General features: G+C 49.5%; 3 protein-coding genes across 9 annotated transcripts; 2 read left to right on the top strand and 1 right to left on the bottom strand.

Annotated features, from left to right (window-relative positions):
- Window positions 1-901: 901 nt before the first annotated feature.
- On the top strand, window positions 902-17702 carry UBAC1 (UBA domain containing 1). 3 transcript variants are annotated; one of them, XM_062011631.1, is made up of 10 exons: window positions 903-1274; window positions 7304-7424; window positions 9459-9532; window positions 10742-10849; window positions 11532-11649; window positions 12314-12422; window positions 13042-13273; window positions 14364-14450; window positions 15295-15433; window positions 16918-17702. In XM_062011631.1, the coding sequence occupies exons 1-10, from the start codon at window positions 1137-1139 to the stop codon at window positions 17031-17033; spliced, it is 1242 nt and encodes a 413-aa protein (XP_061867615.1). In that variant the 5' UTR covers window positions 903-1136; the 3' UTR covers window positions 17034-17702. The 3 variants fall into 3 exon arrangements, with proteins under 3 accessions (XP_061867617.1, XP_061867615.1, XP_061867616.1); XM_062011632.1 differs by having other exon boundaries at window positions 904-1274; window positions 11547-11649; XM_062011633.1 differs by lacking the exon at window positions 15295-15433 and having other exon boundaries at window positions 902-1274; window positions 16918-17043.
- A 15933-nt stretch (window positions 17703-33635) lies between these two features.
- Window positions 33636-61457, top strand: CAMSAP1 (calmodulin regulated spectrin associated protein 1). 2 transcript variants are annotated; one of them, XR_009820056.1, is made up of 19 exons: window positions 33636-33772; window positions 34598-34760; window positions 43971-44233; window positions 44425-44586; window positions 45368-45448; window positions 49713-49854; window positions 50815-50954; window positions 51051-51147; window positions 51543-51720; window positions 52377-52471; window positions 53141-53225; window positions 53586-56022; window positions 57252-57388; window positions 57479-57687; window positions 57774-57876; window positions 58234-58349; window positions 58608-58726; window positions 59272-60401; window positions 60897-61457. XR_009820056.1 is itself a non-coding variant. In XM_062011696.1 (18 exons), the coding sequence occupies exons 2-18, from the start codon at window positions 34598-34600 to the stop codon at window positions 59572-59574; spliced, it is 4830 nt and encodes a 1609-aa protein (XP_061867680.1). In that variant the 5' UTR covers window positions 33636-33772; the 3' UTR covers window positions 59575-61457. The 2 variants fall into 2 exon arrangements, 1 of the variants encoding a protein (XP_061867680.1); XM_062011696.1 differs by having other exon boundaries at window positions 59272-61457.
- An 8790-nt stretch (window positions 61458-70247) lies between these two features.
- On the bottom strand, window positions 70248-134646 carry KCNT1 (potassium sodium-activated channel subfamily T member 1). Of its 4 annotated transcripts, XM_062011646.1 has the most exons (32): window positions 107699-107847; window positions 98943-98984; window positions 91112-91191; window positions 89982-90081; window positions 88947-89003; window positions 88550-88598; window positions 87977-88036; window positions 87078-87152; window positions 86649-86732; window positions 86030-86124; window positions 85363-85543; window positions 85104-85268; window positions 84151-84287; window positions 83860-83923; window positions 83632-83740; window positions 83115-83223; window positions 82550-82699; window positions 82164-82402; window positions 80544-80760; window positions 80026-80131; window positions 79773-79945; window positions 79509-79580; window positions 79099-79233; window positions 78759-78870; window positions 78022-78123; window positions 77819-77902; window positions 77416-77544; window positions 77052-77072; window positions 76039-76342; window positions 74001-74063; window positions 71138-71222; window positions 70248-70368 (listed from the first exon to the last, which is right to left on the bottom strand). In XM_062011646.1, exons 1-32 carry the CDS (start codon window positions 107845-107847, stop codon window positions 70248-70250), a joined length of 3669 nt encoding a protein of 1222 aa, XP_061867630.1. The 4 variants fall into 4 exon arrangements, with proteins under 4 accessions (XP_061867630.1, XP_061867631.1, XP_061867632.1 ...); XM_062011647.1 differs by lacking the exons at window positions 74001-74063; window positions 98943-98984; window positions 107699-107847 and adding an exon at window positions 134552-134646; XM_062011648.1 differs by lacking the exons at window positions 74001-74063; window positions 77052-77072; window positions 88947-89003; window positions 98943-98984; window positions 107699-107847 and adding an exon at window positions 134552-134646.
- Window positions 134647-140588: the final 5942 nt, after the last annotated feature.

The raw sequence follows: 140588 nt of genomic DNA, 5'->3' as shown, positions 1-140588 counted from the left end.
CCCCACGGCTTTGGGATCCCTCCAGGGCTGGGCACTCCCCCAGCTCCCTGGGCAGCCTGGCACAGGGGCTGACACCCCTCTCAGAGAAACAGTTCTGCCTCAGCTCCAACCTCAGCCTCCCCTGGGGCAGCCTGAGGCCGTTTCTTCCTGTCCTAGATGAACCGACACACCGCGCAGTGCCCGGGGCAGGGATGAGAGGCGGGCAGGTAACTGCAGAGCCGGACACGCAGAGAGGCCCAGGGCAGAAGCCTCGGTGCAGCGGCCATCGGTGCCATCCCGAGGGCAGCTTTCCGCTCGGTGTGAGCCCGGCACTGCCGACGCTCCATCCCAGCGGCCGCAGCTCGCGGTCCCCCTCTAACGGCGGCTGGGGGAACGCCGCGCCCCGCGGCCGCCGCGTCCCGTCCCGCGGGGGCTCGGAGGGCCATTCCCGGCGGTTCTGCCGCTCCCTCCGCCGGTGGCAGCCCGCGGGGCAGCCGCTCCCTGAGCGCGGTGCGGTTCGGGCCGGGCTGCGGGGCGTGAGGCGCCTCAGCGCCATGGACTACAGCTCCCAGAATGCACCGGGGGGAGGGACGGGCCTACACTCCCCACAGCGCTCCGCGGCGGAGGCAGACAGACACCGTGATTCCCATACCTCACTCGGGGGAAAACCCACCACTTTTCAATGCATCTGATTGTTGTTTTTGAAGGGGCTCCGCCGCGGGGCCGGTAATAAACACCCCAAAACTCCCCCGCGGCCCCGGGGCCGGCGGGTTCAGTTCCCGCCTTCACTTCCGGCGCGGCCATGGTGTCCCCGCCACAGGTAAAACTGCATCTCCCAGCATGCACCGCGGCACGCCGCATTTCCGGTTCCGGCCGCCGCGGGAGCGCCCCCGTCCCCTCAGAGGGAGCGCGGGCCGAGGCGGTGACAGCGGCGGCGGGGCCGGGCCGGGGCAGCGGGGCTGGGGCGGCGCGGCCGGGGCTCTCCCGGCGCCCCCTTCACCCAGCGCGGCCCTCACGGGCTCGCCGCTCCCCTCGGGCCTGCCGGGGTCACCTTCATGGGCGGGCGGTAGCGCGGGGTCCGGCGCACGGCCGTGCCCGGGGCCTGGTGAGGCGTCGGCGGGGCGGAGCGGGAGCCGGAGGCGGCGGAACGCGGGGCGATGTTCGTGCAGGAGGAGAAGATCTTCGCGGGGAAGGTGCTGAGGCTCCATGTGTGCACCATGGAGGGCGCGGAGTGGCTGGAGGAGGTCCCCGAGGACACCACAGTGGAGAAGCTGAAGGAGCGGTGCCTGAAGCACGTAAGGAGGGGGGTGTCCCGCGCCCCGGGGTGGTGGGTCCCGCCGCGGGGGCTTCGCTGCGCCGCCAGACAACCCTCGGACGTGCTGTTGGGTCGTGCGGAGCGCTGGGAGGGAGCGGCGAGCCCGGGGCGGATGGGAGGCAGAGACAGAGCGGAATGTCTGCAGTGTGTGTGCCGTGTCCGATCGCGGCCGGGAGGAGAGCTGCGAACTCCTGAGGGAAGCACACAGATGGCGTTTTTCCCAGCACTCTGTAGACAGCTTTTCTTTGGAAAACAGAAATGTAGCTGAAGCAAAAAACCGTATTTTTGTGTTCTGGTTCGGCCTGTCTACCAGCCCTGAAATTGCAGGAAACTGTTCCTTATGGAAAGGAAAAGTCCCCTTCGGAAATTCTGTGTTGGAAAAAGGGGGATGTGTGGGGTTGTTGCGCACCAAATTCTGTAACTACAGGTTGCAAAGTGTTTTGTGTTAATATCAGAGATCACCAGCTCTTAGGTACAGCTGGTACCTGTGTGTTGCCAGGGTTGAGTGACCGGGCTTCAGATGATTCCCTGTCTGAATTTATAGCGTGGTTTGTTTCTTGTTTCTATTTAAGAGCAACCAAGGAGAGCAGTAACTGTGCAGGAGAACTTCCCCTTTATTTGAGAAAGTTGCAGTGCAGCCATGCCCTGTGTTGGCACAGTAGATAGTGGGGCATTCGATGGGGAGATGAGAGGCTCTTCTAACGCCTTCCCAGGTCTTAATGGATGAGTAAATTCCTACTCGGTATCTGGAAGAGAAAAAGGGTAAAAATGCCCAGGCACAGTGTGTAGAACGTGAGCTAGAAAGCACAGGCACTGTGTACCCATGTGCTCAATTACCACTGGTGTGTTTGTGGGTATTAAATGATCAACCCCGTGGTTACAAAACGATTGGGCTGAATTGCGAAGGTCTGACGTGATTGACAACAACAGCGTGTGAGGTTGTGCCCCAGGCCCAGGGCTGTCATGGAATCACAGAATCTCAGAATGGTAGGGGTTGGAAGGGACCTTTAGAGCTCATCCAGTCCAACCCCCCTGCTAAAGCAGGTTCCCCTTGGTCAAGTCACACAGGAACGTGTCCAGGCGGGTTTGGAAACCTCCGGAGAAAGAGCCTCCACACCCTCCCTGGGCAGCCTGGGCCAGGGCTCCCTCACCTCAGCACCAAAGCAGCTTCTCATTGTGTTTAAATGGAACTTTTTGTGTTCCAGCTTCTTTCCATTACCCTTTGCCCTGTCACTGGATACAACAGGAAAAAAAAGTGTTACCCCATCCTCCTGCCACCCACCATTTAGATATGTCCTAAAGTCTGTCGTTCTGGAGCCAGTACAGCGTGGTCTGGCAGCCTGAGTCACAACCTGCTGCCTTCCTGCTGAGGGATGTGTCACTTTGGAGTGGCCAAAGCACGAGCCCCTACTCCCATCTCTGGGAGCACGATTTACTAAATCACATTTAATAGTGGAGTATGTCATCAAAGACTATTTTTCCCCCCCTAAACTACCCTTGCAGTAAAACACACATGTGAGATGCAATTCCTTAAGCCCCATTGGAAGGGTAAAAGGTTTTATTTGGTGTATGAGCACTCTGTGAAGGAAGGGTGGGCAGTGGCCCTGGTGCCCTCTGCCTCGGGCCTGATAGTTGTTTACTTTCAAGTAGAACTCCCTGGAAAGCACAGACTGGATGTTTCTTTTCTTGTCTCAGTCTTTGCAAGTGCTTTTTGACTTGGGGTGAGAGGGCCTACATTTAGGGGTTTTTTGGTTGAGGTAGGTGTGAGCCCTTTTAGGGGGGGAAATGGGGGTGCCTTACTGAAAGCTGTGGGGTTCAGGGCTGTTCTGTTCCTGGAAGGTGTTTAGTGCTTCCCTCTGTCCCCCTCCAGTGCAGCTGAGTGGTTGAGAGGTACAAAGACTGGTGGAAGAGGGTGGGGTAAAGACTGCATGCACATGTGCAGAGCTGAAAGGCCTTTAATTATCAGGAAGCTTAATTGAATAGATGCTTGCATTGCAGTGCAAGTCTAGGCAGAAGACAATTGATAGCCTGGCATAGTGTTTGATGTCATTCTCTCTGCTGCTTTGTGCTAATGATGTGGATTTGCATAACCATGATGGGTAATATGTAGTATCTAGGGGGGAAACAGAGAAATCACAGCTCCTGCTCCTGAGTATGTTGCAATGAATCTTGATAGCACCTTGAGATAATTTATGCAGACATCTCTTGTAAGGTGATTATTATGTTCCCTAAAGTCATTGAAATTATTGTGTCAAGAAGCAGAGGAGGATAATACCTGTAAGAGGTTTGAACTGGGAAGGTGGCCACTTCTCCCTCAGTAACATTCGAATGCTCACTGTTCTCTCAAGTGTCACTCTTTATGTTGTCATCTCTTTGTCCTGAATTTTATGTTTTGAGGTTTTTGTTACAGATAAAGCCAAAAAAAAAAATCCCCCTCCCATGGATTTTATCTCATGCCCTGTAACAGTTTAATGGTGACAGTTTTTGAGCTGCTGCCTTTACTGATGCTGTCTGTGTAGTCTGTGAGCAAATAACCTGGTGAGCTATTCTTCTGATTCAAGTTTCACCACCAAGTGTTCTCTTGGAAGACACTTGTCCCTGCACAAGGCCCTTCCACTTCAGCAGGAGCTGGCCCTGAGCTCTCCTGTGGCTGCCTTAAAAAAGCAACTGTTATTTCAGCACCAGAGCTGAGGAGGGACAGCTTAACCATGGAAACTCAATTTAAGTGTTTTTATGCTCCCTAATTCTCCTACCCAGCATTGGCAGTCCAAGTGCAGCACCATATGGCCAGTGGCCCTGCAGACAGTCCTGGGGCTGATACTCTGATTGCAGGAGATCATTGCTGAGGCTCAGCACTATCTCTGAAATACAGCATGCACAAATGTGAGCTAGACATGTATGTAAAAGCTCTACCTGTCTTTTCCCTGGCAGTGTGGGGCAAGCTTTTTTAAGGCTTCTCTTCCCTTTTTTCTTAAGCTGCCTCAGTGATACTGGTTTAGGGCATGATAAGGAGTATCTGTGGGACAGAGATTCAAGGTGCTAGTTCTCAGTACAAAGATGAGGTAGGATCATGCCCCTGGGCATGTTTCGGATGCGTTGTGAGGGGTTCAGGTGGTTTGAGCCACCCAAAGTTAGTGGCAGGGAGTGTCAGCACTATTTTCAAATGTATTAACAAAAGCAAACAGAAAAAATGCTTTTCCTATTAAAAAAACAAACAGTCTTGTGGCTTATCAGGGTTCCAGGCTTCACCAATAGCATTTGGCATCACCAGAGCTTATGATTTCAGCAGCTGCTCAGGTGCCTGTGTAGAAAGGTCTCTCACCTACCTGGCACAGCAGCCTGCCCTGAACTCCAGCCTTAAAAAGAAATGCAAATATTTATGCTGGAAGCAAAATGATGAAACAGCAGATCCTTTCCTTACAGGTCTTTTGTAAGAAAATATGAGAGAGCTCGTGTTCCCCAGCATGCTGCAGCTTTGCTTGCAGGGGAGCAGTGTTCATTAACCCAAGCCGTGCCCTGGGGCTCCAAGGTGCACCCGGATTTCTCTGCTTCCTTTCACTTGTGTGCCAGATGCTTCCTCTGCACTGTGCAGGGAATTCCTCTCTCTTTCATTGCTCTCCCTGTGCATTACCAGTGCTGTTGTCTCTCTGGGCAGGAAGATATTTTCAGTTATACTTTAAAGCATTGCATTTAGTGCCAAAAATACCGTGTTTTGGCAGGTATGGTTCTTGGGAGGCAAGATTCCCCTGTGAGATCCATCAGTGGTGGTAGTTCCTGGGGGGTTGTTGTGACCCAGCAGCGGTGTTGCCTGTGAGAGTGGCCTTCCTATTTCCAAGGCATGTTAAAATGTATTTCACTAAGCAGTCTTTTTGATATGTGAATTGTCCATTTATGCCTTATTATTCTATGCAGTTGTTAATAGAGTGGTTAGAGGGAGAGGAAGTAAGAATATGGTCCAGGGGACTTTTAAAACAGTAACTGTTTTCACTTGCACTTTCACCTCAGTGGTATTAAGATTGCACCCCCACACCCCACCACACCCCTTTGTATGTCCTAAGGGAAAAAATGGATCACAGATCTGTGTCCCATCCCAAACATCCACCTCCCAGCTCTCATTTTCAGCTTCTTTCTCCTAGGGTCTGACTCTCAGGATCCATAACTGTCGCACTGGGGACTCTGGGGACTGGGGAGATGTCCCACTGATGGACTCTGATGCATTTTGAGTAACTTACCAGATCCATCACAGGAGGTATTCCCAGCTGCTTCTCGGCTTTAATGTGTTCTTTGGCTTTTGTTCAGCAGTTAATACGCTGAGGGATTGGTAAGAAGCTACTGTTATACAAAGCAGGACTCAAACCTTCTCACCTCGATCTTACTGAGGCATCAGAACTGTACAGAAGCTCAGCTGAGGAACTGTGTTGAAAACAGGGGGAATTGTGTTTGGAAAGAGAGCAGAGAGCTGAGTTTTCCATTGGTTGCAGTCACAACAGAAAAGATGATGAGGGACTAAAAGGATTCCTTTGAAGGAGGCTGGTGATATGTGTTATGGTGAACATAACATGAGAGCAAAGCACTGATTTCAGTGAGGTTTCCACGAAGGGTGAACACACTCTTCTTTCGATGTGGTAAAAGTGTCTTGGTAGAAACATGTATTGAAAGAAGTATCATTAAAAGCTGGTTTTGGTGAGCAGAACAGGTGGGGTCAGTATTGAGTGTCCTGTTTTATGGTGAGAGCAGCAATTTGATGGGTTTGCTGGGTTATTTTTGCCTTTCTGGAAGTGCAGCCACTGTGCTTTCTTTTTCCACTCAAACAAATTAGAAGCCTCTAGATGCACTGATGTAATGTTCTTGAAGTCTCTCACTGTAGATGTTGGAACCACTCTGGTGTGAAGATGAGTCAGTTAAGAGCTCATACACACACAGGCCCTGTTTTTCAGGATTTGAACTGAATTTCCTTGACATACAGTTTAGCACTGTAATAAGGAATTGAGCACAACACTGATCTATGAAAAAAATCAACTATATGCTGATTAGTTACGATTGGGAAGGAAAGTTGTGAATGGAACTTTTGTTCAGTACTTTCAGCTGCTGACTTGTCAGGTTAGGGCGCCAGCAGCCAAATCTGTTGCTTGAAATAAGGTGCAGAAACTGCTATTTCTTTCCCAGATCAAGGTCAACTGTATAAAAATCACTGCTGGCAGTTGTTTGGTCTGACTCTGGGTGTAAATAGTAATTACTAGATGAGGCAGAGAGTCCATCCCCTGCTTTGACACTAGTTCCAAACGAGAACCACGCTGCATTATTACAGCCTTCCCTTCTGCAAACACACTGGATGCTCTTTGTAGATTTGCATCCTCAGTTCATGATACTAAATGCTGCCCTCTGACTTCTCACAAAGAGTGGGTGACCTTAGTGGTCTGTTGTAGCATTTAACACAACTGTTGGGGCTGGAGCATCCTTGCCCTGTTCCAAATCTCTGTAGGCCTGAGTGTAAGACCAAGCACTCAGAATTGTGGTAGAGATGTACTGTGAAAGTATAAACTCACTGATGCTCTCCAAGGGCTCATTTGGGGTGACTGGGCTCTAATGTAAGGTCTTTGGAACTGTTTAAAGTTCAGAGCATCATAATCATTTGGAACTTAAATCATAAATCTTTTCAAGTTGGAAAGAACCCATAAGGATCATCAAGTTCAGCTCCTTGGTGTAGCTATTAATTTAACAGCAGCAAGGAAGGAAGGAAGGGGAGAATCCTTCCTTTTGTTGGTTATTCCTCCCAGCCAGGAGCGTGGATTTGCAAGTGGAAACCTACCATGGCTGGTATTGTTAGAGCACAAATGAAGCTGCTGGGTTTTTAATCACATCCATTCTGTACACTGGCCTCTAGCATATTTTGCTGTTACTGAAGCTTTTAAGAAGCTGGTGAATGTATGTGGAAAACGTTGAGTGCAAAGTGCAGTGATTCATGCAGTAGGCTCATTTCTGATCTTCAGTATTCATTCTGTTCTGCAGTGTGTACCTGGGAGCTTGGAGGATCCAAAAACCGTGACACACCATAAGTTGATACATGCTACTTCAGAGAAGGTGCTGACAGACACAAAAACAGTGTTGGAGGAAAACATTCAAGATAGAGGTAAGATTGTCTGGTTTATAATCTTGTCAGCTTGGAAACATGAGACTGGAGCTCACCAAACAGTTAAATATGAAGAGTAACCTTTTTAGTATCTACTCTCTGCTTTGGCACAGGAAGCTAACAAGGTGGCAGAAAACAGGAAAAGTTGACTTTTTTCTTCCCCTCTAGAGAAAGCATCTTGAGCAGCTTGCTTCTCTTCACTCTTTCTTTGAAGAGCTGTGGAGGAATTAGTGTTCATGAAGTCAATAAATTAAACAGAATGTTTTTATCTCCTTTTAGAGAATTTTTTTAAACCTCCAGGACAACATTTATCCTTCATTTATCCATTTATCCTTTATCCAAGGTAAAAGACTTACCATGGCTGAGTGTTCCAAAACAGACAACCCAGTGCTTTTGGTGGGTTTCTTGAGACCTCCAGGTCAAGCAGAGGAATGGTTCTGAGGTGTATCTGAGTGTCTGCAGTTCAGGTCTCGTTCTGTCCTCTGCAAGGGGAGGGCAGAATCCATCACCCTTTAGACTGTAGTAGAGCATGTGAGGTATGCATTTGCTTCTGAACTTAAAGGTATAAAAGATTAGTGTGAAACAAAAGAAGGTCTAAAGATTAGAGCTGGAGTGAGTTTTTGCTAGACAGCTTAAGCTAATGGCCCCTTCTAGAGCTAAGGAAAGTGAGAGAAGCAGAACTGCTGTGGACTGAGGTATCGTCTGAAGCAGAGGCACAGCGGGAACAGCGTTGCTGGGTTTTTGCCTGGGTTCAGGCAAGCTGGAGCTCTGCTGCTCTGAACATGAGCAGTCTGGGGTCTCTTCCAAGGCAGTGTCACCTATCAACCTTCAGAGCTGAGCAGGACTGAAGTGCCATCTGAGGCAAAGGCCAGGGCCAGCACTTCTGCTGATGGGTGCTGTGTTATTTCCAGGCGAGGCGCCGGCTCCTGCCATGTTTTGGATTGCAGTTTGCAGCAGCTGGGCAGTGCTGGCTGTGCAGCCACAGCAAGCTGTCGTGAGAATGCAGCTCTGCTCCTTTTCCTTCTGCAATGTGCTCTGCCTTTCATGCTTGTCAGGGAGACAAGATCACAGCCAACAGCTGATGGCCACCGGCTGACTGCTTGGGGCAGCCAAGAGTCAGCATGTGAGTCCTTTCGTGTTCTGATCAGCTGGATAAATGAGGGTTAACAGGCTTCACCAGCTGTTGCTCTTGGCTGTTATGTGCTTATCCTGACCAAGGAAACTTGTTGTGCAGAGCATGCTTTGTTTGCTTTTTGCCTGCTTAGTGCAGCAGGCCTAAAAGCTGTGTGTCAGGTGGTGCCTGGCTGAAGGACTGCAGGCACTGCTCAGGCTGTTCTGGGCAGTGCATCTGTATCTCTCTGTACTTAAAACTCATGTGGTAGTAACTGAGGTGTTGGAGACTTGTGAAGCACCACGTGATCTCCAGAAAAAAGAGTGCTTTGTAAGGCAAAAGTTAGTAGTCTTAAAAGCCCAAAGCAAGCTCCTGCCAGGTCATATGGGCTATCTGAGGCTGAGGACTTGCTTGCTCTCAAGTCTTGCCCTGGTGGGCTCCCAGTGGTGCATCCTTGCTGAAGATTGTGCATCTCTCTACTGCCATTCACACACACAAAGGTGAGCTTCAGCCTGATACTGGAAGTTCAAGTGTCCATGACCTGTCTCTACTGCTTCTTTCTCAGTGGGAGCACTGAAAGCATTGACGTTTCTTATTGTCACGAGCCAGTTGCTGTGCTATGAATGTACAAGACAGCTGGAGCCTGTAATGCCCTTTCTTTAATGGTAGTGTGTGAGGAGAAGAAACCAGTGACAGTCAAAGCATAACTAGTAATGAACCACATTTTGAATTCCCTGTTAACTAAGGAATTGCAAACACTGAAGGCGGGTGTGTAAAGCCATAAAGAAAGTGTGCAAAAGATCTGATGCTGCAGTGGCACGAAACCAAAGTTCATCTCCAGGAAAAACTGAATGTGTGAGATGTCTTACAAGAACTGTTTTAAAATTGCTTCCTAATGTATTTCAGTATTGTTCTCTTTCCAGATGTCTTGCTTTTAATAAAGAAGCGTGCACCACCTCCACTCCCCAAAATGGCAGATGTGTCAGCAGAGGAGAAAGTGAGTTTGAAAGACTTTGACTTTTACACTGCTTTATTAATGAGCTGCACAGGGATTACTGTGGTGCTCTCTTTGTAGAGGCAAATACTGCCAAGTAAATTCTAGGGAAATCATTTCATATTTCTCCCAAACTTTGGAGAAGCTGATTTTCCATTTTTAACTTTGATTTGGGAAGAACCATTGCCTTAGAGTAAGCCCTGCAGGTAGGCTCTGTGGAAGTGGCATAGATTTGGTCTTTGAACAAATTGTTCAGGCATGGTTCAGCAAGTCTCTTTTGAAAACCCAACAGAAATAGGTTGATTTGCTGTCTCACTTTGTGACCTGTCATCCTCTAACCAGGTCTCTAGAGCTGAGTGTTGGCCCCCACTGTTCTTTTCTAATTGTACTTGATAGGAGTGTGGTTGTTACTGAGGGTCAGTGATGCCTGGGATGGTGCTTATGCACAAGTGGTATTGCAGTTGATGTTAGTGCATAAACACTTTGAGCAGTGCCTATGATTGACATTGTGAGTGTCTGGATCTCTCTACTTCATTCTTGCACAGCTTTGTTTCTCCTTGTTTCCTGTAGATGTTGGTATATGTCACTCTGTCCCTTCTGTAGATGTTGGTATATGTCTCTGTCCCTTCCTGTAGGTGCTGGTCTATGTCTCTCTCTTCAGTCTGGTCTTGCTCTGCAGAATGTCACTGTAAGAGCCTAAATTATAAGACTGGGAAATATTTCTAGCTTTTACCCTGCTGTGTTTTGTCCTGGACTATAAACACGTACTAAAAATCCAGAGCACTGTGTATCTCTGCATTTGCACTCCCAGTGTTAAGCAGTTGAGTGTTGGTCTGTGTGCCATGTTGATACCTCTCAGAACAAGCCGTGGGTTTGGAGAGAGTGTGCTGTGAGCAGTCCCTGCAGAGCAGGATGTGATCCTGGGCACTGAGGCCTCTGAGTTCTCTCTGTGTTTCATGCATCATTTCTCCCTCTTTATGCTGGAGTTTCCCTATATTCTTAGATAACAGGTACAGAGACTGAAAGGGAGGCAACCCAGCAGGTTCAGTTTTGCTCTCTAACTATTAATCCATGATCTTGCCAGGCTGTTGTTTCTCTTAGTTGCAAGTTACAGAGCACTGCTTGATGCCTTGGTGAAGAATATGAATATGCTGTGTTCTCTCTTCTGTGCTTAATGGGTTATGAAACCTGATCATGTTTCCTGTCCTTCAGAGGAAACAAGAGCAGAAAGCTCCTGATAAGGATGCTATCCTCAAAGCAACTGCAAATCTGCCCTCTCGCAATGTCGATCGCACTGTGGTCCATCACAACATGAGGGATGTAAGTATGAGACTTGACTTTTTAACTTGCACACTAACATCCAAATAGGCTTTTCTCTTGTATGACCTTTTCCCTCACATGTGCATGAAATTCCCTTTTCTCTGCAAGAGAAATTCAGATGCATATAACGTCTAGATCTTAAGCTACCTACTTTAATAGACACGGGTCATACTATGTAGTGGTGCTAAAACAGTCTGTTCTGAATTAGGATTTAAAATGCATTATTTCTCCATGGGAAAGCTTTGGTAAATGTATCCCAGACAGCTTTGGTCTATGTTGTTCAGATTTAGACTACTGGAAAGCAAACAGGAGACCAGGGAAGGCTCCTTGGTTCACAGAAGCAAGTAGCATTGCTATGGGGCTGCTTTTACTGTCTTCTAACAACACTGAAAGGTGGGAGTCAGTGTTTCTGTGAAGCAATGAGTCCTCATGTCTTGTGGTGGTACTGGGCAACAGGCTGTAGTAGAAATAAAAGGATACTTCTTGCTCAGTAGCTTTTCCTTACATGTAGCACTTCACAGGAAAGGCTCTGTGAAGTCTCTTGGAGAGACTAAACAATAAAAATAAGGCCCTAATAAAACAATCTTCTGTACAGAGTGCCAGGCTGCTGCTGAGATAACTAACAATAGAAATATTAAGCTTCAATGATGTCTGGTAACTTCCTGTCTAAATGTTTTGACAGTTTCCTTTCTTGCAGTTCCAGACAGAGCTCCGGAAGATCTTAGTGTCTCTCATAGAAGTTGCACAGAAATTGCTAGCACTGAACCCAGATGCAGTTGAACTATTTAAGAAGGCAAATGGTATGAACATATCTTTATAAGTTATTTAGTTCAGTCCTGGGAGCTTGTTTGCTTCTATAGCAGAAGAGCAGGCTCAGAGTGAAGTCCAGATCTTGATGTAATAACAAAACTGGTACGAACTTTGTGCTAAAGATTTCACCTTGTGGATGTATTGTATAAACCTTGTGGATTTGTAAGGTCCCTCTTGGATCAGAAGTTCTATTGAACAAACTGGAAAGTTGTGCTTTAGAGATGGTAAAGAATAGAAATGCACAAGGAGATGATAAAATGAGGAGAAAGTGTGGCTGTCAGTTCCAATCTGTGGAATGCTCACCTTTGGGATCTGCTACAACCAGATCCAACTCCCTTTCCAGATAAATGGTAAACAGAGCTTCATTGAATCTCCTGTGTGTTTACTTATGTGGAGATACCATGGTCGTGTGAGAGTCATTTATTTGAGATCTCAAACACATCTGGACAGACTCTTTGTCCTGGAAGAGTATCTCGGAGCCCAACCAAGCTGAGTGCAGCAAAATAAATGATGAGATGGCAAATTTGGGGCAGAAACAAAAGAAGGGATGGAAGAGAAGAATGGGGTTTAACTTGACACATGCCATTCTGTTGAGAAAGGGGTTTGTTTTAGCTTGAAATCAATCTGAACATTGTTTTGTTTGTGTATGTGTAGCCATGCTGGATGAGGATGAGGAAGACAGAGTGGATGAGATAGCTCTGCGACAGCTGACGGAAATGGGCTTTCCAGAAAGCAGAGCTGTCAAAGCCCTTCGGTTAAATCAGTAAGTGTACTCAGCAAGTGTACTCAGCACACTGCCTGCAGGTTACCTGATGTGGTCAGAAAAATGATATGCCTTTTTTTTTCCATCGAGTCTCCTTATGTGGGTCACCTAAAACTAGGCTGGGAAAAGCATTAACTGAAAGAACAGTGCTGTGTCAGGCAGAGCGCAGGTGCAGATGGCACAGGGAAGGGGAAGCAGTGCTGTGCTTGCTCTGGAAAGTATAGTTGGTGTGTGGTTCACAGGGCTGCCAGGCTGACACTGTTTCCAAGTAATAAACTCAGATCTTCTTCCATTTTAGGATTCAGATTTTACATAGGAAAGCAAACCTAGCCCATCCACACTGGGCTTTCAGCTGGTTCCATGTAAAGTTGGTGCTTTGTCAACAGTTGCAAACAGTGTTTCTCTGTTGTGAAATAAACAGATGATGTGGAGAATGAGGTGACTCCCTCCGTCTCTCTGGCTTCAGAGGATTTAGATGCTCTTAGATTTGTTCCAAAACATTTTTTTTCAGATGCTAATGAACCTGTAAGTCAGTGTGCCCCAGGAATAAATGCAGAGGCAAATGTGAGATGCTCCTGAACATCTGGAGTGTTTCTGATCCCTGTGTTTTGCTTTGCAGCATGTCAGTGACACAGGCCATGGAGTGGTTGATCGAACACGCGGATGACCCTACAGTGGATGCTCCACTTCCTGGTCAGGCTCCATCAGAAGCCACAGCTGAAGCTGCTGCATCCTCTGCAGAAGCAACTGCAGGGCCTAGTTCAGAAGCAAGTGGGGAAGAGGCCAAGGATGAGCTGACAGAAATATTCAAGAAAATCCGGAGGAAAAGAGAGTTTCGCCCAGACCCACGAGTACGTGCAGTTCCTCACGGTGTAACTGGGGAGATGGGAAGGGACTGTGTGGGCACCATGGAGTCTGAATAAATGTTCAGCTAATAAATGAAACGAGACACCTGGGTATATGTACATTATGCTGGCTTGGCAGAATTTGAGTGGAAGTCTTTAGGGACAGTTTAAATTCAGGTTGCTGAAAGGCATATTACCTAATTAATGCATGGCTGTCTAGATAGCAGTATCTAAAGTAGTGGCACTGTTACTTCTGCACCTGAAAATTAACTGATGGGACTGAAACGAGCTGCCAGACTCCTGGCATTGCTTTTTCTGATGGCTGTCGAGGAAGGAAAGGTTGCAGGACAAGAGTAGGTCTTTTTGCTATAGGAAAGCACAGAAGAACGTTCTTGTGTTTAAGGGGCAAGGAAAAGTATCACCAGCAGATTTAAGTCTTGCAGCAGATGCAGAAATTAGCTTTGTCTTTTGAACACAGTATTAGCTGAAGTGAAAATACACGTTGTTATCACACTGTAAACTCACCAGGAAGTGCTCTGGAGAATCTAGCACTTGGTTTTTACAACTAGCTGTTTCTCAAGATTTTAGTGAAAAGCTGTAAATGTATTTGATGACCTGGGCACAATTTCCAAATGATGAAACACTCTTGTGACAATATCTAGGTTTAGGCAACACTCACTACCAGTATATTAAGTCTGGGAAGTGAAATTGAATTGAGTGACTAGAGCTACCAAAGCTTGATCTGTCAGGGAGATGCAAACAAAAGCTTTGTGATGTGAGAGACATTCTAAAGTAGGGTGTTTCTGCCCTGCTCTTCTCCTTTCTACCCCAGGTACACTTGCTTTTTGCCTTTGCATTCAGCTTGCAGTGGTGAGGATAGGAACTACCTTCACTCTTAAGATTTATTCTCCTTCCACAATAAAGACACTGTTGATGTGGGGTATTTGAAAACTTTGTAGGTAAGATTAGTTAGTGACCTACAAATAGAAACAACGAGGGATGTTACCCCACAAAAAGCTCCTGCACCAGAGGTGGAAGGATATGATTGTTCTCATTTCTGGTGTTAAATGTATTAAGCTGTGCAAATCTGATACAGGCTGTCATTGCCCTGATGGAGATGGGATTTGATGAAAAAGAAGTGGTAGATGCTCTCAGAGTAAACAACAACCAGCAAAATGCGGCCGTGAGTACAATGTCATTTCTGTTCCTTATCTCTACAACAGTTTGTTCAACTGATTCTTTTCATCCTGGAGTTGGTGGATGTTTTGATGTGTCATAAAGCCCAGTGGTTACTGGTGATGAAATGGGCACTGCATAGTCTGTGCCACTTTCAGATCATATGCACCACTAGAACAGAAGCGTTTTAGACATAGAGGAGCTCAGTGTGTGTGAGGCTGAGACTGATCTTACTGGGACAATGCATGGATTTCCAAAAAGCTTTTGAGACACTTTCTCACCAGAGTCTTCAGAAGAGATTATGCTATCATGAGAAAGCAAAAGGTATTCCCAAGAATTAATTGATTGAAGGCCAGGAGCAAATTACCAAGCAGGAGCTTCCAGCCGTGCAGTGTGTCAGTTACCATGCTGCAGCTGTGCATTCTGCAGTTTATGGAATCCAAAGATGTGAAAGTCTCCCTAGATTAGTCCTCTTCTAGTGGATGGATATTAAGGAAAATTCTGTGGACACAGCTGACAGCTTCTTTTCTTCTTAAGCATCCAGTGCTGGCTGCTGTTGGAGGAACTGGGCTGGATGGTGCCTCAGACTGATGTGTTGTCACCCTGTTGAGGGGATTCCTTTGAGGCAGTGCATGTGTCAGATACCACTGCTGCTCTTCCCATTGAAATGAAAGCTGATTTCTGTGGGAGCAACACACAAATGAATACTAATCTAGTGTGAAAAGAAATGTATAGCTCAGTCTTTAACTATGAGAGGAAAAATCAACATACCACATTGTCAGAACTTTTGAGGCACTTTCATTGTAACAGAACCAATGATGAAATCTGTTGTGCCTGGTGATTTCTTTCAGTGTGAATGGCTGCTGGGAGACAGAAAGCCTTCTCCAGAGGACTTAGATAAGGGCATTGACACCAACAGCCCTCTCTTCCAAGCCATCTTAGAAAACCCAGTGGTACAGTTAGGGCTAACCAACCCTAAAACTCTACTAGGTAAGTTCTGCTTGGGTTCCTGATATATACACACTGCTGCTAGCGAAGAAAAGTAGCAGCTGGATGATACAGCACACTTTGTGGGATAGGTACAGCTCTGTACCCTTTTCCTCACTTTCAGCTGCTGTATTGTTTTTGCTTCATACTGCAGCTCTGCTAAACCCAGGCCAGAACTTGGGGCTGTCCCAGAAGTGATGCAAATTCCCCAGGCTACTGGATTGCACTTGCTGAACTCCAACTTTAATAGCTGCTGGCTGCAGTGCTTTTGTGGATTTAGGAGACCTTTTGTGTGCTTGCTTTGGTCACAAGGGGAAAAAAATCAGGAATGTCTGCCTAGAAGTCTGATTATTTCACAGAGAAAACAAGGCTGTCTCCTGCTGTAGAGCTTATTGTGTTTTGAGGCCTGGTCATTGAGACAGATGATAACTAGTGGAATAGTAACCAAACAAGAAGTCTGAGCTAAGGCCTTGAGATAATGTATGTGAAAATACCCTTCTTACTTGGGTTTCAGCTCTTGTAAAGTCTGTATGCTTGTGGTCAGACAGGCTGTGAGCACAGCAAGTACCCAGCTGATGACAGGGAAAGAGAAACCTCTGATGCACTGGTGTCTCTGACACTGGAGAACAAGACAGAAGACTGACACTGGCTCTGTGATGTGTGTCAAAAACGTTTTGCATTTAGTCTTTGGCTTCAAAAATTCTTTGAAGCAATGCTTTTGAATAAAGGGCATGTGTGCAGCTCTTTCCAGAGAGCTTTTAAAAGTGCAACTTTCCATGTAATTAAGAGAGTTTGCAAGCCTTTAAATAATTCGAGAGGAGAACCTTCCCACTCTTGATTTCTGAACAAATGGTCTCTTCATTTCCAGTGAGGGTTCCACACTGCAGCTCAGGGTATAAATAGAAAATGAAATGCCATTATATGTGCTTGTAAAGCTTGGATGAACATCAGAGAATATATTGCTGATGATACATCTGCAAGTTGCTTATGTCACAGCTTTTAATAATGAATGTTTGCATCGAATGGGACACTTGCAGAATGTTGATAAATCTTTAGTTTTAAGCTTTTGAATCTGTGTAAAAGGATAGAGTTAAAAGTGGTGAAAGGTGAGAGCTGTACTTTATTCTGGGCTTTTCTGTAAGCGTGCTGCGTGACCTTGAGTAAGGAGATAATGATGAGGCTTTTAGAGGTGCTGGGTACTTAACAGCTCCCACTAATGTCAGCTGAAGCTTTGGACACTCCTGGGAGAATTAAGCCCCCGACCTTGGTGCATGTGTGCCAGGCTCTTGCAGCACTGACATTTTGGTGTCAGATGTGCAACTGCTTTTTTTGTCCTGTCCCATCATGACTGCACCAAATGGCCACTCGTCCAGCTCAGGGTCTGTCCTAAGGCTTATAAAGTATTGCCTGGGCTGAAGCATCCCAAACACTCAAGCCTTTGCTGACTAAAGTACTAACTGAGTGTTGCCATCTCCATCTCTTGGCAGCCTTTGAGGATATGCTTGAAAACCCCTTGAACAGCACCCAGTGGATGAACGATCCAGAAACCGGGCCCGTCATGCTACAGATCTCGCGGATCTTCCAGACGCTCAATCGCACGTAGAGGGAAATGCCAGCCCACTGTGCCACCTCCTCCTGTCCCTCACTTCACCCTCTCCTCAGCAGCAGCGTGCACAGATTGTCTGGGGAGGTGATGGGGGGACACACGGATGGAAGGGGACAGATCCTGTCTGAATGGGGGGGTCTCACACGAGAGCTTCCGTAGTTAACGGCCAACCGAAGTTAATTGCCTTGTGGATTTAGTGTTAGTGGAAGAGGTTTGAAGACTTGTTTATGTTTTCAGGTATTAGGTTTAAAATAAAATATATCAAAAAATAGGAAAAGGTTTTGTGAAAACAATGAAGAATCTGATTGTTGGGAAGAAACACGACACTGCTCGTCCAAACGGCCCGTGACAGTAGTTTTTCCAGCCAGTTTTGCTAGCGCCTGGCTGGTGTTTACAAAAGGTCACTGACCACTAGCATAGGATATTAATCATCTGCACACAGTATTAATTTATGGCTAGGTCAAATTACAAAATGCTTTTTAAAATTGATTCTTAGGAAATGGGGGTTTTTTAAAGAAGTCCAAATGCTGGCAGAGCAGGCACGTTGCTGTCCAAACTCCTGGGTCTTGATTCTAACTTACAAACTCCTGGGTCTTGATTCCAACTTAAACACAGTAATTCAGAGATGGAATTCTTTTAATAAATAGCATTACTTTTTCCTATTTATTTTCTGTGTTAGTGTTGTTGCAGCCCCACACTTGCAGGAGATTCTCTGGCAGCCACGGTAAAGATGCAGCATCTCTTTCAGCACAGCACTTGCTCCACCGAGACCTGGATTCTCAAGCAGGCTGCAGGTGGTAGGCTCATAGCCTCCCATATCCTTGTGCAAGGAGGGATATGGTCACATAGTGGGTTATTGTTTCCTTTCATGTGCACGGTTTTGGAAAGGGAGACTTGTGGTTTTTGACTTTGTTTCAAACTGTTTACCAAAAATCAGCTAGTTTGCATGGGTTACTCATTGGTCATCTGTAAAGCAGCAGAACCACCCAGGTTTTTGTCTCCTTTACTGCATTTAAAAGCATGCTTCAAATTACTGACCTCTTAGAGACAGAAGTGGTTTTTCTTGGCACTTTTAACTTGAAGATGCAAAGAATGTCAGGCTGTGTCTGTCCTATTTTGTCAGAAGACTGAGTTGAGATCTCAGGCAGGAGTTGGGAGGGTTTGAGAGCAGAACTCACTGTCATATCTGGCTACCTTTTAGAACTGGGCTCTGCAGGTGTCACTTTTTAAACAGTCTGAACAGCAACAGCCTTTATTTTCAAATTAGGGAAATGAGGTTGGCATCTGCCACCATCCCTGACATACCTTGTGCTTCCCAGCCCTTTTATGGAAAGGCAGGCTAGGCAAGACCTGCCTCTCCCAAAAGCAGAGTGACCTGAGGGAGAGTCTGTCCTTAAACAGCACAAAGGTCCCTGTCAGGGGGAGAGAACCCAAGCAGCTCTTTGTAAGTGTATGTGGGGTGAGTTGTGCAGTTGGGATTTTTAAACAAAAACGCAACAAGATGCAACCTGAAACCCTACAACAAGTTTTGGCCTGAACTTGGCATCTAATCTGTGCTGTTGTGCAGTCACAGCACTGAAGTTGCCAGTTTCACATAATTAATATCAAGGGTGGGGAAATCAAAACAGCACGAGATTTTATCTTGACTTGCTATCCCAGGACTCTTTTTGTTACCTGTAATTGCACATTAAACTTTACAGGTTGTGACTGTTGAAATGTATACTTCTACATTTAGAAATTCCAAGCTTTAGAGAGATGTTGCTTCTGTTCAAATCAGACAGTGAAAGCATTTTCCCAGACTCTTGCTAAGAGCAGGCTGAGAGCATGGCATTAAATTGTGACCTTGTCCTATAACTGTGAAATTCAGGAACCTGATCCTGCAACCTGGTGAGTTCAGCACAGCTACTCACGAGTCCTGACTGAATGTTGCAGTGTTATGAAAGGTTCTGATTGTTTTATCTGTGTTTTTCCTTAATCCCTGCAGCTTTTTGCCTGCAATAATACCAGAAGACACTATTACTTGAGGCTCAGAATGTTAGAGGTGTGTGTCCTTCTCTACCAATCGGGATTCTTGTAAATATTCCTATTAATGAGTGGGTTTAGATGACAAAGCTGTGGAAAAACTACCCTGTAGTTTGATAGAGGGGTTTTCTTGGCTTCTGAATGAGTAAGTACAGGTTGAGACTCAACAAACAGCCACTTTGGTAGCAGTCTTGGTCTTTGCAGGACATAAAGGCTTGTTAAAATGCTTGTTTTGGTTTCAGTAATACATACTCAGGCTCTGGGGAGGCTGTAGAGCTTCCAGAGACACCAGGCAAGGATGATCTGTCAACTTTAGTCATCTAAAAGTTTGGCATCTGGTCTGCTGGCAGAGCCCAGGGACTGGCCATATGGCAAGAGCCAGCAAACCCACCTGGCCTGTACTGGCACGGGAGGAGCTGCCTCCAGGACTCTGCTGCTGCCAGGGCATGTGCACAATGGACTTGAACCAGCTCCCCAGCTTTTAAAGGGTTGAAGCTGGACATGTTCCTAATACATTTCTGACCTGCTTAGGAGGAGCAGAGTGGGCTCATTTCTAAGGGTGAAGGTTCTGCTGCTTCTGCATTGTTCCCACAGTGACAGGATGCCAGGACCTGCTTGTGAACTGAGCTGTTCCTTGGTGTCAGTTTCATCAGGATGATAGAAGTTATCAGAGCTGCCTCCCTTGGTGTGCAGAACAGCACCTGAACCTTTCCTAAAGTGAGGAGAAAAGCATCAGTAAAACATCATGCTGGTGTAATAGGAGAAGGTAAGAATGTCCAGGTTCAACTACACAACCTAATGTTGCAGCAGCAGAGACCTGGGGGATAAAGAAATACTGCACCTTTAAAATACTTGAAGCCTTGAGAATATGTGGTTATTTCTGGATTTCATTCTTCCAGAGCTCAACATTTACACAGCTGAAGTGTTGGGGGAGTGTGTTCTTCCTGACCTGCCAAACAGGCTTCTTGTTTGGTCCAGCTGCAACGTGGTGCTGCTTCTCTCCTGAGAAGTCAAAGTTTCCAATGGCCAACAGCTGAAAGGAGCCATACCTTAGGAGGTGTGATGTTTGCAGCAAGGCACAGGAGTTGATTAAACCAGACAAAAAATGCCCTTGAGGTTAAAGGAACACTTGGGGAACTGCTGGAGACATCAGTGTTGTTGTTAAGGTATGAATTAGTAGCAGACTAGGGAGCTGTGTGTCCCTGTCACTCAGGGGTGTGTTGCTACTTCATGACAGTAAATGAAGTGGGAGTGAGGTCCCTTGTGCCTGCAGAGGCCTTGGTGAGCCCAGGTTTTAGAAAACTTCTGGTGACTCAGAATGTGCAGAAGGGTCTCCAGGCACAGGGAGTGTGTGTGGCCAGGGCTTTGCTTGGTGGGAAACTGTTGTGTTCCTTGACTGAAGAGTAGAGCACTGGTGGATCTGGTCCATGAGTACATGGGAATAGAAGGTTTTGTTTTAAAAAGGAGAAGTTTTTATGAGGGTGAGCTGCTCACAAGAGTAAGGATTTAAAGGTTTAGTTCCTGTCTGTGTGTGTCTGGTGTTCAAGTTATAACTGGCAAAGACATGTCATATTGGAGTGGCTCATGGCATGACCAAGGGAAGGTTTGGAAGCCTGTGAGATCAAGTAGTAAGGTAAGGGCATGGTCAGTGCCCAATACAATCTCTTTCTGACCCTTCTAGCTCTTCACCCCATCAGGTGGTACTGACAGTCTTCAACCTTTGGGTCTCCCACAGCTCGTGGAAGCTAGCTGGCTATTTATTTCAGTACACAGATGGACCTTCTCACTTTGTCATCAGAACACTGATACTTAACAGAAATGTACTCTGTGGCAGTTTGTTCTCAGGGCTTCATATTTACATCCTCTTTACAGGGGAGTGCATTTGGAGGGATGTATTTGGGGAGAAATAATACCAGTGGCTGCTTTACAACTGTGGCCTTGGTTGTGCCCTGTGAGCCTGAGGCAGATTAGCTCCCCTGAGGAACCTGCTACTGTCTGGTCCTGTCCAAAGAATCTGCTGCTCCCTCTCTCCTTGTGAGCAGTGACACGAGGCTTCCTCTGAGCTTACTGCATCACCCTGGAGATGGTCACACAAGATGACCTGGCTACTTCACAGCCCACTGATCTTTACACCATTTCAAGGACACTTCTGTGCTGGAAAAATGAACCTGCACCATTTCTAAAGCAGCTCTCAGGGCAGCCCTGCTCTTCTGGGGAGCTGCAGAGCTCTGAGTCCTCCAATGAACTGCTGCTTTTTGGCCTGTTCCAGAACCTTGACCCCCCATTTCTGTCCTTACTCTCCTGGAACCAAACTTGTCAACTTGGAGATTGATTTTCATAGCTAAGAAACACTGAAGTGGTTATTGGAATCCTTTTTAGTTGGGACTGTTAGGATCATAGGGGTTTTTTTGGGCACTGTGATTCATGGGCTGAGGATCTTTTAATGTATTTTGAAAGTTATTTAAAAGCACCAAAGGAATGTATCAGTAACACTGTGGGTAAATATTGCATGGGGGAGAGAGAGAGGTGAGCAGAGATCTCTGCTTCACTTAAACACCATTTTTATGGACTGGCAGAGTAGTGGCACTTGCAACTGGGCATTTCCATCTGATCAGAGAACCCTGTGCTTTGGGGCATAAGCAAACCTCTGCCCCTGCCCTGGGTTGTGCTGATGGTGTGGGCTGTTGGTGGCAGTGGGCAGAGGGATCATGTTCTGGCAATGTGAACGCTCTCTCTTGGTGGTTCTCACCTGCATCCCCACATCTAGGTGTGACCAAAGGGGTTTCTTCAGGAGCTCTTGCCCTAGATTTGTCCAATGCAGATCCTGTTTGCAGCATGTAAACTGCAATCAGTGTAAGTGCATTGGATTCTTCCTGAATTTGGGTAGTTTTCAGTCATGCTCTGGGGAGAGGGGAGAAATCTTATCAGGTCTTAAACTAAGCCCCACAAAACAAAGTGTCTTTGTTGCAGCAGGTAACAGAGGCCTGTAGAGATTCTGAATTAGCATATTTTTATCATAGTTTCATGAACTGCACAGGAATGTGATTTGCTATCCAGCACTTACCCAAGGCAGCACCAGGAAAATGATATTGCAAGGTACTGACTTCACTCTTTTTCATTTCACCTGTGTATAAAATAATCAGGTACAGCCTATGATGATTTTTTCTGTGGCACTGACACTGATGCCTGGCATGCACAGCTGTGTCTGGGATGTAGCAGAACCTTTCTGAAGCTTAACCAGGGCCAATGCCCCTGATTCAGGGTTCATCCTGGATGTGCTCCCGTGGGTCACGGACCTCTCCCCAGGTGGGAAAACCAGGAGGCTTTGCTCAGTTTGGTGGCTTTCCAGGCAAAGAGCAAAGAAATGCTACTGATTTGTTATCCTTTGCAGCATTCAGTGCTGTCTACTGAAATATATATTCCTGGAAGCTGTTGAGGTCGTTGGCAAAGGCAGCCCAGTTCTGGCTGAAACAGCCATACCCACGAGTGGCACTGGAGTGAACACTGAGCCTGTCAGTCTGCTCACACACACACCCCCCCCAAGGACACTGATGTTATGTGTGTTGTAAATTTATAATATATCTGAAAAATAAAGTTTTTTTTTGGTTTATTACAAGGTGTTCTGAAACATCATTTTCAGAAGCAGTGGAGGGTCTGTGAGTCCACGTCCAGCAGTGCTCCTGCTGTCTGCAGAAGTGTTTCTCAGATCAAAAGCTGGTCATGAAACCTGGTGCAGAACATCTGGGTTCAGATGGTGATTTTGCACCTGGAAATTATTTCTCTCTTTTCCAGGAAGTCACCTTGGTGAGATTTATTGCAAGGGCTGAGTGAAGCGAGACGTGGTGATGCCCTGTGATGGACTGATGCTGTTTAGGAGAGATTTACCTCGGCAGTTGTTGGCTCAGAAGTTGGAAGCCTTTTCTTCCACAACAAAGGAACCCTCACTGAGGAGAACAACTTGAGCAAATAGCAGCTGGTGGTGTGATGGAATGCAGCAACATGCAGGTGATGAAACCAAAATGCTCTGCTCACTGCTGCTGGCTGCTTGGTGTGAGCCAGGAAGCACCTCCGAGCCCCTCACCTTGCCCAGGGGTGAGCACAGTTGCCTTCAAGGCAACAGATGAGAAGTGTAAACATGTGAGGTTATTTCTCTGAAGAAGAGGTGGGGCTATTTGCATTTTCACACAGTGTTCAGGGTGAGGAAGAGCACCTGCCAGCAGCCTGTTTAGTTACAGCAACTGGTGAGGAGCTCAGAGTCATTTTCCTGCATCCTGTGAAAGATGATTGGTGTGTGAGGCAGCTAAACGCTTGTTCAGCACAGGATTGCAAACATGGTGGTGCTAAATGCAGGTGTTTTCCCTAAGAGGGTTGTTAGACACTGTCCCAGGCTGTTCTGTAACTCCCTGACAGGAGGCTGGAGTGAGGTGGGGATTGATCTCTCCAGTTACAAGTGATAAGACAAGAGGAAATGGCCTCAAGTTGCCCCAGGGGAGATTGAGATTGGAGCTGAGGCAGAACTGTTTCCCTGAGAGGGGTGTCAGCCCCTGTGCCAGGCTGCCCAGGGAGCTGGGGGAGTGCCCAGCCCTGGAGGGATCCCAAAGCCGTGGTGCTGAGGCTGTGGGTTAGTGGTGGGCTGGGCAGGGCTGGGACTTGACGATCTTGAAGGTCTTTTCCAACCAAAATGATTCTCTGATTCTATTCTCTTGGTGCCAGGTGGCCTCTAATTCCCATTTCCTTTAGTGCAGATGTGGGCAGTAGGCTGCAGGACAGTTCAAAGGTCCAGCTCTCTGCTGATGTAAAATTAAAAGGGGGAAAAAACCCTTTAAAGCAGCTCATGGTGTATCATTAGATGATGGTACATCTGAAGTGGTGCAGCAGGTCTGGGCAGAAATGCACACCTTCAAAGGGAAGAAGTGGTGCTCTTGGAGTGTCAGGATGGGCTGTAATGGGCACAGTGTCTGTGGGCTGTGGCTGAGCAGCCGTGAGGAGCACAGGGCTCTGCTGCTTCGCCTCCAGCAGCGCCCAAGTCCTGCTGCAAAGGGTGGGGAAGGTAAGTCCGGGTTGCACTTGGCTGTGAAAACAGAGCGTGGTGTGAGCAGGTGAGACGTTGCCAATGTCACAGATGGTGTGGCAGGAGGATCCTTCCCCTTCCCTCCACAGAGGGGTTCACCAGAGCTGCCCCAGCAACCTGCACAGGGGTTGAGCTTTCTTCCTTTGTTCTTCTCCCATGAATTGGGGGGGTCACTGGTTGAACTAACCCATAAAAATGAGCAGAATATTGCAGAATCACCTGGCCAGCTGCCCAGAGGTGTCTGTCTGGAGTGTGGGTTCCAGCAAAAACGGAAGCAGCAGATGCTGTCCCAGGAGCTCACACCTGACAGCCCAACCATGCACCCAGGCCATGGCTGTGTCCCCTCTGTGGCAATCCAATGCTTTGCTCTGTGCATGATGGAGCTATTTTACTATGAGAGGAGTTGGCCAAAGGAAACTGCTGCTCTGGAAGCTGCTGGGAATGCTTTTGCTCTAGGGCCAAGTGGGTTTGGAGCAGAATCAACAGGTCAAATTCCTTTCTCTCTCTACTCCAAAGTCTTTGGTTCAAGGATGAGACCTGTACTTGTGAACTGGACTGTTGGTGTGGTGGTTTGATCCTGGAGAGTGGCTCAAAAGTGGGCAGGTCTGTTGTGTACATGTGCAAATGGCATCAGTACGACTGCCAGTGACTGAGACCTGAGCAGGGACAGCCTGGGTCCTGTGTATCCAGTGTCACCAGGAATCCAGTCACTGGTGGGGCTGTGGGAGGGACAGCAGTAACTTGAGATGTGCCTGAGCAGACCACACCGGACCAAAATAAACCTGGAGAGGTGACCAGCTCTCTCAAAGCTGAGGTATATGAAATGCCTGGCCAAAGAGCTGCTGCACAAGTAAAAGGCCTGAGTTCAGAGCCTGTGAGTGCCTGTGGCTGCAGGTAGTTATTGCAGCAGCTGACATGATGCAACCTCCCCACGTTTGGGTCCTGCACAGATCCTGCACCCCTCGCTGCAGTACTACTGCCTCACTGCTGCTGTCACAGGGAAGAGTTGCAGCTCTCAAACAGGTTTTGTTCCCAGTGCCATCAGCAGTTGCATAAGGAGCTCTCCCACTCTGGGAAGTGCCTGTGTGTGAGCTGGTAGCTGGTTGAGCTGGTTCCAGGCCAGGGCTGCTCGTGTTTGGTGTAGAGGCTTCGCCCTTAATTCTTGGTGAGGGCTGTCAGCGTCTCAGGGCTGTGCAGGGGGAGTGGCTGCTGCTGCACCCTGGAAAGAAAGTTATTCATGGAAGATTCAGAGCACTTATGCATGATGTGGTTACTTGGCTTTAATGAACTGGAGCTTGGGCATAAACCACATGTATGTTGCAGTGAACCTCTGCGGAAGGGCTGCTCTGCAGGGAATCTGTGCCCGGGAGTCCCAGACCCGTGGCAGCTCCCACACTCTGAGCTGCTTGAATTGTTCAGCTGCTCCCTGATGCTGCTGTGCAGAGCACTGGACCTGCTGCCTCCAGCCACGCAGCCACTTCAACCCCTTCCTGCAGCACGAGGGCTGTGAGGGCTCTGGGATGTCTCTGGATTTGTTGTCACGTGCTGTGAGATTTGGTGCCTGCAGCCAGGCAGCAGCTCGGCCCCAGCTGGGGTGAGGTGTGTGGTGTGGGCGGCTGGACCCCCACACAGCTCCTCTGTGAAGCTTGTTAGTAAGGGAAAATAGTTCAGCCCCTTCTAAATCATCCCTAGCAGGACCTCAGGCGGCTCTTCCCGTGCTGTTGGCTCGGGGTTGCAGCAGCACTCTTCTATCTGTGTTTTCCCCTCCACAGGAGCTGGTTGCCAGGCTGCAGGTGATGAATCACGGGGTGCTCGCTGCCTTTACCCCCATTCACCTCACAGACAGGCACTTCCCTCCCCCCACACACCCCACACTCACCACAAAAAGAGAACATGCACAGTCCTCCCTGAAATCTGTGCTCTGGCCCCCGAGGGGTCCTTCCCCATCCCTCCTCTCCCCTCTCCCAGCAGTGCAGGCAGGAGATGGCAGCAGTCCGCTCCTCTCCCAGCCCCTTCTGCCCTCTTTGCAAGAGCATGGTGCCTGGTGCAGCTGGGCCTGTGATTGAATTGGGTTCATCCAGCCCTGGTGCCTTTCCCAGCCCAGCCTGGTGCTGTGCCACGGCCTGGGCTGCTCGGGCTTCCCCGGTGCCATCACTTCCCCGCCTGAGCCGTTGCTCAGATTTCTGTGGTTACCATGGGCTGTATTTATAGCTCACTGTGCTAAAAATAAAAGCCCCAAGTTTTGGGTTCCCTGACCTCAGCCTCATGTAAGGGGGGATGCCCAGAAGCTCCTGTGAGGGTGTCTGGTAGACAGTGAGCGATGCTCTGGGGGCTGCTCCCACAGAGGGCTGAGTAAAGTTGATTTCCTGGGGATGATGTGGCTGCTGCATCACTGCCTGAGCTGGTGCAGCCTGTGCTCAGTGCAGAGCCTCGTGCAGGACTCTCATCCTACTAAAAATATTTCATTCTGTCACCTTGGGCTCGATTGACCAGAGCCAGTGAGTGAGAGGGGACAGAGCTGGCGCTGTGGGTAGTGGATGGTGTGTAACAGAGCCCTGCAGGGTACAGCTATGGGCAAAGCTGCCACCACAGTGCCCTGAAAAATGCCTGGAGGCCGAGTGTCTGTGTGTGGTGTTGCCTAAATCCCCCTATGTGTGTGCCCAGTTAATGCTTCTCCCTCTTTGTTACTAGTTTCCAAGGGGAGGGCCATTTTCAGCTCCTGTGGTGGGAACAGGTTGGGCTGCTGGTGCCAGGGAGCTGTGAGTGTGGGCACAGGGGCAACACCACCAAAGATGAGGAGCCCAATGTGCCTCTGAAGGATGACCTCCCCTGTCTGTGTGCACTGCATGAAGGTGAAGGCAGTCGACACAAAGTGATTTCTAAACCAGTTTCCTTAATCTGATTGTGTTGTGGATGGAATCAAGGCCCCAGGGCAGCACAGGAGAGCAGGGCTCTATCTATCTGAGGTGTCCTTCCTGCTCTGCCCCAGCCCTGCTGCCAGCACTGGGCACAGAGCAGAGCTGACCTGTGGAGGAGCTTCAGCATCTTCTCCCCCCTCAGCTCTGCGGGTCTCCTGCACAACAACCACCAGGACCCCAGCGATACGCTGCCCTGGGGCAGCTGCCTCGGGGTGTTTTCCTCACACCAAACCTTCCAGCTTTAACCAGCAAAACTAAGCCAGAAATATCTGCTACTGGCATCACCCTCAGACCCTCGAGCCCCCGGCCCCCTCCTCCACATCTCTGATGTCACTCAGAAATGAGAAGTGAGTCACTCGGCAGTTGCCGTGGCGACGGCCGCGATGCTGAGGAGTGCAGCACAGCCCCGCTCCCCCCGGCCCTTCCCCGGGAGAGGAGGGGGCTGAGCCCCCAGGTGCTGAGCCCTCAGGGTGTGCCATGGGCTCCCACACCCCGGGCTGCTGCCCAGAGCTCCCTGTGACCCCCGAGGCTGCGAGGATGTCAGCGGCTGCCATCAGTAAGTCAGCGCTGTCGGGGGTTTACCCAGGAGTTACCCATCTGGGGGCTTCTGCTGGGAGTCTTGTAGTGTCTGTGTGTTTTGTGTAGGGTGGGCAGTGGCACCCAGTGCCCCATGGATATGGGTGTTCTTTGCAATGTCGTTTTCTTCCTGTGTCCCTGGCTTCCCTGGAGTGACATCAGCCTAGGGCTGGCTCGGGGGGTGTGGGCTGCTCTCAGCCAGCTCTGGACCCCAGCAAGTGAGGGGGGCCTGGGGCAGAGCTGTGCTGGACAGGCATCAGCCTCAGCACAAGAGGGGATTGGGGCCATACAGCCCCAAACATGCAGGCAGCATCTGTGCTGGATGCCCAAGTCCCTGTCACTGAGCTGAAGGGTCAGCAGGGTCACCCCATTGCAGTGGGATGGGGACACCGTGAGCTGTGTTCTGTTTCAGCCCTGGGGGCTGCTCACAGGGTCATGGCCTTTCTCCTCCCTTGGCCCCATCCTGGTGCAGGGCTGTGTTGAGCCCTCCCAGAGCCATCCTTGGCATGTGCCAGAGACTCTGGGAGGGATTTGAGGCAATTTCCTTTCTCGGGACACCTCAGGGTGTGCCAAACACTGCCATGGGGATGGGATGTGCCCCTCAGGGCATTGGCAGCTCTGGTTGGAGCGTGGGGATGGGGCTGTCTCTTGCCCACTCCCCTGCCTTCTCCTGCCCTCCTGAGGCAGCTGCTCCAAGGTCCATCAGCCAGTGTTTGCTGCCAGTGGCTCAGAGGTGCTGGTGTGGTTTCCTGCTCCATGTCAGAGTTTTACAGTTGTCAAGCTCTTGCTGTAAGTAGGACCTGGACAAGCAGGATTGAGGTGTTTCAGTTACTCTGGCTAATTTGTACATTAACATATTTCTCTGGCTACAGGTTTAAGAGCATTCAGCATGTGCAAGCTGCCAGGGAGCTGGGGGGTGAGGAAGGCAGTGTTTGTTTTGGCAGCTCTCTAGAGGCAGTGCAAGAGGGGATGGTGAAGGGCTGGGTGCAGTGTGTGGCTGGCAGGAAGGGGAACCTGGAGTTGCATCCCCCCCAAGAGCTAAAGATACTGAGTGGGAATGAGTTGAAATGCAGTGGGAAGCCTCTGCCTGCCCCCAGCCAGAGCCTGTCGTGGTGGAATTAGAGGAGCTTTAATTTGCTTTTGAGGCAGTTTCTGCTCTTCAGAAGCTCTCTGGGCTGAAGCTTTGCATGTCAGTTGCCTGGCAGGAGTTGTAGTGCTGTCCCTGCAGCCCAGGGCTGGTGGGTTTCTGTTTATGGAGGGAGAAGCCTTAAAATCCAGAAGTATTTTCCTCAAAATACCCCCTGTGGCAGGCACATCCCTCCTCTGCTGGGGATGGAAGAGGTGAGTTTCCAGGAGCTGGCAGGCAGCTCTTGCTTTTGTGCATCCCCCATGGGGCCTGGAAGGAGGTGGCCCCGGGTTTGTTCCCACCCAAACGCCTCCCTCTGTGCAACAAATGTAACGTGTTTTGGTGAAATAACAGTGCTGTAACATGGTTTTGGTTAAAGGTTGGCTGGAGTGTGATGTGAATTCCCAAAGGTAACGCTTGGCAGGGGTCAGGATGCTGGTTTTGAGGATAACCCCACACTGGCTCATGGAGAGAAAGCTGAAGTAGTGGTGGAAAAGTTGAAGCTAAGTCATTCTCTCTTTGCATGGTTCTAAATAGAGTTTTACTTTCCAAAGTATCCTTAGGAAAATAGAGCATTTTAAAAAGAAATCATCTGAGTAAAGCAAATCAACAATTCCCACTGAAATTGAGCAGTAGCCAACTGTGAGTGCTGAAAGGGTTTTAATGAATATAAAGATGCATGGAAATATAGAAAAAGATCTTATTTGCTCATTAATTAGATCATGGCAATGCTCAAAAACCTTTCAGTGCTCGCCCAGCGGGTCCCTGGGGTCTCCCTGGTTGGGTTTGCTCAGGAAGGACAAGGCACGGGGGAGATGCTCTGGGAGCAGACCTCTCAGGATGGAAATCTCTCTGGAAAACCTGGCAGGCTGTAAATGCTATTGACCCATCACCCTCCTAAACACAGCCCAGGGACTTGAAAAATAAATAAGCTTATAGATAAAAATATCTTACAGGCTAAACCCCCTCCTATTATTAATGCAGGCACTTAAAGCCCACCACCAGTGCCTCCAGAGCAGTAACTGCTGCAGATAACCGCAGGCCTGGTGAGGAGCCATCCTGCTCCTCCCAGCCAGCAAAGGAAGGGCTGGCTTCCAGTGAGCCAGCCAGGCAGGGCGAGCTGCCACCCCTCCCTCTGCCAGCTCTTCCTCCTGGCAATAACAGAGTCATTAATTAATGTTTGTACAGCACTTTGAAGAGAAGTGCTGCAGTATTATTTGAAACGCAGTGGGGATCATCCTCAGGCCATGTGCTTTGGCCCCTTGAGCCACTGCTCAGCCCCTGGGCTCCCAGGGCTGCCAGGAGAACCCAGGCCATGCAGAGGTGTGAAGAGGTGCATTCCCCAGCACCATCTGATACACACCAAACATTTTAAGCAAAGAGAAAAGAGGTAAATCTGAAGAACTTGTTGCACTCATCAGAGTAACGGTGTTCCCTTTAAAATACTACGAATGCAGGAATGGAATTGAGTCCTACTCTCTGTATTTCATTTATGTCCTTTATTTACATGAAAAGCATTGCTTGCTGTGTGCAGCTCCCTGAGCACAAGGCCATGCTGCTGCATATTCCTCATGAGTTACAGAACTGGATGTAATTACTGGCAACGGCATCACGCCGACAAAACTGTCCCAGTGGTGCTGGTGATTGCGCCTAAGTGACTGTCCCATTACCAAGGATAATACTCTGCTCTCCCCTCCTTAAAGATCTGTGAGGCACTGACACAGGAAACTCTTTTGTACAGAGGAGAAAAGGATGTTTTGAGCTGTCAGAGCAGTGACTGGATGAGGAGTCCACCAGTCTCCTTTCCACCCCTGTGCTACGGTACCCAGCGCTGTTCAGGTGATATTTCAAATGTCTTTTTGGTCACATCTGTCTCTCCTTAAAGACATTGCTTTATTTTGGAGCTTGTATGTGCTCCAAAATGCTAAAGCCCACCAGTATAGCAAAGGCAGACTTCTCCTCCCAGACAGGCTGTGGTGGTGGCAGCAGCCCCACGCAGTGACCTCCAGCAGCAGCCAGGCTCGAAGTTGATCCCAGCCGGGGATATTAAGTGCTCAGCACAGGGGCAAATGAGGCTCTGTGGAACTAAGCACCAGGAAGCAGATACAATGTGTTCAAAATTAGTGCAGGGATGAAAATAGAGCCTAAGGAGAGGGCTGCAGGCAGCCTGGGCTGTGAGCACACACGAGCTCTGCCACCATCACCCTTCACACTTTTGACCATCATAGAAATTTTGCCCAATAACAGGAAAAAGTTCCTGTTGATTCCTTTGACTGTCTTGCTGCTGAGAGCACAAAGCAGGAGCTGTTGAGCAAGACTGAAGGCAAAGAATCTCTTCCCAGGCAGGGCCAGCCACCTTCACACGCTGTTCCTGCAGCCATGCTGAGTGGCAGCAGGCAGCTCACTCCCTGAGGACAGGGGTTATGGAGCAGCCAGAGGGAAGAGGAGCACAGAATGTGCCAGACCAGGGTGGTTTCTCCTTGTTTGCTCCATGGTGGTGCTGCCTGGAGCACACCCAGCTGTAGAGTGTTGTGGGATGGGGTTACCCTGTGATTTTCTCCCCAGTGTTCACTTTCTTGAGCCAAAACTTTCTATTTTTCCTTTAATTCAGAGTGTTTCAGGTGTCCAGGTTATACTGGCTTGGCTTTGCAAGGGTGGTCTACCACTCAAAACATATTGCTGAGTGATTCTGGTAAGTTTAACTGCTGGGTCCATTCTTTATCTATTGCTAAAAATATGTCAGAGGGAAAAGTAGGTCAGTTTTCTCCCAGTTGCACCTTCACCCTCACACACAGGTCACCTGCTCTGAGTCAAAGAGCTGCTCTGTTTCCGCAGTCCGTTTAATGCCTGACCCACCAAGTAAGTGAAAACATTCTTCTGGAGTTTAAGGGGATTTGGTTTGGGCCTTCATTCTTAATCTAAAAAACAAGAGCAGCTTGTTACAGTGATGACATCACCAAACAGCCTGGAAAACCTGTGCTGAGAACCAAACTCTTGGAAGGGAGATTATAAACCAGCAAGGAGGTTGTTTGCAAAGGACACCTACTTGAGTACAGCCCTGCAGAGCAGCAGAGCAATAGAGGCTGGGCTAACCTTTGAACACCACACTGCATTTCCTGATGCCACAAAGCAGAATGCCCTCAACTTGCACTTTGGGAAGATACAAGGAAATAAACGTGGGGCCTTAAGGCAGACACAAACTAATCTTGAGTGATTTTGAAACATTTCTGTAGTGTGCCAGTTACACATGGTGAAAAGAAATTGATGAGAATCACAATGAAGCAAATCAGGTAGAATAAGGTCAGTCTGCTGCCACTGCTAATCACATGTTCAGTAGCTGGGTGTTCAGATCGTTCATCTATCCAGCACAGGCATTTAAAGGCTCAAACCTCTCCTCAATCCTGTGGCTTCACTTTTCAGACGAGCCCTGAAACTCACTTGTTGTGTGAGTTGATCGTCAGGCTCTGGTTTTGATAGCCTAACTGCACCCAGCAAAGAACAAGCATCAACATCTTGCACCTGTCGGATGTTTCTTGCTGTAGTCTATGGATCGTGGCCTTGTTTTTCAAGTGTGGCTGGCAGCAGAGAGTGGTCTCAAGCCTTCACCTGATTAGGCAAATGGCTTATCTCACTGCAGTGGGCTTTACCCTGTACACAAAGGTTTCCACAGCTAGTGGTTTACTATCAAGAAACAAAGTTTTGGGGACATTTCTATGGTTCTCTGCACTAAATGTAGGCACAAGTGATGATGACAAGGGTTTGTGTCAGGGCTGGGAAGAGCCACACCAGGCTCTGAGGAGCAATTGTCTTTGGAACATCTTTCGTATGAAGAAGGGCTGTGGGACCTGGGGCTGTTCAGCCTGGAGAGGACTGAGGGAGAACCTCATCAACACGTATAAGCACCTAAAAGGTGGGTGTCAGGAGGATGGAGTGATACTTTTTTTCTCTGTGAGGGCCAGTGACAGGACAAGGGCTGATGGACAGAAGCTGGAACACAGAAAGTTCCACAGGAACAAGAGGAAAATCTCCTTTGGTGCTGAGGTGAGGGAGCCCTGGCCCAGGCTGCCCAGGGAGGGTGTGGAGGCTCCTTCTCGGGAGGTTTCCAACCCCACCTGGACACGTTCCTGTGCCCCCTGAGCCAGGGGAAGCTGCTTGAGCAGGGGCTGGAGGAGCTCTGCAGGGCCCTTCCCACCCCCACACTCCATGAACAACGGGATTCCATGAACAACGCTGTGGCAGGGCTCATCCGCACACCCCCTCTGCAACCCCCCACGCGTGAGCTGCTCCCCTGAACCTGTGCACACCCCGCGCGGGGGTGGTCACCCGGAGAGGCGCCCGGCCTCCCTCATCCCTACGGGCCTAACGGCGGCCTGAGCCGGGCCGAAGCCTCGGCGCCTCCCGCGGGGCGCTGCGCTGGGGATGGCAGGGCTCACCCAGCCGCGGGCGGTGAGCACAGGCCGGGCCGGGGGCTGTGCCGGGGGCTGTGCCGGGGGCCGTGCCGGGGGCCGTGCCGGGCCGTGGCGGTGCCGGGCCGTGGCGGTGAGGGGCGCGGGGCCGTGCGCGCGGGTGCCCGTTGCCGCGGTAACGGTTGCCTGGCGCGGGGCGGCTGAGCTCCGCGCATGCGCAGCGCTGTATTTCACACCCCCCCCAACGACGGCGCGCGCTCGGGAGCGAGCCCCGCCTCTCTTCCCGCCGAGCGCGCGCGCGCCGCCGCCACAGCGGGGAGTGGGGGGGGGGGGGTGCGCGCACGGGGCGGGCGCATGCGCGCGCGCGCGCGGCCCCGCGCGTTGGCAGCCCCGGCGCGGCGGCGGCGGCGGCGGCTCGTTCCCTCCCTCCCTCCTCCCTTCTTCCCTCCCTCCCTCCCTCCCCGCCGCCCTCCTGCACCGGCGCCCGTCCCGGCCCGCCGAGCACCGCCAGCCCGCCTCTGGGCGCGCCGCCGGGGTTCCGGGCGCCGCGGAGGTGGCGGCTCAGCCCTGCGCTCCGATCCCCCGCTCCGGGGATGAGGCAGCGGTAGCGCGGAAAGGTGAGGCGGCGGGGCCTGTAGGCCGCGGCGGGCGGGCGTGAGCGGGGAGCGGCGGCCGGGGCTTCGGTGGCTCCCGTGTGCGGAGCAGCCTCCCGGCGCCGGGTGGGCTGCGCCCCTCTCCCTCCTCCTCCTCCTCCTCCCTCTCCTCCTCCTTCCCGGGTGGGGGCGGGGATGCGGGCTGGGCCGCGGCGGGGAGGGGGAGCCGCCGTCCCCCCTGCCCTCCTCAGGCTTCCCGCCGCCCGGCCGGGCGAGCGGTGCGGGGCGGCGCGGGGATGGGGGTGCGAGCGAGAAACCTCTGCTGCTTCTCCCGGGCGAGGCGAGGGAAGGAGCCCCAGGTGCTGCCTTGGGCCTTGCGCGGCCCCGCGGGGCGGGGGCGATGCGGGCGGGGGCCGCGGTACCTGCCCGCATTGTTCGGCTGCCGGGGGGACGGCGGTGCGGGGGCTGCGGGGGGCCAGGGCGTGGGGAGCCCCCAGCCTTTCTTTATTGTAGCGATCGGGCAGGTGACGAGGCTGCTCCTTTCTTCTCTGGCCAAGGCGAGCTGTGCTGAGGGGCTTTTCGCGAGCAAACCCGCGGCTGACAACAACAGGGATGCTCGCGCTGGGCTCGGGTTTCTTTTGATTTCCGAGTGGATTTTAAATTGCTAAACGAGCCCTTCCGATGCAAATCCCGGAGGATGTCGGGCCTGTGGGGTTCAGCCTACCGTATTGTGCCCGGCGGGATGCGCGCCGGCCATCCCTTCAGCCAGCTCCTCTCGTGTGCGGGTGTGCAAACGCAACGGGAGCGATTGCTCGGGTAAAACTCCGCTGCCTTTTGTTTTTGTTTTAGATGGTGGATGTTGATGTTTGTGCGGGTGGAGATAGTACCAGAAGAAAAATGGATGCCCTGGCAGATAGTGCAGTTGAGATTGTCCCTTTGGAGCTCTATGATTCAGCCAGAGCAAAAATAGCTGCTAATCTACAGTGGATCTGTGCAAAAGCCTACGGAATAGGTAAGATCACTTTTATCAGGAAGTCATTGTTGGTTTTGTTCTTGCTTTTTCTGTCTCTCCTGCCGTTCCAGATGTAATGAAATTGGGCTTAAATCACCTTTGTTTTAAATATCAATAATATGACAGTCTCTTCTCTTGTGATATTGTGTTTCCTGGTACCTACAACAGGAATAATGGAACTGAGATGCAATCAGCAATTCTAATGGTGGCCACACACCAGTTGTGTTGGTGAAGAAAGAAATGCCTCAAAGTGTTGAAAGCCTCATTTCAGTGAAGTGGACTTTCTGCCACAGAGCCATGTGTCACTGCTTGCAGGCCCAGAGTCCCTCCAGGCCAAGAGGCTTTAGTGTGTTTCCTTGTCTAGTCATCCTGGCTGACAGATACTAGGGCCTTGATACCCTTTGTACGTTCAGTTACGATTGTTCTGTTGTCAGATTGTGGTTTTGGTTTCAAAATGAACTGCAAAACAATCCATTTATGATCAGTGATGTTCTTTTATGTAAAAGAAATGTTGAATGGGCAGGTGCAGCTGGTGTTCAGTGACATCAATTAAACAGGGAGTTGCAGTTTGACAGAGGAGTTCTTCCTTCCCTCATATTGTCTCAGATCTCTACAATCAAACATGGAGAAATAAAGATGCTTGGAGTATCATTTGTACAGTATTTTCCTGGCATTTTCCTGAAATCTGCTTTTTTGTTTTGAGCTAGATCTGTCTATTCTGAGTTGCTAAATACATCTTGAGTTGAAGTAGCTTCCTTTTGAAGAAATGTGATTGAATGCTTTTGTGGTTTGTTCATCCAGAACAAAATATATGACAAAACCATGTGCAGGATCTTGTTTTGGAAAATGAGGTAGCCCTGTTAATCTAAGTCTAATTCGCCAAACTCATAATATGCTTAATGGATTAGCACTAGCTTACTTTGTGACAAGGCTGTAGAGAAGCAGCCCCTTCCTGCAGTTAAATATTAACCCTTGTTGGAATATTTTTCTAAATCATGTTTCTTTTTTTAATGTGTCCATCCCTGTCAGTGTTCCCATGCTCATGACTGTGAAGAAAACAGAGAATCGTGGCTTTATAATGTTTTATGTTAGTGAAGCTATTTCATTCCAAGCAACAAGAGATAAACCCCCCCATTTATCAGATGAAGTGTAACAGATGTGTATTTTGGGAAGGTGTTAGTAAAACACTGATAACTTGAAAGAATGTTTCCTCATGTAAATATTTTTCAGTTGCTGGAATGGTTTGTAATGTTTCCTGAAGATAAAATGGATATTCCAGACATAGAGATGTACTATTTATATTATGACTCTTTTTTTCTTTTCTCAAAAGAAAGCTAATCCTAAATTAGCATTGCCTGGCATGGCTCCTGCACTGCAGAGCAGCTTTGTGGCCTTGTGCCTCTTGGTAGTAGCATCTTCTGAGGCTCCAGAACTCAGGCTTGTGTCTGGACCGCTTAACCAGTTAGCAGCAAGCCTGTTTATGCACTTGGCAATGCAGACTGATGTTGAGTAAGTACTTGGCTTGCTTTTGACTAAAAATTTTGTGAGAGAAGCCTTTCATAATGCCAATGATGTGATCTCCAGTATACAGAAGGCTGTAGCAGCATTTGTCAGTTTTCCTTCTTGCATTTAGGCTTGTCCAGACTACATTTTAACAGAAGATATAAGGCATGAACAGTAGGGAAAAACGGTTTTGCTGAGGCTTTTGGGGTTGTGTTGTTAGGGAGCTCCATTGAGTTAAGATGTGTGTGTGTGTCTTTGCAGGACTATGGCCCATGGAAATTTGGTTGGGTTTTTGAAATGGCTCCTGCAAGGCATTGTCACAGTGTCACCATTACTGCTTCTGGAATGCCATTGCAAAATACTTAGAAATGTCTCTTTAATTCGTAGAGAGATGGATTTAAAAGGTTTCCTATGTGATTATAATTCTGAACAATGTTGGAAGTTCATACATTACTTGCCATCTCTCAGGGTTGTGTTTTTGGTTGAAGATGTTGGATGTTGTTAAGTGAGTCTTGGGCAGCTCCCAGGCAATTGTGAATTTGCTATACAAAATCTCACTATGCAGAGTAATGTTTTGGGGGTTTTTTGTGTGTTTTTTTGCTGTTTTAGACAATTCTGGTCATTTTGTTTTAAAAAAAGCCTTTCTATTTATAATATTAAAATGCTTTTATGTTCTGAAGTAATTCTTGTCTGATAGGGTTTCCGTAACTGCCTTCAAGGGGCCAAGTGAGGAGGTTTTTTTCCAAACAGGTTAGATTTGGAATTGACAGATGTGAATTGACATAATTTTGTGCCTTAATCTCTCAAATGCTGGTGCATATCCTGGATTTCTTTTTCATCTGAGTAAGGCTAAGCTCATGCTGAAGTGTGGGAGCAGTCGAGAACAGGCGTTTGGTTCTAGTGTAGGCTGTTACTGAAAGTCATTCATCACTGCAGGTTTTACCTGAAACTGTATTTTCTATTTACTGTTGAAGGATATTTTGCTTCTCCACGTCTAAGCTGGCATCTAAGTAGGGAAATTCTTCATCTTTTCTTTTTTTCTCAAGGACAAATTACAGAGAGGATACGTGACCCACAATTTGGAGTTGAAGCCCTTGTTTGGGCTTTGTTTCTTTTGACAATGCATTCCACTTTTTTTCCCTTCAGGCCATGAAAAGAGAGAATTTTGGTAGCCAAATGACTGAGCACAGCTACCTTCTGTATTTAACACTAGTGAGACAACACCTATTCCTGGATAGGAATTGGGCTGAACAGTTTGTTCCTGGAAACCTATATCTGCTCCTCTCTCTGTGGTGGCTGCCTGGTTGTCACAGATGGACCCCAGAGGGAGGTCTTAGTCTTACCTGGTCCAGATTCCAGAAGAATAGGGGAAGGATGTTGTGAAGACAGGGGTTTCCTCATTTGGTGCCACCCCCCTCCCTCTTCTCAAATAAATCTGGGAGTACCATCATGGATCACTCTAAACATCTGTACACAAACATCTGGAAACCTTCTATGCGCTGGAGAGCTTACAAAGTCCATTTAGCTGAGACAGTAGTTAGAGGGAATGGAATTTTCTGAGGAAAGAATTATCTTTTTTCAACAGCAGCCTTTGATTAGAACCAAATGTACACTGGAAGGAATTCCTCTGGCCCTGTGAAAAGACAATCTGTAACGTGTGAGTGGCTGAGGAGTGAGGGTGCTGCTGAGTTTGTGGGACTTCAGTTCACAGGAGGCAAGCGTGGGAGGCTGATTGAGGCTTGGCAAGCTGCCCGTGGGAGGCAGGGATCACTTCTTCCCTGCTTGCCACGCTATGCCACTGAGCTGAGCAGAAGCAAGGAGACCCTCTCCTTCAGCACTGGCTCCCAGCAGCAGCCCTCAGCATGGAGACAGCTAGCGCATTGAGAATGAAAAATGTTGATTTCTCAGCAGGTGTAGTTGGTGCTGTGTTTCTTCATGAAGAAACTCATTCCCATCATCACTCTTATAATATTAAAGTCTAGATATGACAGGAGCATGGGGAAGTCTTTCAGTGTGGCAGGTTGCTGTGAGAACCCTCTCTGCAACAAATGTTTCTTTGAAACAGTTTGTAAAGTTTGGATTTTTCCAAGTGAATTTGGTGGGTTTTATGTATTCATTAGGGCTGGGATCTTTAACAGAGTTTCCAGACATCACACTGATATTATCCTGTGACCTATGGCAAGATGCAGGCAGCAGAGCCGAGGACTAATGCAGGGCAGTTCAGGGGAAATGCAAGTTGTGGCTTTTTGAAGTCTTTGAAGTACTTACTACTTACCCATTCAATAAGGTTTTACAGTACTGCATCAGCTACCCCCAGTTACTGGTTGGTAGGGACAGAGTGAGTGTGTTTCCTGGGTGAAACTGCCTAAATCCTTGAATTCCCTGATTGCTGCTTTGTCAGCTTTTTTCTCAGGTCTATAGTTCAAACATTTTAGAGCAAACTGTTGTGTTTGCCAAATATTCAATAGCTAAACATTTGTTTCGTTAATAGTGCCCGTTTTGTAAACACTGATTATTACTCCTGTGAAGTTTACAAGGGTGAAGAATTCTGTAATGACTGTTTTGTCTCTTCTGCTTCATCCAGGTTTGTGGCTTTACCCTTGATCAAAAGATATGCTAATGGGAGTGCGGTCACTCTCACCAGCAGTATGCAAAGTCTTTTGCCTGGTTTGGGGTTTTTTTTCCTGCCTGTTGTATGTAAATTTTCGTGTGTAGTATTATAGATCACTTAGTTTATAATGCAGTTCTGTAATGAGCAGCACCCAAGAGTTTCTGTTCTAACTTAATTGCTGAGAACATGTAACTTCTGCGTGTGCTCTGCAGCTTAGAGGACATCCATACACTACTAAATAATTCTGTGAACAGATACTGATACTAACGAAATCCTGCTCAGAATTTGAATAAGCTCTATTCTGTTTACCATACTCCTTTGGCTCTCTTTCCATGTGAAACCAGTTCTTCATGCTTCTTGGAGGTAAAATAAGATCTGGGGTGTATCCGCTTCTCCAGCTCAAGGGATGAGTCAAATTTGTTCAGATTTGTATTTTTCTTTATCAAATCATAATCAGGCAAATTGTCTTTGATCAGGTGTTTGAGGGATGATAAAGAAACGCTTCCTACCCTAAAGTCTGGCAATAATTGTCTCTCTGGTGATTGTTACAAATGGAGTTATTTTTGTAATCCTCTAAAGTATGTTGTACACAATGATTTACACTTGGAACTGACAGGTTTGTGAGACATGAGAACTCATTGGTGGGATGCAACAGATGAATAGAATTGCTTCATGAGAGATTATGGTGGTTTCCTTTTGAGTCCTTCATCTCCTACAAAAATAGCTGGCAGAGGTATCTCTAAGGCAAGAACACTTAGTGTTTATGCTGCTGAAACTTGGAAAAAATATGTTACTGTTTTGGGTTTGTAGAAATGACATCAATGAGCGTTTTTTCTCTGTAAGAAGCTGACTGGATGCAACTGAGAAACGTGGTGTATGATACACACAAAATCCACGTGTGGAAGAGACCTGGTCAGCTCTGCTCTTGAGTGTGGCATGGTAAATTCTTTAACAACTCTTGATAGAAAACTTAGGAGGGATGAGTTAATGCTGTGTGCCTTCACAGATCTGATTATTGCCTTGTGCACCATTGGTTTTAACTTACTATAAAAGCACTGGCAGTTTGTAAGCTTTTTGTCTGTTGAACACCTCAGTTTGTCTAAAGCTGGCAACTGTAAAGCTTGTGTTGAACTTGATGCCAACGTTTTCCCGAGGTAACAACTCAGAAAGTACGTTAGGAAAAACAAAGTGTTTGCAAGCTCTTCAGTAACGTGCAGTAGTGACATGAAAGTGACTTTCTTTTGGAATTAAAATGGTATTGGAGACCTTTTCTGTAAGCAGAAAAAGAGAGACATGGTTTGACTGGTTTTGGTTTGCTTTGATATGTTTTCTTAATCTGCTCAAGCAGGAATTTCTGCAGCTATAGCTTAGAAATCAGTTACTCAGGATTGTTTTATGTTGATTTTTCTGAATTCCAAAGCATAAATGTGTAAAAGGGGGTTTTAATAAACAGAATTTTCCTGCTGTCTAAGTTCAGTTATAGGTCATAAAAGTAAGGTGTTGAAAAAGATGCTTATAGAAAGTAGGACTTGGAAAGAATGGGACATTTTCTTCCAGAAGAGCATCGACACATTCTGTGGTGAGGGAAGCAAAAAGCATGTGATACATTTGGAGTTTGCCTCATCCATAAAAACTGGGGAGAAAAGCTCTACCTAATACCAGTGGCTACTGTGCATCCCTAGTGTGTTATTGAAATTAGCATTAGGGTAACTCTGGTGCATAACGGTTCTAACACTCAAATTGTGTTTCTGAGGTTTTGGGGAGTTCTGTGGGAATTTTGACATTTTCAGGGGGTTTGTTTGGGGTAAGGAGCAGCTCTGGCTGCTGCAAGGGTTTCATGTGGCATTATACTGCAGATAATAATTAGCACAGATGTGAAAGGTGAGGTTACATCGTGCCTCACACTCTCAGATGTGGAGTTCAAATATTGAAGACCTCAGTTGGAGCCTGTTTTTGGCTGTGGCTGCCTAGGAAGGCTGTTACCCTGTTTGAGAGAGTTACATTGTGGACAGAGCGTCCACAACTATGATACTGAGAAGTTACTCAACTGAAGTGTTGCCTACTTCTGCAGCATCCTTGTTGCATTACAGTTCTTTCTATGGATTTCCTTGTTTGTGCCTGTCATGGGGATGGTATGATTATGTCCAGTATGAAATCAATTCAAATTAAATAGTAGAGTTAATAGTAAAGCTCTCAAGCTTTGATGAGCATTAATTTTCTGTGGGCCTTTAGTTACAGAACTGTTCCTGTGACAGGTAGGCAAATTCAGCTGGCAGAAGTGTTGTGTGCACTGCTGTAGAAAACAGAATTGGGTGTTTAGAGTGAAATAAATAACAGTTATGGCAGGATTCATGTTTATAAACACCTCCTATGGTAATATTCAAATTATTAATCCTTGTACTAGAAGTTATTTCCACCCCCCACCATATCTTTAATCCTGATGAATCCAGATCCTTTCAGTCCTTAAGCAATTATACAGAGATCACAAACATGAAGTTAGAGGGTTCTTCAATACAGGAGAAAAACATTTCAGGTCTTTGGACTGTGTACTCAGATAAAAGAGCAGTAGCCAAGAGACATGATGGGGCTTTGGTTTTTAGTCTATTGATTTTTGTGAAAGACAATCTCATTACTAAGAACCAGATCCATTTATTGTTACAAAAGACTTTTAAGAATAGTTAGAATTTTGCTAGTTTAAACAAAAATGAAGATGGGAGTTCTTAATGCCCCTGTCACACAGGAGTCTGAGCATCATGGCCAAGAGTCTTTTCTATTCTAATAATTAGTATAAAGACACCAGGCCAATAGGCTGTATCCCCTGTGAGTGTGTGAGTGTTGAAGAGAAAGCTTTTTGCCATCTGTACTTACACTCTATAAAATAATAAGTCTGCCTTCTGAAAAAGAGACCTGAAGAAGGTCAGAAGTGAGATGTCTGCTGGTGAGGGAGCTGCTGAGATGCTGCAAGAGTTCCAAGCTCTTTGTCCAGCAGCTGCTCACAGCCCAGTTTTCAGTCGTTGCCTGGGTTACCCTGCTCAGTGGGGGTCTGGGGAGCTGGTGGGGGCAGATGTTCCTACTGACACCCTCCTCTGAGTACTTCAGATTTCAGACATTTTGAATTTGCTTTGTAAAACCCTTTAAAACTTGGAGTGGTGCTACTGCTCCTGCAGGAGTGTGCTGCTTGATGGCTATTTGATGAGCTAGTATTCCATTATTTCCTTTCACAAATGATTTTAGTAAAAAGCAACGTGTCTTTGATTGCTAAAGGTGTAGCTGCCTGTAATGAAGCTAAAATGTTGAGTGATGTGAGCTGCTTTACATTTTGATTTTTGGTTCTTTCCCCAGTCTTTAGAAACAGGAGCTCTAGTTCTTTTTGTGGAAGTGGCATTGAGGGTGACATGGAATTAGCTCTCAATAGCCTTTGATTTTAGATCAGATTGACTGGCATTAAGAAGGTTAAAAATACTTGAATTCATTATCTATTTCACTAAAATTGGACACCCACGTGAACAAATGCTACTTATGTAGTGCCAGGGGGGTTTTATTGTGTCTCTTCCAGCCATCTTTGGTCTATGCTGTGTGTGTCACATCAGTCAGCGTCACAGAAAGGGAATAAAGTGACCTTAATTTTGAAAAACTTCAAAAAGCTTTCCAGTTTGAAAGCCAGAGGCATGGCTGTATGACTGAGTGGCTGTTACAGCTCTTCTGACAACACCAGTTTGCTGCATATTTTTAGTTGAGATGTACTTCTGGCTCCTGCAATGGATAACAGTTTGTCTCACTTTCTCTCCTTTACCAACATTAGGTGCTCTGCAGTGTACCAATACCACACAGCTTATTTTGCAGTTCAAAGATATGCAATGAGTGGGAGGCTTTTGGAATGGGGAAATTTAATTATCCTGGAAATGAGCTGAATGAAAAGCAAATATGCTGCCAAATTAATATTCTTTTAACTGTAGATGTACATATTTAAAATGAACTGTTGAAGTGACTTCAGGGGAAGATCAGTGACTGAATAGCATGAGATAAAAAGTTATGTTTGAAAATGATGACATATCTATTAAGAGAACACACTTGAGGCTCTTATTATTATGAAGATCAATAGCTTCTAGTCTGATTACCAAATAGGAATATGTGTATTTATTTTGAGGTCTGTATTTTTAACTTGTTTTATGTCTTTTCAAGCTATTGCTTACAGTAGCATTTACTTCCACTTTCAGCTGTGGTAACCAGTTGCCACTTGCCTTATATTGTAGTGTTACAGCCTTTAACACTGGCAGAAATTCAATCAGCATAGCATGGATTTGAAATGTCCAAGACATGTTTAGAAGAGTCAGAATATTGGTTGTGCTTAGTGCCTTCTTTTCCTGCCACCTGTGAAGCTGTGCTGGTCAGCAGCCAAAGTGTCAGTCTTTAAGAGTCAGGAATTGGTTAGGAATTAAAGGTGTGAGGCTGAGGTCGTCCATGGTGTTAATTTTAACTCCCACGTTGATTACTAAAGTCAGGATCTGTGTCCAGTTTGATAAAACCATAAGACAGCTTGTGGAAATGGTGCAAAAGAAATTAACTCTAGACTTGGCTCAAAATCCATCATGAGTCCAAATCCAAGTGGAATGGTTTTGCTTTGTAGGCTTTCATTTGTATAAAAAGGCTGAAAAGCTGCAGTAGTTTACTTCAGAGCTCTTGTCTACAAAAACAGACAGTCAGGTCACTGGAGACCCAATTGTTTTGCAGCCTGTAAAATACTCAAGGTTTTACTTGGGTGTTTTGGTCTCTCTATGAACTTCCACAGTTCAGAACCAAGATTTTAGGTGCCTTAGTTTTCTTTTTCAATTTAAGGATGTTTGGCTGGCTCAGCCCCTCTCAGTGACCAAGCATTGCAGGTGTTTAGTTGCTGTGCCACAGATGTTTTGGGATATTGCTTGCAGTAGCTGCAAGTTTTGCCTTGAAGGTACATAAACTCTGCCCATCTGACACCCAGAACATTTTGGCCCATCATCTGAGTAAATGCTTTAGAATTCCAACAGAAACACTTACTTTGGTTTCCAACTGGTGCCACTTACTGGTGCCACGTGCTGAAACCGTCCTTCATTTTGCAGATAATGTCCCAGAGGAGCTGAAGGACCCGTTTTACATAGATCAATATGAGCAAGAGCACATCAAACCACCCGTGATCAAGCTGCTGCTGTCCAGCGAGCTGTACTGCCGCGTCTGCAGCCTCATCCTGAAGGGGGATCAGGTGGCTGCGCTGCAGGGACACCAGTCCGTGATCCAGGCTCTGTCTCGAAAAGGGATTTACGTCATGGAGAGTGATGATACACCTGTGTCTGAATCTGATCTGGGCTGTGCACCAATCAAAATGGTGAGCTTAATTAAATCCACCTAATGATCTTCTTTTTATTTAACACTATTTAAAATAGTTAACGGAATGGAGAGCTCTCAGTTTCTAGGTCACTAACCTCAGGATTTCTTCATTTTAAACACAGAATGCATAGTATGTTTTATTTTCTCAAAGGATTTTCTTTTCCAATAGTCATTCTTTTCTTCTTTTAGAGTTCTCATATGGCAATGATTGATGCTCTTATGATGGCCTATACTGTAGAAATGATCAGCATTGAAAAGGTGGTGGCCAGTGTCAAGCGTTTCTCTACATTCAGTGCCTCGAAAGAACTGCCCTATGATTTGGAGGATGCAATGGTTTTCTGGATTAACAAGGTAAGATTTGCTTTGAGAAAAGCATGCCTGTTTCTTATTGTCACTCCTCAGGTTTCCAAAAGGATTCTGATGAGTATCATCCATCTTTCTTACCTGTGCATTTCTATCCTTTCCACCTCAAATGAAGAGAACTGCTGTAACTACTGTGTTGTTACTTGTCACCTCAATTGCAGTGGCAGTTGGGTGTGATATCCTCCTAATACAGATGATCATTAATGATATTTGATTCCCTTATTATTGCAACATATTCTAATTTCATCATCTTGCTTGGCTTCCCAAGGCTTCCATATGCATTGGGAAAGAATCAGACTAGAAGGAAATGCAGTTTCTGTTTTTAGGGATGTTGTAATAAAGCTGGTAATTTTTCAAGGCAATATTAAAGATAAAAAAGATCATTAAGAACTAAAAACTGTAGAAACTGGGTCCTTTATTTTCAGACAAGCTGCTCTGAGGCTTTTTGTCAGGTGAAGCATTGTTTCATGTTAAATAACAGGATAGACTTCATTACAGCTAGCTTGAATACATTTGACAGAAATACTGAAACTTGTCAAAGGGTAGAGGCCAAATTACTGAAACTCTTTTCAAGTGGCAACAGAGTCACATTCCAAAGAGAATGTCTCCTTTGCAAAGCCAGGATTCTCTTCTTGTGATCATATCTGCTGCCAATAAGTGAGTTGAACTGAAACTGTTGTAACATGTAACAGAGGAAGAAGAAAACCTGAGTGGTGTAAACATAGTCAGATGTATTTTAATATCTTTTCTATGCTGTGCCCTTTTTTAGGTGAACCTTAAAATGAGAGAGATAACAGAGAAAGAGATTAAATTAAAACAGCAACTAATGGAAAGCCCAGGGCACCAAAAGGTAAAACAAATTTGTCTTCAGTTGTGATGTTGTGTATTGATGATTAATGGATTTAAATGCAGGCATCTAGATATTTTCTTTGTCAGAGCCATGTGAGGAACTCAGTCCTCAAAGGTCCTGAAATTTTGTGCATGCCATTTTTTTCGTGTCTTTTCACCAGTGCCTTTCCTTACCTTTCAAACCCACTGGTATCTTCTTTCAGTTGGATTGAAATAATGTGTGTTTCAGCTTAAAAGAACTTATTTGAACTTCACATGGGTAAATATGACTCAACTTTCACAGCACAAAATATATATGATATATTTTGGAAGCTCTTGGGGCATATTCATTTTGCATGGGTTACTTGTCTATATGCAGAGACCTATTCAAGTTCTGTCTAGTAGGCATACTTGTGGCATTCAGATGTTATTTGTGTGTGTTTATAGGGTTTTTTTTCTATCTTTTCCCCTTGAAATGACAGCACAATGCACTAACATTGCAAAACACAGGACACTTTCATTTCTGGCAATGTAAAATACATCTTTCTCAAACGTAATGTTCATCAGCTATTTGAGCTCCCAATTTATGATATGATGAAGCCTTAAGGAAAACTGCTGAGTTCTTCCCTCAAATTGATGTTGCTGTGCAAAGGAGATAAGTGTGACATGCAAACAAGGCACAGTTGTCTAACTTTCATATTAGTGGCCAAGGTGTTTTCTGTGCCTTTTATGTGAAATCATGTCCTTCAGTGACAAGGGGCTAAAGAGCTGTTCAGCTGTTTAACGAACTTGAACCATTGGACTCTCTATTGACTTGTGAGTCTCACTTTAATATTTTTAAATCTGAATTTCTGGACTATCAACTCCTCTGAAATATGAAAGTGTTTATTGCTGAAGTGCATTTAAGTATTACTGCTCTTAACTTGCATTGCTGATGTTCCTTTCCTATTCCTACGTTCCTTTCCTTGCTTCCTGAGCAGTCTCCTTCCAAATGGTATTGGAAATTAGTACCTGTAAGTGAACCACTTTTACACCAGTTGTCATCCACAAAATCATGGCTTTTTCAATTTCTTCAGAGTGTTTTGCTTCCATCACAATGCTTCTTAGATGGTGTTTGAAAAAAAACCACCGTGTAACCTTTTTTGGTCATCAGGCTTAGTTTTCATGCCATGGTTTCTGCATACTGTACAGCATTTAGCATAATCACTTCACAGCATTTCAAGATTGTTTCCACAGGAAAGGATATGGAGTAGCAGCAAAAACCCCTAGAACATTAAAAGCCATGTAAATGGTTGGGTTTGCTGCTGTTGTAAGTGGGCGATTGATCACAGCACTAAGGTGATTATAAAAGCTGGTTGGTTTAAATGGTTGCTTAATCTTTGGATCCATAGTTAAGATGCTTGCAGTCAGTCATTAAATAATGCTCTTGCACCTGCTCTTGTGAGTCTATCAAAACCAGAACACTGTTATTCATTGAGAATGGAGTGAGGAGACTTGACAAACCAGAGTGGCCCTGTTATCACAGTTGCTGGAATTGTATACTAAATTAATGAGACTGGAGCTGGCAAAGTCAGAAGAAAGATGGTTCACATATCAGAGCAAAATACTTCTTTTCTTTATGATGAAGTGTGAAAATGGAATGTCAATTCCACTATAGAAAGGTCCCTTTCAACCCCTACCACCTGGGTTTGTTTCAACCTGCAGAGATGTTTCTTTGTTCCTTTGCTTTCCTTGGCCTCGATACCCTCTCTCCTGCACTTGCTGGATTTAGTATTTGCTATTTTCTTTCTGGGAAGAGGAGAGGTGTTGCCTCACTTGCAAATTCCTAAGAGCAGCACACTTGGAAAAGGTGTGATGGAGCAGTTACCAATCCCCACAATCTCTCTGCCTTCCCACAGAGAGTTCAGTCCTGCTGCTCTGTCTTATAATCCTTCATTTGTTTGACCCAAATGTGTGGACCACAGTAAACATTTGAAATAAAGGAAATTTGAGTGGGGACATACAGGCTAATAAGATCTGTGGCAGAGCCCTGTCTTCCAGTCTCATTTAATGGCCTGTGCCAGTATGTAACAGAGTATTGACCTAGTGCTTATCCCATATGTCCTAGAGCTTAAAGATGTGCTTAAAGAGCACATCTGTGTTTGAGGCACGCATGTGCCAGCCTCTTGAGGAAACTGAGTTGAGTAGGTTATGTTTTGTTTAGAGATAACTTTGTGAGAGTTGAAGAAACTACCTGAATGGAACTGATTTGCAGGGTTTTGCTGAGCAAGTTGATAGTAAAGGAAGGAGTAGACCAAGGTTATCCCACGGCTAGTCCGGTACCACTTAGCTTACACTGGTTTACTGACAGATTGTGCAGTCACCATAGTAGTTGTCACACTGTCACTTCTGTATTTCTCTTTCTTTTGTGTTTTTTTTTTTTTAAACTATAGAGTTATCTGTATTTCAGCAACAGCCATTTCTGCACTTTAGTGCACACAAATGTCATTAATTGTGTGCATGGGCAGAGGGACAAATCAAAACTCACCTTGGACCGTGAGAAAGAATTCAGAATTTTCAGTGTGAGAGACTGAGTGATTCAGAGAACAACAGTTGAGCCAAAAGTAGGGAACTAAAAATAAGTCCATAGAAGACCGGTTTTGGGTTTTTTTTCACCAATTTTTGTGTCTACTTGAAATAAAGGAAGAACTAAAGTGAAAGACATTTCTGAGGCTTGTCTTTAATATGCTTACTTCAACTAAAATGATGAACCTTTTAAGCTAACCAGTTCACCTTAGTGTGCATACTAATTTTTTTCAGCTGCAATGACCACATCTCCAGTGCATAATGGATGTTGCTAATGCCTTTGATTTTGTTTCTCTGTTGAATAATCACCATCATGTGTCTCACTGTTTCTTTTCGTGTAAGCCTGATCTGATGCATGCCGTATCCCACTGCATGCTGGAACCAGTGGAATATGCTCGTGTGGTACAGTATGATTCACATTCCATTTCATATTTGTGCAGTGCTCCAGGCTGGGGAAAAAAACCTCATAATTTGCAGCTGATAAAAGGACAGGAAAAATAGCATTAGCATGTAGAGATAGCTTTGAGAGTCACTTGCCTTACCAGGGACACGTCACATAACATGCTTGTATTTGTGCAAAACAAAACTGATTCTTATTTCTCTGATTATAAGTGATTGTTGTTCCTTTGAACAGACTTTTTTTTTCCAGCCTGTGCCATCCTAAATTGACACATGACTCTGTGTGTGTGTGTGTTTGTAGAGAGAGCTTTCTGAGGTTGTCTTGGAAAGTGTATGATACCATTGGTAAAATCCAACTTTCTTCTGGTTACTGAATACATTCTGTATAGCTGCATGTTAGGCCAGAGCATCAGTCAAGATAGTTTTTAAATGCTAAGTGATATACATGGGCTTAAGTGTAAAAGGCATCTTTCTCCAACACTGACAGGTATTTCTGCTCGGCTCTGCAGTGTGATGTTCTTATGCTTGTCCCGTGGCTTTACTGCTTAAACTTAGATGCAGCCTTCTAGTCCAATGAGCATGTGGATGCTTAGTACATAGCAGCACTAAAACTCTTGCAAAAATTGCAAGAGGCAATGGCAAGGTTTGTTGTTTAGTTGACTGGCTGTAGCTGCTCTTCAGCTGTGATCCAATGTACATGGGGACTGGTTTGAAGAAGCGTTTGCTCTTGGTCTGTGGCAGAACCAGGGAGAGTTTTGCTGTTGATGTAAAAGGCTGCCTTGCTCCTCTTGCTGCCCCTTTTTTTTTTGCAAAAGGCCATGCATTTTTCATTTGCATGACATTAGTGTTGGATACTGGCTTGCCAGCCATGTCTCTGAGAGAGCTTTGCTGTCTGGACGTGGTGGCAGGTCTGTGGATGTGGGGTGAGAAATCACTAGCTCATCGGAATTATCTTTTTGGCCACGTGTTTTGTTTTCCCCAAGCTTTCTATGTTTTTTGTAGCTACCTGTGTCTCTTTCTTTGGATCTGCTGCATTCATGCAACTGTGTTAGAAGGATTTTTGACTTAAATTTCTTGCAATAAGAGCCAATGTGTGAATGAAGCTAGGAATCCAGCTTGCTTCCAGATATGAGGAGGATTATCAAAAGGAAAGCGCTGCATTCTTCAGAATTGGCTTCCATTGAGAGAAAAGTGTACCTTTGGAAATGGTTTTTGATGTAGAGCAGAATGCTATGAAGGATCCACCGTAAAGAGGTTTCAGTGCTTAACCCTTCTGTTTTCCTTTGGTTTTCTTCCTGTGAACACTTGTTTTCTCTCGGTAGGTGCGTTACCGAAGAGACCATCTTTCAAGCAGGCAATTACCTTACTTCCCTCTGCTTGAAGATTTGATGAAGGATGGTAGTGATGGTGCTGCTCTTCTAGCTGTGATACACTATTATTGTCCAGAGCAAATGAAACTAGAGGGTATGTCATACAGATTTCTAAAAGAAAATGAAATTCTTCAACCTTTGGAAGCTGAACTAGAAAGATATTCTTAAATCAAAGTGCAACACATCTAATAGGTAGTGGTCTGCAGCAAGTTGAAGTCAGGTCACATGTGGAATCTGCTGCAGTGTATTTAAAAAGTAACTTCTCTTTGGTTTCTTTATTTTTGTATGGCTGTATTTAAAAGGCTCAGCTCTGCATATCATGAGCTACAAAAGAATCTTTTCTAGAGCTAGGTGATATCGCTTTCTTTGTTGAAATAACTGAGCTTGGTTTCAGTAGCCCATAAAAAAGGAATACCTGTCTCCTTCTGTTAGCTGTTAATTCTCATCTCCCTCTGGAGGAGTATCTAGTTTGACATCTTAGAATCTAGATTTTAGCATAGTTTCTCCCAGTCTTCAGTAATTGTCTCTCTTCAGCATATCAGACATGAGGGTTCTCTTTCCCAGAAAATGTTTTTCTTAGTAATTCAAAGTCCTTGTTGCATCTGACTTCTACAAATCAATGCTTTGTCTTGGCTTTTTAAATTCTCAGATATCTTGTACCTTGCAGAGCTCCTGAATGGTTTCAGAAGGAACCAGCACTGTGAACCCTAGGAGTAACCTTTTATTATTTGCAAATCAAGATGTCTGTTTCTAATTGCTTCTGTAATTTGTTATGATGTGTGGTCTTTGTAGCCTGCTTACCTTTTCTGTTGCTGCAACAGGCAGAATCCTATGTGGATTCTAAATTGAAGGCAAAATTGATACTGTTTTATCTGTGCTCTTCCTCCTTTTCCTATCCCTCTGGTACATAACAGGCAGAGAAATGTCACTGGTGGCCAATTAAATGTTGGTGTATAAGAAGTGTGTGAAGTTCCTATATGTAGTGTTTCTGTTAACTGTGGAGAGTTTAATTCACTGAGGCAGTGCCATAACTTACTCTTTCTCCCCTTTGTAGATATTTGTTTGAAGGAGGTAACTTCCATTGCAGACAGCCTCTACAACATCCAGCTTCTGAGAGAATTCTCAAATGAATATCTAAACAAATGCTTTTACCTAACACTGGAGGACATGTTATATGCTCCTTTGGTTTTAAAGGTAAGAAATGTAACGAAGGATGTATTTTCAACAACCTATGAATGGATCTGGAGTGGTTTGTTACTGTGAGGTGTGTTTTCCTTTTCCCTGTTTTAGCCTAACGTCATGGTATTCATCGCAGAACTCTTCTGGTGGTTTGAGAATGTCAAACCAGACTTTGTACAACCAAGAGATATTCAGGAAATAAAAGATGGTAAGTTCTTTGGACTCTTGATAAATGTTAACATGTTGTTTAAAACACATCACTATGAAAGTGTTGCACAGTGATATTTCCTCTGGAGTTCTGTTCCTACTCAAGTTTTCTGCTTGCTGGGGATATTTGAAAGCAGTAAAAGTGGAAAGGAAGTTAGTCCTAGATCCAGCTGAGTTCTGATAGTTTGAATGAGGTGGGCAGGTGCATTTTTTCCCCCTAAAACTATTAATTATTTAAACTTTCATTTCCATAAGGTGTTTTAAATAAAATCTAGCACTCTACTGTTTCATTTTAGTGTTCTTCATTTTTGTTCCTTCGTGAAGTTCTTCTAACATATTGCTTTGTTATTGTAATGGCTAGTGTGAGCTGTGTTAATGTTACACATATCTGCACAGTTAAAACAGTGTTGCAGCAGAAGAGCAGCCGGCCACCTGTTCCCATTTCCAATGCAACCAAGCGGAGTTTCATGGCCAGCCCTGCTGCTGCCAGCCCAGCAGACCTGCAGCCCTCAGCTCAGCCAGGCCCTGAAGCTTGCAGCAGGTACTACCTGCACCCTGAGGAGCCTGACTATCTGTAAGTCTGCTTTCATGTTGTTTATACACTTTGTGCTTCCCCTTGGATAACCTGCTAAACGTTCTCATTTTGCTCCAAATGGAGCGAGCTGGAGTCGTGTGCAGTCAGTCTCTCAGTTCCCAAGTCCAAAGAAATACTTTGCACTGTTATGTTTGATCTTTGGCAAATGCCAATAAGCCCCACCAGTAAATGTCACCATTGCATTATAGGAGAAGTTAGTCCAACTTCTATTTCTGGGAGAAATGTGAAACATGAAAACTGTTCAAGCAGCTCATCTTTGCCAGCTGTATTCTATAAATGGGGATATGGAAACAAAGTTAGATTGAATCTAATGTACACAAAAGATAATAACAAGGTTTTTCAGCTGACCTAAGCTTGATGACAACCAAGAAGTTGTTTCAGCCTTTGTCTCTAGCCTACAGTTTATATAGGCTGCATTTAAGTCTCCTGTACTTGAACAGTCTGATTTCAGGTAGAGGGTTTGCTTTTATACCATTACATTTGGAAGCCTTTTCTTCTCTAAGCAACTTCTTTAGAATTAACAATATATTACTGTTTTGAAGAGGCTGGGGGTGAGTATTACCAATGTCACTTTGCAGCTATATCATTTTTCTCCTTATTAAAAAACCCTTCTTGTAATGAATTTTTGCTTTTAGTGGCAAAGGAGGAAGCCCTGCTTTTAGCCCTTCCCATCCACTGCTCCCTTTGAGACAAAAGCAACAAAAATCTTTACAGGGAGAGGACAGCCCTGGTAAGTCTACCTTGAATTTGCATTTCAACAGACAAATGACCATCAATGCCAATACAATAGTGAAAAGATCTTTTAAGAAAGATCTTTTAAGAAAGCTACTAGATTCTTTTTTCCTCTGACAAATGATCTTATCAAGTATAAAAACTGAAGATCAATAATGCCAAACTGGTGAAAAGAAAGGAAAAAATCACTTATCAAACGTTCATCAGGCTAAGCAAAGTCTTGGGAAGTGAAATTGTTGTCCATAATCACAGACTCACTCTAGTGAGACAAATTTTGCCTAAACGTTGTTTTAATTACTGACAACCTTGGTTTTGTACTTACCCAGAGATGCTCAGAGTGTTTTGTCAGCTAATGTACCAACCAAACATTCCAGCTGCTTGGGCTCTAACATGCAGTGCAGTGAGCACTTCTTTTTTCAGCTTAGGGGGTGATGAGGAAATGAAATGGAACAGTTTCATGTTTGGAAACCCAGGAGTAGATACCTCTGTGTGGTCACTTGTCCCTGTAATTTTTCAGGCTTTGGCTGTCTTTGGTTGCTATTTCAGCAGATCTGTTTGCTGCTGCCATCTCTTGGTGAAAGAGTTTATTAAGTTTGCCATGAAGTGACATCAAAGTGGGAGTTTAAAGACCACTTCTAAACCATTAACAATTGAAACCATATTGCAGGTCATCGGCATCGCTCGAATTCTCTGACCCGTGTTGACGGGCAGCCACGAGGTTCAGTCCTTGCATGGCCAGAGAGGAAACCCAGGTAACAGATGCATTCAAGTGTTAAAATGCTGTTTAATGAAAGGACACTGTGAGAACTTCACTGTAGACCTGTGGTATCACTTCCTTAGAACTGGAATGAGAACTGCTTCACTTTCTTCTTGTGACATACCTTTTCAGAGATGACTGACTTCAGGGTTGCAATTGAAATAGGCTAAACATGATTTTCAGTAAGCCCTGATGAAAACTGAAGTGTCTGAAGTTGCTGTTTGGTGTTGCTGGTCACTTTTGACACAGGATACAGTGGAGCAGAAATGTTAGCTATGTGTGTCAGAGTCCTTAGTTCAACAAATGGGGACTTTTTGTGCTTAAGCATCAGTAGGCTGTTTCTTATCTCTTCCAGGCCTCTGTCTCAGCCAACACCATTTGCTCTTCATCACTCTGCCAGCAGCGATGTGGACCCTGGGTCTGGTGACAGCATTAGTCTGGCCAGATCAATCAGCAAAGACAGTCTTGCTTCAAACATCGTTAATGTAACTCCAAAAAACCAGCCCCATCCCCAGTCAGTGAAAACTAACGGGAAGAGCTTGCTGAACAATGTTGAAATGGAGGACGAGGATGAAGAGCTGATTGCAATCATCAGACCTGAAGAAAGGCCAAGCCGTGGCGAGGGTGAGCTGCAGAATGCTTCAGCCAGGGTGCCCAGCATTGTTGCCACTACGTGGTCTCCAAAAACAAACAGCGAGGCTTCAGAAAGCAAAGCAGACAGTTTTTACTTGGAGCCTTTAATGCCTGCTGTTCTAAAACCAGCAAAGGAAAAACAGATAATCAACAAAGAGGATGAATGTGGGGAGGGGAAACAAAGGAGTTTTGTAACAAAGAGGTTAAATGAAGGACACTTGCCTTTGATCCGCAAGAAAACAAATAGCACTCATGGTGAGCATGACCTCAACAGGACTTTTACTCCTATTTCCAGTTCTGATTTCACTCCAGTTGCAGACCCCAGTGCTGCAGATTCAGTGGCACTGGCAGAGGCAGGTTTAGAAGCTTCCAGACCTTTGGCTAGTAGCAGTTTAGATCCTTCCACTCGGGAGCTATCCACTGGAGGGTTTTTCCTTCATGCTGCTAAATCTGATGATGACATAGCAGGTAAAGTCAATGTAAGTTATGTGAAAAGCCTCAACTCCCGTGTTCCTGATACTACATGGACTATGGTGAGGCACGACTCTGATTCAGATCTCTTAGACATAGAAGATGCTGACCAGGATTTGGTGGTGATAGACGACCATCCCGTCATCGCCAAATACATCGGCGAGGAAGAATCTGCAAAACTGCAAGAAGATATGAAGGTAAAAGAACATGAAGATAAGGATGATGCCAGTGGACGTTCCAGCCCCTGTCTGAGTACAACTTCTCAAGTCAGCAGTGTGTCCATGGCCAGTGGCAGTGTCCGAATGACCAATTTCGCTGAGCGAAAGCTCCAGAGACTTAATAGCTACGAAACGAAATCCAGCACAAGTAGCTCCCAGAAGACCACCCCAGATGGGTCAGAGAGCTGCCCAGCACCACTGACCACGTGGAAACAAAAGCGAGAGCAGAGCCCCAACAGCCAAAATAAAGACAACGTTAATCTCTTAGCTTCTGAGTTGGTGCAGCTTCATATGCAGTTGGAAGAGAAACGAAGGGCGATAGAGGCTCAGAAGAAGAAGATGGAAGCCTTATCAGCAAGGCAGCGACTAAAATTGGGCAAGGCAGCTTTCTTGCATGTTGTTAAAAAAGGGAAGTCCCCTGATTCTCCACAACCTCTGAAACCAGAACACTTTGCAAAAGAATACTCTCGGCACAACGGCGAAGACGTCGACGAGGTTTCTTTGGGTTCCAAATCCGAGGAGTTTCTTGTGAAAGAGGAGGAGAGGGAAGAAATGCTTCATGATTCTCAAGAGGTAACGAAAGCAAAAATGCAAGAGAGCCTGGCTTTTGCTGAGCAACACAAAACAAAAGACTCTGCTGCTATACATGACCTGGAAAAAAGTAAGCTGATTTCCGTTGCCCTCCTAGAAGACAGCGTCACGGATGTGGAGATTAATGAGTGTGATCTTTCTATTGAGAAACTAAATGAATCCATCAGTACACTCCAGCAGGCTATATTAAAGATTTCTCAGCAACAGGAACTCCTCATGAAGTCTCCGACGGTGCCGTCACCAGGAGCCAGAAGTAACTCTCAGGACCAAAAGGTGAAACCATCGATTCATTTTGTGGAGCCCCTGTCTCCGACTGGAATGAACAGCCTCCGTAAACCCCCTCGCTTCGGCCAGGGAAGGAGTCCTCGAGCAGGCAGACCAGCTGACCTGAAAGTCCCTAAGGACAGAGCACAAAACTCAGCACGTGTGAAAACCCCGACCCAAAGTCTGGAAACCTTAGCGCATTTAAGACCGTTTCCATCCAATAGCTTGTCAAAGACTCCAACAGAGATCGGCTTGGAAGGCAGCCCTGATCTTGGAAGCGGTCCTCAAGACAAGTGTTTCTTTGAAAGCTATAGGCTTCATGATGAGAGCAACCAGCGGTCTCTTGTTCTCTCCAACTCCAAAGATGCAAACATCATTTCTGAAATGAGCAAAGAGGTGAATAACAGCTTCAAGGAAACAGGCTTGAATTCTTCAGATGGCTCAGGAAAAGAAAATGTCCCGGTGGATGAGCCACTGAGAAGCAAGGCCAATCTCATTGAGGTAGACTTGTCTGACTTAAAAGCTCCAGATGAAGGAGAACTCGAAAACCAGGATAGTTCTACGGATATAATTAGTGAAGGTGATCAGAAGTCTGGTGTGGGGTTTTTCTTCAAGGTAAGTATATTGCTTTTCTGTATTTGGTGGTTGTTACACGTTTACCAGCATTGAAGCTGGTTTTGTCCACTTCAGTGTTCTGATGGAACTCGAAACATTTTGGTTGCAGGGTTGGGAATCTTTAAAAACTGCATTGGAGAAGAATTGACTGGTGGAGAAAAAAAAGCTTTTGACTTAATGTGTGAAATCCTGGCTCTTGTTAACTCTACTAGGAACCGGGATCAACCCTGCTTCTCTTCCCTTTCCCTTAGTTTTCTTCTGAGAAACAGACAGACAAACCTGTCGTAAATGCTTAGTGCAAAAGAATCACGGGGTGCAGGAGCAGGGTTTTCCTGTGTCAAATCCCAGCATTTTGTGCACCTGGATCAACTGAAAGAGAAAATTCTGACCAGGCACACATGTCCAGTCAAAGCCTGCTCAACAGGTTTTGAAACTAATCAGGGACCTGAGAGTCTGAACTGGGGGTTTCTTGGCATTTGCACCCAGATTTCTCCGATTTTGAGCAGCCTAAAGGCTCTAACGGAGAACTTGTTGTGTGGCTGTTGATGCAAGTGAGCAGTTAAATGCTGCTGTGGACTGTCAGAAGCAATTACTGGGGCTCATGATGAAAACATGTTAAATTCAAGTGATGTTTTTCATTTCACACCCAGCTCTGCCTTGGGGAAAGGGTTGTTGTTAAGCTGTTGCTTTTGTACAGTGGTAATTCTTACATTGTTGGGCTGGATGATTTTGAAATGTCTCTGTTCCTCCTGTCAGAACATTTAGTGTCTTCATTTGTGCTCTGTGGTCATTATTGTAAATACCTTAAAGGTGCTGATGGGACAAGACTTTGTGTTTTAATCTCTCTTTCAAGGAAGTCGAGTGAGGCAGCCTCAGTCTCAATGGCTGTAACTTGTGGCTACACGATTTAGTATTGACTGTCTCAAAGGTTCCCATTAGGCTGGGGTTATTAGTGCTCTGCATCGTAGCCCACATGGTAGTTTCACTGTACTTTGCAGTTCTGGAAGGTTTTGTGATTATTAAGCATACTTTAGAACCCGTCAGAGTGAGGTGAAACCCTTTCTTTACCTCCTCACACACTTAAAGGAACGCTAAAACCGCCTTGGAAACCTTTCCTGAGCAACAAAAAGTTCAGTGCAGTGATTTCTTCAAGTAATAGGCAATTCAGCAACTCTGTGATGTCTAGCTTCATGTATTTTGTGTTCTCCCTGTGCCCATGAATTTTGCAGGACGAGCAGAAAGCAGAGGACGAGCTGGCCAAGAAGCGTGCGGCGTTCCTTCTGAAGCAGCAGCGCAAAGCTGAGGAGGCTCGGATCCGGAAACAGCAGCTGGAGGCTGAGGTTGAGCAAAAAAGAGATGAAGCTCGGTAATAATCTGTGGGAAAGAATTCTTCCCTTTCTCTTTAAGATGAGGAAAACTGTTCTGTGTTTAATGTAATACTGTGTTTGCTTCCCAGTCGCAAAGCGGAGGAGGACCGAATACGGAAAGAAGAGGAGAAGGCTCGAAGAGAACTTATCAAACAAGAATATCTGAGGAAAAAACAGCAGCAAATTTTGGAGGAGCAAGGGCTTGGAAAGCCCAAATCAAAGCCCAAAAAACCCAGGCCCAAGTCAGTCCATCGTGAGGAATCCTACAGCGATTCGGGGACAAAGTGTTCTTCCACACGTAAGGGGTTGGAGTTGTTTGCTCTCACCGAGTGTGCAGATCTGCTTCAACAAAATGTGTTTCACATTTCCTCTTTTCTTTTCTAGCTGATAATTTGAGCAGTGCTCAGTCTGGTTCCAGTCTGTCTTTGGCCTCAGCAGCAACAACTGAACCTGAAAGCATTCACTCCGGTGGCACGCCGTCTCAGAGGTAGAGCCGGGCTTCATTCGAAGCTTTTGTTTCACAGTGTAGTAAGAAATGAAAACTCTGGGGATTCAGTGGTGTTTGTTCCAGTTCACAGAGGCACAACAGTAATTGGGGAATCCATCTGCTGCTTTATGTGCCTGCCAGCTCCCATGTTCTGTACAAACTCGCAGTTTTACTTTGTTTTCTCCCAAAGGAATAATAGAATCTTGCTTTGATAATCCAGCGGGGAGAACCTGGTTGGTTAAGGGGGAAAAGAGACAATGGCCCATTCCATTAGAGACCAGCAACTGGTGAATTTCTGCAAGATTGGAGGGAAAAGTAATAAAATCTTGTCATTTTTATATTTATTTCCCCCCTCAGAGTTGAGTCAATGGAGTCCTTACCAATCCTGAGCAGAAATCCGAGCAGAAACACAGAGAGGGACTGGGAGAACGCATCAACAGCCTCTTCTATTGCTTCAGTGGCAGAATACACAGGTGACCCTTTGGCTTTGGTTTGGGGCTTTGCTGTGAAGGGCAGGTCATAAAAACCTGTGGTGTGTTTGATGTGCTGCCACACTGATTTTTGAGGAGCTCTCAGGTGTGTTGTGTTCTGTCCAGCATCTCTACAAGTAAGTTGTTATTGTAAAAAGGGATATTTGAGGGTTGGGTTTGGTTTGGTTTTCTGTCATTTTGATGAAGATCTCATGTTCATCAGTGTAAGGTGAATAATTTTTACTTCTTTATCTTCCTTAGGTCCAAAATTATTTAAGGAGCCCAGCAGCAAATCAAACAAACACATTATTCACAATGCTATCTCTCATTGCTGTCTTGCTGGAAAAGTGAACGAGCCACATAAGAATTCGATATTAGAGGTAAACATTAACATACCAAACTATGAATGTGTCCCAATAAAATGTCTCTGCAGTGCTCATTTCACAGTCCCCTGATGCACTGTGGTGAATCACAGAACCTTAGGAGTTGGAAGGCACCTCCAACCCCCCTGCCAGAGCAGGACCACCTAGAGTGGGTCACACAGGAACTCATCCATGTGTGTTTGAATGTCTCCAGAGAAGGAGACTCCACAGCCCATCTGGGCAGCCCCTGCCAGTGCTCCCTCACCTCAACAATGAGGAATTTTTTCCTTGTGTTTCTCTGGAACCTCTTCTGTTCTAGAATGCTCTTCCCTAGCATGTACCTGTACAGAGAATCCTTCCCATCACCAAATGGACTCATGATTCTGTCTTAAGAGTGAAACTCACAAGTTCAGAGAAGGACTGCAAATTACAGTTGCTCATCTAGTGTTTCAAAAACCATCAAACCCTTTTGTAGCTCTATATGCCAGCTTAAAGCTTGGCAGAATATGAGAGTTTTCCCTGTGAACAATCTATGGATGTGTTTGTTTCCTTTTTTAATGCAGGAACTAGAGAAATGTGATGCCAACCACTACATCATTTTGTTCCGTGACGCTGGCTGCCAGTTTAGAGCACTTTATTGCTACTATCCTGACACTGAAGAAATCTACAAGCTGACTGGAACAGGGCCAAAGAGCATCACCAAGAAAATGATTGACAAACTTTATAAGTACAGTTCGGACAGAAAACAGTTTAACGTGATTCCAGCCAAAACCATGTCTGTGAGCGTGGATGCTCTCACCATTCACAACCACCTGTGGCAAGCCAAGCGACCCGCCGTGCCAAAGAAGCCTCAGACTCGGAAATGACACCGAGCTCCTGGGGAGCAGGTTGCTGAGTGGGGTTGCATCAGAAGAAGACATGTTTACCACCTCCCTCCTGTTTGCTATGAAATGTGCAGAACCATACACGTTTTGGGGTTTTTATTTTCAGAAGCTTCTGAAGCAGAAACCGTGGATGAGAGTCGTGGAGAATGAAGGAACAATTGCCAGTGTTGTTTTTTATGAATGACAAATCTGCTGTTACACCCAATGCTAACTACTGTGGCTTTCAGCTGATGAGGGACTGTGCATGTAGCAAGATCTTTAACAAGTGGATTTCCTTTTACTTGAAGCTTTTCATCGGTACCAATTGGGAAATGATTGAGTTCTGTTTCCCCTCCGCCTCATTCCCTTTCCCCTGTCGTCCTTAAAGTTGGCGAGCTCTGAACTCCAGTAGAAGGACTGAAGAGATCTTGGGTGAAGTGCTTTGGGTTTGGTTTGGTTTTTTTTTAAACAGTCTTTAGGGAAATCTTCCTTTCAGACCTTTTTGAGGAACTGTTTAATACACCAACTGTTGTACTCTGCCTACTGCCAACCTAAGGCCAGCGCTCAGATTTCTGAAAACAAACAAAAAAGCCCCAACTGTTGCTGCTCAGAACAGAGTTCACTTGCAGGATCTGCTTAGGAGAAGCATTGCAAGGATTGCAAAAGCCAGTCTCTTTCTTTTTTTAGAAACAAAAAGAAATCATTCTCAAACTGCAAGATTCCTGGAATACAATCATGAGGAGGCATACAGGTGCTACTAGCTGCAATGGGCCTGGCTGAAACTTCAGGCAAGCTGGATGGAGCACAGTTATGACTGAGTTCAGTTTCAGGTAGTGTCCTAAAGATTTGTTTGCTTTAATAAAGATGGATTCTGGTAGGTATAGAACATTTCCACTCTGAGCACTCTACTCCTGTACGATGGTGCACTTAAGGATCACAACTTTTAATGTTTTTATTACATCATGAACTGTAATTCTCCTTCCCTTGTCCTGTCCTCTGAAGGAGCAGCATGCTCTGGACTGAAGAGTGTGTTATGGGGTGGGTGGCTTTTTTTATTTTGGGTGATATATTAATATATATTGATTTGTTTTCCTCATTTAAGAGAATTTTTAAACAGAGACATTTGCATTTGGTTCAGAAGCCCAAATAAGTCGAATGGCTTGGATTTCTTTTCATGTTGAAATATTAAATCTTGAGTTATGACCTTCAAAGTCTTTGTGTTTCAGCAGATTAAATCTTTGTCTGTGGTACCAGGGTATATCCTTTTTCTTTCTTTCTTTCCCCTCTTTTTATTAATATCCCCATTTCTCCTCCTTGACCCCCAGCATCCCTCCAAGCAGCTTTCTGTAGCTGTGACCTCATCTAATCTGCTGACGTTGGTCTGCCGCTTCGGGTTTGACGCCACTCCCCGAGGGTCTCGGAGCCTGGGAGCTTTTGGTTTGCACATGTTTACTTTTATTTGAAGTGTTACTTGAATATGTATCTCTTCAGTGCAAAAGGCACTACAGCATCCCAGAGATGAGCTGAGCTCTGAGATGCAATGCAGTGTAATTATTGACCTTGGAGGGTAACGGGCGTTACAGAGAGTTGTGTACAAAGGGGCAGAGTAGGGTCTGGAATAACGTGCTGACTAGACAGAGCAAAGTGAAGGTCTTCCATTGTGGTCTCTCCATTTTTTTGTTGGCCCTTTCCAGTACTCCTTGACTAGGCTGCTGCAACTTTGTAAATGATGTTAGATAGTTTTTGCTGCTTGTAAATAATTAAAGGCTTTATGGTTTCTGAAGTGCTGAGTATTAAACACGTCATGAGTGTAACTTCTGTTACCATGCTCTTCATGCTTGTGCTTTATTTCTCACTGTTTGATATTATAAACCATATTTATTTTATGAAACACTGAAATTTAATAAAAATCATTAACTGATTTCCTTTTTACTTCATGTGTACTTCTGTTGTGCCACTTCATCCCCTCACAGAACTAATCCACTTTAAAGATGTGCCATTCGCTGTTTACTCGGGCTCTTGCAGAGCTTCACCTGGCAGCACCTGTGGTAACTTCATTCTGAGCCCAATCACAACCTGTGAGAGTTTGACCAAAAGGCTTTCAGGAAACTTGGGAGAGAATTTGACAGTGTCTTTAAGGAGTTGTTTTGCCAGTCTTTCACGCTCCTGAGTCTGGCTGGTGGGGTTTTGTTCATCTGTCTCAGTGAGTGAGGCAGCTTTGGAAGCACCAAGACAACTTCCTTTGTTGGGCTTGTGACTTGTAAAGACAGCTTGCCACTAGAATGTAGAAATGAGCTTTATGTTAGAAATAAGCTTCCTGAAGCTTGCCAATGAACCCAGGCTGGCTGCACACAGGTGCAATTGGCATTCTCAGAACTCGGGACATCTCCACTGATTCTCCGTGACTGTGCAGTAACTTCTCCAAAGATGAGTCTGCTCTAGAGATCTGAAACAGAACAGCACGTTTCCAGGGTGTTCTTCTGGATTTTCTTCAGGCTGAAGGACTGGAATAAAAGTCAGTGGCACTTTCAGTGCCCTTCTGGACTCTAGATCAGGTCCTTACTTTTCCTGCTGCACTGTGGAGTTGTTTATTACTGGGAACAATAGGAGGTGGCATCTGTTTGGAGAGGGAGAGCAGACAGCACTTAGTCTCACGTCCCCTGTGATCCTCAGCTGGGGAAGTAGAGGAGCAAGTCATTTTCCAAGAGGTTAGATTCTCTGAAAAGCTGCTAGTCTTGAGCTTCAGTTGTTGAACAAGACATTAATGTGAAGAAGTTAGCATATTGATTTGGTTTGGAAAGAGAGAGAAACTTGTTGGTAAGAAGAGAACAGACTGTGGGTGAATGCACAGAGCAAAGGGCTTCACTTTCAATGACTGCAAAGGGTGATGTGCAGGAACAGTTTGGTGATCTGGATACTGATACCTCATGGAAGAATGCTGCCAACATCTCCTAAAAACCCACTGGACAATTAGCTTCCCATAGAGAGCAGGAGGAAAGTAGACCTGTTTGAGCTCTCTTGATTTCTTACACATAACAAACACAAGAATGTACATCTTTAAAGTGCTTTTAGATGCAATTTCTTTTTCTCCAACGCTCATACATCAGTCTGTTGTGTTTTGACTTGTGCTGTTTGCAGTTAATGTGTCTTTGTCTTCATCTTGCTCTCTGGCAGAGTTCAAGCAGGGAATACTCTGAGTTCTGAAGATACTAACTTACTCTGAAGAACCTTAATACAGTTCAACACTCTGTGCTGGGCTGCTCCAGAGATTGAATGTGCAATAAAGGAACCCCCAAGTCTGACTCTTCTCCCCATGACACTGGAGTTAAGGGTGTGGAAAGGGGGAGTCTCCCTGGAGCTTTCACTTACTGCAGCAATGGTTTGGGGCTCTAGTATAAAGTAAGAGAAATGTGATTGGGTTCTCAGGACTTGAATTTTCCATTCCTTTTGCTTTATTCCCCTTGACTCTCCAGAACTGATCACTAGAGGCAGCATCAGAACACCCAAAAATCCCTCATTCTGTTGGGTTTTGGGTTTTTATTTAATACAGCAAACAAAAAGGGGGTTTCAGCTGCCTTCATTGTAAGCAGTGCTGTGAGAGGCTGGGAGGCACAGGCTGGGGATGAGTAACAGGGAGTGACTTCTGCAGCAGCTTGGGGATGGCCAATGGGAGCTGAACGCTCAGACACTTCACGTGAGGCTGGTTATTGTGACAATGAGACCACCCCAGAAAATGAATCATGGACTCATTCTGCTTGGAAAAGCCCTTTAAGCTGCTGGAGTACCAGCCCTGCCCAGCACTACCCCATGGCTCTCAGCACCTCAGCCCCATGGCTTTGGGATCTCTCCAAGGCTGGGCACTCCCCCAGCTCCCTGGGCAGCCTGGCACAGGGGCTCACACCCCTCTCAGGGAAACAGTTCTGCCTCAGCTCCAATCTAAACCTCCTCTGGGGAAACTTGAAGCTGTTTCCTTTTGTCTTATCACTGGGAGCAGAGACTGACCCCCACCTCACCACACCCTCCTGTCAGGGAGTTACAGAGTGCTCCTGTCTCCCCTCAGTCTCCTCCAGGCTGAACACCTCAAGTCCCTCAGCTGCTCCCCATCAGATTTGGCCACCTGGGCACTCTGCTGGCTCATGTTCAGTTGCTGCCAGTTAACACCCCCAGGTTCTCTGACAGACAACTTTCCAGCCACACCTCCCCAAGCCTATAGCATTGCCTGGGGTTGGTGGGGCTCAAGTGCAGCCCTGGGCACTTGGCCTTGTTAAACCTCACACAATTGGCCTTGGCCTATCCCTCCAGCCTGGCCTGGGCCCTCTGCAGACCCTTCCTGCTCTCAGGCAGAGCTACACACCTACCCAGCTTGGGGTCATCTGCAAACTGACTGACACTCCAGCCCTTTACCCAAACCACCGATGCAGATGTTAAACAGCACCAAGCCCTGGGGAACACACTGGGACCAGCTACCAAATGGGTTTAACTCCATTCCCACCACTCTGGGCCTGGCCATCAGCCAGTTTCCCACCTATCTCAGACTAAATCCACCCAAGCCATGGGCAGCCAGGAGGATGTGTCATGTTGTGTGAGGAAGGTGGTTTGTATATGCTCCTGATCAGTGCAAACCTTGGTCCAACATTCTCCAGGACAGTGTGAAATGGAGAGATTCACGTGGTTGATCTGAGGACAATGATTTAGACCCCTCAGATATGTTTTTCAGCACATTAAAGCCAAAAAAAAAAGAGGAACTCTTGTCCTTGCATGGGTCAGCTGTTCTGCTGTTTAGTTATTGATACAAGACATATTTAAAGCATCTGTAGTATGAAGACTGAGCATAAAAACAGAGGAAAAAGTTGACTTCCTGGTACCTGTCATTTTTGTTGCAGTGTTTTATGGAGGTACTTACAGAGTTCCACAGGTGATGAGTCTGATCACGGGTTTAGCTTTAGCACACTGTTGCAGCAACCAAGGAACATCCATGTGACACATCCTAAGGGATTCTCTGCAGGTAATCATGAGCAATCACAACACGAGGGCACTTTAATCCTCCTCTGCCATATGCTTTGGAAACTGAGAGAAGAAAACAGACAATGGACTACTCATTGTGCAGGAAGTAAGAGATATTTAGGGGGTATAAAACAACCCTGTTTGGACCCTTTATGACTATACCATTTTTATCCAAGCAAAACATTCCCCTTGCTGTTTGGAGCTTTCTGTCTGCAGCTGTACAAAGGCTGATGTTGGTTGTGGGGGTTTTGAAGAGCTGAAGATTCCAGTGCTCAGAAATAACATTTATTAGAAGTGGAGGAAACAGAAAAAGCCTCTGGGAAAAGCATCTTCAACTGCTGTGTGCAACAACAGGGAGGATTTAATAGTCAATCTAGAGTGTTTGGTAAAATTCAGCCGTGGCACAAACCTCCCAGAATTACCAGAGTGTTCCTTGGAAGCCTCAGCAAAGGGAACACTCTCTTCTTTCGACTGGGTGGCTTTCAGGGAACAACTGTATCAACTGAATTTACTGTGAAAGAAAAAAACCCTTCCCCTTGCTGATTTCTTTTCTCTTTCCCAGTCACATCAATACCTTTCCTCCCCCTCACTCTAATTTATACTTTAATGCTCTGGATTTTTCTGCTCTAAAAGAAGTTTCAGTGTCAGCAGCTGATTTGTCCCAGCTGGGGCAAAGCTTTGCATGAATTTTGGTTCATTTCTGCAGTGTTATTTCCTCTCTTTTTTACTGCTTCTGCTGCTGTGGAAGTTGAAGCAAGATAAAAAGCTGGTGAGACCAGGTAAAGGGCTGACAGCTGAGATGCTTTGTCACCACAGACTATTGTGCAACACAACACAAACAATGGTCAAGAGAGACACAACCCCGGGGCTGGCAGTGCAGAATGGTTGGGGGCAGGTGGGAAATGAAGGTAATTTCACAGCCAGAGACTTGTAAGTGGAAACAAGGCAGCCAAAACCCACCCCACTGAAGAAAGGAAGAGTGGGCACATGGACAAACCTTCACAGCTTCACCAGAAAGAATATCAGCAGTGAAAAAACAGGAGTTTTAAACCAACTACAGCAAATAGAGAGATGTGGGAAAACCCCCTGAGCTTGGTGCTGTAGCTAACCAAAAAACTAGAAGTATTTGGCCAGAAGGAGCTGTTACCTGTGGCTGCTTGTGTGGAGCACAAAATCCTGTCCTGCTGGGTCTTCCCACCAGTGAGAGCTGTTGGTGCTGTTTAAATGACCTTCTGTGGGATGTAATCATCAGAATGCAGCTGCACTGAGGAGTGGGAAGGAACTTGTTCTCCATATACAGATTTACCTTGTTTAAAGTCAATTAATAACAGGCACCTGACATCCTCCTGTCCTTGACTTGGGTGCATTTACAGCAAAATGACTTAATGGCTTCCAGGTTTCCCCCTTGACCTTGTAGGCTGATCCTAGAATTGGCTTCTCCCATCTCAGGTGGGTTGTTTGTGTCCTTCTGTATGACTTTAAATAAATACATTTTCTACACTATTTTCTTAACATGTTCAATAAACCTGAGCTGTAGTTGCACCCTGTTTACACTTGATCTCAACACCAATGCTTATGGGTGCAGTGTGCACTACAGGGAGGGTCTCCTATAGAAAGTAAGGGTTGAATGAATGACTTAAATCACCTCTAACTACAGTGTTGTTGTTGCTGTAACACAACTGTCACCTGGACTTTGTGCATGAATGTAAAAGGAGTTTGGAAAGCTGAAGTTTGGTAAAAACTCACCCAATTTTTCATGTGTCCCAGCTTTGGGGGAGATGATGTGAAACACAGGCTTGTAAATGGCAGGGCTTTGATACCCTAAAGCCACATCTGGCTGTGGATTTGCAAACAAAGTTTGCTCCCAGAGTAGAAAAGAAAGAGAAAACTCCTCAGCATCTCCTGTTGCTGCATGCAGCTCTTTTATTGTCATGTCTCTTTACAGAAATGTGAAGCATCTTCACAATAGTGGTACAAAACCATCTCCCATTGGCTGTCTGCAGTGCATCCCAGCACAACACATCCCAAAACTGGGCCTTGAGGAGGAAAGGGGGGAGTTTTACTGGTGGCTGCTGATTAAAAACCCCAGCAGGAACTGACCTGGAGAGATGAGAGGTCTCAGGAGAAATAAAAACATCATGTTATACATGGGTGGAAGGAAAAAGGAGTATAACAGGAAATAAATATGCACTAACATTTGGGTTAAAGTTCACTTTAATGCATGATACAGGGATTTAGTCCATACTGGGTGCATTAACCCTTTGTGGAGCTGTTTGCTGGTAAACCTGAATCTCTCACAGCCCTCCTCATTTCTTCCCTGTCCCAGGGCTCTGCAGTGGAGCCCAACCCTGTCCTGCAGAAAATCACATTTTCCCAACTATATTGGCAGCAGGTGGAAGCAACTGGGATTGTTTTCACCTCCCCAGGAGGGGCTGGCCCCAGCCCCTGCAGCACCAGTTCCTCGTTGAGCTCCCCCCTCCATGACAGCCCTACCAGAAGCTGAAGCAGCTCCTCTTGATGCATCAACATTTCCAGGACCATTACAAAAATAAAATACCTTTGGTTTTGTTGTTGGTTTTTTACATTAGTATTGTAACTGAGTCTAAAGAATTAGAAAAAGTAACTGTTTGTTCTTAGACTTGCATTGACCCCAGGTAAGTATCTACAGTATTTATTTCAACATCCCATTAGAATGTCAGCTAGAAATTTACACCATAGAAAGGATGTATGCAAAATGCAGGTGGTTTATACACAGAGCTTTCCTTTTAAATACACATATTTATACATTAAACAAACAGAAGCATTGTCAAAATGCAGTAACACGGAGGGCTGCTGTGTTCAGAGTATCACAAACCACTGCTTTTGGCATGTGGGTTTCCTCATCTTAGCTCCTTGAATTAAGAGGCAATAAAAATTCAGGGTGCCCAGGGAGGAAGGAGAGGTGCCCAAAGCTCTTGCCACGGCCCCTGATGCCTGTGCAGCCCGTGGGGTCTCAGGCACGAGGCCCCTTTGCCCTCTGCAGCTCGGGGCTGTGGCACATTGCAGCCAGGCCTGGCTGGGTTTCATTGAGGCTGTGATCCCAGCTCCACCCAAATGAGAGGAAAAAAAGAGTTCCAATCAGCTGTGTTCTGTGTAAACCTGTGGCTCATCACTCACATCACCCACCCTCCTTGGAGTGGTGTTGGGTCTGAGTTTGGCTTTTTTCCCTTTTAGGCCTGTAATGCTGCTTTGTTCTGTGCTCTACAAACAGGGACTGGAAAATCATTTGGCTGGAATCTAGACAATTAAATAACTCTTCAGGCATCTCTGGATCTATGTGAGCATCTCAAGGGTTTAAATTAACACAGCTCTGGTGTGGGGTGAGTTTGTGTCCAGCTGCTCTCCCCTTTGAGCCCACAACAGCTTCTTTCCTGTTTCCTTTTACATGATTTTGTTTTGGCATGCTAAGCTACAAATGGCAATAAGTTAAACACATATCTGTCCCAACCAAAGAGATTACAAAGTAATAATGTAAAAAAAACCAACCAAAACAACCCCAAAACCCCATCAGAGACAGTTTAGTTTGTGCTGACATCCAAGTGTGGCTGAAGAGCGAAGCTGGGGCCCAGTCATCTTATCTGCCGTGCCTCTCTGGCCCATGACATGCCGTGGGCTGACAGTGCCTGGTGCAGGGCAGCCAGGGCCCCATGGGCAGCACTCCATGGGAAAATAATAAGAGAGCAAGCCCAGAGCCCATCCAGGCACAGAGGGCTTTGCATGGCAATGCTTGTCTCGGTCCAGGCCCTGCCCCGAGCAGCCTCGTTCCTCACAGACCCATCCTCTCCCATCTCTGCTTTTCCCTCAGAGAATTGTTTTGGTTGGAAAAGACCTTTAAGATCATCCAGTTCAACCCCTCACCTCACCCTGCCAAGCCCATCACTACACCATGTCCCTCAGCACCTCATCTATGTGTCTTTCCAATATATCCAGGGCTGGGCACTCCCTCAGCTCCCTGGGCAGCCTGGTCTGGTGCTAAACAACCTCCTCAGTGAAAAAGCTCTTCCTAATCTCCAATCTAAACCTCCCCTGGCACAACTTGAGGCCATTTCCTCTTGTTCTATCACTTGTTACAGGGGAGGAGATGGACTGGCCAGGACTGGGGCTGCCCAGGGACATGTCACCAACAGGCTTTGGGTTGGTGGTTTGTTTGTTTGTTTTCTTTTTGTAAACAACCTGTACTGGGGTCTCACTGGGGGACAAACTGAGAGTATTAATGATAAGAAACCACCCAGCTGGCAGGGAGCTGGGATGGCATTTCATGGCAACATTGTGCTTCACAGGTTTCTCGTTAAAAAAAACCCCAAACCCACCCCACTGGAGTTTAAGATATGAATGTAGAAGTAGAGAAAGTTAGCAGCTCGGTTATTCACTTGGCAGTCAAACAAACCCCTCAGGCATTGACACTGTAAAGTGTGCAAGAAGAGATGGGAAGGACATCTCGTGCTCCTGCTGCCAGAGGCCTCTGTGTGTGGGCAGCTGCCACGGCTGGGATGGGCACAGAGGCAACGGGGTGATGCCACTCGAGCACCTCAGCTGCAGGAGAAGCCACGTGGCTGCTGGGTTTGGGGGTTATAAAGTTGAGTGAGGATAGACAAAGTGCCAGCAGTGGGCAAAGGGGGCTGGGCAGAACCTGCTGCCTTTAGTAGAGTCATTGCTCTGTGACCCAGAGGAGGGGAAGGGGAAGCCATGCCCAGACTGTGCAGCACAAGGGGATGTCGGGCGCTAAACTGCCCCTGGAAGGAGGGGAAGGGGCTGAGCCAAGGCACCGACCCACAACACTCAGTGGTGCGTGTCCCCAGTCAGCCTGCGCTGTCCCACCCCTGGCACAGGGAGCCCTGAGTCCCTCATCCCCCTGGGCAGCTCATACAGGAGCAGTGACTGAGGATAAGCTCAGTAGGAGACACAAAACCAGGGGCATGGAGCACATGTGATGAGAGGCGTTGCTGCGGGGACGGCACAGCTCTGGGGCACCTGGGGTCGGTGTGGTTTGGTTTGTGAGATGCTGAGACGTGCTGGAGGCAGCACAGCCCCTGCCCTGGCACTGGAGGGGCCTGCACTGCCCTGTCCTCCCCCCTCACACAGATGCCAGCGAGTCCTCCCCTGCCTGCCAGCGCCGCTCCCGTGGACGCCCGTAACTGAAACCAGCAGCGGATGAGGAACATGAGCTGAGTGCAAGAGCAGAAGTCTGGGTACCCCGGGGGATACCTGGTGACAGAGGAAGAGGAGATGGAGGCTTCCAGAAGTCCTCTTGGCTTGAGAAACCCCATCCCATGAAAACAACCAGCATCACGTGGGGGCAGCATCCAACACAATCCTCCTGCTCACAGGGGCCATTTGTCACCTGGGCTCAGCCCCGTCCCACCAGCACCAGCGAAAAACTTTCTCACTAGTTGCGGTATTCGTAGAAAAAGTTAAAAGCCACGAGGCAGCCGCCGGGATCTGCCCAGCCCTGCCGTGCCCAGGGCCTGGGGCATCCCTCCCACAGCACAGAGCCAGGCTGGGCATCGCCTTCCCCCCGGCTGCCATCCCCGTCCTCGCTGCCTCTGCCCCGGAGCGCGGGCGCTGGGCAGGGCTGTGGGGCGCTGGGCAGGGCTGTGGGGCGCTGGGCAGGGCTGTGGGGCGCAGGGGGCTGCTCACAGCTGGGTCTCGTCGCGTGTTTCGGGGTTGCAGGGCCCCAACTTGTTGCTGCAGCTGCTCTTGCGGCTGTGGCCGTCGTTGGCCACGTGTGCCAGCGGGTCGGAGCGGATCAGGTACCTGTGGAGCACAAGCCAGTTACACCACTGGCACCCTCCTGCGTCCCTGATGGCAAGAGGCAGCTGTGCAAAGCCTCAAACTGGGGTCACAGGATCATAGAACAGTTTGGGTTGGAAAAGACCTTTAAAGGTCACAGTCCCAGCCCTTTCCTCACCCTGCACAGCCCAGCACTGTCCCACAGCCCTCAGCACCTCAGCTCCAGGGCTTTGGGATCCCTCCAGGGCTGGGCACTCCCCCAGCTCCCTGGGCAGCCTGGCACAAGGGCTGACACCCCTCTCAGGGAAACAGTTCTCCCCAACACTGAACTCAGCCCTCGAGCTTCAGCCTCCCCAGGGCTCAGCACAAGGGGACAATCCCTGCCCTGCTCCTGCTGGCCACACTATTGCTGATACAAGCCAGGATGCCCTTGGCCTTCTTGGCCACCTGGGTCCATCCTCGAGGCCAGGACATGTGGGGGTACCCCATGGTGCTGTGTTGGGAGCTGCTGCCCATGGTGTGTGGCAGCTGTTAAAATAATCAGGAGTTATTTCTCCTAGTGCTGCACAGCAGCAAAAGCCAAGGGAAAAACCTCTGCCCTGGGGGTGGAGCAGCGGTGAGCAGAGCTGGGGCAGGTTTGGGCACTGCTCAGGGGGCATCGGAGGGGGAATGGCCCGGGAAAGAGGCAAAAACTGTTGGTGTCCCTGAGAAATCCCAGAACACAATGTGAGGGGAGCAGCCCACAGCAGTGGGGAGGGTCTGGGGGCACAGGGGAGGTGGGAGCTGCACCTACACGATGTCATTGAGCTCCAGGCGCGTGTCGGGCGGGGGGTTGATCAGGACGTAGGACAACGTGTTCTGGTGGTCGTTCATCTCATCTGCAAGAGGAGGGGAAAGGGCCGGTGAGGGACCCACTGATGGACACCCCGACAGGCACCCTGGAGCCCCTCACTCCCACAGCCTCCCCCCAGCACCCCGAGCACGTGGCTCATCCCAAGGACGGCAAACGGGTCCCTTCACTGGGGCTGGCCATGGGCAATGGTGTTGCCCCTGGGAAGGCACCAAGGTCATCGCTGCCACCTCCCTCCACGCCTCCTCAGCCACTCCCCCACCAGGCACAGCCCAGAGGACTGGGATGGAGAACTGTCCAAAGTCCCCACTCCACCCACAGAGAAGGAAGACATCTTACCTTGGTTTAGTGCAAAAAAGGGAACAGGTTAGTCTGGCTGCATTAGGTATAGCACAACGACTCCAGCCACTGGGTCCAGGCAGCCAACCCCCCCTTGGGCTGCTCCAATGCTCTGCCCAGTTCCCCCCGGCTTGAATTACTTAATTCAGCATCATCCAGCAACAGCATTCAGCTCAAGGATTGCTTCTTTCTCCTGCCCAAGGGAAACCACCTCTGTGGAGCTTCAGAGCCATTGATGCCATTCAGGGATGGCTTGAAACTACAGTGACCCCCCCAGGAAGGGGGTCGGGACCACCGGGCACAGCACCCACGGGTGCTGCGCGGGGCAAACGGCGGCCTCGAGGCCAAGGGGGGCCCTGAGCTCTCTGAAATAGCTGAGAACAAGATCATGGGTGAAATGAATGGGGATGGGGGGCTGCAGGGGGCTGGGGAGGGGGGAGAAGCTGCGACAAAGAACATCACTTACAGACAGAGCGGGTGCGGATGGACGGGGTGCGGGGAGGGACAGATGGACGGGGCAGCGCGGGGAGCGCAGCGGGACGACAGCTCGCTGCAAGGCTGGCCACTGGGACCCCTCTCTGGGCTGTCACACAGGGCCCTCTGAGCAGCATCAGTGCAGGACAGATGTTTGCCCACGCTGGACAAGAGGAGCTGGGTCTGGGGGCAGCGGGGGCAGGGGTGGGGAGCTGGGTCGGGTGCTGGCTTTGGAAGCCCCCTGCTGCTTCCCCTGTCCCCACCATCCTGTTGCCATCTGGAGCAAAGCCCCCAGTCAAAGGCTGCCCTACTGAGGTGGGACACAGCCCTTGCCATGACAGCACCCGTGGGTGAGCGCCCACCTTAGCCACAGGGGTTGAGGCACCCTCCAAGGCAGCTCACAGGCAAGCCCACGGCTGCTCCTCAGCCTCAGGTGGGGTGAAACCCCTGCAGTGGGGCTGTCTGCAGCCAGGAGGTGAGCCACGGCAGCCAGGCTGCACAGGGATGCAAACAGGTCCCTCCTGGGCTGCCTTTGCTGTGCATTTAGCCAGCACATCCCTGGAGCTGGAGCACACTGGTACCACACACAGTGGCTCTTGCAGAGGGACACCAGCCCCATGTTTTGCTGCTCAGGCACCACTGAGGCCACAGTGAAGGAACTGGGACTGACTGCAGGGAGAAACTGATCCATGCCAGGGTGCCCAGCCCCAGCTGCCAGCCAGAGAGCTTCAGCCATCGCAGTGCTCAGCCTTCCAGCGAGGTGGGGACAGAGGGTGGCAATGCTGGGGCAGGGGTGGCACAGGGCCCCTGCGACCCGCCGGGAGACACGGGGTTTGCCATGACAGGGGAGGCAGGGAAGGGCCCTGGCTGCTGGCAGGTTTCCCTGCTCCATGGAAGCACCTTTTCCTGACCCCCATGCAGCAGAGCCAGGCACTGCTAAACCCACCAAGTATATTGCCATGTGGCTCAGCCCAGCAGCACCCTCCAGCAGGATGGGTTTTTGGGGGGTGGGTTTGGGGAGCCAGCGCTGAGCTCCAGCTCCTGCACCCACACAGCCCCTGGAGGCTCATCCGTGGGGGTCTCCTGGTTTAGCAGGTGACTGGGGGGAATTGGCAGTGCTGGGCCTCTCCACAGCAGGACACAGGCTCTCGCCCAGCCCCAGCTCTTCTGTGGCACAGGGGGGTACCAGCAGGGTTTGAGCTCTGCCCAGACCCACCAGCCAGCTGGCAATATACTGTGCTGGCGTGGGGCTTCCATGAGCCCCAGCTGGGGCTGCTTCTCTGATGGAGGATATCATTTAGAGGAAAATGCCAACTTTTCACCTTAAGCATGGGCTAGTGAAGCCTAAAACACAGCTAGGTCAGGCCAGTGCTAACATCTAGGCTACTGCCTTTCCAGGGCACTTTACACCACTTAGTGAAGGTGTAAACAACACACTAAACCCACAGCTCCCACAGATGCAAATGAGGTGCCCTGGGCCTGACCCTCCCTGCTTAGAAAACAGGGTCTGCAAACACTGGAGGGTCTCCAGGGACATCAACCAAGGACTGTGAAGGGCTTCCCAAGCACTGCCTCAGGCCTGAGCTGTGGTCAAGAGGCAAAAAGGGGCCAGTGCAGGAGCTCCAGCATCTCATCGCAGCACAAGGATCCCCTCCTCCAACTGGCACTGCCTTTGCAGACCAAAACCAACTTGCAGAGCAACAGAGGGAGAGCTCCTTTTCACGACAGCTGGGGGCTGTGATTTCCCTGTAAGAATTCCTCTCCAACAGGCTCCCTGAGGTTTTTTATCTCTGTGACTTTGAGGTGCCCTGTGCTTGCACCACCACTGCAGGATGGGTTTCGTTTTCCAACAGCCACCCAACAACTTTAGGCTCGAAAGGCTCTGGTATCTAAGGTGAAAACCCGGCAAGGGTGTGGGTTGGGCTTAGCTGGCATGATCTTGTTGTACCTGCACACCGTGAGTCACGCGGGACTCCCAGGGAGAGGGAATTACCTTGCAAATATCCCAGGTTTACCCGATTCATCACATCACTGGCTGTTAAATTTGCTACATCCTCTACAGAACATACAGGGAAAGGCACAGACATAAACAGAGAGAGAGAGAGAGGTCAGCAAGCCATGATTCGGCAAATATCAGAGACGAGCTCCTGCACTGCAGCAATAAAATGAGCAAAAGAACAAAGGAAAAGGGGAGAAGGCAGAGCAACATGTTCTTCCAAAACACTGTGGGTGTCCAGACACTGACAGTGACACATGGTGACAACGCACAGGCCCAGCACAGCCAGATGCAGACGTGTCACAGGGCTTGGGAGACGCTGGTGCCCACACCGTGGCCAGCACCACAGTCCTGGGAGATGGGTCCTGCACCCCTCGCTGCCTCTGCAATTGCCAGAGCTCCCCCAGTTTGCTCCAGACAAAACTGGCCAGGAGAAGGATGCAAGCTCTGATGCTAACCCAGCCAAGGGGGCCCCGAACATCCTGGGTGAGGCACAGCCCCTGAGGATCCTCAGCAAACAATCACAGAATCCCTGAGTGGTGGGGGCTGGAAGGGCCCTGCAGAGCTCATCCAGCCCAGCCCCCTGATAAAGCAGGTTCCCCTCGCTCAGGGGACACAGGAACGTGTCCAGGTGGGTTTGGAAACCTCCTGAGAAGGTTTCCAAAGAAGGTTCCAGAAGGACACACCTCAGCCTGTGCTGGCAGGGGCTGCCAGGCTGTGACCTGCCCTCAGCAGCACACACTGCAGCAGCTCTTTGCCTCGGCTGCTCCCCAGCTCTCAGCTTCCCAGCCCCAGCAGCTGCCCAAAGTTGCTGCTTTAAGGCAGTAACTACCATCAGGTGCACTCCAGACTCTGCAACACAACTGCAGGGAGATGGAAGACTCCCAAAGAAAGCAGCAGAAACTTCTGGAGCTAGTAATGTAGGGAAAAAAGCAAGAGAGGAGGGAATCCATCACTGCAAGCCCTTGGCTGGCGTGCCCTGTGCCCCCCTGTCCTGCCACAGCCGCCTCTCCTGCCTCCCTCCCCGGGCTGATGCCCACAGCCAGCCCGTTTGCCCTCCCCTCCAAACCCCCTCCTGCACTGCTCTTCTTTACATTTTCTCCTCCTCTCTCCTGAGCCTGAAGGGCTGCGAGGGAGAAGCCAAGATGGGAGAGGAGGAATCACCCCTCTGCCTCCTGAAACAAGCTCCCATCCTGGCAGGGGCACGGTGCCAGCCTGCGTGTGGGCAGGGGCTGACGTGGGATGGAAGCTCTTCGAGGATGAAGCAAACAGGCAGCAGCACAGGATGGCTTAAAAGAAAGCAAGCAAAGGAAAAAAAACCCAACCCCACAACCCCACAAAACCCAAACCAAACAAACCAAGGAAGCTGTGGGCTACAGGCTTTGTTGTAACCAAGGGGTGGGGGATTATCCAGGGGGGACACAGACGTCAGCACCGACGGGTGGGTGAGAAGCTTCACGAGAAATGTGGCTGCACAGAGGGACCCTGAGGGCTGCAGCTGCCCCGGGGGCTCATTGCAGCCAGACACTGCTTTCACACGCAACGAAGCAACTCAGCCCTGGAGCTACCGACATGTTTTCCATGGAAGAGTCATATGAAGGATTCAAGTCAAAGAGGGTCTGTGCCAGCTGAGGGGGCTTTGCCTCTCCCTGCCACGCTCCGGGGGCTCTGGGGCAGAGCGGGGGGAGTTGCTGACTTGCAGTCAGTGTGTCCTGACATTGCTTCTGCATGGCCAGGCAGCGGGGGGCAAGCGGGGCATCCCACCCGAGGCAGACGGCGCCTCTGCAAACCGCTGCCTGGATCCATGGCAGAGCCCCGGCTTGGGGGCGGGCGGCCGAGGGGCCTCTGTGCTGCGGGACCCCGGCCTCGAGCGCGCTCGTCTGCAGAAGCACAAGCAAGCTGGGGGTGACCCGCGGGGTCGGGTCGGGCTCGGCGTGAGGTCAGGCTCGGCTCGGGCATCGGCTGGGCACGGGGTTACCTGAGGAGCCCACGGGCGGGATGCGCCACGGCCCCGAGGCTGCCCAAGGGCTCTTACCGTAGCCGGTGGTGGGCAGCCCCAGGTGCTTCATGCGGTTCTTGACCAGCTCGGACAGCTCCTGCCTCTCAGAGCGCCGGTACAGGCTGAGGCGCTGCTGGCTGATCCACTCGGCCGTCTTGCTGCTGTGCTTGTTGCCCTTCCTGCTCAGGCGCCGTGCCCACTGCATGCTCTTGCGCCGCAGCAGCGGGTGCTCCGACTGGTCGCTGGAGCACGAGTTCCTGTGGTGGCTGGTCTTGATGCCCCAGTGCTCCTTCACGTCCTTTGTGTCCTCGCAGTCCTCGACGTTGATTGAGATCTGTGACTGGAAGCCCAGCAGGTCACGGAGGGGAAGGGAGCTGGGCGAAAGGAGCCTGTCCCGCCTCTGATGGGGTGGGATCTCTCCCATGGGATGGGATCCTTCTTGTGACCCACACAAGCTCCCCCACCTCTGTAGTGCTAAAACCACCCGATCTGGGTCAAGTGCTGTTGAGTGGAGGCTAAAGGATGCCTGACATCCCCCCCACACCATTATCTCTGGCTGCCCCAGGGACAGCCCTGCCCTTGTCTCCCTCCCTTTTGTCTTACAGCACCCCCAACACGCCACAGCCCATTGGTGAGCAGGATTTATAATGTGGTTTAAAGCATCTCTAAGAAAGAGGTGGCTTGCATTTCATTAAATGTCAGCTTGTGGCTCCCTGTAGCTTCTTCCTACCAAGCTGAAAGCTGAAGGTATTTAAAGCAGAGCTTGATTCGCTCCCTGCTCCTCATCCCAGTTAACTACACTTCAGGGCACTGAGGACTTTTGTCTTCCCAGGCTGCTCAGTTGGCACTGTCCTTCCTCAGGAACAGGGAGCACCTTCCAGGAGTGACAGTGGACACGAGGCATGTGGTGGCTCTTGGAGGGGGGAAGCATTGGCCCAAGCCAGCCCAGTGCTTGCCTATGGGCCAGTGTCCGGGCTGGGGGGGACCAGGAGGCAGCGCTGATGGGGGTAAAGCCCGACACGACCCAAGCGCCCGGCAGCTGCACTCACCTGCGCTCTGATGTCGTGGGGCTGCAGCAGGAGGGAAAAGGAAGGAGAAACCAAGTGTCAGCCCAGCAGATGAGCAGTCCTGCCGTGCCACATCCCCCCTGCCCCCCAGGAACTCGGTGCCAGGCAGCACTGCAGAGCTGTGCTGAGAAAACCTCTCTCCTGCCCAGGGAGATGGGCATTTACAGTGACCCAGGGTCACTAACGGAGTGAAGGCAGAGCTTCCCCTTCCCCACCGCTGCTGCAACCATGTCTGAGGGGCCTCCCGGACCCAGGCAGCCTCGTGGGCCCCATCTCTGCTGGGTGGTGATGCCCAGCTGGGAGCAGCAGCCCCCATGCCTGGCACACGCCACCTGCCTGCCCCTACCTCGGAGGTTGCGAACATGTGCGACTCCGTCCTGTAAATGCCGATGGGGATCTCGGCGCTGGAGGAGCAGAGCTTCTGGAACAGGCGGCCGTACGTCCGGATCCACAGGTCATCCTCGGTGATCTTCATCTGAGAAACACAGGCCGGACATCAGCTGCCCTGTGCCATGCAGAGCACACTGAGGAGCACCTCGGGGCTGCTCCTGAGCTTCACCCCGCCTCGTCTGCCTCAATCCCAAAAGCGAGCTGCACGTCACAGAGACTGGGGCAGTCTCCAACCTCAGCCTTCAGAACAGGGACTTGGGTCCTTGGCAGCTTCCACCCCACTGTGCAGAGTGACAGATCCCACCAGGCTCAGGATGGTTTGGCCAGGTGGTTTGAACCCAGGAGGGTTTGGCACGTACCGCACAGAGGTAGCCAGAGCCCGGCGTGGTGTCGAGACCCAGCAGCAGCCGGGTGATGGTGATCATGTAATCCTTCACGAATGACTGAGGGGATACGTCCAGCAGGAAGGGCAGAGGAAAGATCGGCTCAGTTATTCATTAGAAGGCACAAAGGGGCAGCTGTAGGTGCAGGGCTGTGTCAGCCAGAGCCTGTGGACTCTCACCTGGTAGAGCAGAGTGTCCAACATGCTGATGCTGAAGACTCTCCCGGCTGCGAAGGGCAAACGGAACATGAAGGCCAAGTTGGAGCCGTTCTCTCGCTCTTTCTGGAAGAGGAAGGAGAGATGTGAGCACCTGCAGGCAAACAGCATTGGCAGGGGCTTGAACATGCCCTTCTCTGGGGAATTCAACAAAGCAAAACCACGCATCTGCCCCACACACAGAGTGCACAGGCACTAGGAGACTCGTGGAGAAGGGAGGACGCCAGCATAGCATTTCTGCTGGGTGTGCCAGGGGGAAACTGGGGCAGCATCCTCACACTGGGGGAAAGAGGGTGTTCTCTCCATGGAAATGTGTGACACACAGTTGGGGATTTTTGACATGGGCTGGATGTGGCCCTTTCACATGCCCCAGTGTCTGGCTCAGGGGTATTTTCTCCTTTGTCAGATCATCTGTCTCAGCACAGTGACTCCATGGCCACACTATTCAACTTGGTTCAGAGGCCCACTGTGCCCAGCACAGTAGTAGGCAAAGCAGCACAAACTCCAGCCACTGAAAAAGCACATCAATAAGCAGAGGGAGGTAGCCAGTCTAAAGATCAACTGCAGTGACCTTGGGTAGATGCACACTAACCATGGTGGCTGCAGCACACAGAAGAACAGAGGACCTTGAGGAGCTCCAAGGTAGTCACCCTCTGCATTGGCTTCCCAAATCCCACGTGCAGGGAAAGACCTTCTCTTACCTTTTCTAGCTTGGAAAGGGCAAGAGAGTAGCTGTCCTTCGCTCTGAACTGCATGAACCTCATGTTGGAGGGGTGGGTCAGCTCTGTGATAATGCTGAGGCTGGGGAAGAGCCTGCAATGGAAGGAATCTGTTGTTCTGTGGCTCACTCAGAAGTGAGAGCACTCCCTGTTCCTGTCTCAGTTCAGAAATAGCTGATTAGATGCTGTTTCCTTGAGAAAGTCCAACCACAGATGTGTCCCACTGCCCACAGCCACCACTCCAGCCACCAGCACCCTTCCTAGTCTTGTCTCCAGCAGAGATAAGTGGCTGTGGGCAGCCAGGGCAGCTGTCATCTCTCACCTGAACATGGTCTGGACGTTGACAATCGTCTTTGCATCCGCCATGTAATCCTCTTCAGCACTCATAGTGCTCTCCTTGTCCACAACCACCAGGTTGTCAGCGTAGATGATGCCACACTGCAGCAAACTGTCCAGGCTGGGCAGTTCCCAAAGAGAAGAGCACAGGGTCAGCCCTTGGGAAGGACACAGGGAAGCAGCACGCTGCGACACGCAGCGCTAAGGCGAGCCCAGCCTGCTCCCAACCACCTCTTCACCTGCTCCTGGCTACTGGGGGGGTGCTGGTCACTCAAGAAGCCAAAGGTGGGCTCAGGTCTACTGTCCCAACCCTAGGGCTTCTCATGAGATGACCCAAAAATGCAACACACTGAGGCAGCACCGTAAGTAGCAACAGCCACACACAGAAACACCTACTTGTCAATCGTGCCCTCCATGTAGTAAACCATGGGGAAACAACAGATGGCTTCCAGAAAGTGGTGCTCAGGCCTGGAGGAAGAGCAGCAGAGAGTGAGGTGGTTCAGCAAGTCCACAGACACAAACCCCACACAGGAGTCCCCAAAGCCAACATCAGCCGAGGTACCCAGCAGTGACCCCCCACACCCCCACAGCATGAGAAGTCCAGGAAACCCAGGGGAGGGCTCAGTGTGATGGAAAAACATCTGTGGAAAAAGTACTTGCTTGTTGTCCAGCAGCAAGACAATTGGGTTGAGCTCTTTGCGGGACCGATAGTACGCACGAAGGGGCACGATGAAGTTGTACAGCCCGTTCCCAGCCGTCTCCGCCGAAACGATGATCAGTTTGTTCTTAAACCCATAGGCTTTGGCATCTTCAAAGCTGTTGTGCTTGCAGCCCTGTGCAGGGGAAGGCAGAGCAGGGACTCAGCTCGTGGCTGCCCACTCATCACATCCCGCTCCCTGCAGCCCCACTGTACCTTGTCCAGCCTCAGGCAGCAGAACGGGGCTTTCTCGGGTAAAAGGTGGCACAGGGTGGGGGAGCTCCCAATGTAGGGTGAGTTTGGCGGGTACCCCTTCACATACCTGCAGCAGAGAGAAAAGCCAGGGGCATAAGGGCATGGAGAGAGATTTCCACTTACATGGAGAGGGATTTCCTCCCTGGCAGGGGGTTGTAGTGAGGTGAGGGTTGGTCTCTGCTGCCCCGTAAAGAGACAGGGCAAGAGGAAACGGGCTCAGGTTGTCCCAGGGGAGGTTGAGGTTGGAGGAGCCAGGTTGAGGTTGAGGTGCCAGGCTGCCCAGGGAGCTGGGGGAGTGCCCAGCCCTGGAGGGACCCCAGAGCTGAGGTGCTGAGGGCCGTGGGTCAGTGCTGGGCTGGGCAGGGTGAGGGCAGGGCTGGGACTCAATGGCTTTAAAGGTCTTTTCCAACCCAAACTGTTCCATGATTTGATGACTGTCTGAACTGAGGGACATGGCTTGACTGGGGGTGCTGACTCACTCCACGACTGCTGACCCTTCCTCATCCGACTGGGTCATCTCATCCTCGGACTGGTCGCTGAGCAGGTCGCAGGGCAGCAGGGAGGAGGTGTCAGCCAGCTCGAGCACGGGCGCGATGCTGGGCCGGCGGTTGCCGGAGCCGTTCTCTGCCGGCAGCGCCAGTTTGCTGCTGTTAGCAGGGCGGCACTCTGTGTTCTGCAGGTCCATGGCCACTGTACCTGGACATGGAGGGGAAGGAAGCACAGCCAACATGCTATAAGGAGGTGAAGAGAGCTGCCTCAGCAAAGCATCACGCCCTTGACAAGGTGGAGCACGCAGGGACCTGCATTGTGTCTGGTAAATAAAACCCAGGTGAAGCCAAACCATTTGTGTGCATGGGAGGTGCAGGCAAAGCACCCACCAGGGACCTCTGCTCATTGATGTGTGGAGCATCTCCCTGGGGACACAGCTCAGCTACTCCCAGGGTGGCCCCTGAGACTGTCACCCTCGCTATGCCCCAGTTTGGGCCACTTCCAGCTGAACTACTCACCTACTTGCTGCTCATTGAACCTGCAAAACCTGGTCTCTGTTATTCTGATGTATGTCAGAGGTGACAACCCTCCAGCCTAAGCTCTACCCACAGACCTTTGCGGGCTCTGGGAGACACCAGCCAGGTTAGGAACAAGCTGGTGCCTCCGTGTCTGCCCTTCACTAGGATGCTCCCTCACTCTAGCAGTCCTCGAACCCCCAGGGTGAGGTAGGTGAGCAGCCCTCAAGGCAGCACAATGCCCTCATCCACCTGCATCCCTTCCTCATCAGCTCCAGATCTTCATGGGGGACAAGAGGCCTCCCCATCCTGTCCTCCAGCAGCTTCCAAACCCCAAATATATGAACAGAGCATTGAGCATGGCCACCAAATCACCATCAGAAGCCCTTGCTGAGGCTCTCATCTGACTCAGTGACTTTCAGGTGGTCAGGAAAATGGGGAGTTTCCCAGCAAGCAAAACCCAGGCACTGGGCTCCACTCATTACTTCCATCTCCCTCTCATTACTCTTTGCCAAAGGTCCCTCTGTGAACCAGCTGCGTAACGAGAGCACCGCCAGACGCTGCTCAGCTTTGGGGCTTGCTGGAGGATAATCTATGCAAATTGCTGCTCCTAAGTACAAATGCATAAATCATTTGCCTGAAATATCATCTGCTGGTGTAGCACAGGCTCCCCAAAAACATGCTGTCCCCAGCCACGAGCTGGAAGGAATGACTGGCTGCAGAGCAAACTGTGCTCGGCATCGGGCTGTGGATCATAAACGTGATTTAGGATGTGGACAAGGGCAATTCTTCAAGTCAGGGCTTGGAGGGTTTATGCAAATAGTGTTAATGATAATGGACATCATCAGTTTTAATAATGGCTTTTCAGTTTGCTGAGAGCACCCAGGGTATGAAGGAGGAGTGTGGCTTTGACTGGTGAGGCGGCTGTGACAGGGGATGGAAAGGAATTTTCAGTGCCTTCAGCAAAACCCAGCTGGGGAGCATGGCAAGGGGCTTGCAAAAAGCAAACTGAATAAAACCCAGCCTGGGGAAGGAAACAAAATAAACCCAAACCTGGGGAAGGGGATGGAGTGGTGTATGCAAGCTCCAACTCACCCATGCTGGCGATGATGCTGTGCACAGGCAGGCGGGACGGGCCGTCGTAGGTGCCTCTCCCTGCAAAGCCCTTCTTCTTCTGCTTCTCCTCCTGCTTGAAAATGAAGGCAGAGTTCTCCTCCTTGGTGATGTTGATGTAGAAGCAGGTGTCAGATGCTGCCATGATGTGCCTCGGGCCGGGGTTCAGCAGGATGCTCTTGTTGTCCTCGCGCCGGATGCCGATGAGGCACACGCCGTACCTGTGCCGGGAGCACGGTGTGGGCACCCACAGCTGCACAAAAGCCCCTTTTGGAGCATTGTCGCTGCAGAAAGGACCTTGCAGCACTCCCCAACCCCAGCCCTGACCCCCAGGCTGGCAGATAGCCCCTGCCCAGCCCTGCTCTCACTTCTTGTGTGCGTGGAAGGCAGCGTAGGTGAAGCTCTTCCCCTCGTACTCCATGAAGAACTTGCTGTCCCCCATCCGGATGTGATAGACCTCGTTGCCTGAGCAGCGCCCGTACATGCGCTGCCACTGCTCCGGGGACTCCTGGCCCTCCCTGCAACAACAGCAGCCTCATCATGCTGGGAGAGACCCTGTCGTGCTGGGGTTAGGAAGGATTTTCTCCCTGAGAGGGGTGTCAGCCCCTGTGCCAGGCTGCCCAGGGAGCTGGGGGAGTGCCCAGCCCTGGAGGGATCCCAAAGCCGTGGAGCTGAGGTGCTGAGGGTTAGTGCTGGGCTGGGCAGGGTGAGGGCAGGGCTGGGACTGCAGCAGCTTCAAGGGCTTTTCCAACCAAAACAATTCCATGGTTCTATGTTCCCCCCCTACAACATTGGCTTTTGCTCCCAACCTGTCTGAGGGTCTTGGGTTCCACTGTGCTCCCCAAGACCCCACCCCAGACCCCCATCCTCTGGCCCAGAGCAAGTTCTGCCATCCTCCCACACTGGGGCTGGGGCAGAGCAACACAGACTTACTGGCCACGGGAGGTGTGCACCAGCAGCGTGATGAGGGTGGAGGTGGCTGGGCAGACGCAGTTCAGTGCCAACATGGCATATTTGCACTCCTCCTCACAGACAACGTGATCTGAAAGGCAGAGGGGACCAGCACAGTGGGAAAAGGGGGATGGATGGGTTCCTCAGACAACAGTACCCAGGGATGTGGTAATTTTGGGTTGGTCCTGTGGGTTTGGTGTCTCCTCCTCCTGCCAGTCCAGGAGGGCTTTCAGTTGACCAACAGCCCACAGGGAACATCATGAATGGGATTAACACAGGCAGAAAACCAGGGATGAAGGCTGCAAACCAGCCCACTGAGGCCACCACTGCCACATCTACAGGGATACATGCCCAAGCACATATGGCATTGGTGTGCCTGCATGCAGCCCATCCCAGGGCAGCCCTGGGATGAAAACACCACTGGAAGTACCCATGATGGCAGCAAAGACAGTGCAGACCAGGATGCAACCTGTGCTGCCCACTGCCACCCCCCACTCACCAGCAAACTTGACGTGAAACTTGTTTTCAGGCTTTAAGATCTGAACGTAGAGAGGACAGTTGGGAGCAAAATCTTTCACAGCCCAGGCTCTCAGGATGGTCTGGTGGTCCTAGCCAAGGAGAAGAGCAAGAACTACTTGTCTGATGGCTTATTTTCCCCAACACTTCTACACCAGCTAAACTGCAAAGCACCCAGACTGTGACCGTGCCACCCCCAGCCCCAGCTTACTGCTGCTGTGCGGTCCACCTCGTTCCTGCTGCTGAGGATGAAGCAGGCTTCTCCATTGTCCATCCTGAAAGCACAGAACAACAACCCCATGAATTTCTTGAGCCAGCAAAGCATCTTTACCCATCAGGGTGCTGCCAGCCCCCTCTGACACTCCCAGCACGCAGCCCAGCGCCATGTATCTGGGCTGACACTCCCTGGGGACCCTCCTCTGTGGCTCCAGGGCCTGTGGGCAGCTCAGCAGCACGGCAGGACCAGCCTGGCTGTGGATGTGCAGTGTGTCTCTCTGCTCACTTGGCTCTCATGAGGTCCTGGTCCTTGAGTGCAGAGCCCTGGAGGTAGATCACGCGCTGAGACCACAGAGGGATCTGCAGGACCCGCCGCACCTGGATATCCATCTCTGTGGGGCAAAGTATCACCACGTAGTAGTCCTGAAAGAGAGAGGCTTTGGTGGGTGGGCAGGCTGGGGGACCCACAGACACCTGCTGCAGTGAGCTGAGCCATGGAGGTTTGCCTGAGCAAACAGGGCTTTGGGGCTGCTGGAAACATCAGCTCTGGTGCTGCTGAGATTTGCTCCTGGTGATGACACTCCCCTGCCCCTGCTCCAGGGTCCTCTGGGGCTCTTGGGACACACATCAGCATCTTCTCCACCCTGTCCTGCATAACAGAGCCAATGCAGGCACATCTGACCACAGAACTAGGAAAGAGCTGCATGTTCACAGCAAAGCAGAGCCTCTTGCTGTTACTGCAAGGAGGATATTAAAGCTTGGATAAAGCACAAGTGCTGGAATGAAATGCACATGTGAAACGTGCCTGTGATGCCCTTGTCCTGGGGAGCAGGAAAGGCACAGCCATTCACAAGGTCACTTATAACGTGGGAATACTCCAGTAGGAGCTGGTAAATCCCACTGAGGTTTAGCAATTGCATGTTCTGTGTCTGGCTGAGACTCTTTCATTCAGCAAAGACATCTTTATGTTTGGCCCCTCTTCAAGTGCTCAAGAGGTCTGGCCAGAAAACCAGGTGGATCAGGCAGAGAACCCCACCTCTGAGATGCTGCAGTTAGGTGGCCACAGGCTACCATTTCTCACCTCTCCTTGGCCAGTGCTGGGTGGTTTTTGCCTTACTCCTTGCCACAGCCACTGTAGCTGGGCAGGGCACTGCCCACCAGCAGCAACCTGGCCATGCCCAGCCAGGCTGCCAGCCCAGCAAGGGCAAGTGTTGGCTGAGCCACATGCTTGGTGCTCACCTGCAGACGTGGGTGGGCATAGAACTCGTTGAGGAAGTCCATGAGGAGATCAATCTTGAGGGAGCTGACACAAAGGACGACGTGCTTCTCCGTCTGGGCACGGTGACGGCTGTAGTTGCCTCCAGACTTCTGCCGCTCCATCCACAGGTAGACGAGCTCCTCGAACTGCAAACGAAGGCAGAGAGCTGAGGTGCCCATCACAGGGCAGCCCAGCTGCAGGCTCTGCATCCCTCTCCATCCTTGGCTGGGCAGGGCTGACCTGGAGGGGCAGCACGACCAGGGCGACGCAAATCATGATCACAACGAGGAGCTGGGAAGGCCAGATCTTGGGTGTCACATCTCCATAGCCCACAGTGGAGAAGGTGACAATGCAGAAGTAGAAGGACTTGAAGAGGGAGAGCTTTTCACCTGCTCTTTCCAAGTGCTGGATGCCACAGGTCCTGAAGGGAGGAAGCACACACCACAGGAGATGTCACAAGACTAGCGGTGTCTGATGAAGTCAGTGGGGAGCCCTAGAAAGCAACTCACACTACCTGACAGGGGGCTGTGGTGAGGTGGGGGTCAGTCTCCTCCCAAGTAACAAATGACAGGACAAGGGGAAATGGGCTCAAGTTGCCTCAGGGGAGGTTGAGATTGGAGCTGAGGCAGAACTGTTTCCCTCAGAGGAGTGTCAGCCCCTGTGCCAGGCTGCCCAGGGAGCTGGGGGAGTGCCCAGCCCTGAAGCTCTTGCAAAGCCTTGGGGCCATGGGTTAGTGGTGGGCTTGGCAGTGTTGGGTTATTGGTTGAACTTGATGTTCTTAAAGGTCTTTTCCAAGCAAAACAATTCTATGTCCATGGAGGAAATTTGTCTGTGGACTGCTGGGACACTCCAAGCTGGTTTTTCTGGGTGAAGAAGGTGGTTTAGTGAAATGAAGAGCAACACTCACCCCGTGAAAACAAGACACAAGAGGGTGCAGATGAGAATGAGAACCTGGTTGAACATGGCAGACTGGGTCCTTTGTATGGCTCGGTGCAGGTCGTTCTGCAAAGAGAGGAGAGGGCTCTCACCAGCTCAGAGAGGCTGAGGGTAAAGCCTCAAGTACCTCAGGTAAAGCCTCCTCCAAGTACCAACTGCTGTTTTGCTCTCTCCAGCAATGCCCCCACAGATGGAGGTCAGGCCTGAATCTGGCCCTTGAAAAGGGATTTGCATTTCTCTGAGCAGGTCTGGGCTCTGCTGCTGGGAAAGACAGCTCGAGTGGCCATGTGGGAATGTCTGGAACAGCTCATCCTGCTGCAATATCACATCCCAGGGACAGCTGGAGGTCATCCTTGTCAATACACAGCCAATAGTCAACATGGCTCAGACACTGAAGGGCCCCCAGCTCAGCATCACCCGCTGGGCAAAGACACCAGCATCACCCCTCCCACCAGCCCCAGCATGGCTGCACACACCCAGCAGCAAAAACCTGCTCAAGAGTGGGTGGCAGGCAAAGGTCTCCTTCCCAGCCACCTCCCCAGGGCTGAGGGATCTGGGGAGAAGGGGCTGGAATGCATCCAGGCACTCACAATCATGTTCTCCAGGGCATACTTGGCAAGCCAGCAGTTCAGAAACACGGGAATGAACAAATTCCTCAAAGGGGGCCAGAATATCTGTGAAAGCAACAGTCACTCAGAGGAAAATCCATGCTCCTTCTCCAAAAAAAAAAGGGCTACAATCAGCCAATTTGAGCCCTGTCAGCAAGGATCCAGCTCCAAATCAACCACCAGCCTCTGCAGAGGCTGCCAGTGGTCATGGTCCCACTCCCCCTGAGAAGGGAGGATGGTTTCTGGGATAATGCTCCAGAGAAAGGCATTACATTGAGAAAATACTGAAGGAAAAAGAAATCTCCTGCCAGCTTTCAGTACTTCTTTGAATACTTTTCTTTATTTCCCCTCCAAAACTACAGGCAGCTTTAACTTTTGTAAGCACTGAGGGTGTCACTGGGAAACACTCACCGTGATGATAAACGGCACCGTGTTGATCATCTCAAGGATGAATGAAATGCGAAAAATCTGCTCCCAGATGTTCCCCTGAGGAATTAAAACCACATCATCATTAAATAAGCTTAAAGATCTGCCAAAGGGGCAATTTAAAAGCTCCCACTCTGCCACAGACCCTGCTAGATGGGGGAAGGATGGCCAGAGCAGACAAGAGAAGCTCCAGTGCCTGTGGGACAGAGATGCTGTGCTGGTGGTGGGCACACTGGTGTGGGTAAAACCTGTTCAGTCCCTCCCACAGCCACAACATCCCTCTGTCCATCCCTGCTGCTGCCCAAAGCTGGGGGATAACAACACTTTGTGCAAGGATGGAGAATGAGAGTGACTGACCCAGACTGCTGTCAGTCAAACCAGGCAGGAGACACAAGGGCTGAGTCTCTCCTGCCAGCTGTCCCAGGGACTCTGAGAAGACACCATTTGTTAAGATCAGTTTTCTCAGCCATGTTTAGTGGCTTTGGTCCAAAGGAGTCAGCCTGTGCCCCTCCCTGCCTGGCTTGGAGTGGTGCCTGCTACCTCCTGAGGCAGCAGACCTCAGCACAAGCTGGAGTTCCAGTGCTGAGCTCAGCTCCAAGTCCTCAGCCTTAGGAAACTCAGTGTGCATCAATCTGTCCCCCTATAAACACTGAGCTCTTGTGAAAAGGTCTGAGATTCCCCAGCTCTGCTCTGCCAAACACTGATCCAGCAGCCTGAGGGGGAACGAGAAAGGGAAACAGCCACAGCCAGCTGCGACATCACCGAGACAAACATCCCCTCAGGAGGCTTCAGGCTTCAGACAGCTCAAAGAGGAGAAATGAAGTGATGCTGGGGGTCAGACCCAGGCTGCACATCACTGTCCATCGCCCACCTGGGACACTTACCTTGTAGCTGAGATAGATGAGCAGCATGGTCTCCAGAAAGCTGATTAGAGCTATGCTGACCTGCAGAGAAAAACAGGCTGTCAAGAGCTCGTTTGATGCATCAGCAGCCATGGGAGCTCTGCTGAGCCCTCCTGCCCTGTGCCACCAGTAGCCCATAGGTATCACAGACAAAGGCCTGTTTGTTTGCCTCCCCTGCAGCCCTTTGAGTCAGATGTGTTGGCCACACAGCAGCCCTGGGCAGCCCTGAGCAGAAGACAACAGGCATTCAACCCTCCAGCAAGCGACTCCCCAGGCAGCTGCCCAGCCCAAGACCAGCCCACTCCTGCTATAGCTGCACCCAGGCTGATGATTTTATCCTCCTGCAGCTTGTCCTCTGCTATCAGCCCCCAGGATTTTCAGCCAGTGCCATGTAGCTGCTTGCAGCACAAGCCCCAGCTCATTTTCTGCTCACCAAAGACAATCTGTTGCCCCTCACTGTGGGCAGAGGATGCCCAGGGACCCGCTGGCAGCAGAGCTCAAACCCCAGCTCCTGCTGTGCTCCCACACAGCCATGCCCAAGTCCTGAGCACTCACCTGCACAGCCCACAGTGGCATTTTTCTATCCACCCAGAAGATGTGTGACCTGCAAAGAAAATTCAAACTGGATGTAAATGAAGCCAAACTATCAGTGCCTTTACCCCCACAGAATGCAAATGTGAGGCCACCACTGACACAGCATCCAGCACAGGACTGGTACTGGTGTGTCTCACTGGACAGTTGGCTCAAGTAGCCTCTGCATGTAGGATAAGCCACTCTCAAAGGTGCAGCCACAACACTTGGCAACTGATTTGACCCTGGGAGGGTCCATGGAGCAGCCCCATGACCAAGAAACAGCCACAGACAGCTGCCAGCACCAGCCACGTCCATCACTGCATCCCCACACCACAGCAGAGCCAGAGCGAGCCTGGCACTGGAGCAGCTCCCAACTCACCAGTTTATCTTTGTGGACTGGTTGAACGCTGTGTAATTCTGCTTTTCGCATTCCCAGCTAGGAGAAGAGAAAGAGAAAGCAGGGAAAGCAGTCAGTGGTGGGGAGGGAGGAAAAGAGCTGCTGCCCTGGCTTCCCCGGGTTCACAGGGTGCCCTTGTCACTGTGTCCTGATGCTTAGTTCTCACAGCTTTGAAACCACTTTTGGGCCACACTGATGTACTTAGTAGTCTGCAGCCTTTACCAAGAGAAAATGCAATTGCTGAGTCTCCTGGCTCTTGAGGATAAAAAGCAACCCACCACTAAACAAAGCAAGGACACATTAAAAATAGGCTCACACACTGGAACCCAGAGCAAAGCTGATGCACATAATCATCTGTCACCTCAGGGATCTAAATGGCACAATGTGTTTCCTTCCCAAATGCTTAAATGGGATTTAACATGAGTGTCTTCAAGGGCATCAGCATTCAGAAGAGACTTGCAAAGCGAGGCACTGAAGGCATGAGCTCCTGCCTGTGTCTGGAGGCCACGTTACACCCCTGCCCATTAGAGCCAGGCAGTGCTGGGAAATGAATATGACCCTGAATTTCCCCCCCACCCCCTTTTCCCTGTGTGCTGTGCAGGATCAGGGTCTGCAGGGGCAGCAGAGCCCACCAGAGCAGCAAGTTTTGCCTAGACAACCAATTCAAACAACTGGGAGTGAGGAAAAGCACTCGGCATGAGCATCTGCCACCACATCCACAGTCCCTGTGACACAGGGCGAGGGAGCAGCCTGGCACTCACCAGCCTATGCCCTCCCAGGGGGAAGGAGCAGCCTGGCAGCAGCCTGGCACTCACCAGCCTATGCCCTCCCAGGGGGAAGGAGCAGCCTGGCAGCAGCCTGGCACTCACCAGCCTCTGCCCTCCCCATGGCACAGGGTGAAGGAGCAGCCTGGCACTCACCAGCCTATGCCCTCCCAGGGGGAAGGAGCAGCCTGGCACTCACCAGCCTATGCCCTCCCAAGGGGAAGGAGCAGCCTGGCAGCAGCCTGGCACTCACCAGCCTATGCCCTCCTCGGGGTTGTCGAGCAGCACACGGACGATGTAGAGGAGGCAGGTGAGCAGCTTCAGGGAGAAATTGAAGAGCCGGATCCTCAGGCCTGTGGCAGAGGGGGTCAGGCAGCACCCTGGGCACCCCACACACCCCACACACCCCACAGCACCCATTTAGTTTCCCATAAGCCCCATGAGCCCCAGGGCAGCACGCAAACGTTGCCCATACTTTGCCCAGGGGCTCTACACGTCCTCCCCTGTGCCACATATATAAGAGACTAATACAGAAAGAAATGATGATGAGTCAGCTCCTTGCTGACCCCAATAGACAGAGAAACGAGGAGCTCTAATGCTCCCCCCCACTAGCTGGTATCTGTTAAAACAGGCAGGACCACAGTGCACAGCTTGCAGGAGGAGGGACAATGAGCAAAAGGTGCTGCTCTATCCACCCTCCCTCCCCAGCCAGCTCATAGGATCACAGAATGGTAGGGGTTGGAAGGGACTTTTAGAGACCATCCAGCCCAAGCCCTCATCAGGCTGTTACTCCAATCAGGAGGGAGGAATTGATCCCATTTTCATTACAAACTGCCCGTTGTGCCGTGTTCCAGCTCTTTAACCAGGCAACAGGACGCAGGGAGGAAAAGCAAATGCGAGTTTATAAATGAAGGAGCAGACTCCCTCCAGACAGCTAATGACAGCTAGGAGAAGGAAAATCAAAACACCATTAGTCAAGGGCAGGCTAATCTGGATGGCTGAAGCAGCAGTGGGGAGCTCACAGCCACTGACCTCCCCGTGGGCACCGAGACCGTGGCGGGGCTGCTGCCTGACCCTCCTGGGCAGCTCCTGATGCCCACACTGCTCCCACAACACTTGTCCCAGCTGGTCCCTGTGCTGTGGCTGTCCCCAGAGAGAAGAGGTGCCAGAGCCATCCCCTCCTCCTCCCCTTGCAACCACAACTCCCCAGACAGAGCCGGCCAAGCCCCAACAGCAATGCCCAAGAGGCAGCAGCATCCCTGGGCTGGGGACACGCGGCAGGAGCCACCAGCAGATGGCAACGGCTCCTTGTCCCGGGGCTGCAGCCCAGCTCCCCAGCTCGGCCAGGGCCGGGTTCCCAGGAGCCCCTCCCTCTGCACTCACTCGATCGCTGGTTTTTGATGAAGAAAAGCTTCAGCCGCTCCTTGAAGGTGTTTTCATTCACGTAGAACTCGACCTGCACCCTGCAAGGAAAGTGCCCAGAGGAGCCCATCAGTGGGGTGTCTGGGCAGACCCAGAGCCTCCCAGCAGTGACTTCTGCCCACCCCAGCTGGGTGACTCCCACAGGCTCAGCCCCAGGGCTCCCAGTTGCTCCCACAGACCCAGATCAGCAGCTGTGAGCACCCAGACGTGGTGAGGTGGTGTATGGGCTGCTACCAAAGCAGCAGATGTGACCCATGGGGCCAGGGCTGCTCTGGGTTGAGGGGCTTTGCTTTCATTGATGTGCAGCCAGCTGACATCAGACTTGCAAACTTCTCCTTCCCCACATGCTTCAGGCTGTTCAGAACCTCTCAGGGAGGTGGTGGCCTTGGAGCAGGCTCTCCTAGCAACACTCTACCTGCTTCAACCCTCTGTGGCTGCAGCAGAGCAGGAGCTGGGGAGGGCAATGTCCCCAGTGTGCCCGTGCCCCGTCTGTGCCCATGTAGGAGCAACGTTCAGCATTAAAGCTGTTAAAAACCAAATTCAATCTAAAAGCAGAAAAATTCCCCTTGTTGCTAAGATACCACATTTGGCCATTCCAGAAAACCAGGGGAGCTGCCAACCACCTCCCAGCATCACTTGGCATTCAGAGCCACTGGTGACTTGTGGCATGGGGACAAGGCACCGTGGCAGAGAGCTGCCCACCGGGCACCTGGCAGAAACTGGCAGGGAGGTGGAACACAAACAGCCTCACCACTGCTGTGACCACCTCGAGTACTTTGTCTCCATCACTCCCATCACAGCCATCCTGCCAGTCCCCACGTGTCAGGTGGGTGCCAACAACAGCACAGACCCAGGAAAGCCTCCCCAGGGGTGGGGGTTGCTCCCCATGGGTGCCAGAGGGGTCTGGGATCAAGCAGGGGGTGAGGCTGTGCAGCCACAACCGCTCCCTGCTCAGCTCATCTGCCATCCGCCTCTCCTGTGGCTTCCTCGACACCTGCAGCCCTTTGCAAACTCACTCACTCACACCAGGCAAGGTTATAAATTTCACTCCTTCCTGCTAAGTGCAGGAGGAAAGGAGTTCTGTCCCAGTGCCTCAGCTTGAGACTTGGAGCAAGACAAAGTCTGTTCATTACTGTTACAGCTGACAACGGAGTGAAGTGCGATGAATTAGCCACTTCCCCCCTTTCTCTGGATTCAACAAGTCTCTTCAGTAAGTGCTACTATTATTACTGCTTTAACTGCTTGAAAGAGGTCATCAAGATCTCATTAATCAGGCATATCATCAAGCCAAGGCACAGAGCGATTTCCCAGTGACAGTCATTAACCCCACCGCCCCGTTTTGCCCGTGCAGCTCCTGTGCACACGTGGAGCCGTCCCCAGCCCAGGGTGCCCTGCCTGGCTCATGCCTCCAAAGCCTGATTTATGGGAAAGCAGCTGCTACTTGCTCTGACAACAAATATTTCCTGATGTTCGTGCTGAGCTGATCAGGCAGTGAACTGGGAAAGGGTTTCATGAGACCCTCATTGCTCAGGAGGCGCTTGTCCTGGTACCCAGCAGCACTCAGTGGCACTTCACAGCCAGTCTGACCAAATGCCTGGCATGTAAAGAGCATGAGAGCTCCTCAGGGCTTCTTGTGGACCCCTTGATCAGCTTGAAAAGTCAGATTTTTAATTTACAAGGCTCTTACATACAAAAAGCAAATGCAGAGAGAGAAACCCACCACCTCAGGCACAGTGCCTGGGGTAATATTTTGTATGGGATACGAACCCTCACACGGCTCAGCCATCAGCCAGGGACTGCTCTCTGGCTTAACCTCCCTTGGTGTGACACAGTGGGAACTCACTTGCAGCTGCAGGTCTGGCATGCCCTCTGCAGAGCCTGTGCCCTGCCCAGGTCCCTTGGCAGGATGGCACACACCCAGCAGCTCTGTAACAGACGTGACAATAACCAACAGCCTCACTGGAGCAGTCACCCACCTCTGATAAGAGATCTGGCATTTGTGCTGGTTTCCCTGCCAAGGGGAAGGATGCCCAGGTACAGCTGGCAGTGCTCAGCACACCCATCAGCAGTGACATGAGCACATTGCTCCTCACCAGGACATTTGACAGCATCAAGAGAAGAAAATGCTAAATCACAAACACAGCTGTGGGGCTTCACCAAGAACACTCCTCACCCCAAACATCCCCAGCTGGCAGCAAGGCCCTGATGCTCGTGGGTACCATCCAGCCAAAGGGACAGCTGGGGGTTATTGCACTGACTCTGGGGTGTTTACACCAGCCACACTCACTGGCACAAGAAAGGAGCAGGGAGGGGAGTGAGCAACCACAGACCCTGCTGCAGGGACCACGAGTGCTGGGGAACAAGCAGAATTGATGAGCCTTTGCTCAGGCAGCACGGTGCTGTAGGAACAAGCTGCCATAAATGCAGAGCTGCCTAAGCACAGCCTGAACACGTGTCAAAATGAATCCTTTCCAAAGGCAGACTTGGCAAATCAGTTATCTGTGTCAAGGCATAAATCAGCTGCCACAACTGCTCACCACACTGCATGCACAGCCTAATTGCTCCTTCTCATTAAAACTGCCCAGGAAATGTTAGGAACTGGCCTTCAGCTCTCTCATGAGCACTGGGCACCCCATTCATCAGAGTCCCTGAGGATTAAGCACACTGAGGAGAGGGAGACTCCAGGGAGCAGGATTCCTCTCCCAGACATTCGCCTCCGTGCCCAAGAAACAAACAGCAATCTAAATCTCTGTCGCCAGACAGATAGGTTGCTGAGCTGTAGCACTGCAGCCCACCTCGAGAGGAGCAATATAAATGCTGATAGATAAGAGAACTGAATGATTAGAAAAGATCTAACTTTTTATGACAAAGCAGCCCATGAATTCACTCGTCTTAACAGCCACTTGGAAAGCAACTCAAGCAGGTCTCAGGGGAAAACAAAGGTGTTTCTCACAGCAAAGAGGTGAAGAAACAAAAGCATGTAGAAAGAGCATGTTTCTGTGCAGATCAAGCTGCCTGCACCATGCTCTGGGCTGAGCTCCTGGTGCTGCACAGGACCCAAGACCTGCTCCAGTGCCGGCACCTCCTCTGCAGGCACCAGGTTAAGCCGAGCGAGTGCCGGCTTTTATCAGGCAGCAGCAACCAGCTGGAAGTATCAGAGCTGTTACTCCATTTCTAGCTAAGAGGAGGAGATTGTATCATCTAAAATGTACCCTTTAATTTTGTTGTCAAGAAGTTAACTTCAAATAACAATCAAGCTAAACTTAGATTGCATCATCACCCCAAAACAAAGCCCCTGACGGGCTCTGCCTTCACAGCAGCTCAGGCAAGCAGGTCCACCCAAACTGCCTCCTCCCTGCTGCCATGACCAGGTGGTCCCCCTGCCAGCCAGGCATATCCCAGAATCCCAGCATGGTGGGGACTGGAAGGGCCCTGCAGAGCTGCTGCAGCCCCAGCCCCGGCTCCAGCAGCTTCCCCTGGCTCAGGGGGCACAGGAACGTGTGCAGCTGGGGTTGGAAACCTCCTGAGGAGACTCCACACCCTCCCTGGGCAGCCTGGGCCAGGCTCCCTCACCTCAGCACCAAAGGAGCTTCTCCTCACCCACCCTTTAGGTATTGATCAGCATTGATAAGGGCCCCTCTCAGCCTTCTCCAGGCTGAACAGCACCAGGGTTCACAGCCTTTCCTCATCAGACACAAGTTCCTGGCTCCTAAATGTCTCCTCTTGACCAAACATCCCTCCTGCTGCTTGGGCAGCATGGTGCCAGCCCAGCCTGGGCAGCACAGAGGGTACAGGCAGGGAGGAGGCAGCACACTGCTCCCCCTCCTCACCCCAGCTGAACCCCCCTCAGGCTGCCCAGACAATCATCCCAGCACAGTTTAGTTACAAGCACTCTGCTTGGAAGGGTAATTACTGCTATTATGCACTTCATAATGCCTGAGCAATTTCATTTTCTTTGTGTGGTTATTTATTGTACTTTATTAATCTAAGATCAGAGACAACTCGTTCTAAGATGATGAGCTACCCCTCCCAAAAAAGGAGACACAATAGTTTGTTTGGAAGAGCACAAGATGCCAGAACAGGATGAGCCCAGCCTGGCTCAAAATAGACACGGAGGAGCACAGCCCTGACTCCATACTTGCACCTTCCCCCAGAGAGCTGGGGACAAACACATTCCCTTTAATGACAAGTCAGCCACAAAAACCAGCAACTCACATGCAGCCCCACATCAGGGCAAACCCACACAGGCAGGGACAGGGGGGACAGAGATACCCCCAAGCTCTGTGTCCCTGGGAGACTTACATGGGCAGTCGGGCTCAGGCAGGTCCCCTCCTGTCCCTGGGGCATGTGACAGCTGCTGGGCACGGGCTGAAAACTGAGCTGGCTCCAGCATCCCCCAGCCAAGGGAGCAAGTGGCCACCTCCTGCCCCAGGACACTGCTCAGAGCCTCCCCAACGCCCTGCTGCTTTCCCAAAGAAGGGTTTAGGCGCCCTGGGTGCTTTTGATCCATTTTTTTAAAGAGACACTTGTTGCCACGAGAAGCATCTCTTCAAATAAATAACAGCTCTTGAGAAACAAGGAGATATCTGAGCATCCCCCCACAGCCCCAGCCCTCACTCACATTCCTGCTGGCTGGGAAATGCCATTTTTGTCCCAGGAAATTTCTGGGGATGCAAACAAGACTCCAGAGATACTGGGGGAAAAAAAAGAAGCCAAAAAAACCAACAAGAGCCTCAGAAATCTGTGCAAGATGCAGCTGTGCCGAGGCAGTGCAGTCTCAAGTGAGACCCCACTGAACCTCCCCTGCTCTGGCTCAGCCTAGATGACAGCTCTGCATCCTCCATGCAAAACCACTTGGGTCAAATACACAAAAAACGTGGCTGTGGCCAAGTCTGGAGATAAAGAAATGTGCTGATGGCCCAGGTGGGCTCATGGGCATGTGCTGTGGGTACCAGATGCAATCCTGAGAAGCTGGAGGTGAGGAGCAGCACTTGGAAGTGCAGATCTGCAACGTTTGCACTCTCAGCATCCAGCAGTACAAGGAGCAGCAGAGGACACTGTGCCAAAGGCTGCCCCAAGCACGGCCCTTCACTCAGCCACAAGCCTGGCACAGAGTAGCTGGTGGCAGCACAGTCCCATGGGACAGCAGGGCAAGTTAAGCAGAGGCCAAAATCCTTCCCAAACAACCCCTGAACCTGCCAGCTTGAGGCTCAGACACCTGCTGATGCAGCCACCCAGACACATCCCCTGCCTGCCCTTCTTTCTCCACTTGCCTTGGCAGTGACAGGAGTTTGGGCACAGAAGCTCCAACAAGACATTGACTGGGCTTTGCATACTGAGCATCACCTCTGTGATCTGTGCATTAGCTCTGCAAGAGAAGGACAGGGGGCAGATACAGCCCTTCCCATCACAGCTCCTGGCTCACCAGCACGAGCAGCAGCTCAGGAGGGAAAGGGGGAAAAGCTGCATGGCTGTGTGTACAGAAATCCTGGGCACCTGCCAAAGCCAGCAACAGGGAACAGGCTGCCCCCACGCTCAATAAGCAGTAATTGAACAATTACTCAAAGGAGGAGGGTTGTGGGTTTCAACAAGGCTCAGCACTGGTGAGAGAGCAAGAGAACAGCTTCAAAACTTCACAGTGCTGCACAGCTCCAGGGAGGCATCTCCCACCACAGCCCTGATGCCCCTGCAACCCCTGCACCATGCAGGGACCAGCCCCCAGCAAGGGCTCTGCAAAATCTGCTGCCTTGGAAAGCTTTACCTGAAAACCAGCCTGGTCAGCACTCCCTTTCTTACACTCAGGAAAAGAATCACTTTAACTCATGAGCAGAGGGCTCTTGCTTCCAGAGCTGGAGGTTTGTTATGGAGAGTGGAGCAAGATGACAAAGGGATGCTGTCACAGGGCAGGAAAAAGCAGCACTAATATCAACAAGAACAGCAAGCATGGTGATACTGAGGTATATGCACTGTGGATGGCTGTTTTGGTTGGAAAAGACCTTTAGATGGAGTCCAAGCCCTCCCCTCACACTGCCAAACCAGGCTCTGGGCAGATCACATGCCAAGGAACAACAGTTATCCAAACTGAATCCCCCAGCAAGGGACAGGCTGTGTTGGGAAGCAGGATGGTGTGGCACACATTGCCCCAGGGTCAGCTCAAAAATTCACCTCTTCAAGAGTTCATGTGTTTGCCATGGGAATAACTTAGGAAAAAAAGCATCTCCTGTTTTATTATGGAGTGTGATTTTTTGCCTGAAGAAAGGAGAGAGATTGCCAAGCACTCTGCAGCAAATTCAACACAGCTGGATGCAGGGAACAGCATCCTGGCTCCAGCAGGAACACAGCAATTCTATTGCAGTGTGCCCCATGGGAAGATCCCTCTGTGCTGGGCTCTGGGGAGGCTGCAGCTCCAGGGCTGTGCCCCTCACTCACTGCCACAGGGACACTGAGGGGCTGCCCAGGGAGCTGGGGGAGTGCCCAGCCCTGGAGGGATCCCAAAGCCATGGAGCTGAGGTGCTGAGGCCATGGGTTAGTGCTGGGCTGGGCAGGGTGAGGGGAGTGCTGAGACTCCAGAAGCTTAAAGGTCTTTCCCAACTGAAACAATTCTCTCATTCTAAGGTGGCACAGGGGAGCAACAAGTGCCCCCACAGCCTGCTCCCCAAGCTGAGTGCTGAGCCAGGCAGGATGAGGAGCTCCAACACTGGTTGAGGACACACAGCCCCAGCCATGGGCCCTGGGCAAAGACAAGCTCACCCCCTGAGTCATCTCCTTGCTGCATCTCCCATCCAAGGTCTTGCCAGCCTCAGGGCATGGAGCAGTCCAGCCCAGGCCCTGCTCTGCTGGCTGCTGGACACCAACTTGCTCTTAATAAAATAACAATAATGGTAATAAGAAAAAGATTAAAACCCAGGAAGAGCAGGAGCAAGGGAACAACACACTGGGTTCTGTTTGGCTTATTTGTTTTGCAACACTGGAGATTGACACTCATGAGTCTGCTCCTATAATTGCTTCTGCTGATGAATCTGGATTGTTTAATTAGAGTCTGAGCATGGAGCTCATCGTTAATGGCTAATCACCAATTTGCTGACAAGGATATCACTTCTCCCCCAAGGAACCTGTGTGTCTGAGCACAGCTAGTCCTCCCCATGGTGGGAAGCATTGCTCCTCCAGAAGGCTTTGCTGGTCCTATCCACGGCTCCTTTGTGCCAAGTGCAGTAAAGGACCAGCCCTGTGCTTGTCAGCTCCCTTAAAAGCAGAATCATCACAGAATCACAGAGGAAAAAGGGACAGAGCTTTAAGAACATCAAGTCCAACCATCAACCCAGTCCTTCCATGCTCACCACTCAGTCACCTCCCTCAGCACCTCAGGTCCCGGTCTCCCATCTAAACCTTCTCTGGCACAACTCGGGGCCGTTTCCTCTCGTCCCATCACTCCTTACACGGGAGCAGAGACTGACCCCCACCTCACCACAACCTCCTGTCAGGGAGCTGAAGAGAGGGAAATGCCCTCCTCTCAGTGTCCTTTTCTCCAGGCTGAACACCCCCATTCCCTCAGCAGCCTGGTGCTCCATCACTGATTTAAAGCCAAGCCTAACCACTGCCCTTGGCAGCAGCCACTGCCCAAAACGCTTGTCTCAGGAGACACCACACACACCCCACACAACCCCCCACACTGCCAGGGAGGGGGGTGTTTGCTCTCCAGAGGAGGTGTTTGGGCAGAGGGCCGGTCCCTGGGCAGCAGTGGGCAGCAGCCTCGGCCCCTCCCGCCATGGGGCCACGCACGCGCCGCACTTACTGTGAGAAGGAAGAATCCACGCTGAAGTCCTCGGCGTGAGGCCTACGAGCGAGAGCAGCGCAGGACGTGAGCGAAACGTGCAGCTCCCAGCGACAAGGCAGCACAACGGGCAGAGCTGTGCCACCAGCACCCGAGGGACAGGCCTGGGATGTGTCCCCACCGAGGTCCCGGCCTGGGGACACCGGGGATCGGCTGGTGCTCTGGTGGCTTTGGCACTCTACGGCCCCTTTAAGGGCTCAGCTCCACAGAGAAAACATGCTTTCACATTTATTTATCATTGCTTTTTGTACTGAGTTCCCCCCAAAGCACATCACTGCTCTGTCTCCAATCAGTGTCACAGCTTCTCCAGAGAAATTAGATGGTGAAAGATGCTGCTCGGGGTGTTTTTAGGAGCCTGACATTGTGTCTCTCCCACACACACCTTGGCAGAGCTCATTTTCCAGACACAGGTGAAGACCAGAGAAGGGAAAACAAATAACAAAACCCCCAGAAAGGAATGATGAGAGTAACATGAGGGCTGGTGGCAGAGGGAGAAAGAACAGAGAGAGGTGTGAGAGCGGGAGGTGAAGGGACTGTGCTCATGTACTGTACATCCCGCAGACAGACAAGGCAGCATCACAGCGCCACGAAACAAAGCAACTGCAGCTGCCAAGGAAGCAATCCCCTTGGCAAAAGCAACACTCTCCTCAAGACATTTCCATCCCCATGGATATCCATGGGTCCCTGTCACCTGAGCTGGAGCCCTTCCCATGTCCAGCAGTGCCCTATTCAACGGGAGGCAAAGCAAGTGAGAAACACAACCAAAGCAAAGAGGGCAGTTGCAGCTTGTAAAGATTCTTCTTTCATTTTGCTTTGTGCTTTATGAGTCCACAGCACTCCAGCACAGTTCAAACTAAATGAAAGCAATGCATCCACACTTCAATTAAAATGTGAGTCCAAAGGAAAATGAATCCATCCCTCAGCTACACAGCACAGGGAGCAGCCTCCCTGCAACATCATTCAGCTTGCTGCTGCTTTTCTTTCATTAGCTATGTGAAGGCTGCAGGCAGGAGCACATTGCTCTGGGAGCTAAAATTCCTGCAGAGCTCCTGGCCTCTGTGGAGCCCAAGGGAGCTGCCACAGGTTTTGTGCCCCTGGGGTCTTGCCCACAAACCATCCACTTGTGAAAAGAAAGCCATGGATCTGCCTTCTTCCCTCTCTGTCCTGCTAACACTTAGCTCCCTGGTGCAGTAAGACAGTTCACACTCAAGTGGTGTCTCATTCCATCTCAAGCCCCAGGGTGGGTTTATCAGCTGTGCCGTCCCTGGGAGCAGCTCTGGCATTTAGTAGTGACAAACAGCCCAGCCTTTCTCCAGCTGCAAAGCAGAGGCAAGTGCAGCCTCAGGAAGGAGCCCCATCAGCTCAGCCTCCCTCTTGCCAAACTGGATTATCCCACATTAGCAGCAGGGGCTGTTCAAGCCCCTCCACTCACCTTTGGTTTTGCACAGGAGGCTTTTATGCCTCACAGAGATTTTTATGGGAAAGAAAGAGCAAATGATTTGGTTTACTCCTCAAATTTGGTTTCCTGCCAGCTGGCAACCAGGAGAAGCACTGGAAGACTGTACAACAGGGGCTGGTTTCAGCTGCAGCTCCCCAAGGCAGGAGAGTCCTCCTGCAAACCAAGCAGCAGCAGCACATTGAATCACATAGCTCAAGGGGGTCCTGCAGACCCCAAAGGTCTGGCATCACCATGGGTCCCAGAGCACTAGGGTGAGCCAGGGTGATTCCCAGACATCTTCTCCAGACAGGCAAGCCATGGGCTCATGAGGCAAACAAACATGTCACTCATGAGAAGGCATCATGAATAAAAGGGACTCTGAAGTGATGGACAGACCATGAGTGTCCCCAACAGTGGCTTTGGCCACTCTCTGTTGTGGTTAAGGCACATGCAATAAAACAGTAACACAAAGATGCTCTCAGCTGTCAAATGGAGGAACTGCTTTATGCTGATCACAGGGGGAAGAGGCAAGTGTGAGATGTCACACCCAAACCTCTCCTTCTTCCCACCAGGCACCCAAATTCTCATAAATAGACTAATTACTGAGAAAATAGGGGTTTCACTCTTTACAGACAGCTATAAATCACTTAAATTCTCATCTGAAAAACTGTTGTTTTCCAGATCCCAAAACCTTTTGAAAGCACAAACCTGTCTGGAGTGAGGCTGGTTGCCCTGCACAAGCATCCCCCTTCACTGCTCCTCACAAACTCCAGCCCAGCCTTTGTGGCCTTGTCTGCAGTGTCACTTATCTGACCATTGATTCAGATGAACTGCTGGAGGGGATTAGTAGAACTGGCTGTGAACCCTTTTGTGCACAGTCCCACTTGAAAGGAAGGAGCAGATTTACAATACACAGAGTTAAAGCCATTTAACTGAGCCACAAAGGTTTACACTGGCTTTTAATGTAGTTTAGATAATCTAAATTCACTTTTCTGTTTCATCCAGATCAGCCTCCCTGAGTATCCTCCTGCAGATAAACCTCAGCTCATCCCACCTCTACCCCTGTGACTCGGGGTGAGAGCCCAAACTTTGCTCCTCTCCAGAGCTCAGGGGCTGGGAGAGGAGAGTTGTACTCAGATAGAGAAAGCTGAGTGTCCTCATCTTGGCCCTGAAAAACATTAAACCATGACACCAAGCCCCTGGCTGGCACAAGCAGCATCTCTGGAGAGAGAAGCACAGCAAGGAAGGACAAGAGAAAGGAGAAGAGCAAAGGGGGGAGAAGCTTTGCTGCTACAGAGACAGGTCTGTCAAGCTGCAGCCCCTTACAAAATGGAAAGGCTTTATTAGAAGGTGATGAGACAATGGTGTATTTATTATTAGAACAAAAGCCAATAATACCTTGCTTATGTACAAGAGAGAGCAATCACCTGCCCACCCACACTGCACAGCAGCTCCTTGGCTCAGCTGCCACCTCGTTACCCCATTCTGCCTCCTCAGCTCCAGCACACCCTGGCTAAGGCAGCTCACCTTTCCCAAACTGAGCAGCCCCTCCAGGCCCCACTCCCCTGAGGACTCAGGCTGCAGATTCAATCCCCTTCACCCTGGTGAGGGGAAGGCAGCTGGTCCTGAGCTCCAGCTCTTCCCCCCAGCTCTGCCAGGGTGCTGCGGGGTCTGGTGGCATTTACCTCATCCATCTCACACAGATAATTCAAGGCTAAATACTGTCCTTTTGTTTCAAGTTGCTCAAAGATGCCCAGATGGAAGAGAGAGTGGCAAAGCGTGGCAGAGCACAGCAGCAGCTCAGCAGAGATGGGGCAGGGATCTGCTCCCTCCCAGCAAACTCCATCCCAGCAAACTCCATCCCAGCAAAGTCCCTCCCAGCAAACTCCCTCCCAGCGCCGTCACTGGCTCCTGATTTTGTCTGGGAGGTGTTTTGCTAAATGAAGGGTATTAAAAATTAACCTCTGGTCCTGCAGTTCCTATTACTTTCAGGTAAAAAAAATGAGTCCTGCCATCACTAACAGCCCCTGGAAGTCACAAAGACACAAGCAATGACCTGCTAAGACTATACTCAGCTTCAAGGGGCTTATTAACCACTCACGAGGCTCAGAGGTGTTCTGAGGCTGGAGACTGACAGAGTCTCAGAGAGCTGCCAGATTTAGTGCCCTTTTAGCCCCCAGTCTCGAAATGCCTCCAAGACAGGAGCAAGGTAGGGGAGGTTAAGATGACCTAAGCAAAGTAACTGCTTAGGAAGGCTTCCCGAAGCCATGCTCATCCTCTAAGACATAAGATGCACCATGGTTCCCACCATATTGACAGTGAGAAACTCATCCCCCAAAATAGCCTGATGTGAGAAGGACAGATGGGAGGAGACAAAAAAAGCAAGTGAAGAGGGGGAGAAGCAACGAGCAAGAGGAAGGAGAAAGGGAGAGGAAGATGCACACGTCCTGCTCACAAACACGTGTGAGAGGGAGGGCACGCTCAGCGCTGGGAACAACAGCCCATCTCCTCAGGGAAGGGGCTCCAGTCCCCAGCATCCCCATTCCAGAGGAAGCTCAGCAAACCATGCTGGTGAGCACCTGGAAAAGCCACCAACTGCCCTGGGCACAGGCTGATAGCTGCCTGAGCTCCTGTCACCCACAGCTCTTCACGGGCTCCTAGTTAATCAGAGGAAGATTTTTCTTGGTGTTCCTCTGTATCACAACTAAAATACCTCAAGTTTAGAAACAAACAAGGCACAGTGCCAAAGTGCAGCAAGATGAGCTGGTCCCAGCCTGATGTCTGGCAGCTCCTGGACCTGCCTGCAATTACCTTGCAGAAAGTTTTGGCTCTCCCAGAGGGACAAGCGCTGCCAAGCCTGGGCACTGGGCTCTGCCCACTGGGCAAAGGGCCCTGCAGATGCTGAGGCTGCTCTCATGCACAGCTCCCTGCCTTTGTGCTAAACAAGTCCCTGAGGTCCTGCCAAGCAGCTGAGCCTTGAGGAGGAAGGACTGTGCATGGGCTCAGAGGTGGGCTGTGAGCCCCTGCCGTGCTGCAGCCCAACATGACCCCAATTGCCAGGCTGGCAGCTTGTGCCCGTTCAGAAGGATGGCCAAGCCTGGTACCCTGCCTGCACTGCAGGAGGAGGAGGAAAGCACTGATCCCCATGCCCTGATGGGATCTGATGGGAATGAGGAAGCTAAAATAACCAGTTCAGAAGGCCAGGTGGCTGTTTGCAGTGCATGTCAGCGAGTATGTAGGGCACTGAGATGCTGAGCAGCGCCCGTGTCTCAGCAGCAGCCGTGGGAGGAGCAGTTCCAAAACTCACCCTGCTCCCCCCCTCACCTGCCTGCAGCGCTGCCAGCTCGGGGTCAGCATTGTCTGCTTGTGTGAGTGTGTCAGGTGATGAAAACACATTTAATGAGGCCTGTTTCTTAACATCTGGCTGCCCCTTGGGGGAACAAACACGGATTGTCAGAAACCACATTTCCAGCCACGTTTGGGTGATTTCCTCACTGCTCCCCAGGAGCTTTGCCTCCGAGAAACGCTGCCTTGAACTCGCCCAAGCAGACTGCTGCTGTTCCTCACTGTTGACTGTAACATGGCTGAAGCAAAGCCCCATTTATTCCTGCCAAAAATATCTTGAACTGAGAGACGGGGCAAAGCTGCAGGAGGTGGGACTGTGCAGCCTGAAGGGTGGAAAGGGAGGGAAGGATCTCATCGCTGCCCTCGGCTACCTGACGGGTGAGGCATCAGCATCCTCTCGGATGCACACGGTAAAGGACAAGAGGGAACAGGTATAAGACACAGCAAGGGAAAAATTATTCATCCTGAACCAGGCACCCAGAGAAACTCAGCCCTCTCTTCAGCCTGGGAGATGTTCAGAACTCAGCAGGACTTGTCCTGAGCCAGCTGAGCCAACTTTGAAGTTAATCCAGCCTTGAGAAGGGGCTGGAGCAGCGCTCTCCAGAGGTTCTCTCCAACATCAACTCTTCTGCAATGCTAATTTTCTTCCCCAAACCTCAGCAGTTCAGACTTTGGCTATGGGCAGCTCAGCAAACACGGCTCAAAGAGGTGAGAGCAGCAACATAGAGCAGGGAGGGCACACACAGCACTGGCAGCCTCTGGCCCTCCCAGGGCTTAGGGCACAGCTTCAAAACCAGACACCTTAAGGGGATGTTTGCAATCCCTTAAGAGTATCAGTGTGGCCCAGGATGGGTAGTGGTCAGTTTCCCCCACTTCCAGCAGAGCTGCATAAACAGGACGTGATTATCTTGTGAAAATGTTTGTGTTTTCAAACCCACATCTCCGGTGTTGCAGAGAGATCGGAACCGGGAGCCAAACACGATATCTACACTTCCCCACACCTGCCAGCAGCTTCCTCCCAAACACAGAGATGCTCAATGGAGACCACTGCACTGTAGCTGGCTTTTCTGTGCCTTTGCTCCCTATCACACCTTTCCCTTACAAATTCCCCCTCAACACAAGGCACACGGGACCAACCTGCCTCAGACAAAGCCCAGTTCATAGGGGAACAACTCCACTTCTCATAGCTCACTCTGGCTGCAGGATTGCTGTGTGCCAGGAGAGTTTCAGTGCCCAGGCAGCATGTCTGGCAGCAGACCTTGCTCTCCCCAGAGCAATCAGGAGGCTCCCCTGGTTGCACTCCCTTCTCAGAGCCAGTGCAGAAGTAGCTCCAAGTATCTTCAGTGGTAGCAACTTCCACATGAGCAGTCTGAGCTGGTCTCATCCTGCTCACAGCTCTACATCCACAGGACAGCATCTCCATCCTGGATGCCCAGGGCAAGACCTGAACTCCCCTTTTTTACCTCTAAGTGTGGAATAATACATGGCTGAGAGTGGTTTCTCTTCAGATGTATTCAAACCTTTTCTCTCTGTTTTGACTGAGAACCCCTAAAAGCTTTGGTGTGCTTCAATGACTAAGTGTCAGAGTAAGGAGGTAAAGTAGGTGAGAATAAACTTCATTGGCTTCAGTCATCTGGAGAATTCATTTGCATCCCTGAGAACATCCTGTAGCACAGCATCTCCCTCCACCATCACCTGGTAATTTCACTCCCAACTCCCACTCCCATAACTTGATAACGCTGCTTGTGGCTGGCTCTGGAGGAGACAAAGTATCTCAAACAGCTACTCAGCATTTCCACAGCAATCTTCCTGCCTCTGTTGCTCACACATGCAGTGAAAGAGAAGTGCACAAGTCTTAATTGCCAACTCATCTGCTGGGAAGCAGCACCCAGAAGGAAAGCCCATCAGCCAGGAATTGAGACACTGCAGGCACTCGCTGCCAGAGAAGCATCAAAGTGCTGCTATCAACTTCTCTACCTCTCAGCAGTTCCTTACAACAAGACAGCTGCAAAACTCCTGAAATTCCAAGGAAACCCAGGGAACTGGGTTCTTTTATAAAGCCCCAAGTCACCCTGATGTGCTCTGCACACTTGGCCTTCTGGCAAGCACCCACTAAAACACTGTAGCTCTGTTTTTTTTGGAATCACTGCCCCCTCCCATAGCCAATGGTGTCTTGCAGCATCCCTCTGTTGTGTCACGTTACCCCCAAGAGACAAGAAGGGTCAGCCCTGCGGATGAAGGGTTGGTTCCCAGGTCCTAAGCAGGAACCTGCCAAGCTCCTGAGTGCAGAAGAGAAAGAAACTCCTCTTGGGTGTTCCATCACAGCTGATTAGCACTGAGTTTGTAAGAGTCTCACAGTTGCAAGGAGGAGTCTTTTTCTAGCTCCATCCTTTGGAATATGAACATCCCAGCACTGTTCTGAGTGGTACATCAACAGCTCCTGGAAAGGCACAGGGAAGGAAGCAAGCTCCAATGCCTTTGCTAACAGTAGTGTGCAGGACATGCCTTTGAGACACAGGTACCCCCAGACCACATCAATCTTTGATGCCTCTTTCAAGCAATGAAAGCAAGACGTGAGAACGGAGCAAACGCAGTCTGATCAACGCTGGGAGCAGATACAATTTGCTTATCAGAACAAGCTGAGACCACACAAGCTCAAGGGATTCAGCTCCAAGGCACCGACACGGTGCCTCTTGGCAGCCTTCTGCCCATGTAAGCCCTCGCCTCACCAAGTCAGAAGACAATGACCCTCAAGACCCAAGTGTCTGCTCACTAGAGAATTGGCATCGGTGCCATCTGGAGAGTTGACACATCACCCATCAGACTGAGACACACACCCTCAGCTCTGCAAGTACACCAGGACTCTGTCTCTCAGATTCAGAGACTAAAGCCTGTGTCTGGCTCAGCTTGGCACCAGAGGAGTGACCATCCCATGTGCCTGACTCGCTCCTGCAACACACACCTCAGCTTCCCCAGTGGGGACCATATCTGCTAACCCCTGCTTGTTGCCATCTTTCCTTCAGCCCACCAGTGAGATACACCAAGATACTGAAGCTTAGGTGGCTAATTCCTTCAAATCAAAAGCCAAACAAGTAAAATCTACTGTGAGCAAAAGCTTTCCTACAGTGCTAATTTACACTGGGAACCAGAGCTAGAAGCAGCAGCAAATGACATCCTGGATGATGTACAGTACACAATCACAGGTGAGGCAATTTTTGCCAAGAAGGAAGACAGCATGGATGGGCTGAAAGGCTGAATAGATGGGGGGGAAAAAGCAAAACAGAAAATGGAACAAACAGGACAAGAACTGAATTACTGCCATATGCATCCTCAGCATAACTAAGGGACCTGGCATCTTCTGAGACACTGTAATTCAAGAGCGTTTTTATGCTCCTGAAAAACAGCTCATTTCCTTCTGTACACATCAGCTGTGTGCTTGCAGAGAGAGGCTGCAGCATTTGGTATGGTGGCTGTTTTTTTTCCTTCCCTTTGCAGTTGTAAATAAATCATTCCTCAGATGAGGGACAGAGCATCTCTTCTTCCAGGCAAACATGGTGCTTCTGTGCAGTACGTACTGGCGTTAGCAGTGTACATAAGCTCCAGCCTCAGACTGCACAGATAAGGTGCAATGCAAGTTAGCAGTGTTGTGTGGCAGCCCCCTAGCCACAGGGCTGCCATTCAGACATGCATTTGGCAGGGAAAAAACACCCAAACAAGAAGTACTCCTAAAAAATGTAAAGCAACTGGCTTGCTTGGGCTCCAGGTACCTATTTCATAAAGAGCTGGTGGGGCTCTTTAACAGAGCTATTGGAAGGATTTGATCCACCACCCCTCCAGCCCTCAGCGGCACTGACCCTTTCTCTCTCATTTAACAGATAAAAGGTGCTGCCTCCCCCCTGCACACCCCCCCAGCATCACTGCAGTCCTGCAATACCTTTGTCCGACATCACTCCCCGAGGATCCCATCCTCCGAGTCGGCAACAAGGGGCTCACCCCGTGGACATCTTCTGTCGTCGCCGGTGGGACAGTTTTGACATGGGAATTGCTCTCTGAAGGGGAATTCTTCAGCTTGGCTCTCGCCATCCTGTGAGCTTTGGCAGCCTCTCCGACTTCCTCCTCTTTCCCCCCTGAACTCTCTCATACATCGCAATCCTCACCGCATTCAGTTTAGAGCTGGCGGCACGTACCATCTCCTGCCTTCTTCTCTCTCCCCACTCACGGCTGCTCAGTGGAACAATCCTGCCCTGTACATTTATTTTGGTAGTGAGGGGAGTCAAGGCAAACTCTCTGGCCCTGCTGCTGCAGCGAATTTGGTGCAAAATGACTGAGAAAACATCCACAATGCACACATCTCTGAAATGGCTTTGTGAAGCAAGTAATTTAATTGCCTTGGCTGCCTCCTTTAAAACAAAAGGATTGCACTGCTCTTATCACCACAAGCAGGGCAGGGGCTGAGGGATTATTTTTTCCCCATCCCTGTTTTTCAACAGCAACGTGAGGGGGAGGAAGCTATTTTATCTTATTCCTCTGTGTAAGGAGCAGTGTGTGGACTGCATGCCAGGGAACAGACTCAGCATGCTTGGCTCGAAGATACAAAGCAGCAGAGCAAGATCCTCTCCTAAACACACCCGCTGGGAACTGAGCAGAGAGGAACTCGCTGCTGCTTCCCTCTGAGCTGCTGTTGGCCACAGGCTCTCAACCAGTGCTCACCTGGCCAGGCTGAAATAGAGGCACACACTACCTGTGCCAGGACAACCCATCTTTCCCTCTTCTTCAGATGAGAATAAAAGCTGCTGCTCCTTGAACATGCTTGGCATCAGTTTCCTGAGCTGCCAAGCAGAAAAGGGAACTCTCTGTAGCCGGGGTGCCCCGAGTGGGAGCTAAACCCGAGAGTCTCCCCGTGCACAGGTGAGGCTGGAAGCGAGGGGAGGTCGCGCATCCCGCTCTCTTTCGGGGATGCCACCAGTCCATAGCTGCTCCTGCCCGTAGGGCTCCTCTCAACACCGAGCAGCTTCCAGAGGAGCAGGAGAGTGCCGCAGCGCGCTGGGCTGGCACCGCGCCCCGGGCACGGCGCTCAGCACCACGGCCAGCGGCGGCCAGCACCGCCCCGCGCCACCACAGCCTCACCCCATGGATGCGACACCGCCTCACAGCACGCCAGTGTCACCCCACTGCGTGTCAGCATCACCACACGGCACGCCAGCATCCCCCCTGCTGCATGCCAACATCACCCCACGGCATGCCAACGTCACCCTGTGACATGCCAAGGTTGCCTGACAGCATGCCAGCATCACCCCATGACATGCCAACGTCACCCCACGCCATGCTAACATCACCCTGTGACATGCCAAGGTTGCCTGACAGCATGCCAGCATCACCCCATGACATGCCAACGTCACCCCACGCCATGCTAACATCACCCTGTGACATGCCAACGTTGCCTGACAGCATGCCAGCATCACCCCATGACATGCCAACGTCACCCCACGCCATGCTAACATCACCCTGTGACATGCCAACGTTGCCTGACAGCATGCCAGCATCACCCCATGACATGCCAGTGTCACCCCATGACATGCCAACACTGCCTGACAGCATGCCAACATCACCCCACACAATGCCAATGCCACCCCACACGATGCTGTGTCACGGTGTGCCAGTGTTGCTCCACTGCACACCAGTGCTGTGTGTCAGTGCTGCCCCACTGCATACTTTAAAGACTCGTTTCCCTGAGTGATCCATCACTGGTGAGACATCGTGATGTGAAAAGCCAATGTGAATAATTCAACTCCACAACAGGAGCTCTTTCAAATGAACATGGCATACAGAGACTCAACACATTAATGCCTGCAAGGGTCTTCCCAGGGCCTGAGGACAGATGGCTGTGTGGGGGCTGTCTCTGAGGTAAAGGCAGAAGTTGCCCTGAAATGGGAAATTTGGGATCCCCAGTATTTTAGATGAAAAGCTGATGCTTTCCTTTGGCACCAGTTGTGTGCTCCAGCCACACTGCACACTTCCATAGTCCTGTCAGGCTATCAGAGCTCCCAGCACCACCATCCTGCTCCAAACTCAGATGAAAAGGCCAGTCCTTTTCTTCCTGTCACCTACCAGCGAACTGCCAGGAATAACTCTGCTCACTGGTCTTCCCCCGAGGATCAGTACCTAGCAATGACTTATCCCATCACACAAAGGCAGTCTCTGGCTGCTATGCAAAGAGGAATCAAGTCCCCATCTCCTGTTAACCAAATCCTTGTTTCTCCACTCAGAGGTTTTTTCCTTAATGGGATTTCACTGTGAGACATACTTTATTTCAGCACTGTGAAATGTAAAATGCTCCAAAGCCACAGCCCATTTACCAGTGTCCCAGCTTTCAGCATACATTTAATTTCTCCTTTTGACTCAAAATGATTCATTAGCTCAATGTTTTCATTTTCTAATGGTTATTCCTTTCTGTTTCATAGCTTGCTTCAGCCTCATCTTCAATTTACTGCTCCATATTTGTTTACTTCAGGGTGTTGTTCTCAAGCCCCAAACATAGTTACTGCTGTTAACCCTTTGGGTTGGACTGTGCTCAGCTTGGGGGCTGGACAACAGGAGTCACTGGCACTGGGGCAATCAGGTGTTAGGGAGTTATTGGTATATTTTCCATTGTATTGTAATTCCTAATTCCAGAAGAAGGTTAATTTCAAGATTGATATTTAAAGTGAAAAGTGGCTTATGCTCAAATTCTAATCTCAGCATTAGGGTATTAGGGAAAGTACTGGAAAATTTTGTCAGAAAATGGAAAATCTCCTGTTACACTTTTGCTGAATAGAAAGTGACAAAAATCACATCAAAGGGCCTCTTGAGAAACTCGGTGCCTGCCTGCAGGAGCCTCTACGTGAAAGTGCCTTTTCTGTTAAGCACTTAAATGCAAACCAAGACACAAAAAGCAGAAGAAAGGGGAGCAATCAGATGCAGGGTCACAAGAAACTACAAACAGAGCTGCTGGCTTGAATCACTGTTTCCCTTCCAAGGGAGAAAAGAGGTCACCTGGTGCTGAGGAGAACCTTTCTGAGGCTGGATAAGCCCACAGAGCTACTCAGACTGCTCAGATCTGCGTTGGGCAGCTCAAGAGGTTCCTTTGCTGTAGTTCTGTCAGGAAAAATATTCCTCTCTCAGGCAACATGACATGTTCCACGCTTCACCTAAAGACCTACAGCCCTGGCAGTGTCTCTCCTCCCAGGTCACCTCCCAGACAGACACCAAGTGTTGTCATCTCAGTAAGAGAAGGAGTAAAGCAAGAACCCAGAGGAAAGACAACCCAGAGCTGGCTGAGTCACTGAGACATCAGCAGTGCAGTTAAAGCATCCTGGTTCCCTCAGGTGGGAAGCTAAGGGAGTGATGAGGAAAAAGGCAAAATAGAAGCACTCAGGTGCTGGATTGTTGGTGGAGAACATCACTGTCTGTCACAGGGTAAAGGACCACACTGAGTGGGTAAAGCTGCCTTCCTGTAACACAGAAAGTGAAGGGCTTTACTTAGGAACAGACTCAATACAGATCCCCTGTGCTGGGTGCTGCCCATTCATGGCTGCTATGAGTTACCCAGAACTCAAATAATGACACAGGTAAAATGCATCCCTTGGTACACCCAGGGCTCTCTTGCTGGGAGACAGCACGTTCCTAGAAAGAGCCATGGCTGCAAAGGGAACCTGAAGCACAGCTCCACAGAGACACATTGTCTGTTTCTACCCATGGTACACAAGGGTAAGCTACACATCAAACATCCTCTTTGCACAGCGTGTTCTCCAAGAGAACAGGGCAATGGAAATCAACAAAACACAGTCTCAGCATCAAAGCCTGAGCAAGAAATTCCTCCAGTCCAGAAACACTTGCCTGGCTAACTGAATGCCATCCACCTGAGTGTAAGCCAGGAAACTGATGGTTAATTTTACTTTGAGAGACCATTACAAAGTGCTGATTTCTCATTTCAGTGTTTGCACTATGCAGAGACCACTGCTGTGCTGGGGGCTGGAGAGATGGCTGTGACTGCTGAGCACCAATTGCACTGGTCACAGTGTTGCTGGAAACAAGATTTAGAAAGAAGCAGATTTTTCATTAGTCTTAATTGAATCCACAGCAACTGCATTGTTAAATAATCTCCATTTAGCCAGGTAGCTCTCAGTCCCAACTGCCAAAAGTCATCTTATGCACCTATTCAACTTATTATTAATAAAGCATGACCTAGCCCATTATAACTGATGGGTAAAGCAGGAAGAGCTCGGGGTATGGGAAGAGGTTTCTTTGCATGTTCCTCTGGCAAACAACCCTGTTAATGTTGAGATACAACCCAAAAGCATTAGTGTGCAAAGCCTTCTGTAAGATAAGCCACTTCAATATATTTTGAAATCCTGAAAAGTCACTCTGCAAGTCATCAAACCCATATGAAGGTACTTCCAAAGCCACAACAGGCAACTCGTGGAGGAGAACACGTGTTGCTGCGCTCACGACCACACCAACGTCTCACAAGCTGCTGCTCTACAGGAGGGGCTGTGCTCAGACACACAGGGACAATTCAAGGGGCACTGAGCTGAAAAGTCATTAAGGCTCATTATTATCTTGTTCTAGAGAACACCTTGGTTCTCTGGACTCACTGGTGAGCTGCTCTAGGAAATCACTGTTCCATTGAGGCTGTTGCCTGGCTCCAAGGGGCAGCATCCCCCACAGCACCTCTGGCTGCTCTGTGGTAGTGCTGCATTTGCAGGGCAGTCCTGACCTCCCTCTATTTAATAGCTCCAAGGAAAAGCAAGGTCCCATACAATTTCATTACCACCACAAACACTTCCTATATCTCAAGACCCCAGCAAACATTGACTAATGGCTTAATAAACTCTGGAGCACCACTAATTCCTTAACAACCACCACAAACCTCTCTGACCCAGCCGTCTGCTGAAGTGCTTTTCAAGAAGTGCATACACTCTGCTTTTGCCCTTTAGTCTCCAGGCAATGCCCTACATTGTCACCATGCCTTCTGCAAAACAGCTTTTCAGAAGCTGCCAATGTTTTGAGGTTGCCAAGGCTCACACACAGCCCTGCAGAAACAAGTCCACGCCCCGCCACCAGGCTCCTGCAATCAGGCTACTGCTGAGCCCCATAAAGCAGCAATCCCTCCTCTTCAACACAAATGGCTGGAAAGGTCAGTGCTTTTCAAGATGTAAAGATATTTTGTCTTCTGTTTACTACCTGTTCTCTCTTCCAATGGGAAGTTAAAATCTGAGAAGACAGAGCTTCTGCTTCCTCACCAGAATGGTTTTCCCTCTGACATTTGTTTCAGTTAAGTTTGCCAAATAAGCAAAATAAAATGTTGATGCTCCATCCTCCTTCTTTGTGCAGGGTTTGGCCTTTCCACTTCCAGGCCTTTCCACTTCAGGGGTGCCAGCACTGCTCCTCCACACACACACACATGGTGGGAGCATGGACACAGTCAGAGGCACCCAAGAGCCCCTTGCCTGCTCTCCTGAAAGCATACTGTGCACAAGAGGGGCCCAAGTGACTCTTTTCCTAACACGAGGGGTCCTTTTGTTCATATTTTTTGCTATCAATCAGCAGTTAATGAGGGAGTTGAATCCTAAGAGTTTCAGCTCCTTTTATAGTACAAAACATGATACCAATACATTGATTACTTCAGATTGCAGGGATATTGGAATATACAGGAGATGCTTGGGAATCCTCTCTGGACACCAATGATGTTTGTGTTTATTAATAAAAGTGCTTAGAAAAAACTGTTTGCATCGATCCAGAGTCAATTTAAAAACCTCTCTCCATTTTCTTTCCATTAGCTGGGAGAGGAAGGTCCTGTCTGGCACATGGCCACTGGCATGGGAGCAGGACCTCTGCACTCAGCTGCTGTGGAGAGCCAGCAGATCTTTCCTGGAGATGAGCTGTGCAATGAAAATCAGTGTTTTAAGAGATACAGATGACCAAATCCCTCCTGAAGGGGCTGGGGGAAACCCAAGGCTGGATGGTGACTCCTACCTGCTGTTCACAGAGATGTGTATCCAGGTGACTTGGGGCTTGCCAGAGGTTGCTCCCCAGGAGACCTTGAGATTAGAGCCAAGCAAGTCCACAGCAGCACTTTGCAATTCAAAGTACTTGCAAATGTGTTCTGCAGCTGAGCTCCTGTAGCACTGTGTATCTGATGGATCACAGCTCCTGCCTTCCCTTCTCCTGTGGCGCCTGCAAACAGAGGCCCTGAGCAGCAGATTGCCAAAGATAATGGGACAAGACTTCAGTTTTGTTTGAGATTAATCCACGTCTTGGCATTTCCACAAAGAAAACCAGCAATGGGCTGTGAGCAGCAGGGCAGAAGCATCTCCATGCCTGTCCCACCTGCATTCAGGGCACACAGAGGCATCACTGTTCACCCATTACCATCACACCAAGAGGCCTCAGCCAAAACAAGCCTCTGTTTCCCTGGGCTCAGCACAAGAACCTGTTACCCTGCAGCCTGAAGAGGGCCAAGATGCAAGAGGGGAATGTGGAGCAGGACAGAGAAGAAGGGAAGAAAAGCCCAACCCTCAGTGACTTTGCAGGAGCTTGCAAGAGGTTATGGCCCCTTTGAGTCCCCCAGCTAAGAATGTAGAAACTGTCATTATTTCAGTGGAATTCCTCCATGCACCACACAGAGTGCACCAAGAGCCAGGGCACATTCAGGAGCTGGGAGAGTCTTCCCAAGCAACGGGGGCTTGAGGGGCTGGAGAGGTGAAGGGAACGATACACACTGGGGTGAGTGCAACAGCAGCTCCCCACAGCATCTGCTCACCAGGATCTGGGGCACTTGCAATTCAATACTGTGCCCTGTCATGCACTCTCTTTCTTCTGCTCCCTCCACACACTGCTTTGGCAGGGTTAATGCCTCTGCACCACAGGCACTGACGAGTTCCCTGAGAAGCCATCAGATGGATCTACACCACTGTGAGTTCTCCTTTGTACCCAGGACTCTTTCCTGACATTTGTCTTTAAAAAGCAACACCATTCATATGAAAAGTTGATTAATTCCACTTGTTGTAATTATTCTCACAAACAAAATCCAGCTATACTTCCCCCTGTGAACATGAGGGGTAATGGTCCTTACCCTTTGCACTAAAGCTGTTCAGTTCCAGGGGTGAGAAGCTCTGTACCAAGTGCTAAGTGTTATTATTAAACTGTCATTAAAAGCATTTCAGGAAAAGCTCACAAACTGCAGGGATTTCTGTCATCTCAGGGGCCTGCTGGGATAGCATTTGGGCTGAGTGGTTACTGTCAAAACCCAACCACACCAAAGTCTTTGTCTTCATTCAGAGTCATTTACTGCAGTCAATGCTATCACTGCAGCCACATCCACCTTTGGAAGGGTGTCATCCCCCCAGGATTAACCTGCTGCACTGCCCCATTAGGACCACCTCCCACCATGGTGGGCTTGGGGGGATGCTCCATCCCCTACTGCTCTTCTGGAGGGTGCTCAGCACCACAGCAAGCCAAAGCAACCCAATGGGAGAACACCTGGAGCAGAGAAACACGGATGTTCACCAACACCATCACACAGCTGCAGAGAGCTTTGGCCAACCTGTGCTGCATCACACAGCAGGCACTCAGAGCCCTAAGAGATTTGCATGACACAGGCAGAAATTAACTGGCTGCATTTTATTTGCTTCCTCTATTTAGTCTTGGCAGCTGAATCAGGCAGCACGACTGAGCAGCACCTGGCAGCAGCTCATTGCCTCACCCAGCCTCTCCTCAGCAGAGTTTTAGGAGGCTTCTCTAATAAACTAGAGCACTGGCATTTGAGGGAAGGAGGAACATTTTAGAAAGCACAGAGGAGAGCATATTTAGCAGCAGTGAGAGAGCTAGAAACAGAAGGAAGCCTTTGAAGAGCCAGGCTGATGGGGAGAGATGGAAAAATTATGTAAAGTAAGAAAATGCATGGAGAGCTTGCAGGCAGGCTGCAAGCCTGGAGGGGGACGGTGTGTCTGATACAGAGCCTTTGGTTTCTCTCCCCTTCCCCAAGTTCTCTGTATTAATGCTCTCTTCCAAATGCTCACAATTCCCAAAATGTCAGCATTTAGAAGAGAGGACTCAGGGCTTTGCTCATGCCTGTGCTTTGCCCCCTGCCCAGTGCACTGTGCAGTGCTCACAGTAACCCAGCACCTCACTGCTCTGTCTGCAGGGCAGCTCAGCTCATCCCCACCACCAGCTACAACCTATTCCCCAAAGGATGGATGTAGGGGATTTGCAAACAAGTCCCCTTTTGGCCACCCTAGTGGAGGGACAGCAGGTGCCCCCTGCAGTGAGCAGCTCCCCAGCTCCCAGAGCCCTTATGTAACTGCACACAGGAGCCTCGAGGCGCTGAATCCCAGAACTGTCAGCGCAGCCTTTGCAAACCCAGTTTTGCCTCTCTAAGTGTGGCACAGCAGCGAGGAACAGGAAAGCTGCAAAGGCAGCCTGTTCACTTGGGCCTGCTTAGCAGGGAGAATAAGAAATAGAGCAGACCCTTGCAGATGCTGAAGAAATAACCCCACAAAGCCACAGTCCCCCTGACAAGTTCCCTGTTTCTGTGGTGCATTTGATGAGCTTACAGCAGAGAAACGAGACCCTGAAGCTTTACAGTGCCTTGTAATCTCTTCCCATTTCTTACCAATACTGATGACAGGTTAAAACAGCCAGAGGAAAAGGGGAAGGTATCTGTATACCTGTCACAGCTGCTCAAGCCAGTGAGGAAATTAAAAGCCCTTGGGTGAAATCTAAATATATATCTGTAAGGGAAGCAAGAAAAGTCTCCAGGCAGGGCAAAGTAATCAGGCATGGAGGAGTCACTTTTCCAGGTGAGTACATAACAGGGTCACTAGCTGCTTCCCAAGATTTAATGAGTACCAGGGTCCTCACCCAGGCAGAGCTGGCAGCCTGTGTTGGCAGGAGCAGGCAGAGCTTCCAGAGCATGAGTCAGCCCTGGCACAGCGCAGGGAGACAGAGCACTGCAGCGAGCAGGAGGCAAGGCACAGATGCTCAGAGAAAGTGGCAGGACAGGACTCAAACCCAGGCAAGAGGAGCAAGAGACTTCCAGGCTCCCTCAGTCACAGTGCCAGGGGCTGGCAGAGCCACTTTCCCAGGGATGAGCAGGCTGGGGCAGTGGAATTCATCGCCTCCCAGCTGTAACAGTCTGCACACTATAGATGTTCACTACTTAAAAGGAGGCCTGATCACTCTCTACAGCCTGACAGGGGCTTGTACTGAGGTGGGGATCAGGCTCTTCTCCCAGGTAACAAGTGACAGGACAAGAGGAAACAGCCTCAAGTTGCCAGGGGAGGTTGAGGTTGGAGCTGAGGCAGAACTGTTTCCCTGAGAGGGGTGTCAGCCCTGTGCCAGGCTGCCCAGGGAGCTGGGGGAGTGCCCAGCCCTGGAGGGACCCCAAAGCCGTGGAGCTGAGGTGCTGAGGGCCAGGGGTCAGTGCTGGGCTGGGCAGGGTGAGGGCAGGGCTGGGACTGCAGCAGCTTAAAGGTCTTTTCTCACCAGAATGACTCCCTGATTCTCACAGCAGCACACTCACCCCCAGCTCCTGTGGCACACTCCCCACTAACACCCTCTCCAGGGGACACCTCACTCACCCAGGACCCAGCATTCCCCAGAGGATAGGACAGGGAGCAAAAGCTGAAAAGGCACCTTGTGCCTCTCCACACAGCCTCTCCAGAGCCCTTTGAGCACTCACCACTTCCAGCCCAGCAGCAAAGTGGCGTCAGGAGTGGGTGACGCTCCGGATGGAGACACGCTCCGGGCTTTAACCGTGCGGAGGCGCCGGCAGCGCAGTCGCTGCTGCAAAGCACCCCCAGAGCTCCTCAGCAGAGCTTGCCAGCAAGCAATTTCACAGAGACTTTCAAAATGCCAAAGTGATTCTTACTTTGCAGTTTTAAAGGACTCTGAGCCTTTTCTCCTTTCCATGACATTTGTTGTGGCAACTGTAGTATTAAAACTCTAATGAAACGATCTGTGCAAGTGCAAAGCAGTGTTTAAGTGTTTACTTATTAAATGGCTCTACGAGCTTCTGCTTCAAATGTGGAGAATTTGGGCATCTTAAAACACTTTGGTTTTTTGCTTGGGTATTTTTGTTTGCTTTGAAATGAATCTTCAATGGAAAAAGTTGAGCGTTGGGGGCTCTCCATCAGCTCTGCCAACTGTGTCTCATGGCAATAAAATGTTCTTCCCTCCCCAGGGCCACTGGATCATGCTGGGCACCATTTGCCATCCATTTCCAGGTTCTGTCACCATTTATTTTGTAATACATTATGTAAGACAGAGAAAATGGCAAATCCATATAAAAAGAAAGGCACAATGTGCTGCAGAAATGAGGCATGAACTCCATGGAGTCTGTGACAGCCTCATCATGGTGTGTGGGAAGGACTAGAACAAGGGGTTGTACCAGACCATTGATCTTCAAGTACGGTTCTTATTTTAACTTCAATGAGAAAAATTTGCTTACCCATGAACAGGGTGTTGGAGCTGAAAGTTCTGCCACGACACAGAAGTCCTTGCCAGCCAGGGGATGTGAAACAGCCAAGCCAAAGTTCACGCTGTGCCAAGATGCTGTTGGGGGTCTGACAACAGGGTCTCTCTCACAGAATCCCAGAAGCTCAGAATGGTGGGTGCTGGAAGGGATCTCTGGAGCTCATCCAGCCCAACCTCCTGCTAAAGCAGGTTCCCCTCAATCAGGGGGCACAGGAACGTGTCCAGGTGGGTTGGGAAACTCCCAGAGAAGGAGCCTCCACAGCCTCTCTCCAGCAGTTCTCTGTCTCTCTTGAACTGAGGAGTCCAAAAGCAGGGCTCAGAACCAAGACATTATAAAGAAAGGTTTCTTATCTACTGGTCAGGCCATGCCAAGAGCCACCACGAACAGGCACCACCTTCCTAAAAGCCTGAACACAGCCCATATGCAATGGCAAAGGTCTTTTGCAGCACTGGGGACCTGCACACTTTGTGTACTCTGAAACAAACATGGTGTGCAGACAACTGTGTTAAACATGGTATCTCTGAGCTAAGGGGCCCCAAGGGCTGCTTCTGCACAAAAAACAACCCTCTGAAATGCTGCTGAAAGCAGCTGAGAGCTGCTGTACCTGTGCAAGCTCTGCCTTCTGCTGAGTACACCCAGGGAAGAGCAGAAGTCAAACTAAAGCCACAGAAAAAGGATTTTAAAGTCAGGTTATCATACACAGTTGGTCTTTCCTGCTCACCAGCTTCTGACTCAACTCCCGTGACCAAATCATCTGTTGGGAAGGGAATAGCCACTCCAGGAGTCAGGCTGACAGCAGATGCCATTTCACAGATGCCAGGTCTCAACTGCCTCATGCATTTACTGTCAAAAGCACACTTTAAAAATGCCTTGGCTAGTTCTCATCTCTCGTGTAAACACACACACACAAATAAAACAGGAATAAGCCTGACTTTGTTACACAGTGTCTCTTTAAAGCCTAGATTGAAAACCCCACCATCTCCATTTATATTCATTCCAGCCAGGCAGAAGCTTTTAGGAAGAAAGATTGTTTCATAAACAGACATTTATAACAAGTATCTGATTTCACAGCTTCATCATCTGGAAAAGAGTCCATTAAACCAAGTAAGAAACACTCTGATCATTGAAGGTGTTTAATGGGAACAAGATTAAATTAGAGTGTGATTGTGTTAATAACTGCACCAGCATCTTCAGTTGCACTTCTGTCTCTCCCTAAGACCTGGCAGCGGGAAACAGGGCAGCTTAGATGGCAGAAAAGGCAGGTAGGATAAGAAGTTACTCAAGAAAAGCAGTCACTGGGCCTCACAGTGAGTCTCAGTCTCCTGTGCTCACTAACATACTCTGGATCAGCAGCACTCACTGTGCCTTCCGTGGCTCATCCTCCTTCAAAAGGGAATGGGGGATCTCACCAGCACATTGAAAAGTACCCACAGTGCTGGGATAGGGCACAGGACTCATCCAGACAGGCACTTCATCTCACTCCTTCCTAATTCCCTGCAAGACAGATGAACATGCCTCCTTTGCCTTCTCTCTCCTGTAAAAGCCCAATCCACACTCCTCAACTTGCTCCCTCTGAAGCAGTGCAGTTCCTCAGCAGCTCAGTAACACAATGGCAAAGCAATCCCAGGGCTGCTGATGCCAGCTCCACCCAGCAGGACAAAGCCACACCTGGCATAGTGCAGCACACTGACACAAGGAACAAGCTTTACTCCTCATCTCCAAAACTGGGTGTCTTCTTGGGGCAAACAGCATCACCAGCTCTTTAGAAAAACCTGAACATCACAGAGCAGAAGACACTCTCCCTGCTCTACACACCAGCACAGGGCTTCCCTCAGCAGCCTTGCTTTGCAAACAGTGCCTTTGCATTTAATTAATCAACCTTTTGGGCTTAACCTGAACCAACAGCACAGCTCTGCCAGCTGGGACTCCTTCACAAAGCTGTATGAGGCTGGCTGGTCACTGGAGAGTAAGGCTGGGGATTTAGTAGCTGGGGTTTTGCTGTTTTTCATTGCTGATGGGTTGGGGGGGGGGGTTAACTCTGTCCTTTGTACATGTGCAATGTGTTTTGCACATGTCTGTAAGCAGAAATATCTGCACTGCTGAACCCTGGAAGGCTGAACAGTTCTCAGCCATGGAACACTGCATCCAGCATTAAAACACATTTACAAGTTCTTAGCAAGAAAGAAATCTCTCCCATTAGAGACTATAACAAGAGGAGAGTGGAAATTGGTTTTCCTCTCAGTTTTAGCACAATAGCTGCTGGCAATAAACCTCTCCATCAGCACTGGGCAGTTCTGAGTGCAGACACTGTGTGGGAAGAATCCAAACAAAGTGACAATATTGAACTTTAAAAGCACTTTGGAGAAAGATGAAAGGGAACAATTGTTGGATGCCATCTCTGGAAGAGGCTGATGAGATGTAATGGCTCTTTGTGTCACCATCTCTTCACTGTGTAACACTCTCAGTGACCCACCAGATTACCAGCTCCTGCAGCAGAGCTTCCCAGCTCACACCCATCCCTCTCCAACAGCTCTGAGGCAGCAGCTTGAGGGATCTCCACTCTAGAATGGGACTATAACGTCTTTCTCCACACAGGAAAACCTCATGGGGAAGATTTACTGAGCTGGAACTGATGGCACATCTTGAGGAGCTTCAGACAAGTGGGGATGGAAGGGTGTGGAGAGAAGATGAATGTCCCCTCTCCCGCTTGAGTGCTGGCGCGTGGGTGAGCACACTCATGCACATATGTGTGTGTGAGTGCCTCAGGAAGGGTCTGTCCCTGTGCCAGAGAGGTGGAGCTGCTCAGGATGACTAGAAAGACTAATCTCAAGTCATCCAAAGTGGGAACTGAAGTGTCAGAGAAGACCTTCACTCTCAGCAGCGTGGGTGTAATTGCATGAAACTGTAATGAAGAAAATCCATCTTCAAGATCCAAGCTCAAAAACAGTGACTAAAGAGCTTCCTCGGATAAATGTCTTTCCAGAGACCAGCTGTAACTTCTTGCTGAGAAATATGGGCACCACCTAATACCCATTCCTCTGCCCTTGAGCAAACAACGTGACTGTGCATTACAAATACCAAACTAAACTAGCACACTAGTGTCCATGCCAATTCAACTCTCTTCTAATAACCAATTACTCCCCAGCTTATTAAATTAGAGATGTTTCAAACAATACTCCCATGTGAAGCTATTAGCCCTGATGTAATTATGCACCTCACACACTGGCTCTGGGAAGATGCATTTCTTCTGGTGTCTGCAGCTCTCCCCAGCCCCAGCCATGCAATCACACCCATGGCTGGTCTGAAGGGAAAAGTTTTAGACAGCTTTGAAAAAAACTGTATTTAGCACCTGTCTGCAGGAAACTTGCTGTTGAAGCTTTGTTTTTCTCACATACAAAAGAACACAGTGCATGCAGTAAGAAGGCCACTGTCACATTGAATAGCTCTAGGGGACTGATTAAGGCATTGAGAAATAAAGCAGTGTGCCTTGGCCAAATGCTTATGTCCTAATGACAGCAGTTACAAAACCAGCTCAGGTTGAAGCAGCAGAAGACTTGAGATCATCTCTAAACTGAGAGTGTTGGCTTCCTCTCTGCCTGCAGTGGGACACGAGCTGCCCAATCTCCCTGGTAAAATGCCACATCAAGATCAGCCGTAACTGGCAGCTCTGTCTGAGCCCCAGCTCCTCAAGCTCTGTCAAAACCCAAGTTACACGAGTTGCAAGGCCAAAGCCTCACTCATCAGACAGAGGCATCTGCCTCTCACCAGAGCTGCTTGTCTGGCATCGTCTTTGCCTGATCCCTGCTGGGTGCAGAGAGGGAAGGAGGTGGGATCCTCCCACTGCCCCTGTGGAGCGAGGCTCCAGCCTCCTGAGAAGAGGCAGGAGGAAGCTGAGAGGCTGCTTCTAGCTAAAAGACTCCAGAGAGGAGGCAAAGGAGCAAAAAAACCTAGAAGAGAAGGCAGGAGCCATGGGCTGGGAGTCGGCAGAGGATGGAAGAAGCCTTGGCACGTGAGGGATGCTGATGTCCTGCCCACTTGGTACCAACAGCTCCTGCTTTCAGCCTCCACGTGAGCAGGATTCCCACTGCCCTGAGGAGCTCTCTCACTCCACGAGTCTCAGAGGTGGGAAAAACACCCACTTCTGGCAAAGGCCTGCCCTTGCTCGTAAACATTTAGCGGGTGGATTTTTGCTGCTTCCTGGCAGGATAACACATTCCTCAGCAATGTCACTCCTGCCCACGGGATGGCAAGGTCTCAAGCTGACATTTGCTAAACATCTTCACCACCTGCTCCCCAGAAACATTCCTCTCTCCTAGACACAGGAGACATTTCTCTTGACAGCCCCTGCCATCGGGGAGCTTGCACGTCCTCTCACACCCAGCCATGGTGGTTGTGCTTCGTGCTCTAACTGCTGCCTGGCACCACAGCAATGGGTGCTGGATTCACAGGGGTGCTGAGCCATGGTCAGGGCTCACAGAGGGTTGGCCAGCAGCAGTAGTGTGGTATTTGGAAAGTCCAGTTCCCAAATAAACCATAGAATCATAGCATGGTGGGGGTTGGAAGGGATCTCTAGAGCTCATCCAGCCCCAGCCCCTGCTCAAGCAGCTTCCCCTTGCTCAGGGGGCACAGGAACGTGTCCAGGTGGGTTTGGAAACCTCCTGAGAAAGAGCCTCCACACCCTCCCTGGGCAGCCTGGGCCAGGGCTCCCTCACCTCAGCACCAAAGGAGTTTCTTCTTGTGTTCCAGTGGAACTGTTTGTGTTCCAGCTTGTGTCATCACCCCTTGTCCTGTAGTTGGACACTACAGAAAAAAGTGTTGCCCCATCCTCCTGACACCCACCCTTTAGGGACTTTTGAATGTTGATGAGTTCTCCTCTCAGTCTCCTCTTTTCTAGGCTAAACAGCTCCAAGTCCCACAGCCTTTCCTCATAACAGAGATGTTCCAGTCCCTTCATCCATCTCACCAGCCCTGCCCTGGACTCCCTCCAGCAGCTCTCTGCCTCTTGAACTGTGGAGCCCAGAACTGGATGCACTACTCCAGGACAGAGCAGAGGGAAAGGAGAATCTCTCTCAACCTACTGGTCACACTTCTCTTCATACATCCCAGAATGGCACCTGCTTGTGTTGAGCTGAAGTCCCAAACTGACTGCAGCAAAGCTCAACCAAAGCCACGACTTCGCTAAGAGTCACCACAGGCGCACCGGGAACAGACACGAGACGCACAGAAAGGCTCCATGACTCTACCCACAGCCCCAAAAGCAATTGCTCCCTGCCTAAAGGTAGCTGCTAATTTTGCAGAGCAGCACTCCTGCTGCTGTGGGAGCCTGTGTGGGCTGCAGGAAGCGTGGCACAGTCACTAATCCAAACACAGGCGCCGTGGCACCGGCGCAGCCTCCCCCGCGGCGCCTTCCCGCAGAGCTGCTGCCAGGCTGGGCTCAGGGCTGCTGCCCATCAGCTGGAGAGTGGGGCTGAGCAGGGCAGAGCCCCAACAGGCTGCAAAAGGCCCCATGGGAGCCACAGCCTGCAAAGCAGAGAGTGTGTGTGCTGGCCATGCAGCAGGAGGCACCCAAACGGCACAAAATCCAGCAGGTCTCAATCCCAATCAATCACAGATGATGTGGTGGGTTTCACTTGGCCTTAAAATAAGCCCTTTTCTTAAATCCCTCTGTTGTACCAGACAGCAGAGGCTGACAATCACAGCATCATGTCTGATCCCAGCAACAAGCCACAGCCCAGGAACTCACCCACAAACCGGGACCAGGAATAGCCAGGGTGTGAAGGGCAAGCAGCACACGAGGAAGGGGCAACACAACCTGCAGATCCACCTTTAACTCCAAGAGTTTCAGGACCTGCAAACAGGAAGATGACAGCACCTTCCTCAGGACCTTCACCTGTCCCCAGGCAGGATCAGAATGGGTGGAAGGTCTCAGCCTCTAGCCTTGGCTGAGCTGCTATTGCAGGGGGGCAAAGGAACTGCTGCCTGGACAGGAGACGTGGATCTATCCCCTCCACACTGCTCTGCACCCCACACACAGCACCTCCTACATGCAGATGTACCACACCAGTCAGCTTTATGCAAAGCTAAACCAAAAGCTAGAGGACAGGTGACAGTGAAAAGCCCTGGAGAGAACAATAAACTCCCAAGCTTTCCCTGGCTTTGAGTTCTGTTGGACAGGAGTCATGTTTGTGGTGTCCTCAAGAGGGCTCTACCAGAGTACTATGAAAGCACAGCAGCAGAAATCCTCTGTGACAAGGAAACTGTTGTCAGTAGTAGACATGAAATCCAGCTGACATGAAAACCAACCATGGAGGGGCCCAGAGGGAGGGTCAGACACTGGGCAGCCCCACACGGGTCAGGGGAGCAATGTCACACAGGTGAGAAGGCAGCTCGTGTCTGAGGTGGACAGCCCCAAGCAACAGGAGGAGGTTTGTATTGGCCACTCAACACCTCCACTCTCCTCCATCAGTTCCTTGTGACATCCAACACCCTGTCCAGGGGCACAGACCCCTTCCTGGGCAGTGGGAGGCTGCTCTGCTGCTCTGTTCCTCAAGGGAAGAGGTGAGGGCTGAGCTCTGCCCCTCACACCACAGGTGGGAGCAGCTCCAGTGCCAGGGGAGCTCCAGTTCCAGCCCATGCTGTCACGAGGCAGCCAACACCTCACTAGTGCCTCACTCTGAAAACAGCAGCTGCACACTGAGCAAAAGCAGATTACTTCTGAAACGTGTCCAGGTACATGACCAACTTTCCCTGCACTTCTTAATCCACACCAGGCAAGGCTTTAATGCACCAAAACAGTGACCCTACAAGGGCAAAAGGCTCACTCATCTCCTGCTTTCACCAAGGCAACACCTGGCTGCTCATGAGCCCCCATCCCCTTGCCACACTTCAGTCTTTCACCCTTGAACCAAACCAATCACCTCACTCCTTTAATTCACTGCCATTCCACTCTTTACCTTACACAGCTGACCCCAGGAGCTACCCACTGAATGGGCTCACACTGTGTGTGCTGTTATCCTCAGCCTTCAGCACAACCCCTCCTTCCCTCCCTCCCTCCAGCTTCGCCCACGTCCTGGCCTGGGCTCTGAACTCTCAGAGGCTGTGGCTACTTGTACATCATGCTGTGCATATATGCACACCCACACAGCTGCTGCAGGAAAAGCAGCCAGGGAAAAACAACAATGGCATCAGACTGGAGGCAGCTTGAGCAAGATGCACCCTCACCATTGCAAGAGGGACCCAATGGGGAAAAACATCCTAGAAACAGAGGGAAACGTGCCTGTGTACACATACCCTGCATGCAGCAAACACCATCTGACTGCAGAAACTTCCCTTCCCACACTGGAGGGCTTGCACCCAGCACACTGGAGCTGACAACAGTGATTGCTTTGGAGATGTCACTATCCCACCGGTGCCTCTCCCATCTGTAGGCTTTGTTTTACAACCTCCATTCATAAAACACTCCCTCTACATCCTACTTGACTGTCAGCAAGCAGCACAGCCCCAGGCCATCTCCTGGAGAAACATGATCAGAAAAGAAGCAGATGGTTTGTCTTTAGGATGAAGGCAGAAGCAGGATCATGCAATTATGGCCCTGGTACAAGTCCAAAGCAGCAAAGCCCACTTGAGTTCTTTGAGAAAGCTGGGGCTGGCCCTTGCAGAGGATGTCTGTCCCCTGCACCCAGTGTCTGATGTAGCTTCAGAACAGAAGGTAACTCTTGAAAAGACTTGCAAGCTAATGCAGCTGTTGCAGAGCATTGCTTCACCATCTACTACAGGCTTCCTGCTTAAAGGGACAAGTTCTCTGAGCTTGAGAGATGTGGAAATCATGGTGCTTTTTCTTACTTTAACCTGCTGATAGTGCACCAACATCCACAACCTGTCTATCCCACCAAGGCTTAAACCCTGCATTTCAATTCTGTCACCACTAGTTCCTTCATCATCAACTATTTATTCTCTAGCATAACTGAAGGGGTGATGCTGAAGCCTGTTCAGGGAACTCACAGCCCTACAAACCTCCTCTCAGCCCTCTGGCTATGCAGGAGAGACTTTCAAGACACCAATAATAAGGTTTCTGGGAGAGAAGAGCATACACTGCTGTTCCCTACAGACCTGCATCACCAGGGACCTGTGTTCTCCATCAGGCTGGACTCTGGTTGTCTACCTGCAGCAAAACAGCCAGCTGTGGATTTGCTAAAATGGCAACTAAATGCTCCTCTAACAAAGGAAATAAGGCCAAGGTGGCAGAGGAAATTCAACAGCATCATCTTAGACCAGGTGTCATGTAGCACTGGGATCTACACTCTGAATTCTCTGAGAGGGAGAAGACAAAATGATTTCTATTGCAGCAGAGCAGCAAATTAATTGACAATAGAAGGAATGCACTGATTCAGAGGCTTGGAGGCTGGTGCTGCTTAGCCTTGCACTGCCCAGCAACCTGCCCTGCCAACACTTTGTGGGCAAACTGTGGCCAGCCCAGCTCTGTAGGCAGCTGGCAAGAGATGTGTAGAGTGCTTGCATGACCCATTAACTGAGCTGTAGGTCAGGAGGAATGAGAGGTGTTTTCTTTGCAAATTAATACCTACATCTTTGCCTCGGATCCAAGTGCCAGTGGAGCAGAGGCAAATGCAGCATGGCAAGGAAATCTGCACAAGCTGCAGGGCTTCAGCAGGCAATGTGTTCACACATCTCTTGATAGGGCTGAAAATAGGAGACAATAAGGAATTAATTCCCTCTATTGGTGGAACTTCTCAGAAACAGAGATGTTTTGATTCAAATTCCAGGCCTTTTATTCCTCTCTAAATCCCTCTGCTGCACAGTCTACCACAAGACAAGCCTCTGAGCTGCTGTGCCCTACAGGAGAATTCATTTAGGCTTTGCTTGTGATCTCTTTACCATAACCACAGGGGTCTGAGAGAGCAGCTCGTGCCAAAGCAGAGCCTTAGGACAGGGCTGGCTGCAGGAGGCATCAGTGGTGTGACAGGAGTCAGAGCCTCATCTCTCCCCAGGCAGTTAGCGGGAGATGCCAGAGCTCCAACGCTCCCTACACACCATCAGTCACCAAACAGGTTGTAGAGAGGAAAAGGAATGAGCACCACCTTCAGAACAGCAAGGAATTATTTCCCATGGGAGCAAAGATGCAACTGTGATGAGATAAAGTGGTGGGAAAACATAGCAGAGAAATGGAAGGCGTTCTCTGTAATCACAGCTACAGCTGCCAGGTTGTTTCTCAACCTGTCACTACAGCAGCAGTGGCAGCTCTGGGCTCAGCCTGACCTTCCACACTCACCCAGCCAACAGCAACATCCCCTTGGATTTCTGCAGCCACAGGGGTTTGCTGGGCTGACAAACATCACTGTTTCCTTACCAGATCTCTAGACACAGACTCACGTTCGTGATACCTCCCTGGTACAAGAGGGACCCACGTCCTTTGTAGATCTGAGGCAAGATCTGACATGCCACCAAGCTTCTTCCACTGCCTCACATGTGATTTCTCTTCTCTGCTCTTTATCAGAAAGTTTAAGCACAGAAGCTCCAAGAAGCTACAGGTAGAAGGTGCACCAAGCCCTCAAACAGCTGGAGCAACTGTCCATGTCCCTGACAGGATTCAGCCTCACACTGAGAACACATGGAAGGAGATGGGCCCTAATTAGCCACAGTAGAACCCAACCCCAACAGTTTTCATGCCCCCTGTACTCCCTTTCTGCAGCTTTACTGCAGGAAACTTTACAATTAGGACTTTCTCTGTGTGTTGTGCAACTGGTTGAGGGGAATAAAGTGTCTCTTTTGCCAGTGTGTCCCATTTTGCTTCAGGAATGCCAATACCAGCCACCCAGGAGCTGCCTGCCAGCAGAGTTCCTGGTGACCAGTACTCCCTGCTCTTGCTCCTCCTCATGGCCTTGCCCTTCTCCTTTGCTCTTGCACACAACATGAGCCAAATAAAGTCTCTGCTGGGTCTACACCCACTTCTCTCAGGAGGGATGTGGCCCTCTGCCACCCTTGCTCATGCTTTCCCCTTTAATTGGACCTCTCAGGTAACCTGAAACCCCACATTTTCCTTTTCAAGCCCTTCCTCTCAGTAAATTGAATAGAGACCAAAGTGAATGTAAATAAACTGAGAAAATACACGAGGGAGGGATGGAAATTTGAGCCCAGGATGTTAAATTGTGGTAAATAACCGAAAATCAATGTTGTTTTTCCTCTTCATCAGGGCCCAGCTGTACATACTGCAGCACTCCAGGGACACCTCCACTCATTCCACTGGACTGCTACGTGCATTTGCTTTATTACTAGCAAGGGCCTGTTACTGACAGTGAAAGCAATATTCCTGAAGAGAGTAATGACATTTATTTTCTAAAATAATAGATATAATTATAAGAGAAGTGCATTTCTTCTCCTGCTCTACTTTCACAGCTTTCTTAATACCCCTGCTGGTGTCCAGGGGTGTCTGCTTTAGCAGGACTACTCAAAGGCACACCAGCAGCTACAAGGAAATATCCACTTAAAAAACTCCACAGGACACTTCAGTGAAGACACTGGTTAATAATCATCACTGCAGCCTTTCAGAACAACTGAAACAGCAAACTGCCATTCCAATTGCCATCTGCCCTTAAAAGAAAGAGCTCCACAAACACAAGGAAACCCAAATCCTCTTCATAAAGCAGCCCCAGGTTTCCAACACGCTCTTCACCTCAGTTTATCCTATCTGGAGCTGGGCTGAGGAAACCAGTGGCAATATATGTTGATTCTGTCTCTATTCAGGGAAAAGATCTGCTGCAGCCACCCTCAATGGAAAGAATCCAGACACTCAGGACTGTGGAGTTCTGTGGAGAGAGGTCATCAAGAGTAACCTCTTGGTTACTCTTCCATGTAAAGTGGCAAATAGGACTGGCAGCAGATTTAAGCATGCCAACACCCTGTCCCAGATGCTTTTTCTCTACACTGCTGTAAGCTCTGCTAGTGTAGACCTAAGGCAGAGTGCTTTAGAAGAGCCACACTGGATGACCAGTGGTCTCAACTCCTTCAGAGAGCAAGAAGCATCCCTGCCAGAAGAGTGCAGTGTGTCCAGTGTGCCTCCCACGAGCTCTGGCATTCCCAGCTGGCAGCTCCTCCAACAACTTAGATGGCACCCATGGACTGAAGTCAGTCTTGCCCACAGTCCTGGCTGCCACAACAGAGCTGTAGGCACCGACTTTGGAACGAGCCACAGTGATAGGTGTCAGCTGCCCGAGTCACCATGGTGCCTGGCTCAGGAGCAGGAGCCCACACAGAGCAGCACCACTCCAGTCAGGAGTGAGATTCCTGCTGCAGCCTGCCTGAGTGCTCAGGAGCAGACACTGTGTACTGTCAGACCATAAAACTTTCTGACAAAGTGTTGACTCAGGAAAACAGTTTAATCCAAATAATAACTGTTTTGATTTTGCTTTGCCAGGTGGCAAAAGCAGAGGAGAAGCAATTCAATTCAAGTGCTCACACAGGAGCTCCTAAGTTCCTGTTTTGGAGCCCACCATCCTCACCAGTGCTATTTATTACTTGGTCTGAAGCTGGGCTCAGGCATCACAACTGAGTCTGAGTCACCCCTTGAGAGATTCTGCACACAGGGCTGGTGAGAGACTGAATCTTAACGCTCTTATTGAGGAAATGGGTATTAGACAATAAATAACTTCATCCTGCTTTCACAAAGAAGGGATCAAACCCCTGGGAGATGCAGAGCCTTTGCCAGCGGGATTTTGTGGCACACAGGCATCAGAGCTGCATCTCCCAAAGCCAGGTACAAACCTTCCCAAGTGCAGATGGTACAGTCTGAACTGACATTGCAGTCCAGAATCTAAAATATTAGCCATTATCTCATCACCACAGAAATAAATGTCTCTGACTCCTGGGTACAAATTGGAAAGTTCAAATTAGCATCTGCATCTTCCAAATAACATGAGAAAAATTGCCCATTAAATCAAATGGCAATGAAGTGTGGATTCAGCCACAGCCACAGTCAAGGAACCTGACACAGGGAGACAAAACTGCTCAGATCCATTAATGTAATGATGTGTTTGAGGAGGAAATCACTTGGAAACTGCAGGGATAAGATGCTACAAGCCTGATATTCCAGCACTATGGTTTGCTTGTGCCAAGTGGAATCCAACCCATGATTTAGACTCAGTGACAAATCTGAGAGACAAAGACCAGATTCCAGTTAACAGACAAAGAAGTTTTCAAAATCTATTTAACCTGGAAGTAGAAACTTAAAAGAATTCACCCAGGTGGTTAAAAGCTTCTCTTTTCTTGGTTATGCAACACCTGAAAAGTCTTTGATTTGAAACAGGAGATGTTAAAATCTTTGTAGAGATGTTGCTGAATTCTTCTGCACAAGCAGCTTTTCCAAACATCCTCATCCATCAAAATGATTCTTTGCTGATAATTAGCCTCAGAAAAATGCACCTAATCAAAGTGACATCCATTACTTCTTGCTACTGTAAATAGGTCTGTGGCTTCTGATGCTGATTTTCTGGAAAATATTCAGACTATTTAAATTAGGCATCAAATAAGCTCCTAATGGCACTTCTCTGAGATACAGTTTAATTTTATGTATGGGCTTTTTTAATACATGCCCCAACTCAGTTGACAGCACTGTCCAAGAAAAGAGAATACAGCAGATCAAAAAGTGCCATAGTCAGGAAGACAAAGATCAAAGGGATGCCACAGCTTGTGGTATAAAACAATATTTATCAATTCAGCAGATGTGCTTTCTCAGCTGCCTTTAATCAGCAAATACCAGTATCACTTCAGAACAGAAGCCTTCCTTACAGAGCCCAAGCTTGCAGCACCAATGGGATGCTGCATTCAGTTCCTTCCCCCTTCCAGCATCACCCCTTGACCTTGCTCACACACACACACAGAGGATTCCCATCCCTGGAGGAGCTGTGTGACAAGCATGTGAAAGGGCAAACAGGCACAAGCAGCATTCACACCCCAAGTTCTTCACCTTCTTTTTGTTACAGGTTACATCATAAACTGCCTTAGCTGTTATACCCCCGTGGCTCTGAACACTTCCATGACAACAAAACATCAGCAGGATAAGAAATGCAATACTGCCGTGAGAGAGCAGAAGAGATCTCTCTTTCTCACAGCATTGACATTGACAGAACATCCCAAAAGAGGGAAAGAAACTTCTAAATCAGACAGGACTTATGCCAGGCAACTGAGGCAACTTCAGTGTTCACAAAAAGAATCTTCCCTCCCCAAAGGAGAAATCACATCCCAGCCCCCATTAGTCAGATTTATATCCCAAGACAGCAGTTTGTCTCTTTTGGAAACGTAGAGCTCAATGGCACTTAATCCTGTTTCTCTAACCTAAAGACCTGCCTTGCAAAAATGTCAAGCATGTTCTTTAAACACAGCTGCACTGCATTGAAAGCCCAAAGTCTTCCAATGCCTTGTGGCGGTGAGTTCCAAAGGTGAATAAGATGATGTTGGAAGGAGCACTTATATTTGACAACTCTAGATTTGCTTGTCAGTAGAGCTTTTCTCCTCTATTGCACAAACCCATTTTCCTCCCCAATTCCAGTCAATCTTTTCCTATTTGCTTCCTGGCTGATTTATTACCATCCTCCACACAACATTCAAAGTACTGTCTTAATTCTCATGTCAATCAGGCTACCTGCCAAAGAGTAAGCCTTACTCAGACTGCCTTCACCTTTCACATTCTGAAGGGAAAAGTACCTATTCACTGATTAGTTCTTTTAGTTCCTTGGTTATCTGGACCTTTCTCCTCTGCCATACCACAGCTCTCTAATTATCTACTTGTTCCAGCAAGCTCTCGTCTCTTCAAGCATTATCTCATTCTCTTACCTCAGTCCAGTGTTGGTGCCTCCACAAACAGCTTCTGTGATGAGGATGGATCTCTAACAGAAGTGATTCGAATTCCCCAGAAGCAGAAAAATCTGGATTTTCCCATGGCCTCTAATTCTTTCAGTCTTCTGCTGACCCCAGCAAACTCCTCACTTTCATCAGCACATTATTATTCTATGTGAGTTTTTCAAAGGCAGATATTTGAGATGCTAATGTTTCTAGCATTGCCTCTACAAATAAATGAGTTATTTAGTGTTGTGGGTGCTTTCCTTCAGAGCTACATTTGTCAGTCTAATTGGACCTATTTTACTCTTCACAGGTCCCATACTGTTTACATTTGCTGATACCACATCCCTGCCAGTGCTGTAACAAAGCACTTCAAAGAAAATCTCTGATCTGCTTCATATTTGTAAGGACAGCAAAATTTGTTTCATCTATAAGGTCCCAGTACTGGACTGAAACTGAGGCCTGACAGCAACATTTCCAAAAGCCTAGGGCGCTGGCTCACCCCAAATCTCACTGAAGCTGACAAGACTACATGTGAACAACAAACACCTGCTCATGGATTGACGTTCCCAAAGACACTGTCACGCTTTTAGTATTTTCTAGGTGAAGGGGAAAGTCAAATAACTAAAGATAGCAGCACATAAAGCCAGTGAAACAAAGGTAACTTGAGAAATAAGGCTAATGAATTTACCAGAATAATCCAGAGTATCCCCACAATCAAATTAAAGAGGGATTCTGAATCTAAACTACTCAAATCTAGGCAAAAAAAAGATTAAGGGGTATACCAGCGAAACGCAGAAAAAACAGCTTCTACAATTGTCATATTCTGTATTGCAGATCCATTCAAATATTTACATAGGAGAACGATTAAAACTCTAAACTCCAAACTTACCCAAATGAGCCATATCAGAACCACTCTGAAATCCAGGCATTTTCTGCATTGGAATTTCCAATCAGCCTTTTGCCTGATGCCAAAAAGCTATTTAATGTTTAAGTGCCTGCTAAGGAAACCCAGCCTTTAAAATCTTTAGGACCACAGACTCGTTTTGGAGAAAGACCAATATCTATGCAGCTATAAAAATTAGGAATGCTTATTTAGAGCATTTGTAACTCACATTCTCAAACCCAAATTCACTTTTTTCTCGGTGTGACACTGGTACACATTAAAAAAATGAAACTACCTCTTAACACAGATGCAGAAAAGCCTTGATGCAGGTGTAGCAAACACAGCAGCTAGCCAAAGGCTAACTCACCTGTAACAGAAGGGTTTTTTACAGCTCTCTCTGTTTACATCATGCAGTTAATTGCTGGAAAAAGATTACAATCTTACTGACTCCCCATTAGCTCCTTGTAGCTCCTTGATTTTTATGTTATAAACAAAGTTGAAGGGAGGGTTGTTCTCGTTCCTCTTCATTTAACTTCTCTGCTCTTGGAATTCAATTGCCACTCATGGCATTCCTCCTTTTGCTTTAGCACACTCAACCTGGTAATAAATCTCTGTCAACCAGCCATAAATAGTAGGCTTGGCACTCAACCCGTAAAGGCCATTTCTCTAGACAGCTCAAGAAAGGGAGAGTTGTGCCACATCCACGGCAGCTCTTTAAAGTCACTATGCTCCCATCACAAATCCCCAGCAAAGACAGCTTCTGATGACAGTCTGGATGAGCCTTAACTCTTAAATAAACGTATGCACTTAGCTCCAACTCTGCATATGGCTTAACACAGAGTTTCACTAGCCAACAGTACCTCATTCATCAATGGTGTCCCATGCATCTCTCAGATAGTGTTCCCTTTTCCTCCTTGCCAACCCCAATGGGGCTCCCAGACACAGCAAGCTGCTCAGCATACCAACACATCTCAGTGTCTGCTTGCTCAGTATTACCCCCAGCTTCCAATGCCCAGCAGCTCCAGCGTGTCCACCAGCCCTGAAACACTCACCCATTCCCAGTACTTGCTGCCCGATGCATATCCCTACACATTCCCACGTTCTCCACCCCCAGCACATCCCAGTGACCTCTGAGCACGGACCACTGATTCCTACGAACACATTGCAAGGCCGGCCGACCCCGACCCACTCCCGCAACCCACCATCCGCTGCGGGGCTATAACCGCCCTCCCCGCCCCGGGCAGGGCCGCCGCGCCGGGAGCCGCCGTCAGCACCGCGGACAGCTCCGGGCCCCGCGGGGCTCGCGGCCGCCTCGGCACCGCGAGAGCTCCGAGCCCCCCCCGCCCCGGCACCGAGGGGCTGCGGGGGGGGTCCGTGGGGTGGGGGGTCCGTGGGGTGGGGGGTCCGTGGGGGTCTCAGGTGTCCCTAAGCCCTGTCCCCAGCTGTATGTCTCCTTCTCCATACCCCCTCCCGCTGGGTGAGTATCGCCATGCCCCCCACACCCCATCCCGCTGCCATCCCCCCGGTGCGCCCCGAACCTGTCGTCGCTCTGGAATGACTGGTCCCCCAGCAGCAGATCGCGGAAGCGGTACCGGGGCGGCAGGGGCAGCACCTCGGACTCCAGCTCCGTCATCTTCAGGGCGGCGATGTCCAGAATGACCCCACTCTTGCGGCTCCCTCCTCCGTCCCCGCCACCGCAGCCGCCGGGTGACGAGAGCCTGTGGGAGAAAGAGAGGGGCAGCGGCAATGGCGGAGGGGGGCTCCTCGCCTTGCCCTGCCCGCCCCCGCCGCCCGCCCCCGCCCCTCCTCCGGGGCCGGCCCCGCTCAGCCCGCACCCCGGCACGCACCGCCCGGCGCTGCCCCGGGCCGTGGTCCCCCCCCCGGAGAGGCTGGCGGTCCCCCTCGGCTGCTATTACATTGCGGGGCAGGCGGCGGTGCCCCCCCTGCAGAGCTCTCTCCCCGGGGGCATGAGTGGCGAGGGTCCCGGCCGGCCTCAGGCGAGGGGCCGGCGGGGTGGGCAGGCTCCCGATCCCCCGGAGCGCCCCGCGGCTCGCTGCGCAGGACAGCCTTGTGCACAGGACATTTGTTCCTCAGCAGGCAAACAACAGAGAGCAAGAGGAGCCAATGGAAATGCCCAGTCGTCAGGAGGAAATAAAACTGCTTGCAAGATAAATCTACAGCTGACAACCAAACCCAGATCCACCCCCACCCTTCCCCCCGCGAGGAAAAGTATGTGAGGCAGACAAGGCGATGGCTCCACAACCGTGCTGGAAGCAGCAGCACAACCTCCTCTGTGAATTGCTGGCACTTAAATCATCTGAACAGCCCCAGTATTAAAATGAGAAACCGTGAACGCTGATGAGTCAGTCGTCTGTCCAGCTGCCAAGTGTCGTGGCCACAAGGATATGTCACCCATTCCTTGGTGTACTGATGGCTCTGAGCAAGGGATGGGGGGATCACAACGCCTGGGAGAGACCTAAGGTGATGGCTCAGAGGCAGCTCTGTGTGGCCAGCTAAATGCAGTCTGCCTTGCCACATGGGAAGCAGACAAAGCTCAATCACCTCCCAGACTATCATTTCAGAGGGTTAAGAACTTGTCTTTGGTCTCCTTTTTCAAACCACAGTTACCAAGCAGAACGTGGGTACGACACTGCTCCTCATGTCAGCTAAAGCTGCTAATCATAGGCTTAAGATGAAACTTCACAAGGCAACAAAGCCATTCAATGCTGTAAAGCCAGAGGACACACAAGGCAAGAGTACAGGTCCTGATCCTTTGGGTTCTGGCTTCAACAGTGACATTTATCAGTGCCATGACAGGAACTCCAACTTCATAAACCCTTTGTGGAAAGTGGGAGCTTGGACAGAGGAGATGTGGTGCCTCTGCAGCAAGCTGGTTGCTTGTCCCTCCCATTTAACTTTGGAGTGTGAGCTGGCAAACAGCTGAAAGGCTCCAACTCCTGTTAGATGTACTTCCCAGGGTCTCACCCAAAGTCTCTCCCAATCCATTCCTATCACCTTCCCACAGCTTTGCCTCTGGTACATACTGCATAAGCTATACACAGGCAAAAGACTTCAAACAGATGAATAGCAAATTGGCAAGGAGCGGATATCTAGGGGGTTTGCTGCAGAGCTGTGATCTGAAGCTCCTCAGACTGTCTTCTACCTTTAACAACTCAAACCCCTGTAAATAAGTCCCCAGCTGACCAGGTTCCAAAGTCTGGATCAGCTGTCTTTTCCAAGTTTCTGGAAGAGCAATCAGCATGCAAAGTTTCTGCTGAACACATCCCCAGAAGAACACAGCTCACTCTCAGTGCTTCGAATGACTTGATTGGCCGCTTCATTCTCTACCCCTAGAGCTTTTCAGTTCCTCTTGGCTGTCAAATGCACGCTGCAGGCGAGGCTCTGCACTGAGTGATGCATCTGTGCAGGGCCCTGGGCATCAGGGAGGTTATTCTATGTCTACAGTGATCCAAAACTTTAAGAGACATCAAGCTAAACTCCTGTCAACTGCTGTCAGCTGAAGGACTCCTCTGGATTCACTGACAGAAGCACAGAAGTTAGCTGACCATCTCTAGCTCACATTGCAGAGGAGGATATAACGTTAAACTAATCACAACAAAGCCACAACTAAGTCCTTCCTCTTAGACCTTAACTCTGGTGAACTATAACAAAAGCATACTTCCTCCAGGCCACCTCCAGCAAAGTCCTAACCTAGCTGAGGTTTCTTACTGCTGTGAGGCCAGGAGAGCATCCTCTGGAAACAACACTTCTGCTCTGTGTTTGCATCTGAGTTTCTTCTCCCACCCACAGCAGCAGTTACATTTCAAACATGTTCTCTCTTATTCTCACATATGAAATCATTTAGAAGTTAAAAACTGGGCACATTTGTTTATTCTGGATGAAGGTTCAGTAAGACAAACACTGCACATACCTGTTTGATGAAGATGGGTTTGTCAGTTCCACGGGGGGTTTAAGATACGTTGCGGAGCGGTGTCTCCTGACACTGCACACCCATCTCCTGACACAGGTACAGAGAGCTCACAACCCTCCTCTCAGCCCAAGCACAGGGATTCTGAGCTATAGAAATGCCACAGCATTGCTTCAAAGCAGTAGTGGTATGAAATAAAAAATTCATGAACAAGCCTGGTTATTGCAAGAGTCTTCAAATACTACTGGAAAAAAAAGAGATGAGAATCCCAAAGTGGTTTCTAGCTAAATACAGGGCTGCAGCTTTATTTTTATCTTCCCTTTCCTTCCTTCCTCCAGAACCATGTACCACTAAAACTACATGCTGCAATCAGCATATGGAAACCTCAACACTATTCCACTTTCTCGCTACGACACCGTCTCTCCCCCAGCTTGGGCAGCTCCCCAGCAGCCATCAGCATGCCAGGAGGGGGCCCCCCACTGCTCAGCCCCCGGGGAGCACTGGAACAGGGATCAAGCTGAACAGGAGCCAAATCAGATCTCCCTGGTGAGCTCTCCTACCACTGAACTGCAGCAGGACACGAGCACCATCCCAGCTCAGTGAACACAGCTGCCCCGTGGAGCACGCTCTGGCAGAGCCTCAGAGCTGCACCGCTCTTGGGTCTCTTCAATGAGCTTTCTCACACATGGGCTGCTTACAATCCTGTTCTTCCCTTGCTGTGTTTTCACCTGGGGTACACAGGGAAGCTACTGACAGCACCATCCCCTGAGACTGGAAGAGGACCAGCGACAGCCCACACATCTGCCTGTGCTCTGCAGAGCTTGGCAGAGGCTGTTGGGGTTCCCAGCACCCAAAAGGCAGCTTTGCCTTGGAGGATCTCTGTGGGCTGGGAGCCTGTTCAATGCATTTTAGGATTGTTGCTATTATTTTTTACTATGCACATCAAGAAGAAGGGCACAACTCAAGTTCCTCTTCTGCTTCCTTAGACCTCAAGTCTAATCTCAACATCCCCTTCTCAGGCAAAGCCACTTTTCCTCCAGCACACAGTGCAAACCCCGTCACCTCTACTGCAACAGGAAGGACAATGGCTCAGAGCAATGATGGAGGAAGAGTCAGATGTGGGGTTTGACTTTTCTCTTGCTGTTGGCATGAGGCTGCAGCAAGACCTGGTGTAAGAGAAGCAAAGCCAGCCTAGCCCTCACCATGGCCAGGCTAAGCCCAGCCTTTGGGCAGCACACAGGCACTCGTGGGCCAGGAGCCTCCAGCTGCTCTTTGCTGGCCCAGACCCATCATAGAGCAACAATGTCTAGATCACACTCAAGGGATGGGACACATCTCATGAGGGCTCTTGGAGACAGGCTGTCCCAGGACAGCAAGGACCCTGCCACATCATCTGCTCCCTGCCACAGTGTTTCAGCAGCCATGGCTGCAGCCTGGCCCTGTGTCCCTGCCTCAATGTGGGCACACTCAGCCCCTGCCAGGCTCTGACAACCTCTCTAATGAACAAAGCCTTACAGGAAATTCTTCCCTTTCTTTTTCTATGCTTATTAAAACATACACAACCATCTCCTATTTGCTTCTCCTCCCACAGCTCTTATGGTTACCGGGTTACAGTTGTTCCCCTCCTCTCTTTTTGTTTTCTGCCTGTGAGTGACATCCCTGTGGGGTCTCCTAATGGCCCCAGTGTGTGGGAGACACAACGCTCGGTCTCAGAGCCAGGCTGGAATCATTGAACCCTCAAATCATTTTGGTTGGAAAAGACCTTTAAGATCATTGAGTCCAACCACTCACCTCACACTGCCAAGCCCACCACTAACCCGTGTTCCTCAAGGGGGAAGGCAGCACCTTGTTCCCACGCTGGTGACACACAGCCACCGCAGGCATTGGCACTGCTCCCCTGGCAAGGAGAGGAAAGGAGCTGGCATGGCATGGCAGCACAACACAGCCCAGCTGAGAACAACTGAAACAACCAGCACTAAAGCTCCAGGCACTAACCCTTCGAGCTTGGTGCAGAAGAGGGGAATTGTGGAAAGCTGGAAGGTCTCTTTCCTTTAACAAGGTCATTTTCCCCACACACCCTGCTGTGTTCACAAGCAACTGCCTGCCATTTCATTTAACTGCTTGATCAGCTTCTTGTTACCTGCACAATGGTCACAGATTTTATACTTGTTTCACTGAAGAGTTCAAAGTGCCCCAAGGGATGTGAGCAGCCCCCTCTAACATCCAAGGCACGATTCCCAGGTACTCTGAGCAGCTCTGGCCCAAGTCATGCTTTGTGGGTACAACAGGACACATACACACAACCTGTGAAATGCTCAGGCTCCCAGGCTGAACTCCTGCATCCAAACCTCTATCTCTATGGACAGACTGTCCACATCAGGGGCTGCTGTTGCTCAAAACTTCTACAGAACTGCAGAACCCTGTGACAAATCCATCCATCACTTGGCTTTTGACAAGTGTCTGCAATTCAGCACTACAGGCCCCATGGAAAAGATGGGATTTTGTGTATTTCAAGTGGAAAACGAACAGGAAGCGTGAGTCAGTGCAGAGCTCCACAAGCCTCTCCCCCACTGGCAATGCTATTTTCTGGAAGATAAAAGTAGAAATTGTACCTTCCAGGTCCAGAGTCATTTTTCTTATTAGACAAGCCCATATTAGCAATTCAGCCCCACGACTCCCCATCCCCTTCCAGCCTGCTGCACACAGAGCCTTTGTACCACAGGGCAAAACTCACTGAAGGCAAAGCCCTGCTGAGAAGCCTTTTCCCTCCTCTTTGATCCCAACAGCAGCACATTGAGCACATGAGTGGCACAGACAGGCAGCTCAGTTCCTCCAGCCCCCAGGGCTGGGAGGTCAGTGGCCCTGTCAAGGAGCATCCATCAGTGGCCCTGCCGAGGAGCAAATCACAGCCAGTCCCTTTCTAAGGAGCATCCTGCAGGGAGGGCCCTGGCATGCTGGGGGTATTTCCAGCAGAAGCAAAGATGAAACTCAACTCCTCACTTATACCAGCAATCTCCACCCAAGGAGATGCTGGAAAGGATGCTGTGGGTGCTCCTGAGCCTGTCTCTGGTGTGAAGGGTCAGGCTGGATGGGTGGCTGAAGACAGAGCTTGGCTGGAGGGTTGTGCTCCTTTCCAGCATCTCAGCAGTGAACAGCCTCAGAAGGAGGGGCAAATCCAAAACACACTCAGCCTGCTGAGCCAAGGTCATTAACCCTGCTGTGAAATGCCCAACCCAGCAATCTTCAGGGCTATTTATAGATTCCAACATTAAACTACATCTTCCTTGTAGGACCTATATGCTGAAGAGCAGGTTTCTGGAAGCATCTCTCCCTGTCCAGGCAAGGACAGGACTATTTTTTCCCCTCATCACAGTGCTGGGTTTGCAAGGTGGTCTGGGAGCACGTGCAACTCCATTTAAAAGCAGAATCATCCCCAGTGATCAAGAAACCAAGCAACAAGGACTTGTGCTGCTGGAAGTGAGAAACGATCCCTCCCTGTGAAACCCCATGAGTCCCACTGGGGATTTCAGAGGCTGTGCACACCAGGCTCCCCTAAGAAACCAGCCAGCCTTTAATGACAGGGTGCTGTTGCACACAGGGATAACACTAGGCTCATGATTCATGCCAACCAACTACAAAGAATCTTA

The sequence above is a fragment of the Colius striatus genome, chromosome 19 (assembly GCF_028858725.1).
Source record: "Colius striatus isolate bColStr4 chromosome 19, bColStr4.1.hap1, whole genome shotgun sequence".
Classification (NCBI taxonomy): Eukaryota; Metazoa; Chordata; class Aves; order Coliiformes; family Coliidae; genus Colius; species Colius striatus.
This window is presented reverse-complemented; position numbering and strand designations above follow the sequence as displayed.

Excerpts from the sequence above, each read along its gene's own strand:
- UBAC1 (XM_062011631.1), top strand. The coding sequence starts at position 1,137 with ATGTTCGTGCAGGAGGAGAAGATCTTCGCGGGGAAGGTGCTGAGGCTC. Across the intron at positions 7,425-9,458 it reads GGAAAACATTCAAGATAGAG|ATGTCTTGCTTTTAATAAAG; the intron begins GTAAGATTGTCT and ends TTCTCTTTCCAG. Across the intron at positions 10,850-11,531 it reads TCCATCACAACATGAGGGAT|TTTCCTTTCTTGCAGTTCCA; the intron begins GTAAGTATGAGA and ends ATGTTTTGACAG.
- CAMSAP1 (XM_062011696.1), top strand. The coding sequence starts at position 34,598 with ATGGTGGATGTTGATGTTTGTGCGGGTGGAGATAGTACCAGAAGAAAA. Across the intron at positions 34,761-43,970 it reads TGCAAAAGCCTACGGAATAG|ATAATGTCCCAGAGGAGCTG; the intron begins GTAAGATCACTT and ends TTCATTTTGCAG. Across the intron at positions 53,226-53,585 it reads TGGCCAGAGAGGAAACCCAG|GCCTCTGTCTCAGCCAACAC; the intron begins GTAACAGATGCA and ends TATCTCTTCCAG.
- KCNT1 (XM_062011646.1), bottom strand. The coding sequence starts at position 107,847 with ATGGCGAGAGCCAAGCTGAAGAATTCCCCTTCAGAGAGCAATTCCCAT. Across the intron at positions 88,599-88,946 it reads CAGTCCACAAAGATAAACTG|GTCACACATCTTCTGGGTGG; the intron begins GTGAGTTGGGAG and ends TTTTCTTTGCAG. Across the intron at positions 83,924-84,150 it reads CAGGACCTCATGAGAGCCAA|GATGGACAATGGAGAAGCCT; the intron begins GTGAGCAGAGAG and ends CTGTGCTTTCAG.